The sequence below is a fragment of the Brienomyrus brachyistius genome, unplaced genomic scaffold (assembly GCF_023856365.1).
Source record: "Brienomyrus brachyistius isolate T26 unplaced genomic scaffold, BBRACH_0.4 scaffold74, whole genome shotgun sequence".
In the NCBI taxonomy this organism is placed as follows: Eukaryota; Metazoa; Chordata; class Actinopteri; order Osteoglossiformes; family Mormyridae; genus Brienomyrus; species Brienomyrus brachyistius.
Window position 1 is genome coordinate 847,667 of NW_026042349.1, and position 106,781 is coordinate 954,447.

General features: G+C 47.5%; 5 protein-coding genes across 6 annotated transcripts; 4 read left to right on the forward strand and 1 right to left on the reverse strand.

The window, feature by feature from the left end:
* The first annotated feature begins 4,875 nt into the window (after window positions 1-4,875).
* On the forward strand, window positions 4,876-11,863 carry gpr61 (G protein-coupled receptor 61). The gene is made up of 2 exons (XM_049003119.1): window positions 4,876-4,978; window positions 9,146-11,863. Exon 2 carries the CDS (start codon window positions 9,408-9,410, stop codon window positions 10,827-10,829), a length of 1,422 nt encoding a protein of 473 aa, XP_048859076.1. The 5' UTR covers window positions 4,876-4,978; window positions 9,146-9,407; the 3' UTR covers window positions 10,830-11,863.
* A 12,451-nt stretch (window positions 11,864-24,314) lies between these two features.
* On the forward strand, window positions 24,315-50,719 carry gnai3 (guanine nucleotide binding protein (G protein), alpha inhibiting activity polypeptide 3). Its single transcript, XM_049002997.1, has 9 exons — window positions 24,315-24,967; window positions 35,391-35,433; window positions 36,416-36,557; window positions 38,843-39,000; window positions 41,236-41,364; window positions 43,473-43,602; window positions 44,779-44,932; window positions 47,507-47,726; window positions 49,326-50,719. Exons 1-8 carry the CDS (start codon window positions 24,850-24,852, stop codon window positions 47,695-47,697), a joined length of 1,065 nt encoding a protein of 354 aa, XP_048858954.1. The 5' UTR covers window positions 24,315-24,849; the 3' UTR covers window positions 47,698-47,726; window positions 49,326-50,719.
* A 3,031-nt stretch (window positions 50,720-53,750) lies between these two features.
* Window positions 53,751-64,858, reverse strand: gnat2 (guanine nucleotide binding protein (G protein), alpha transducing activity polypeptide 2). The gene is made up of 8 exons (XM_049002998.1): window positions 64,753-64,858; window positions 57,936-57,978; window positions 56,573-56,714; window positions 55,864-56,021; window positions 54,957-55,085; window positions 54,678-54,807; window positions 54,382-54,535; window positions 53,751-53,948 (listed from the first exon to the last, which is right to left on the reverse strand). Exons 1-8 carry the CDS (start codon window positions 64,856-64,858, stop codon window positions 53,758-53,760), a joined length of 1,053 nt encoding a protein of 350 aa, XP_048858955.1. The 3' UTR covers window positions 53,751-53,757.
* Window positions 64,859-71,317: 6,459 nt separating this feature from the next.
* LOC125726679 (AMP deaminase 2-like) lies at window positions 71,318-100,780 on the forward strand. Of its 2 annotated transcripts, none has more exons than XM_049003043.1 (18): window positions 71,318-71,569; window positions 83,397-83,521; window positions 84,898-85,028; window positions 85,690-85,758; window positions 88,069-88,183; window positions 90,226-90,397; window positions 91,804-91,933; window positions 92,035-92,121; window positions 92,530-92,659; window positions 92,886-93,080; window positions 93,526-93,657; window positions 94,139-94,302; window positions 95,084-95,210; window positions 95,964-96,127; window positions 97,255-97,375; window positions 97,854-98,027; window positions 98,236-98,346; window positions 98,584-100,780. In XM_049003043.1, exons 1-18 carry the CDS (start codon window positions 71,485-71,487, stop codon window positions 98,797-98,799), a joined length of 2,448 nt encoding a protein of 815 aa, XP_048859000.1. In that variant the 5' UTR covers window positions 71,318-71,484; the 3' UTR covers window positions 98,800-100,780. The 2 variants fall into 2 exon arrangements, with proteins under 2 accessions (XP_048859000.1, XP_048859001.1); XM_049003044.1 differs by lacking the exon at window positions 71,318-71,569 and adding an exon at window positions 80,349-80,790.
* Window positions 100,781-101,110: 330 nt separating this feature from the next.
* LOC125726680 (glutathione S-transferase Mu 3-like) lies at window positions 101,111-106,508 on the forward strand. Its single transcript, XM_049003045.1, has 8 exons — window positions 101,111-101,262; window positions 102,599-102,674; window positions 103,547-103,611; window positions 103,704-103,785; window positions 104,173-104,270; window positions 104,648-104,743; window positions 105,331-105,441; window positions 105,896-106,508. The coding sequence occupies exons 1-8, from the start codon at window positions 101,227-101,229 to the stop codon at window positions 105,989-105,991; spliced, it is 660 nt and encodes a 219-aa protein (XP_048859002.1). The 5' UTR covers window positions 101,111-101,226; the 3' UTR covers window positions 105,992-106,508.
* The last annotated feature ends 273 nt before the right edge of the window (window positions 106,509-106,781 follow it).

Sequence of the window (106,781 nt, forward strand, 5' to 3'; positions counted from 1 at the left end):
AGGCACAAATGCTGTTACAGTACATAAGAAAATACAGACATTAATTAAGACATGCAGCACAAAAACTCTCCTGCTATATAACCATCCACAGCCCCTCATTATTTATCACATGCAAAATAATTTTATGAAATAAGGTGAGCCAGCTGCTGCTGAACAACCCCCTGAAGATTCTTAGCAATGCACAGCTGCCCCTTGCTGCCCCTGGATACACAGCTGCCCCTCGCTGCCCCTGGATACATAGCTGCCTCTCGTTGCCCCTGGATATACAGCTGCCCCTCGCTGCCCCTGGATACACAGCTGCCCCTCGCTGCCCCTGGATACACAGCTGCCCCTCGCTGCCCCTGGATACACAGCTGCCCCTCGCTGCCCCTGGATACACAGCTGCCCCTCGTTGCCCCTGGATACACAGCTGCCTCTCGCTGCCCCTGGATACACAGCTGCCCCTCGCTGCCCCTGGATACACAGCTGCCCCTCGCTGCCCCTGGATACACAGCTGCCTCTCGCTGCCCCTGGTTACACAGCTGCCTCTCGCTGCCCCTGGATACACAGCTGCCTCTCGCTGCCCCTGAATACACAGCTGCCCCTCGCTGCCCCTGGATACACAGCTGCCTCTCGTTGCCCCTGGATACACAGCTGCCTCTCGCTGCCCCTGGATACACAGCTGCCCCTCGCTGCCCCTGGATACACAGCTGCCCCTCGCTGCCCCTGGATACACAGCTGCCCCTCCCTGCCCCTGGATACACAGCTGCCCCTCCCTGCCCCTGGATACACAGCTGCCCCTCCCTGCCCCTGGTTACACAGCTGCCCCTCGCTGCCCCTGGATACACAGCTGCCTCTCGCTGCCCCTGGATACACAGCTGCCCCTCGCTGCCCCTGGATACACAGCTGCCCCTCGCTGCCCCTGGATACACAGCTGCCCCTCGCTGCCCCTGGATACACAGCTGCCCCTCGCTGCCCCTGGTTACACAGCTGCCCCTCCCTGCCCCTGGATACACAGCTGCCCCTCCCTGCCCCTGGATACACAGCTGCCTCTCGCTGCCTCTGGATACACAGCTGCCTCTCGCTGCCCCTGGTTACACAGCTGCCTCTCCCTGCCCCTGGATACACAGCTGCCTCTCGCTGCCCCTGGTTACACAGCTGCCTCTCGCTGCCTCTGGATACACAGCTGCCTCTCGCTGCCCCTGGATACACAGCTGCCCCTCCCTGCCCCTGGATACACAGCTGCCTCTCGCTGCCCCTGGATACACAGCTGCCCCTCGCTGCCCCTGGTTACACAGCTGCCTCTCGCTGCCTCTGGATACACAGCTGCCTCTCGCCTCCCCTGGATACACAGCTGCCTCTCGCTGCCTCTGGATACACAGCTGCCTCTCGCTGCCCCTCGCTGCCCCTGGATACACAGCTGCCTCTCGCTGCCCCTCGCTGCCCCTGGATACACAACTGCCTCTCGCTGCCCCTGGATACACAGCTGCCCCTCACTGCCTCTGGATACACAGCTGCCCCTCACTGCCCCTGGATACACAGCTGCCTCTCGCTGCCTCTGGATACACAGCTTCCCCTCGCTGCCCCTGGATACACAACTGCCTCTCGCTGCCCCTGGATACACAGCTGCCCCTCACTGCCTCTGGATACACAGCTGCCCCTCGCTGCCCCTGGATACACAGCTGCCCCTCGCTGCCTCTGGCCTTACATGTGTGATGTTTGCATGTTGCATGTTGTGTGACTTGCCTCCATGTATTCCTCTTTCCTTCTACACTCCAAAAACATGTGACTAGATGAATTAGTGTGTCTGAATTGCTGATGGTGTGTCTACGTCTATGTGTCTATGTGTCTGTGTGCCTGCTGATGGTGTGTCTATGTGTCTATGTGTCTGTGTGCCTGCTGATTGCGGCCCTCCTGTTTATTTTATTCCCTCTGCTCCGTGACACATGTTCCTGGAACAGACTCCCGGTTCACCACTGCCCCATTTAAACAGTGTTCGCAAATGAATGGATAGATATTTTCAAATGATTCTACAAAACAGGTGGAGCTGTTGGGCCAGACAGTTGGAACTGATGGCCTCCAATTCCCAGAGGCAGTGATGTGCTGGCATATTTTTTTTCTTTTGAGCAGCCAAATGCATCACATGTCAGTAAAAGACGCCATGGAGAACAGATATGGCCGCCTACCTGTGGAGCAGGATGGAGCGGACAGGCACTGGCAGACACTGGCAGAGGCACTGGCAGACACTGGCTATTTGAGGCTTTCTCAAAATGCACGTATATATGTTCATTCATGTTTTATAAAACTTGTGGATGGTGTTTTTGTCTGAATTTCCTTCAATTGATGATTTCGCTACTTGATTTTCAGGGAGAAGAACCTTTGTGGCCCCAAGAGAGTCTATTGATTATCTCATTGATTGGATGTGCGGCCTGATCTGGGAGCATAGCCTTGATTGATGGTTTGATGATTCTCCACCTGATGGCCTGGGCAGTCCTGTGACCAGGAGCTGATTGATGAGCTCACCAGTCATGGCCGGTTTCTTGTCTCTTTATGAACTTTGATAAACCGCCGCAAAGCAAGATGCCTCAGAATGCACCCCGTCAGCCATCGTCTCTGCACCAGCCCTGGACAGAGTCAAACAGACGGTGAGTAAAGCCTCCACATCAGCTCCACCTGCCCCAACAGGTCCTTCACCGCCTCTGTGAACACGACACTCACTACTGCCTCCCCACACACATGGGGGGGGCTGGTACTCAGTCTTCCAGTCAAGGGCGACAGCCTCAGCATTGCTTTTCCCCACGCCATCGCCCCCCCCCCATCCTCACAGTCCAATCAGGAGCAGCTTCCCTCGTGGCCCCAGCACAGTCTGATTGACTGTAACATTGACTGGTTGGGTGGGGCTGTTCTGTGACCAGGAACTAATCAAGAATTTTAAATAATCTGTTTGTGTGCATTGTGCATGCAGTACTCACTACTTATAGCACATCATGTATACCATCGACACCATTGCATAGATGGATATTCACTATTTACCAGGCATATATATTATACGGCTGCTTCTAGTACTTTTGCACTATTTCACACTGTTTTGCACCTCTTGGGCAGCGTGTGGCTCAGCCGCTTCGGCCTTGGTGCCTGTAACCAGAGGGTTTCTGGTTCAAATCTCATCCCTGGCAGAATAGTGACATAACTTTAAGCAAGACCCTTAACCCTCCAAAATGGATGATGGACTGATCCTGAACTTCATCACCAAACTTTGCTCTCGAACGTATATATGCAGGTGTGTGTGTGTCTCAAAGGAGACCAAAGATCGGATCTGTGGAAATAAAACATCCCGACTGCATCGTCGGAGCACTTCTGCCCTGCGCAGTTACAGTGAAGTTCAGTCTGATCTAATGAATTTCTTGCTTCTCACTGTTGCCCAGATAAGCCATAGTGATGGGAAGGCTGGCTGACGATCTCATACCCTGAGGTGTGTGTCCACAGCCGGGAAAGGATGTGAGACCGGGCAGGTTGCTGAGCACGCAGACAGGTGCGTGAAGGTGCATGCGAGGCAGCAGGAAGGTCTGTCTCTGAGGGCAAACGTGCAGCAGATGAAGAGCCTAAGGTGGAGCAGCGTGTGGGAACGCTGGGGTGTTTAACGGACATCTGTTTACTGAAATGGGCCATATTAACTAATGATAAACTCCAGGAATGCCCTTCATTCATTAATGAAGAAGGCGACAAATCACTGTGTCCCCATTGCCACATCGCCATTCTCAGTCTGCTACAGCAGCTACATGTTGGGTGTGTTCTGCGTGTTCCGCTTACTGCTGGGTACATCAGCAGGAACCTTTGATCCTGATGTACCAGTCTTCACCCAGTTCATAGATCACAGAGTCCTATACGCTGTCAGGAACAGCCGGGCCAAAGGCGATCTCACCTATATCGCCAGTCTCCTGCACAGTAGCCTGTCAAGTGGAGCATCATGCTAATGATGCCAAGGTTGTTGCTTCAAGTGCCAGGGAAGAAATATGAGGCGTAACGCGCTTCGGGGAGATCCATCAGGTGGCCAAATGAGTGTCATGCGGTTTGTTAGCCAGAATGACCCTTAAGAAGCCGGTAGGTCCCGGCGTTTTGGCAGAAGTCAGCCATAACACCAGGATGTTGCAGAGGTTGCCGGTCGGCAGCCGGAGGTTTCACTGGCCGAAACACTGGCCATGTGCTGCAGCTTTCCTGAAGTTTTAACGTATCATTTTTATTCTCCTCGGTACATGCAATCTAGCTCTGCGTGAGGGATTCGGGAGCAATCAGCTCCTCAAGCTCCCCAGCGCTGCAGGCAGTGATACTACGATACCAGTGGAAGGGCTGGGGAATATACATGCCCTGTCCTCCATTCTCATGCTTGGAGAGGATCGACATGACCTTTAGCAAAGACTGTGAGGCTCAGCGGGGGAGGGCTGTGCTGATGGCAAAGAGAGGCTGCCATGAGCCCAGGGGCACTAGGACCCAGATGAAGCTGCAATGCCGGGTGGAGCTACCTCCCCCCCCCCTCCCCCCCTGCTTGTCTTCTCAGCTCCTCTCCACAGTCGGGCTGTACATGTGTGAGGGTTCCAGCGCGCGCTGGTGTGTGTGTGTGTGTGTGTATGTGTGTGTGTGTGCGCGCGTGCATGCGTGCGGCTCGCAGGCGGCAGGAGAGCAGCCCTCTCCCCATCTCTCCCCATCTCTCCCCATCTCTCTCCATTTCTCTCCCTCGCTCTCACGCTCTCTCTCCCTCCACGACCGTCCACAGCGACTGCGTCCCCCTCTCCGCTCCCCGGTGCCGTCGCAGCGGCCTTTTCGCGAGGACCCGGCTCTCGCCGTGGTTCTGAGGGGTGGGGCTGGGGGCGTGAGCACGTGCTGGGGGGGGCGGGGGGGGGGCGGCAGGGCCAGGCAGAGAGACGACTGTGGAGCTCCCATTCCATGCTGCTGTTCGGCTCGACGGCGGAGCAGGTGCCCGGCCAGCTGCATCTGGATCCAGGTAGGGGATCGTCCTAACACTGCTCATTCACTGCCTCTGGATCCAGGTAGGGGATCGTCCTATCACTGCTCGTTCACTGCGTCTGCACAGCCACGCGAGGCAAGCAGTGGATCAGAGGCAGCCTCCGCAACGGGACTGAACGCACAGGGCCGTCGGCTGTCAGGAGGTCTGCGATCGCGTGTGTGTCAGCAGGTGTGCAGATGTGTGTTTCTGCATGCATGTGTGTGTGTGTGTGTGTGTGTGAGGCAGACTGCAGATCAGACGGGAGGAAGTGCTTTGCTTTGGAAGCACCTCAGATGCGATCCGGCAGGGGTGCATGGCGACAGGGCAGGGGCGTGAGTGTTTATTTGTGTGGGGTGACTGGCTCTCAGATGCAGTGGCAGACAGTGCTGGGTGGGGGGGCTCTCATGGACGAGCAGGTTTGCGAAATGCCCACTTGGCTGCTTTGCCCACGGTGTCCGGGACTCCGGAGGCAGAAATGATTACTCTCCCGGTGGGTAAGCAGCCACATCCTGAGCTGCATATGACAGACACAGCATAGCATCCTCCCTGCCCGCTGACCCCGTAAGTGGAGGTATGCCGGCTATGACGTGCCGCTATTAGCCACGACTGAGCAAAGCCGCAGAGACACCTCTGGCATTCTGAGATCTGCTAATCGGCTGCGGAATGCCATCCCAGGTTCGCCGGACGCCAAGCGAGAGGTTACCTGAGCTTTTTTTCTGGAATGCCAACGGCAGCAGCTCGAAAAATGGGGTCCCTGGGACTTCGGATGATGGCAGAGGAACTTGTCAGAATCGAAAACACTGTGCTTATGCAAGGCCGTGTCCAAGATGAGGAGGCTGAGCTGTGACTGGAAAGCACCTGGAATTACAGGTTGACATGATGAAGAATGATGCCGTCAGCGTTGTTGGGTACCTCCAACGAGAAGAGACTGAAGGCAACAGTCTCATGTATGAAAGCAGGTGTCCGAGTCAGAGTTTTAGCAAAATGCATCTGCTTGTAAAACTGGGCAAACGCAAATGTTGCGTAAATCACTCTGCTAGGTATCTAAAAAATGTCTACTGGAGCTCAACCAGCAAGTTAGAGCAAATTCTCTTTGCCAGGTTCTCGGTCTTGCTGGACACACCACTGACTTCATGGAGTCCAAAGGGCCAGGCAAAGTTGATGGGTAAACAGAGGGGAGGACAGAGTAGGTGGGGCTACACACTCAGGTGTTGACAGAATAGGCGGGGCTATGCATTCATGTGTTGACAGAGTAGGCGGGGTTATGCATTCAGGTGTTGACAAAGTAGGCGGGGCTATGCATTCAGGTGTTGACAGAGTAGGCGGGGCTATGCATTCAGGTGTTGACAAAGTAGGCGGGGCTATGCATTCAGGTGTTGACAGAGTAGGCGGGGCTACGCACTGAGCTGTTGACAAAGTAGGCGATGCTACTCAATCAGCTGTTGACAGACTAGGCGGAGCTAAGTACTCAGCTGTTGACAGAGTAGGTAGGGCTATGCATGCAGCTGTTGACAAAGTAGGCGATGCTACTCAATCAGCTGTTGACAGACTAGGCGGAGCTAAGTACTCAGCTGTTGACAGAGTAGGTAGGGCTACGTATAAGGTGTTGACAGAGTAGGCGGGGCTACGCACTCAGGTGTTGGCAGAGTAGGCGGGGCTACGCACTCAGGTGTTGGCAGAGTAGGCGGGGCTACGCACTCAGGTGTTGACATTCAGGCCTTTCACAGGTCACAGCACTGGAATGCTTCTGTCTCCAAATCCCCCTTTACCATTATTTATGTTATGTAGTTGCTTATCTGACACTTTTATCAACAGCAGCCCTACAGCCTGTAGTCTTACACAACTCTGCTTTTACTTAGCTAATGCAGGCGACACATGACAAGGGTATGACAGCGGTGACCTGCCTGTGATCCCCGTTTGTCCCTTTTCCTGGAAACCCCCCCATCACAAGACCCCTTCTGTAGGTGCCAGTCCTGCCGTTACCGCGGTGAATCCTTTTATTCAAGTCAGATTAATATTCTTGCTTGTTTATTCAGCTGGTCCTCCTGCTACGGAAAACTGATGTTAAGTATCTTTCTAAAGGACACAGCAGCACAGCCCATATTGGAATCTGAAGTACCTTTTATTAATATGCTTAATTCTTTATCTTCCTGGCAAATGCATTGAATTAGATGAATCCGTTACATTTCATTTCTTGAGATAAGACTTTTAACATTGTGCCTTTTTCATTACCATTTGCTTGTTTTTGTAAACGTTCAAACAGCCTCATGAAAATGTCACGCCTTTCTACACTTATCCTGCTTTCCATTATGAAAGGAACTTTAAAAGCTTTTTTGGCCACAGTAACTGTATCCTTAACTGCTGCGCCACCTGCAGGTCCAGAAAACTAAATGTATCTGTCAGCCTCTGATTGGCTCTGATTCCGTCATGTTTATTCATCAATGGGTTTTTTTTTTAATAAATGCAAATTCGTTTTTAGTAATTAGTGTATTACTGTTCTCTTTGTTCGTGACCCTGACAGTGAGAAGATGGATGAATGGATTGATGGTGTTCTGGTAAAACAGATATACAAACTCAAAGAAGCTGAATTAGCTGATTACACCAGGGCAGAGGTAGGCAGCCCTGATCCTGGAGTGCTGGGATCCAGCAGGTTCTCCATCCTACCGGGTCTCTGATGACCCTCATCTGATCTCAGGCAGATAGTAACTCATCAGGTAGGATGGAAAACCTGTTGGGTACCGGCACTCCAGGATCAGGACTGCCTACCCCTGTACTAAGGACACACCTTATGTCTTCTTCAAGAGAAGCGTTTGGGTTCTACCCATTAGGTAACTCAGATGCAACATGTGGAGGTTTGGCACTGGAGGGCATAGATGCCATGAGCAAGTAGCATCTGGGTCTGAGGACATATGCGGATGATCTGCTATGACACCTTCAAACGAACTGAGAAGCTGTGGCTTGAGATGCAGTTTTTGGTGATGGGCAGTGTGAGGCCTTGTCACGTGCTGTCAGTCACTGCCAGGGTTACGCAGGCTGAGCCTGGGTCTGCTCCCGTACCGCTGAAGTCCAAAAATGAGTAAAAGGGAAAAATGTATAATTACACCCAGGGCTCTTCTGCTTACGATGCTGCTGCTGTCTTTGCTGCTTGTCTCCGGTCATCTGTGTCTTCGGGCTGCTCCTGGCTTCCTTCCTTCCAGATTCGACGCACCAGTTGTCAATAATGCGGCGAGCTGAACCCCAAACCGCCAACTGTACCGTCTCAAATTCCAGAACCCCCCCAAACCCCAAACTGCCACCTCTACCGTCTCAAATTTCAAAACCCCCCTAACCCCAAACCGCCACCTATACCATCTCAAATTCCAGAAGCCCCCCATATACAGTAACCACATACTTTCACACATTGTTATCCCAGCATGGCCTACCAATAACATTTCAATTCTTGAGCACAATTTTAGTGGTTTATGTTTGACTCTTTTCACCGGATCTTTAGGGTCAGGGTTTATGGTTAGGGTTAGGGTTAGGGTTAGGGTTAAGTTTATAGGTTACGGGTTAGGGTCAGCGTTAGGATTATGGGTTAGGATTATAGGTTAGGGTTAGGATTAGGATTATGGGTTAGGATTAGGATTATGGGTTAGGGTTAGCATTATAGGTTAGGCTTAGCTTTAGGATTATGGGTTAGGGTTAGGATTATAGGTTAGGGTTAGGATTATGGGTTAGGATTAGGATTATGGGTTAGGGTTAGCATTATAGGTTAGGCTTAGCTTTAGGATTATGGGTTAGGGTTAGGATTATAGGTTAGGGTTAGGATTAGGATTATGGATTAGGATTATGGGTTAGGGTTAGCATTATAGGTTAGGGTTAGGATTATGAGTTAGGATTAGGATTATGGGTTAGGATTAGGATTATGGGTTAGGATTAGCATTATAGGTTAGGCTTAGCTTTAGGATTATGGGTTAGGGTTAGGATTATAGGTTAGGATTAGGATTAGGATTATGGATTAGGATTATGGATTAGGTTTAGCATTATAGGTTAGGGTTAGGATTATGAGTTAGGATTAGGATTATGGGACATGGCGTATATAAGCGATGTTGTCTTCCTGTGCTGTGGTGTCAGAAGGTTCTGTTTGCTTTATCCAGTGTGTGACACACTCTCTGTCTCTCCTAGGTCAGCTGTTCTGCAGTCGCTCTACTTTGATTCACTGGACGAGCAGCCTCTCCTAGGCACCACGTCACTTTGGACATTCTGGCTGAAGCTCAGCCTGAGGCCCAGCCTGGCTCTGCAGGTCCGTTCCTGCTGCCCTGCCCTCTCTGCACACACCTGACCTTGGCCTTGGAGGCCATCCCGCCTCTGGTCTCGCCCACTGGCCGGGCAGCATGGATGATGGGCCCGTGAGAGGCAGCTCCCGCTTGCTTCGCCTCGCCTTCCCATGGAGCCCGTCGCTCTCTCCTCGTGGAGCCCCTCCCACGCTGGCCCCCAGCACCCCACATTCCCACCCCCCAATGCGTCAGGGGCTGTGGAGCCTCAGGGAGGGGCTCTCGCCCAGTCCTTAGCCCTCTTTGCCATGCTCCTCATGGACCTGCTAGCCGTGGTGGGCAATGTGGCCGTCATGGTGGTCATCGTCAAGACGCCACAGCTGCGCAAGTTTGCTTTCGTGTTCCACCTGTGCTTGGTGGACCTGCTGGCTGCGCTGGTCCTGATGCCCCTGGGCATGCTCTCGGACCGGGCCTTTGCCAGTGAGGCCCTCTGCCGGAGTTACCTCTGCCTGAGCGTGTGCCTGGTGAGCGCCGCCATTCTCTCCATCTCTGCCATCAACGTCGAGCGTTACTACTACGTGGTGCACCCCATGCGCTACGAGGTGAAGATGACGCTCGGGCTGGTGGCCTCAGTGCTGGTGGGCATCTGGATCAAAGCCATCGTAATGTCAGCCCTCCCCCTGTTGGGTTGGGCCTTCCAGGGCCCTGGGATGGCCCTGTCGCCCACCTCAGCTCCATCTCCCAGCCGCGTGCACTGCTCCCTGCATTGGACCGGCGGTTCCAACCGCACCATCTTCATGGTCCTCTTCACTCTGCTCTACTTCCTGTGCCCGGTGCTCATCATCCTGGTGGTGTACTGCAACATGTTCAAGGTGGCACGGGTGGCTGCCATGCAGCATGGGCCGCTGCCCACCTGGGTGGACACGCCACGGCAGCGCTCCGAGTCGCTTAGCAGCCGCTCCACCATGGTGGCGAGCTCTGGGGGTCCAGCGGGGCCCCGCAACACCCCGCAGAGGACCTTCAGCGGCGGCAAAGCGGCCGTGGTGCTGCTGGCTGTGGGCGGCCAGTTCCTCTGCTGCTGGCTGCCCTACTTTTCCTTCCACTTGTACTCTGGGCTGGCATCTGCCCCACCGGCTTCACTAGCCCAATTAGAAGAGGTGGTCACCTGGATCGGCTACTTCTGCTTCACCTCAAACCCATTCTTCTATGGCTGCCTGAACCGGCAGATCCGGCAGGAGCTTGGCAAGCACCTTGCCTGCCTCTTCAAACACGGAGGCCCTGGCGAGGAGGATGGCCTGCCCAGCCGGGAGGCCTCCATCGAGGAGAACTTCTTGCAGTTCCTCCAAAGCACGGGCTGCGGGCAGGAAGACCACGGCTCCCTTGGCACATCCAGCCCTAAGGTGGAGAACTGGCGGGCCTCGGCACCTGCGGACCGCGAGCCAGCGGCACAGGAGCCCACGCCTGTTGACTTCCGCATCCCGGGCCAGATTGTGGAAGAGACCTCTGAGTTTATGGAGCACCACAACCTGAACAGCGACCTCATCCTCTCAGACAGCTGCATCAGGACAATGCCGCCTGCTAAACGAGAGTTGTGAGGGTGGCTTGGCTGCCTCAGGGTAGCTTTAAACAAATTAACAGGATAAGAGAGAATTTTGGATTTACCAAATACTTTGGCTTCTACCTTCCTAGTTAATATATTGACAGAGCTGCAGTGGCAAATGGTTATCAGAGATACTTCTGTGGTTCAGGGTACATAGTTTCTCAAACACCTTTATAGTTCGGTGCAATACAATAGGGGGGTGATTGCCGTTCTGGTTGGGCTCTACTTGTGTTCGACTTCAAAGGCAGAGTCAGGGGCACATGATGGCAAACGTGTGCGATGTGTGTGTGCTTCACAGCCAGGCCATAGAGGAGGCTCTAAAGGGAATGATGGCCAAATGATGATTGGTGCCCCCTGCTGGCAGGTATAGTCTTGTAATTTAAAATTTTTTTTTGGCACTCTCCCACCGGGCCTCGAGCCGTCCGAGGATGAGCGCGTGAAGGTCCATCTATTTGCACTCGACAATCCAGGCAAGCTTTAGCACGTTATACAGTGCAGAACCCGGGCTTATGACCGATGCCTGCGCTGCAAACCTCACCCCTTCTAGACAATCAACCGTGCAAATTGTAACTAAACTACAGGCTACAGGAGCCTAACATTTTACAGCATTGTTCATGTTTTTGTTCTGTGTTATGGACACATGGTAAGAATGGTATTTCTCAACAGAAGTAGTGTTACTGCTCTTGTCGGTGTCCAGTTTCACCTCAAGGCTTTGACTTCCCCTCACAAAGTGCTGCCCTTCATAAATAATATCTGGCTCTTGTAATATAGACCAAGAAAAGTCTCCCCTGCATATAACGACCTGGAAGAGCCACTAAGAGAGCAGTACTGTAAGGGCGACACGGCCTGCAGCTGCTGAGGCTCTTTGCCGTGACGATGATTAGTCACTTCTGATCCTCTGTCCCATCATTTCAAGGTAGAAATTGACTTTGTGTGTGTGTTGCTCTCAGGAGTCTGGAAGAAAGTGTGCTTAAGTACTGTTTGCTAATTAAAATGTTTATCATCAGCAGACTTATTTAAGGATTCTGACAGCGCTGCCGCCTGTGTTATTCATAGTAATGGGACCAAGGCTTGGGTGTATTTTTGAATTCTGCCCGAATACATTAATGCATCACTGGGTTCGACAAGGAGCTTTTCAGCCGATTCTCACTGTCGCTATGGCTGCTTTGCCCCTCGTGCTTCTGTGGCGCCCGATGACACACAAACTGTGCTCGCCTCACTCCTGCCTCCCCGAACATCACACCGTATTGAGGAGACATGCTGATCTGTGAAAAACCCTGACAATGGATTTGGATCAGGCCAAGAGTAACAAACCAGAAACTCCACTCCATCCATGCTAGGTTTGCCATCGTGAGATACACACCTGTAGCTTTGATGATCCTCTGGCACCTCATGATACCACATGTACCATGACAAACAGCTCTAACTATATTGGACGGTAGAGAATCAGGACATAACACAACACACTGTGTTTTCTCTTCCATTATTTTTGTATTGTTAAATGAGTAACCTTTAATTCAGCAAACTCTGGTTAACTTTGTCGAAGCAACAGCGACGTTCTTCCTCAGCAGGGGGGGGCCGAGGTGCCGGCTGAGTGTGGCTGACTGGTGTTACGCTTTGCTGCGAGCTGGTCAGTCAGGGCCGGGGGGGTCACTTGGGAGCGGGTGGTGGGGGGTGCTCTATCTCGGTGTGACTGGCTGGAAATGGCACCCATGTTGGTTTAGCAGTGAGTACACAGGCTGAGCTTCCACTGAAAGCCCACTCAGCTTATCACACCCACCCTGGCAGTGTCTGCCCCCCTGGGCACACAGTTTGGGTCTTAAGCCCCGACTGCAGCTCCATGCCCCCCCCCCACACACACACGCACGCACAATATTTCACGCAACATCCTCTCTAGTAACACACTGCAATCTGCCATCCACAACAAAAGAACATATCGTTTTAATACTAATATGAGAAATTACATCATATGATAAAGCACAGTAAAAACACAACATTCAGATTAAAATGTGCATGTGCACCAGTGTAGGATACAATACATTCATAATGTAGAAGACAGGATAAAGAGACATATACCTGCATAGCCATACAGGACAAGGGCAAAAAGAGCGGCCTGGGGATGCATGTGGGATGCAGTCAGGTGTTCAGGACTGAAGCTTCGTCACTAAGATGAGGAGGGATTCTGCAGACCTGAGGTTTTCAGAAGCTTGTTCACAGGGGCTTAGGTGGATGGGATTTTGATTTCAGCCATGAAGCATCAAACGTGCTGATATAGAGAAACGCAGTGACCTTGAAGAGGGCATGGTTAGATGAGATCTTGCAGACATGGTGGTGCTGTTCTCTTGTATGGCAGTGCCAAGGTCTTGAACTTGATTTGAGCCCCAACCGGCAATATGAGAATCGATGAGACAGGATGATAGAACCCAGAGATGTAGGAAAAATCAAAAAGGTGGGCCGGGAATTACTCCTGCAGGACACCATCAGTAAGGGACTGTGAAACTACCCTGAGACTGAAAGACTGCCGTTGAAGCACCGATCTCTTGTCAAGATTTAAATGACTTAAGCTGGAGCTGCTACATTCATGTGAAATACAGACCAGCTGCTCACCATCCATGTACACATATAGTTTAGGAGGATATTCAAACAAGCTGTTTAACCCGAGCTTGAGTCGTTGACACGCAAAACAAAAAAGTAAAAACAATTCATTTTCAAAAACTCCTGCCTCAGACTGACTGACAGAGCCCAAGACAAAGGGCAGCTTGTCGGGCCATTCCTCTGGACTTGTGATTGGCTACCCAGCTGACACACATGACAGCAGCCTTTGGTCCCGGTGGCAGAGGTGCTGACTCAGGCAGGAGCAGGACGCACCGCGATTAGGACCCAGTGGCAGCCCCTCTGTTTATGGGTAAACCCCAGGCCCTCCGCCCCTCCGCCCCGCCTCGCTGTTTTACCATAAGCAGCAGTGACTTGTTGTGGCCACAAAGCCGACCATGAAGGTGGCTCAGGCACCTGTGTCCTGACGCCTTTGCCCCCTTGTATAATGCGCAGGAAAGTAAAAGAATATGCACATTCCTGAAAACCCAAACCCAGCCTGGCACACGATACTGTTTTGCGGTTGTCTAATTGAATCCGTCTCCCCTCCCTATTCCTCTGCTTTATCTCCAGCTTTCTCTCCCCTACTCTTGTTCCCACACCGGCTGTCATGTGAGTCCCAAAGCTCCTCTGTCCATCAGTAGAGACAAGGCAGTGGCTAGAGCCATGGGTGAGGAGTGAGAATGCAGGAGACCGAGGATGAAATGGAGACGCGGCCTGCCTGATTTTCTGGTTTCGTTTTTTTTCTGTGCCAAACCGCTGGAAAGATTTACTGATCAAATTTCTATCCACCTTCTAACAGGGTCATGGGGGGGAGCTCGGGCTTACCCCCACAGCATAGGGCTCTAGGCTGGGGTCACCAGTCCATCACTGGGAAAATACAAGCACACAATGGATCGGAGGTGGAAAGTTCAGGTCTACAAATCCAGACCAAGGTTTAGTTACAACCAAACAGTTGAGTAAAAAGATTCACAATCACAGAGGACTTAGCTGGTCGGCTGAAACAACCTTGGTCTGGATTTATGCTTTCTAGACCTGAACTTTCCACCTCTGCAATAGATCACAGAACACAGTATGGGGAATTTATTAATGCCAACTGCTCAGAAGACCTACATGACCTGTGGAGAACATGTTAAACTCCACATATGAAGCACCACAGCAAAATCCAGCCCCTCAGCACTGGAGATATGAGGCGACAGTAACAGACAGGGAGCGGCCGCACTGGCCAACAGGAAACTTACTGATGGAAATTGCAGTTTTCTGTCTCAAGCAAAATCATGGATCTCATTTTAAATAATAGTCACATGTTCTTGTAAATAAAAAACACTGGTGAGTCATATGAATAATATGTGAAATTATAGATATGTTACGTATGAATGAAGGTTGAGAGAAGAAATTGTCAAGAAATTGTAAAAATCTTGTCACCCCATTGATAAACGCTGAGATGTACTGGGAGAGTAAATACAGTGCAGCTTCTTAAAGACTCTGCAGAAATTTATTTTTAAGATACAGCTGAAGAAAATGGTGACATTTCAAAAAAAAAAATTCACAAAAAAACTGGAGAAAGAGGGACGGTGCGGGGACGTCATCCTTGTGTTGTGTTCAACCTTGTTTTCACTTCAAAGAAACAAGACAACAAACCCATTTTCTTCTCTGTTTTCATGTTGTTTCATCTAACATCTTTGACTTTGAAAAATACATTTTAGGTGTCAAAGGGGTGATGTGATAGATGAGAGGATTCGAAATGAATAGTTGCTTTGTATTTGACAAATGCTCTGTGTGCAGAACATTGTCAGTTTCATTTATAAATTTTGGTCAAGTCCAAGTGCTCCCCAAGCACGCCGCCATTAACTGGCTGCAGACCAGTTTGAGTCCCAGCACTGGTCCTCACTGCCTACCTACACTGGCACTGGAGACAGTTATGGATGACATCACCCCGAAGCAGATGAAAATGTATGATATATAAACACTATTTTTTAATTTTCTGAAGTTGTTGACATCAAAATATCGAATTTGAAAGGAACCCTGTGCAGTTGGTAGGTATGGTTTGCAAATGAGGATTTTGGGTTTGGGTTTGGTGTTTTAGCAGAAGTCCCGTAACTGGTTGCCCATTTTCCCAGTGCTTTTGGAAGGCTGGAATACCGCATTATTAAACAGCAGCAAGCTTGTGGCCAGACTGATGTGCACAAGTACCCAGGGACACGGCACCCTGTCTAACCCCTAACTGACCTTCAAGCTGCATCTCACTGGTCACACTAATGTCACATGCAGCTAAGCTGGGGGCAGAAGGCTTCACAGCAACAGGGCATGATGGTCAGTCCATCTGTTATCATAGACCAGGAAGTCTCAGCTATGAGATTCGGCCATTCAGAGGGAGAGAAAATCATCAATGTTTTAATAATTCATAGGTGATTATCAAACTTGCTGCTTTATTGGTATTTGAATGATCCATCCATTGATTCAACATACACGATTCTTTAACAGACACATAGAGGAGTCCCTGCTAACTGCTACTCTAGCTTACATATCAATATCCTCAGTTTACATGAACTTATGTCTGTGGGGTTAAAGTGTTGGTTACTTAATTTACCTATGAACTTATGGGTGAATCCGTTGCGTCGGTGGTGTAGTCATTGCTATTCTGTTGCATTCATTGATTTGATGCTGAAATGTGGCAGCTTGGTTACACACATTGACTTGCTCCCATATGTATTGTCTTGAATGACAGTATTTTGGCTGGAAGATGAATATATTAGTTTGTATCTGTTGAGGCCTGTGACACTGGTTTAGTGGGATAAGTCCACAGTCTCAGCACTTTACTGTGTCCATTTCCTGCCTTGCATACGGGTTGGTTTGAATACTTCGGTTCACGAGCACCCTGGCGGTTTCCCGCTTTCCCACGTGTGTTTCATAAAAGTGATGCTGCTCTTTCACGCCTGACCTTTGCACCACTGACTATTCAGTTCACAGGTTTCATTTTATCTATGTATCCAGTTTAATGCAAATAAACTGCTGCTGTTTTAATGCACAGGGAAGCTGATGGAATTGCATGATTCTGCAAAATTTGTAGCAAATGACAAAGTATTCAATTTGGTCAGCATGACTGTATTGAAAACTAAACAGATTCACCAGGATAACAGATAACTGAGACAAATTAATAACTGATACAAATTAATAATTGTGACAAATTAATAAATACAACTAAAAAAAACAGATTCACCAATAAGCCAATGGGTGCTACATCTTTTGTAATACAGTAGATCGGCCCGCAGTGGTAACTTCAGTAATGCAGCTACATCCCACAGGCATTAGTACAAGTGTCAAACCAATGCATGGACCACTTAACTGATTAAAGATGCTTGAGAACCAGCTAGTTTGCCAGTCCTCCAACAGAAATTTAGCAATTCTTCCCCCTCGGATAGCAGCCATCTGTGGCCAAAAGGGTTTATACAAAACAACTGTTTTGAGTAACAACAGTTCTTTAAAAAGAAAAAAAATGAATTATTTATTCATCCTCTGTGTTTATTTATTTAGTTGTTTGTTTGTTTATTTATTTATTTATTGCTATGGATTACTGGTTGTCAATCACCTGTTGTTTTTTCTTTCACTGGGTCTATAGTGATAATACCTTTCCATACCCTGTTATATATCCTTCAGTTCTTTACTCTATTAAAACACAAACAGAAATAATGCACTTCCGTGAAATTTGTGTGCTCGTTTGTGCGTTTGTCTGTTCGCGTGTTCATGCGTTCCTGCGTTCGTGTGTTTGTGCGTTCGTTTGTTCGTTCCTGCGTTCGTGTGTTCGTGTGTTCTTGCGTTCGTTCGTTCGTTCGTTTGTGCGTTCGTGTGTTCGTTCGTTCGTGTGTTCATTCATTCGTGTGTTCATTCGTTCGTGTGTTCGTTCGTTCGTGTGTTCCTCGCGTGCATGTGTATGTCAGTGAAACTCCAAAGAATCTTTGGTGACTATAACTGCACTTCACCAGTGGCCTGATACCAACAGAATAAATAAACAGATGTAGGTGACACCACCCTGCGCCTTCCAAAGAAAACGGACATAATCTCTCCAGTGGAGGTCAGAGAACAATAACCTGTTTTCATGGCTCGGGGTTTTGTTGTGACATCAATTCAGGTGTAGGACCAATGCCCAAAGACACACACTGACAATGAGAATCCCAGCGCCCCCACCAGAACCAACACACATGATTGTTATGAATTTGGGTAAAATAAAAGCAAACAGACACGTGGAAAGATAACCTTGTTCACCACATCATATCCTCACAAACCATAATACGGAAGCTGTGATTGTTTTTTAGAAATCCGGTGGTCAGTAGGAACGTAAACAAGGAGATTAAATGTGCGCATTTGGGGAGAGACTGACTGCTACGATTTCGCACACATGTAGCAAATATGTTTTCTTGTATCGTATATCATAAATACTTCACATCTGTACTCGTTCAGCCTTTTCCCCATCAGCTTATTATCTGGCTTCGCTCCCTAACTAGAGCACAGTCACCCACATGCGCAGCCTCTCCATACTTTTCCTGCTCCTAGTGGGACAGAAAGCTGGAATATATTTGCCTTCCAGTATTTCATGATTTTCTTCATTTAATTTTACTTAATGTTGTATTGAAATTAAATCAGGAGAGAAGTGAAAGACAACTGCATCCATTTCATTGGTGCCCAAAACTTCCTTTCAATTCAATTAAATTCCCTTCAATTCAGTTCAGTTCAGATCAGATCAGTTCAGATCAGATCAGATCAGTTCAGTTCAGTTCAGTTCAGATCAGATCAGTTCAGATCAGTTCAGTTCAGTTCAGATCAGATCAGTTCAGTTCAGATCAGTTCAGTTCAGATCAGATCAGATCAGATCAGATCAGTTCAGTTCAGTTCAGATCAGATCAGATCAGATCAGATCAGATCAGATCAGATCAGTTCAGTTCAGTTCAGTTCAGATCAGTTCAGATCAGTTCAGTTCAGTTCAGTTCAGTTCAGTTCAATATATTTGTTTTATATGGCGCCTTTCACAACAGAGTCGCCCCAGGGCGCTTTACACAGCTGTATTGTGATGCATTTCTGCATCATTCACACAGAACTTGCTGGACATCCCACAGCATCTCAGATATTGAGCTCCAGCCAGATGTGTGGGCGCAGGCCGGTTCACGCTGTTCTGCTCATCGCCACAGCACGGAAAGAAAGTGTTCTCCAGTTAGTCCCGACGTGTCAGGTGGCCAGCTGTTTATGTGCCGATGCTTTTGCAGCCAGGGGGAAACCCATACACAGCGATTGGAGGGAAAGGTCAGTCACGTGCTGTTTATCACCAGCTCATGTGAATCATTGCCTATAACTACTTGTCCATTATGCAGATCACTGCTGAATGTTTCCTAACACGGCGGCCTGAACCTTCTAGCTATTCACCTCTCCAACTAAAACCATCCAGCAACATGGTATCAATTTACACAAATAACAGAGGATTTTGCATCTGTTGTCTTCCACACCCTGTTATTCAAAGCCAGGAGGGCCGTCGGGGACAAGCGCTTTCTCTGTCTTTTCTATACGTCTTTAATTTTACTTTATGCTCTTGTTTGTTTATTTATTTAACTTAATCTAGTTTCTCTTCTTTCCCTTAATATTCACATGAATCTCAAAGCATGACTAGGGAATCACATGCATTGAGTTTCATTGTATCTTGTTACAATAACAAGAGAAGCATTTCATTCTATTCTATCTGGTTATTATAAAGTATAGTATCAGTAAAGAGTAGCGGCAGAGAGCAGTGTAACAAGGCAGAAGACGCGCAGCTGTGGCACGTGGGGAATCTCGCAGGTTGTTTCTCAGGAACTTTGCCTGCTGGCACGGATGTGGCAGGCATCAACGCGCCCCCCAGAGTAGGCACGGCATGGAGAGCGTGGTGACCTCCAGGTGACCAGATTAAAGGGGCCCCTCCCTCTGTCACTCTTCCTCTCGCTCTTATATCACTGCCTGTGTGACTCACAGCTTTGAAGCCCTGTTGGAGAGTGGGACCCCCTGAGGTCTAGACGAGAGTTCAAATGACCTGACCTTTGGCTGCATTTCAACTGCAAAATGAAAGTACCCAGAGGGTTAGCAGCTACATTTGGTGTTAGTTGTTTCTGCATCTCTGTATAGATTTTGTTGTCTTTGTTAGGAAAAATTACAAACTGTTCCCGACTTACAACCTATGTGACTTACGATGACTTGCACATACAACTGAAGTTTATAGTAAAAAGAAAAATTAAGAAAATGAATGTAAAAACTAATTTCAGGCGGCCAAATGTCCAGCAGCACAGTAATCCCTAGTGCACGCTATACCCTGTACGATCGTTACTCTGTGGTGCACAGTGTGTAATACTACACTTCTGTCTGTGGTGTTATTGCTGTTCGCTTCCGTCTTTGTCTTAATAAATTTATTAATATTGAGCATATATTTTTCCCTTTATAATTAATATCATATATGAGGGATTTCTCCAAAAGAGGCAGAAATAAATTTTAGTACAGAGCCACACAACGAATAAACAGCAAATATCTGCACTAAATATGTCACATTGGAGGAACTCCTCAACAAGTAATTTTGGATAAAACATAGTATTATTATTATTGTTGTGGTTGTTGTCATGGGGGCGGCATGGTGGTGCAGTGGTTAGCACTGTTGCCTCACACCTCTGGGACCCGGGTTTGAGTTTCCGCCTTGGTCACATGTGTGCGGAGTTTGCATGTTCTCCCCATGTCGTCGTGGGGTTTCCTCCAGGTACTCCGGTTTCCCCCCACAGTCCAAAAACATGCTGAGGCTAATTGGAGTCGCTAAATTGCCCATAGGTGTGCATGTGTGAGTGAATGGTGTGTGAGTGTGCCCTGCGATGGGTTGGCCCCCCATCCTGGGTTGTTCCCTGCCTCGTGCCAATTGCTTCCGGGATAGGCTCCGGACCCCCCGCGACCCAGTAGGATAAGCGGTTTGGATAATGGATGGATGGATGGATGGTTGTCGTCATAGTTCTTATTGTGGTGGTGGTGGCGGTGGTTGTTGTAATTGTGGTGGTGGTGGCTGTTGTTATTGTGGTGGTGGCGGTTGTTGTTATTGTGGTGGTGGTTGTTGTTATTGTGGTGGTGGTGGTGGTTGTTGTTATTGTGGTGGTGGTGGTGGTTGTTGTTATTGTGGTGGTGGTGGTTGTTGTTATTGTGGTGGTGGTGGTGGTTGTTGTTATTGTGGTGGTGGTGGTTGTTGTTATTGTGGTGGTGGTGGTGGTGGTTGTTGTTATTGTGGTGGTGGTGGTTGTTGTTATTGTGGTGGTGGTGGTGGTTGTTGTTATTGTGGTGGTGGTTGTTGTTATTGTGGTGGTGGTTGTTGTTATTGTGGTGGTGGTGGTGGTTGTTGTTATTGTGGTGGTGGTGGTTGTTGTTATTGTGGTGGTGGTGGTGGCAGTTGTTGTTATCGTGGGGTTGGTTGACCAGCTGTGTGCGGTTGTGTGTCCCTGTCTGACTTCCCCTGCACCCACTTTGACAGAAGACTCCTGACAAGCATCTCCGGCTCAGCTACCCGCTGACCCAAAAGCATCCGTAATTCTGCTGTCCCAGTGCCAGAGGAATCTGTGTGGCTTCTGAGATGGTGGGAGAGGAGGCATAAGCCATGGGAAGCCAATGAAGGTCAGGTTAGGTCATGGGTGAGGAACTACCCCAATGGAGCACTGAAAACAGCACAAACATGGAGACAGCTCACAAGGCATATCACGTGGTGATGAAGAAATACCTACGTTAGGTGACATATCCATGCATTTTTTGATCTATGTGCCTGTGTGGACAGGAAACCAGTAAATAGGATATCAACTCATCCCAAAGTCTGGGTATTTCCACTATCAGGTACTAGGATTGTCCTTGTATAGGGAAAGTAAGAACTGACCTGTGCAAGGACAGAAACAGAGTGCTCAAATCCCTGTTAAGGTGCCCCATAGTGGCTGTAAGAGCCAAAATGGAGATCTGTATATTTATGGCAATGCAGTGCCTGATACTGTGTTTTTTTAGGGTGGTGCAGTGCCTTATTCTGTGTTTATTCATGGCAGTGCAGTGCCTTATTCTGTGTTTATTTATGGCAGTGCAGTGCCTTATTCTGTGTTTATTTATGGCAGTGATGTGCCTTATTCTGTGTTTATTCATGGCAGTGCAGTGTCTTATTCTGTGTTTATTTATGGCAGTGCAGTGCCTTATTCTGTGTTTATGGCAGTGCTGTGCCTTATTCTGTGTTTATGGCAATGCAGTGCCTGGTACTGTGTTATTTATGGCAGTGCAGTGCCTTATACTGTGATTTTTATGGCACTGCAGTGCCTTATACTGTGTTTTTATGGCAGTACAGTGCCTTATTCTGTGATTTTTGAGTCTCTCTTTCTACAGGATGGAAAAGTCAAGACATAAAGGCCAGTGCTTGTACCTGGTGAGAGCGGCCAGGACAGGAAGAGATGATCTTTGATCTCACTCCTCAATCCATGCTTTGCCACAGAATTTCACTGCAATCTATATTTTACCTGTGCAATGCTTATCATCAACATTTTGAACTTCTGCATCTAACGCCATCCATAAGGGCATTCAGCAGGACCATAAGGCTCCTGAAAAGTCCACCAGTCTCTCTGCAGCCCATGTCAATCTGCCTTACCGCATTCATAATCCATTTGCCCTGAGGTTCACTGCTTCCTTTAGGCACTGGATTAATCAGACAGCTGTGGCTTCACACTGAGGGCAGGTCACAATTACCAACTTGTAGTCATGGTTACCACTTACTAACCATCACACTTCGAGTGTCAGGTAGAAGGCTCTCTGGCCTGAGGGGTCAACCCAGAGATTGTGTGCCGCTTCAAGAACATGTCAGAACTGTCTTTAATGGGCCCTGGTTTTTTAAATGTATTTCATAAAACACAAAACCAAAAGTTCCAGCAACTGTCTAAGCAGAAGCCAAGAGGAAAACTGGACAGCATCAGGGACACGGGCCTGAGAAAGTGCCCTGTCTTTTTGGTACCGGGTTGGACATAGCAGGACCCATGCTGCTCTCGCCCCCAGCCACTCTGGGATCCAGGGTTTCTATGGCAACCCATCCTCAAGGACATTTTGCAAGCTGGGGGATCAAGTGGGAGGAGCAAGCTCAGAGGAGGCTGGCTCACCTGACTCACGGTTCCTTCACGCTCACATTCATCCTGTCAGAAAACAAACAGTGTTTCATCAGTCGCCCTCAGTCTGCAGGCAGTCTGCGCGCACAGGCAGCTGTGTGTGTGTGTGTGTGTGTGTCTGTCATTGTGTGTACTGGTAATTCATGTGTCTGTCATGGTGCGTAGCTGTGTGTGCTGGTTATGCATGTGTCTGTGATTGTGTGTGTGTGTCTGTGAGAGTGCTGGGAATGTATGTGTCTGTGATTGCACATATGTCTGTGAGAGTGCTGTGAATGTATGTGTCTGTGATTGCACATATGTCTGTGAGAGTGCTGGGAATGCATGTGTCTGTGATTGCATGTGTCTGTGATTGTGTGTGTGTGTCTGTGAGAGTGCTGGTTATGCATGTGTCTGTGATTGCGTGTGTGTCTGTGTGAATGCTGGGAATGCATATGTCTGTGATTGTGTGATTGTATGTGAGCGCGTTTGAGTCATTTTGTGTGGGCTGTGTATATGTATATTTTTACATCTACCTTTATGTGTTTATTGTATGTATGTTTGTCTGTGTGTTAATTTGGTTGTTAATTTGGTTTGCTCTTTCACTTGTAATTGCATCAATTCCCATGTATGCATATTGTAGTCCCAGTACTTCGGACTTGAGAGCTTAGTTATAAATCAGTGTTATTGCTGTAACATACGTGTTGTAGTCCACGGGGGGCGCTATAACACAAATTATTGCTTGTACTCAAAAACCTCGTAGGAGCCTCTTTTCAGATGTTGTGACATAACTGGAAATGGCTTTTAAAAAATAACAGCAGTCAATAATTCACACTATGGTAGAAATAGTTACAGGAACTGGAAGTGTCAAGAAAAGTATTTTTAAAAATGTTTTGATTTAAAGTAATTATCATTTCCACGGCGTCCATGCATTTTGATTCTATTTAATTCTTTTGGAAGATGCTGTTTATGTGAACCTCTTGTCTAAACTGACGTAGTCATGGAGGCAAAATTTTAATATAACTACTGTGTAGCTATTAAACGGCAAAACGGCCTGCAGTAATTAGATGCGTTGTGCAGTGCCTTATTATATTTTCGTTTTCAGCCTGTTTATATATATATACGTATCGTATGTGAATGCACGAATTATACTTTGTAACCGTTCATGATGGGTGAAGTGTACTTACACTTTAAAATGTGTGTATATATAATATATATATATATATAATGTCTGAATCGATTTTATTTAGCTAAGTATATGTTCACACAGGGAATTTGTCTTCGGTTGTCAGGAGCTCCCATACGTACAGTAGGTACAATCACAGTGAAAACAACGGTCACAGAATTTTGTTGATATACTATATATGGTGGACGCGTTGTTGATTCATGCATAAAAGTGCAGAAGTGCATGTCAGCGCAAGGACTCTTGGAATAAATACTGTACCTACAAAACAATACAATAAGCACGATAAGGTATATACAACAATGAGGTATTGCTTGTTAAGAGGAGGGTAACCATGCAATTGCGCAAATGTGGCATATTCGGTATATGTCGCATATGTGAAATTATTAAAAACACCCTATCCATCTTCCAACGCTTCTACCATATTAGATATACTGCGATTGCATAACGTACAAGACTTCTTTCGCATTTCAACTTGACGGCTTCTGACGGGAAATACATTTCCCAGAATCCCTTAGGGCTGAGCCTGCGCGGCTTCCCCTCACCGCACTGGGTGCGGAGAGACTCCGTCGATCGCGGGGCTGCAAGCGCGCGCCGCCTGTCTTCATTCTGCTGTCCCGCTGCGAAATGAACGGGCTGGACGGAGGCAGGGCGTTTCATCCGCGCTCGACAGCTCAGCTTAATTAAAAAAGCACTTTGCCATTCGGATGATGACGACATTATAGCTTTCTCCATGAGTTAGCTGTAGTCAGCTGCATTATTGGGTGTTTGGAACGGCAACTGGGGGTCATTACTTACCCATAACATCAAGGTGGTGTGCTTAACTACTCTTGTTTCAGTAACCAGTTGCTTCTAATTATCCGCGATAGCTGTACGTGGGACAAGTACAGTTGCGCATACTATCTTTTTCTCATGTGAATGCCAACGCCTTATGTTCTTCTTTTACTGCGTCTTGGTTATCTGTGCTGGAGAAGTAACCAACTGGCAGCCACAATTTCGCAATTTTTTTATATGCAGTTTTTTGTATTTTGCTCTAAACCGAGGGCTTCAAAGTAAGACGCTTGGGTGTAGGTTTAACTGCGGAGGAATCAGTATTCAAGATGGGCTGCACGCTCAGTGCCGAAGACAAAGCAGCGGTGGAGAGGAGTAAGATGATCGATCGGAACCTCAGGGAAGATGGGGAGAAAGCGTCCAGGGAAGTCAAACTGCTCCTGCTCGGTGAGTACCTCCGTCCGCAGCTTATCACGGTTATCATGGACACATATCTCCTATATAATGAATCGTCCCCATTCTGGCTGATTTTCCGCTCTGGACACCCGTCCTTTCCCGTGTCCAGATGGCTGACCAGAGCCCGGTGGGTCAGGGAGGGCTGCAGGGCGAAGGAGCCTCTGCTCCGGGCTTCGGGGCGTTGCTGCTGGCGCCGCTGCGCTAAGCAGTGCAGGTGTGTTTTGGAGGTGTTGGGGATTCCTTAGCGCCGAATCGTTGAAACGGTTATGAAGTAATTTGCGGTAGATATTAGCATATTTATTATAGTGCATTGATAATGTATTAATTTTGGAAACTTAAGCGAATACAGTTTTTCAGACTGAAGTGGGCCAGTGTGACACGAGTGTTCCACCTCGGTTCTTCCGCCGCAGCCTGGATTGACCTTCGACTTAGTTTAGTTGCTTAGCTGACCGGTTGCATTCAGATCCGTCTATGTAGTCCGCGTTTTTTTACGAAAGGATTTGTGTTTAACAGAAGAAACAATTTTACTACCTTCTGTCAAGAAATAAGTTCCTCCTGCCACCATGTTAGAGACGAGTCCAGTTTCTTGCCAAGCTTGTCCACCTGCGTCTTCCTAAGTCCACTTCTCTGATATGATAGAATAATCTAGGTTCCGTGAGAATAACTGTCTAGCTGAATTTATAATTAAAATTAAAAGATCCCTCCGCGAAGATCGCATACCTACAAAAACCCCTTGAAGAGGGAAAAATTTGTATAACCCTTGTGTGCATACCAGGAAAGTCTTTCCTTGTTGCCTCGCCCTTGGCCATGTTGGACTTGTCCTAATTCTGTGTTCCAGTTCATCCCAAAGATGTTTTATTGGGTTGAGGTCAACTGCCAAATCCAGTGATTCAAATGTCGGGGCAGGATACATTCAGGTGTCATGATCACTGGCACCCGTGATCTTTCTGTCAGTGAGGTGGGACACTGTGCCTGTCTGGAGTCACTGTCTGTCCTCTGGAATCATCTGGAATCATACCTGTGTACTTTTAATGGGATGCTTTTGCCATTTTTTTATTTTATGGGCACAGTGGAGCTACATAACCTGAACCTCATCAGTGACACCCCCCCCCCCCCCCCCAGACCGGAAGCTGGCCCGATACCCTTGTGTCACACTTGGAGACCAGCAGTGACTGGTCAGTCAGGCCAGAATGGGGGAGATTTTTATATATGAAATATCTGTCAATATCACTAATTGAGGTAGTTGCAGAATAACCCCCCTCTGTCAGTTATTTAGAGAATAAGCAGCGTCACATGTGTCCCCCTCATCCTGGCTGGCTTCTGCATCCACGGCCATGGGTCTGTCCTGGCCCCCCTCCACCTCTGTGAAGCACCATCTCAGCAGATGAAATGGATGAATCACCAGCCTGGCCCAGACCACATGCATTTTTCTGTCTGACATAGTGATGTAGGGCGGGGTGGGGGGGGTGTATGAGGGTTTTTCCATCGAGACCATCTGATAAATTTTGATGCTCGTCGATGTTGGATCTGCCAGTGATGGCTTTGGTGAGCGGAGATGCACGTTTGGCCTAAGAATACAGGACTAGCTGTGCAAAGCTCAGTAGCACCATGCAGAAGCGGCAGCGTTAGATTTCTGCCTGCTGAAGTGCAGTGCAATGTATTGTTGCAAAAGATGGTAAATCTGTGGTGGACCCACTGGACACACTTTGGATGTGCTGCAGTAGTATCCAGGCCTATATTCTGTTTATTCCTTATCAGAAGTTTTATTCCTGGGCCAATCAGCAGCATAAAATCAGCCTTGCGATCTTTTCACCTGAAATGCCGAAATGGGTTTTACACTCGGCATGTACTTCATAGGTCTCACCAAGCCAGTACGGGATCGCACCACTTCTGCCTGCAGAAGTGCTTCAGAGGTTGAAGGGTTCTGTTCGGAGAGAACTTTCTGCATGCCCCTGATTTACGCAGCTGTTATTTCCCCCCCACTTTTGGCCTTCCTGTTATCTTTAACGATGCCGGTCATTCTTTCCCGACCTCCCTTGGCCGCACGAACAAGACTTTTTTTTGTCGTACCATGCTCGGTAAACTGTAGACGCTGCAGTGTGTGGAAAATCCCAGGAGGGCGGCCGCTTCTGAAATGCTGGAACCACCACGTATGACACCAACAGTCACACCGCACTCAGACTTGCTTAGGTCAGGAGTCTTATCCACTCTGATGTTTAGTTGAACAGTAAGTGAACCTCTTGACCTTGTCTGAGTGCTGTATGCAGTGAGTTCTGGCCCTGTGATTCGCTGTTGGAGGACGTGGCTGTTTGCATTCGCTAGCAGATGTACCTAGTAGAGTGGGAGCCGAGTGTGAGTAGCTCATACCCGTCCTGCGAGATGAATCAGGTCAGCTGCTGATCGCTCTCTTGAAATGCTCTTGCAGTGTATGATTATTGAAACTGAAAATAGTTACAGAGGGTGTTTCCACTGCTCTGAACCCTTAACATTCGTGTCGAAAGCTGAAAACATAGATCTTGGTTACTGGTGGCTTCAGCCTTCCGCTGGCCCTGCTGCCCTTCACATGGACCCAACCGAACACTGAATTGACTTCCTGGCTACTTCTGTGCCCCTGTAGGGCGACTTTGCTCCATTAAGGGAAAATGCCACACTTGCGAAGTCGAGGCTGCGGGGAGCAGCAATAGCTTCCTCTTAGCACTGTGTCCCGCCAAGTGCCCTGTTGGGACTTCAAGTCCTGTCCAGCATTGTACTTCCTTTCAGGAGAAGTATCTGGGAAGAAATGAATAATATCAATATGTCTGACTTAGAGTAGACTAGTGTTTAGATGTTTGTCGTCTTGTATTTTATTATTTTTGGAAATTTCGGAACAGGGCTGGATCATATCGCATCAATATTGTATCGTGAATAATCATTTCACCTGGTGCGGCTTTTTGTACTGTACAGATGTTTGTTTGCACCCACAGTTTAAGCAGATTAGGTGTGTTGCTGAAATATTAATGATGTCATTTGTGACATCCAGAAGTTAGTATAAAGTTGGTGTATATTTATGTTTGTCTTTACACCATATAATACTGTTTTGGTAAACTATGGTTTGGTGTACTTCAGATCGCCCAGTCCTAGTATGACCACTAAATGATTTGTTCTGTGAGTAAATATGGAGGTTGAGTTGTTCATTCATAACACATCATTTTTCTTCAGTCTGGGTAGGACTTCGTCCTCTGCTTTAGACTAGCTTTAGAGTAGCTGTTTATTCGGACGAATCTTGAATTGTGAAAAATGTGCTTTCGGTTGCTGTTTGAATAATTAAAAAATATTCCTGTCTCAGTCATCGCACAAGGGGATTTATTGGAAGATGGCAGTGATGTGGGGGGGTCGGCCCACTTGCCCTCTGGACAGGCTTCTGTCAGTTGAAAGCCCTATTCCTTTGGCCTGGGTGATGTCTCCCCCGCCCCCCCCGGCTGTTGGCCAATTTTCCCATCTCATTGCCCTGGGTGAACCCCCCCCCCCCCCGCTGTCTGCTAGTGGGAGGCAGGCTGGAAACATACCCTCTGCATACCACTGTAATTAACTGCAGTCCAACACGAGGCTTGACAGTAGTAAATATTAAACTGGTTTGAAGTTTTAACCTGGGGGGGGCATGAAAAACCAGCTTAAATGGAAATGTTTGTGTGACTGACCTGGCGGGATTCATACTTCATGTTCGTTCTCCTGCTGATGCATTTCATTGTTGCTGCTATCATCTTCCTTGGATACAAGGATGACCCCCCCCCCCCGCCCCAGCCATGATGATTACTACCTCTGGGCAGACAGAGGACCCCCTCCCAATATCACGTTCTTGCGATGGCATGTCTACCCCCCAGGGCCACAGGCTTCTGTCTTTCGCCCCAGTCTTGACGATCACTGCTTTTTGCGGGATGCGTGGCTGCATTGTCTGCACTGCGCCCGCCCGCCTGCCCGCCCTCTTGCATAACAGCCGCCTGCAGTGCCGCCCGGCTTATGCAGTCAGCAGGACCTGCTGGGACTTGCTCTCGCGCCGCCGCTTCCCAGTGGGCTCTGACGTCTTGGCTTCTCCTTAATCTCTGTTCCTTTTCATGCCATCCGTTGATAATAGCAGTTGTCTGCTTAGCAATGCAGTGCGGAGCTCGAAGCCCAGTGCGGATTCCTTGTGTTTGCTTATTTTTTTTGACCCTCAAAATGCTGAGTCATGTGTGGTTTTGGGGTAGAACGTTTATATTGTGTAAATTCTGCTTCTAGGCTCAGCAACAGCTGGCATCATGGAATATGGAAACCCCCAAATTTAGAAATGTCCAGTGGCCGTTTTTAATCAGTTGAACGATTCACAGAGCTGGCTGTTTCACTGTAGCAGTTCAGGTTAAAGTACCGTCCTCATGGGCGGCAGGACCACCTCTCCGCACTCCTGAAACCAAACCCTGTGAGCGACTTTGCCTGGCGCCTCAGCTGACTGCTCTGGGAGCCTGGGCTGCGCTGTTAATGCGGCAGTTAGTGCGCACTGCTTAGTGAAGGTCTGTTTGGGCTGCTTGAGGTGTGTCTGTGTGTCTCTCTGTGATATACGATATGCTCCACCGGCATGTGATGTGGTCAGTATCCTTATTTAGTTCAACGCCCCATCGAATCAGATGGCTCGTGGCCAAACAATCAGTAAAAATATTTATTCCCGATACTTTTTGTTCTTTGTTAAACTCTCTTCTGAATCTGAAATGCAGTCCGCAACCCACCCCAGAATTTAATCATTTCTGCTGCCGAGCGGACTAACCGGTATTTTTCCAGAGTGGGAAATTCCCACGGCATTTTAAGTATTCAGATGTGCAGATGTCAGCATTTACTCAGGCCTGGTTGTGGGGTTTTTTATGTTTTACAAAACATTTCTGAGCAGTTACTGCAGTGACGTGGCCCGGTTTTCCCGGGACTGTCTCCCATGCCAGGCTTGTGTAAACGATGGCAGCTGTAATGACTGCTGCCGTCCAAACGGCTGCTAAGGCACGTTCTGTGCGGGGTGTCGCTAAACAGCAGTCACTGCCACAGCGCATTCGGCCGGAGACGACGGCCGAGATTACCCGCAGGTCCACACCGGATATGCGTTCAGTTATGTGGCTTTGGTCGCATGCCTGAATCACTGTGTAGAATCAGGTGCAGGTTTTAAATATTCGTCCTGAAGGATTATTAGTATAAAAAGAAGTGAAATATGAAAGATGAAGGCAGGTTTTGGACAGATTTTCTGGCCGTTTTGACACAGCCAGTGTTTGTGCACTTTGGTAATCAGATGGTGAATATGATACAGCAACGGAAAATGCACTGTAGTCTGAAATGTGGGGCTGGATGATTTTTATAAATGGCTGAGAGCCCCCCCCCCGCCGAGAGAGGCTCTCTAACGGCACTTGTGTTGGTTCCCCCATTTCTTACGCGGTTTCAGGCTGTGATGGAGGGGGACGTTGTGCCTTTTGTTGCTAAGCTATCGGGACCCCAGCATGCTGTTTACCGTCAGCTGCAAACGCCGAGTAAACGGCTCCCTGCTTAGTGCTGCCGCTCCCCTGCCGTGCTCAGGGTCTGTGCCCCCAAATTAGTGTCCCACAGTCAAAGAATTTTGGCTGTAGATCTGGGTGAAATTGCAGATGGGCAGGAGAACAGATCATTGTATTGAATCGGAGCCTGAGATCCTACCAAGTGGGATGTGGCACAAAGAGTGAAACGTCTAGGCCAGAAGATGCCAGAAATATGTAAAATCTCTTCCTGTTTCTGTACTGCAGGAGCTTGAGCACAAATAAGACATTTGGCTTGACGTCTTGGGGTTCTGAGTATCTGAGAGACGCCAGGTTTCATTGTGGAGAACTAACTCTTAACAAGAAAATCACGTTTGCTAAAGGATTCTTCTGCCTGAGGTACTGTGGTTCTTGCACCGATCTGTTGTTGGTGCCTTATTGTGATACTCTGGAATTGCTGAAGTGCCTCACGGAGTGGCTGTCGGACGTGTTGCAGAGGGCAGAGGAAGTCTGGCAACGTGTGGCCATAATGGTTTCGGGGGAGGGCGTGCTGCTTTTGCTGTCCAGCTGGATGAACGGGCACAGGCACAGTAAGGATGCAAACTGCATCAGTCTGCGAAGATGCAGGATTACCAGTGTAAACAAGCAGCCGTCCGAGCCGCTACCCACTCCCACATTCTGCTTTTTTTGTTTGCAGTTGGCCTGCCAAGTGGGCAAACTGGACCCACTTCTCACACGGGGAAGTGTCTCTGAAGATGAGTCAGTGATCCCACCCACCTATGTAGAAACTTCTGGATTGCTCCACCATAGTGCTGGTCAGAGTGTTTATCGTGTGAAGACCAGCATGTGTAATGGAAAATGTCCTGAGCGGCGCTGCTGCCTGTCTTGCATCATTCGGGTTTCAGTTCTGATTACAGCCTTGAAGAAAGTTTAACCAAATGAGCAGCTGTTGGCTCCGCAGACGAGGATCCCGAAGGCAGGTTATTCAGTGTAACCACAGTCATGCTGCCCACATTCAGAAATGTGTAAATGTCTTTCTCAGCAGTTTGAGAGATGAATACCGTAACTGCATTCTTAGGTTGAGCCACATTCCTCAAGAATAACAGAATAATATTGCAAGAACTGGCACTGGTAGTTGGGAATGCAGATGACCTGCTGGTCTTCGGTCTTCAGCGATTCCTTTGCTTTGTGAATGACTTGGCAGCAAAGGGCCGCAAATAGTCAGCCGTGACCTTCTTGTTCCACGCGTGTTCTAGCAGCACTGGGTTGACCTTCATGCAGTTTGAAGGCAGTGTTTCAGATGCCAGTGTGCTTCCCTTCCTTTGACAGTTGCCCAGTAGAACCTATTTGTTGATGTTTTTTTCCTGTTACATCCAGCAAAACTTCACCTTCATCCCAGTGAAGTTTCATTTGCTCGTGCTCATGTTTTTTTTTGGTTTTTAGTGTGTCGTGCGAAGCGTATTCCGAGCAGGAATAAGGGTACAGGGGGATGTCTGTTCGCGGTGTCTGTAAAACCTGCAGAATGTTCTATAGTGCGGTTCGAAGTCATATGCCCATATAAGGGCCTTTGAGGTCGAATCATCTTTCTCTAAATTAGCCTTGCATGCAAAGTCACACTGGGAACACGAGACTCGTCATTTATCAGCTTCATACGGATGTTCGTACGCACAAGTGATAATTCTGGTTTGCCTGTGCGTCCCAGTGATTCATACGCACACAATTAGGAGTCGTCTGACTCGCACGCTGATAAATGAGACCCCAGGTTTTTAAGGTAGTGATGCCTCTTATAACCCAGCCAAGCCCACATTTGGTTCCCTGGCCTCACGGTGGCCTCTTCCTGGGTGGCACAGGTACATTTTTTTGTGCCAAAAAAGGGAGCCAAGGCCTGGAAGAGAGGAAGTGTGTCACCTGCACCGAGAGCGGTGGAGCTCCTGGTCTCCTGCGATATGGATGAAATCATCTGATGAAGGTAACACCTACTGCTGTTACCCAGAAAAAGCTGCTCTGTGAATATCTGAGTTCCTCTTCCTGAAGGAGCCCTGCATACTACTCCTAACATCTCATATTGAACCTAAAGTCATCTTAGATAAGGCCTTTGTTATGCCGTCTACTAATCGAGTTGGGGGGGGGGGGGGGGGGGGGGGCGCTTTTACAGGGACGTGGCGTACGTCAGGTGCGGTGCAGTGCCCTGCCTCTGGCTCTATAGTCATTCCTCTGCCTTCACCTCTCTGCTGCGCCCATCGACTTCGAAGAGCCTGCCAGCCCAAATGTGGCTTATGTGGGCTTTTATTTACGGCAGAGGAAGGAGTGATTCCAAAATGGGCATGAATAAAAACACAAAACTGTTACGCTTTATCATATTTGTGGCTTTAGATTATATGTTGTACATCTGGTTCCTTGTGTGGCTATTAGTGGGTAGAATTAATGTTAATCCTGTTTTGGGCTGAGGCTAGAAATGTAAGGTATTCTTCCTTAATCTCCGGCTCTGAAATGCTCTCCTGTTCGGTAAGCAGCTGAGTGCTGGGTGGGGCCTGCTTCATAAATGAACGTGCGGAGCCCCTGTGCAGGGACGGGCCAGCGGAAAGGGCCACCAGCCGCGGCGCTCAGAGACCTTTTGTCTCGTGGCTTTTTTTACTGCTTGCTGATCTGAGCCCAGTTTTGCCTCCACTTGCGTTATTTTGCAGCTCTTCAGCTTTTCTGCTTTCAGTGAGGAAAAAGGCACCAAGCTGTGAAGGATCCAAGAAGCCGGAGTGTCTCTCAAAGCTCAAATATGCGCCTCTGAAGGCCAGACCCATTTGATTTGTGTCTAGAAAGGCGGGTGAAGCAGAAGCCGGCACCTGGCGGAAAGCTGCCGCCGTCAGTGAACTCCGGCCTGGGGGGGCCAGCATGCCCCCGCCATGAATGCACTGATTTGGATGAAAGTGTAGCTTTGAGTGACTGAGATGCGCGCGGTCCGTGGGACGTAAGAGCGGAACAGAAGCCTTCGGATCCTCAGGTTTCTAGTTTCCGTCGGCGCTGAGGAAGCACCACGCTGTGCCTCTCTCGCCTGGCCGGCTTTGGCCGCGGTTCTGCTGGGCAGCAGAAAAGCACCAATTAGCAGCCCCCCCCCCCATGCACAAACCATCCTGCTCCCTGATTGGCTAAAGCTACCAAGATGCTGTGGAACATTCTAGGCTCAGCCTTTCTGCTGAGAAGCTGCCGTTTGTCGTGGCTGATCATGCCAGTGTGTGCCTGAGAGCCTGCCAGACTGACCCCCCTCCCCTCCGTGCCTCAGCTGCTATTTGGGGGGAGATGTTTGAAGTTACAAACCCGTAACCTACTGAACTGCACAGTCAGGCAGACAGGTGTGAGACTGGACGGGCTCTTCATAGTGATCATGAGCCGCTAAATGGCTTTAATTGACTAGAGGACTGAAAACCGGCATGTTTGTGGTGTCATGCGGCTCTTCGGGTTTCCATAGACAGTTGATCCTTCTCTATTTCTCTGACAAATTGGAATCTCCTTTATATAGTTCTTACTGTTTGTGGGTGTGACCTTCCTAAGAAGGTGCTGGTAAGGACTCTAGCCTGTTATCTAGCCTGAACGTCTGTCCACGGCCTGGGCTGTTGCTTGGGTAATTGAATTAGCCTGAGAGAGCGAGCATGAGGGCACAGCATGAAGTGCCAGAAGGGGAAGGTGTGGCCACCTGCGAGATGGAACTTCCGTCACCGTCCCTGCAGTCAGCAGCAACCTGGCAGGTCTTTGGCATCTAGGGTCAGTGGTGGTGTGGTAATTAAGAGCCTGAACGTTGGTGTCTTCGTTCCTATAGCCGGAGATGGATGGCGGAGCTGCACAGCTGAGAGGCTCGTGATAATGCATGTCTAAGCACTGGCAGCCTGACGCGTGCTGAGCTTATTCCCTGCTTTTGCCCCCATCCTCTGCCTTTCCTTTTATGGTGTTTTCCAGCTTCATCATGGCGCTCTGCTGTCAGGCAGGGCAGCTTCACCCCGCTGCCGTACGATGGGGGGGGGGGCATCTCTCTGCCTCTTCTGGCTCGCTGGCCACTCACGACTGGGAGACTGGGAGGCCTGTGGAGATGGAATGCAGCAGCCATCAAGGGGAATGTTTCGGGGTGGGGGGTGATTATGTGCCCCCCCCCCCCCCCCCAAAAAAAAAAAAAACAAACCTGTCAGGTTCACTGCAGGGTAAGCGAGGTGCTCCTGCTTTGACAGGCTCTGGCTCTCATTAGCAGCCTCCAGTGCTTCACAGTAGGCAGTAGACAGTAATCTGTTTGATGGGACTGGAAGAGGCCCAGTGCCCCCACCCCCCAGCCAAGGCTCCCAAAAAGCTTTTGTGCATCCCAGAGTTATGGCTAATTACTGATACCCAATTAGAAACGGTTAAATTGCTGCAGTGCAGGACGTTCAGTCTCTTTATGTCCCCTGTTCGTGCGATACTGTATAAACTCAAAGCTGGCAGCTGTTGGACGCTAGGAACATGGAGGGGGGGGGGGGGTCTGCTTTAGTGTGTTAGAATCTTCTAGACTCAAGGTAGAGGCAAAATTTAAACTTCACTTCCTTTTCTTTCCTCATGGATATTCGATTGATGCCGGTAATTCTGAAGACAGGCTTCCAGGCGGCCAGCTGCGGGGATCCAGGCAGCTTCCGGTGCCAGTTCAGCCCCACAGAATTTAGCCACAGTGTGACGGGCTGAAGCAGCCGGCAAGCATATGTACGGCGCGAAAGGCTTCCCCCGAACTGCGGAGAAGCCCCTCCACCCCAGCCCTCCGTGTCATTATCAGACCCCCCCCCCGCAGCAGATTTATGGGGCTGTGGCGTTGATCCGCACTGTCTGGTGCGCGAAGCTCTATCGAGGTCCTGCGTTTATGCTTGTGTGACTAGTGAGCTCAGGTTAACGTGTTTTATCCTCTTTTTCAGGTGCTGGGGAGTCTGGAAAAAGCACAATAGTAAAGCAGATGAAGTAAGATCCCATTTTTAATAACTTGCTTCCTTGTAGGGAAACGGCGAGTTGCTGGCAGCTCGCAGAGCTGACTTACCTGTCTTGTTTTTCTGCCTCAATGCTCCCGAACTGCATGAATGGATGAATTTCTTTGCGAGTTTGTGCATGTTGAGATTTTATCCTTCCTGTTATTTTGTGTTATGTCATTTTAGGCGGCAAAACATTTAGAAGCATTTTAATGTTGAGCTTTTTATGTTCCTGAGTACTTTGAAGACACGCTTAGCCATTACTTGTGGGTGAGAGCTGGACCTCTCCTATCTCCGGTGGATTCTGGGTCTTTGTGATCCATCCGGGAGGCTGGAAATAAATCACTTGCAAGATTTGGAGAATAGTTTGATTTCTGCCTGAGCGTCTACAAAAATATAGGATTATTATGACTATTCTGTCAAACAGTCAAAAGGATACTGAGGCATCATGAATATTTAATGCATCTGTCTGATTGGCAGACCGCTCCGATCCAACGCTCCAATCCTAACTGAACCCCCCCCCACCCCAGCAGAACCTGCTGCAGTAGCAGATCAGTGCTGATGACATTTCTCTGTGCTTTTCACGGGAGCCTATAAGTGTCAGATAATCTGATTTTCTTTTCCTAGACTGAGCTTTTGATTTTTGTCATGACAATAAAAACCCCGCAGTGATGGTAGATGAAACCCTTTCATCACTGGGAAATAGTCTGTTCACATGGCTAAAGGGGAACCCGGTTCTCCGTTACATCGTGTCACTTACGTGCTGTGCACCTCCAGCAATACTGCTGCACTGTCGGTACCTGGGTATCGGCGTTTGCCAAGATTATAATACAAAGTTTATAATCCCAGCTGATCTAAGGATCTCTTCAAGTTAAAGGTTAAATTGGTGGTTTCTGTAGACCAGAGTATATGCCATATATTAAATAACGATGAAATGTGACTGGGAGACCATCATTTATCCATTACCCCCCCCACAGGATCATCCACGAAGACGGTTACTCTGAGGAGGAGTGCAGGCAGTACAGGGTGGTGGTGTACAGCAACACCATCCAGTCCATCATCGCCATCATCAGGGCTATGGGCCGCCTGAAGGTGGACTTCGGGGATCCAGCCCGAGCCGTGAGCAGCCTCAGCCCCGCTCTGTTCCTCTAACTATCTGTCTAAAGTTTACTTTCATTTCAAATCTGAAAGGTTTGCATTAAAGGCCTCGTAAGTTTAAAAATGCAGAGGTGGTTTAGATAATCCGTCGGATGCGTGGAGTGGCTGAGATGGTATCCAGTCTCGTATCCCAGTCTGCCAGGGTTTAGTCTGTCTTATCTCACCGATATTCTGAGATCAACCAAATGCTCGCAAGGTAATACTTTGCATTCCTTAAGTCCCCCTGAGTGTAGAAATGAGGGAAACCCGGCGAATGCTTTTTTATGCTTTTTGAATGATTCGGTTGCCCAGCTTTGCTTTTCATCTCTCGTGACTCTGAGGATGAAGAAAGGATCTTCAGCAGGATAGAATAGCACTTCTTTATTGATCCCCATGTGTAAATTCTCTTTACAACAGCCCCTCCTGCTCTGCATGAGACACTCAGACACATCACCGGTGAGAGCAAGCTTGGGGGGGTCACAGCGCAGGGTCAGCCCTGTGCAGAGCCCCTGGAGTGCTGGGGGGTATCACAGTGCAGGTTCAGCCCTGTGCAGAGCCCCTGGGGCACTGGGGGGTTAAAAGTCTTGCTGAAGAGCTTACAGTGACACCAGTCTGCCTGCCCCAGGATTTGAACCAGCGACCTTCTGACTACCCCCAGTATGGCAGTGCAGGCTGTAAATCAAATGCTGAGTTTTTTTTAAGCAAGAATCACAATAAAAGTACAGGTACTTGTAAAGAAAGGCGCTGAGTAATCATGTAATCCGGAGACACTCCTGAGGCGGGGAGCCCAGCTGCCAAGCGTGGGACAGGCTCCGCTTGTGGTGGCTGCCGTCCACTGCAGCGTAGGACCCCAGTCTGATGTCAGGACTAGATGGAACGGCAAGCGAGACCTTCCGTTATTACCGGGGTGGGAGGTGTCTGTTAGAGCTGGAGGTTCTGGAGCTGTTTTCCTTCAGTGAAGCAGCCGCGGTACAGCCAGCCCCACCCCCCATGCGAGGGTGCAGGCGGGGGAGGATTTGTCACATTTCTTGTTTAGAAAGGGTAGAAACAAGTTGTGACAATACAACAGGATGTGCGCATTGTTTAGACGCAGAGCGCTTTCTGAGTTATGTTCATTTTGAGGTATTTATGACCAGTTTGTGATCTGGTTCCTGCTGTTCGATGATTTGGGCGTTTAGTGCGAGACCGGTGACTCATGTTTGGGGCAAGCGTGTTCTGCTTGTGGTTTTGAAGGTTGCAGGGCACCTGCCCGCCTCTCCGGCTTTGCTGAGTTGAAGGCTGCAGGGCGCCTGCCCACCTCTCTGGCTTTGCTGAGTTGAAGGCTGCAGGGCGCCTGCCCGCCTCTCCGGCTTTGCTGAGTTGAAGACTGCAGGGCGCCTGCCCGCCTCTCCGGCTTTGCTGAGTTGAAGGCTGCAGGGCGCCTGCCCGCCTCTCCGGCTTTGCTGAGTTGAGGGCTGCAGGGCGCCTGCCCGCCTCTCCGGCTTTGCTGAGTTGAGGGCTGCAGGGCGCCTGCCCGCCTCTCCGGCTTTGCTGAGTTGAGGGCTGCAGGGCGCCTGCCCACCTCTCCGGCTTTGCTAAGCTCTTTGACATCCCCCCGGTTTAATGCAGCACAGGCGCGGTTTTAGCCTGATATAAACGGTAGGCTTGTATGCCGAAAGTGTTTCATTCCTCCAGTCCTGGAGAAGCACTGTGGCCGACTCGTTGAGCAAACCTTGAGATCAGCCACGTCCGAGCATGATGCCCCTGGCGTTTCTGCCTGGATTCCAGCAAGAACAGAGGGGCTGATCTCTCATGTATCTCTGGCCAAGAGTTGTTATTCAACCACGCAGTGCAGAGCCCTCTGACCTTGGGGTTTCTCACAAGTGGGGAAAAAAACCACGTTGGATGTAGGCTTAGGCTGCCTCTGCATTCCTTTTTGCTCTGTGGCTGTGCTGAAACTGCTCCAAGTTCATCTTGAGGAACATTTTGGTAAATGTTTTCCTCTCTGTTTTTTTGCCTTAATCATACTGATTAAATTGTAATAGTATTTTTCTCTTCCTGCATCTGGGTTTAGATTCATGGCACTCTATGTGTGTGTGAGAATTTTCTTTTCACCAATGTTGGTGTTTGTCTGTCTGTGAGTCTGTCTCTCTTTCTGTGTGTGTGTGTGTGTGTGTGTGTGTGTGTGTGTGTGTGTGTGTGTGTACACGTCAGACTTCATGTTCCCCTCCCCCGCATATTTGATTTGTGAGCGTGCTCCCCCTCCCCCGCCCATGCGCTCTGCCCAGGATGATGCCCGTCAGCTCTTTGTCCTGGCCGGCTCTGCGGAGGAGGGTCTCATGACAGCCGAGCTCTGCGGGGTCATCAAGAGACTGTGGACCGACCCTGGAGTGCAGAGCTGCTTCCTGCGCTCCCGAGAGTACCAACTCAACGACTCCGCCTCCTAGTAAGAGCCTCCCGCCCGGGACCAAGGCGCTGAGAGCCGGAGTGGGGGGGGGGGGGGTTGTGTTCCTGGCTGGGTCTAGGGAGCACAAGCAGTGTGACTTCAGCTGGAGATGAGGGACGACTCACCGTGTGTCACTCTCCGCCTCCACAGGCCTCCTCTGTTACGGAAATGAAGTTATGCTGTATCCCTGATACTCAGGCCACTCAGGCCGCATCCGCACATGCATCCTCCAGGATTGTCTGCTTAGTCTCGCCTGATGCTACCTGCCCGTGGTTCGTCCAGCAGACAAGGGGGCCCTTTATGAAGCTGTTTGTCAGTCCTCTTGTGTGATCTTGCCTGCCGTTCTATAGTCACGGTGGGGGGGGTGGATTGGTACCACTTCCAGGCTGGGTGTCTGAAGTGACTCGCGGTTTCAGTCCCATGTCTCCCACCTGCCTGTTATTCTGTTGGAGTCCCACCTCCCATGCTGCTGATGGTGTTTCTCTACCAAATCGTTTATTCGGCAATGGACCGATCTGTTCGTGCATGCATGTGTGTGCATGTGTGTGCATGTGTGTCTGTGCATGTATCTGTACGGCACTGGGTGCCGACAGCCTCTCCCCAGGCTGTAGTTATTTCATTTAGGTCAGTGTAAAAGAGAAATTTATCAGCATTATTAAACTTCTGTGGAAGGTGGGTTTCACTGATCACTAGTTATAACTGCTTTTGTTGAGCAGTTTGGTTACATTCCTTTTCTTTCCACCCCAGTGATTATTGTGTGTTAATTTCTTCAGGGCATCTAACAGTGTGCAGCACTGCGAGGGTGTGCACCTTTAGTTAACGTGCAGATGTTGTGTAAGACTACGTGCAGTCACAGGGTGTGACTGAGCCAGTCAGCCAGCCAGCCAGTCAGTCAGTCACTTTCAGCATTTCTCCTCCTTCCTTATTCTCCGCCAAGGGCTGTGGCTGACTCTCCGCTTCCCCTAGAGGGCGGCCGGCATGTTTGCACGTGGTTTGGGCTGCAGTGCTTACTTCGCCCCTAGTGGTGGCTCTGTGTCTTGGCACCTCGCCCTGACCAACACACTGCAGAGCTGTCGTCAGCGCTTCTGCTTACCGGTGGTAAAGCACTACTTCAATTACATTTTTCCTGGGGGCATCTGTGCTCCATGTGGACTGTCTGCAGGTGCGCTGGGGGGTTTATCATTCGCAGGATTTAAGATCGTGGTGAAGCATGGATGTCATCGGTCTGTAGCCTGTGGCCCGTCTATGTAAACACAAGCAAAACTGACTAAGATTTTACCTTTAATGCAGAAGTACTGAGAACTTAATTGAGATTGTTTAGTTTTTTAAAACTGAAAATATATACAAACCAAAGTTAATATTAGTGTGTCCTGTTTCCAGCCCAGACCATCAGGATGTGTCAAGAAGACTAATTTAAGCATGTAACTACAACCATGGATTAGATATGATTGATTTCTTTTTGTATAGTTACATGTCTGACTGAGGAATTTGTATTAATATTAACGATAATAATAAGACCCTTGTCTTGTACATAGTGTGGAATCTGATATTCTAATCAGATATTATTTTGGGGAGTTATTAATAATCTGTGTGTGTTTGAATGAATCATAATGAGCTCTTCAGTTAAGAAGAGCTACTTGCTCCCAGACACCCGGCACCCGGCTCTCACTCGGTTGTCCTCCTTATCCTAGTTTATGCTTCTGCAGCCTTGGCTAAGTTGAGTCTGTAGGTCTGAAGTAGGGATGTGAGAACCATCTGTAGCGTCCAGCAAGGTCACACAGGTGCAGGTCCTGGACAAGACGGACACTTGGTGCCCATATGAGGGTTAGGGTTAGGATTAGGATTTAGGGTAGGTTAGGGTTAGGATTTAGGGTAGGTTAGGGTTAGGTCTCGTCTCAGAGGTTAAAGCTTCATATACTTACGAGCCATTGGATGTCGCCTGATGGACTTGACATATCAAGAGTATGTCAGTAGGCCCTCAGGGAGGGAGATGTTCAGCTTTGTCTGCTGGGACTCGGGCTCTCTTAGACTCTTCACTAATTGTAAGTGAATTCTATGAGAGCAACGCATCAGAAATGCTTCTGAAGATAATAACCAGGTGTCCTTCGAGATGTTAGAGTGAGGAATTGCTAGTGTCAGATTCGTTTTTTATCACGTTGCTGACGATGGTTCACATCATCTGCAGACCTGCTGTGCAGGTAAACGTCCTGCTTGTCGTTCTGTCCCCCTGCTCAGCTACCTCAACGACCTGGAAAGAATCTCCCAGCCGAACTACATTCCAACCCAGCAGGACGTGCTGCGGACTCGTGTGAAGACCACCGGGATTGTGGAGACTCACTTTACCTTCAAGGAGCTGTACTTCAAGTTAGTGAGCCGCCCCCCCTTATTTAAGCCCTGGAGAGGCTCTGCTCTCGTCCCTCCGCCCAGTTCTGCTAACGGCTCCTTAGCGCTCAAATGCCCGCCAGCAATTTCTCTCCGGTTCTCTGTGCTTGTTTGATGGTATCAACATTCCAGAACCATCTTAGGGATTATATTCATTTTTTGTGTTTTTGTTTAAAATAAGTAACTTAGGACACATTTGGTAAAAGCACAAATTTGTCTTTGCACTTATACTGCTTGTATAAAAATTTGGCAAGAAACGCAACTTTTAGCATAATTTTTAGCATGCTGGCGCCTTTCATTTTCCAAAATGAGCAGCGCCGGTCGCGGGTTTTCATCTCGGGCGCCGCTGAAAGACCCCCCCTGGATCCTGAGCTGGGCTCTGCTGCTGCTGCTGCTTCGAAATAGCCTGTAAGGAACTGAAAGGACCTGCAGATATGTGGCCCCCGGGATCTGGGGGGGCAGAAGCCTCTCCACCTCTGCTATGGATCCATTTATAGTGTGAAGCTTTTTGGTTAATTAGTCAGAATGAAGCTGCTCGCCTGGGGACACGATGCGCGGGAATGATAAGGGTCTGTGCCGACTGCCGCGGTCGCTGGGTTTCATACACACTCTGCTCATTGGTCTGACATTCTTGGCTTGCAGGCAATGGATTGAAATGCTTATATAAATGTCTGCAGCGGGAATCCTTTCCAGCTTGATCCATACATTAAAATCGCCTGGGGCTTGTTTGTTTCAGGATTGTTCTTTAGTTATCTGAGCACCGCGCTGGCTGTGGAGCCTGGTCAGTGATGGCCTGGTCAGTGATGGCCTGGTCAGTGATGGCCTGGTCAGTGATGGCCTGTTCCCTGCCGATGGTGCGATGAGCTGTGATACGGTTGTCGCGAGATCTGTAACTGCACCAAGACCAGCTTTAATTCCTGTGGCACGGCCTTGGGTCCAAAGAGAGACGTGTGAGCAGGCAGCGGGCAGACCCGCGGGCAGGGCAGCGGGCATCGGGCAGACCCGTGGGCAGGGCAGTGGGCAGACCCGCGGGCATCGGGCAGGGTAGCGGGCAGACCCGCGGGCAGGGCAGCGGGCAGGGCAGCGGGCATCGAGCAGACCCGTGGGCAGGGCAGCGGGCAGGGCAGCGGGCATCGAGCAGACCCGTGGGCAGGGCAGTGGGCAGACCCGCGGGCATCGGGCAGGGCAGCGGGCAGACCCGCGGGCATCGGGCAGGGCAGCGGGCAGACCCGCGGGCATCGGGCAGTGGGCATCGGGCAGTGGGCATCGGGCAGACCCGCGGGACACTTTGACGGCGCTGTTTCTTTGACCTGCACTTGGACGCCTGTATTACTCACGCCGATGCCTGGCGGCTTTTCTCTGCCTCTGCCAGCAGGAGCCGCGGGGTGGCAGCCGCTCCTCGTCAGGCCTCTGTGTCTTTACACTTCACCATTTCATCTGCTCTTCACCCATGATGCTCAGCACCTGCTCTCACTATTTTCTATATTTATTTATCTCTTAAATTCCAGCTGAGCTCTTAATTGCAGGTTCATCAGGGTTCGATTTAATTCTTGCCCCAATTTCACACATTCCCCCTTATTCCTCCCACATAAGAGTGTCTTGAATATAACGTGGCTCCTAAAATGAAAAATACTGTTAATTATCTGTACATTTATTTGATTTAATGATTCCCTATTATTTCCCAGCCCCTGAATAATTAGGCATCTGAATAATTAATTAAGCTTAATTGGGTCCTCGACTAACTTCTGTCTTTCTCTCGAATACATGGATGAAGGGTAATGGAATGTGCACCACAGCAACCTGAGAAATTGTAATTATCATTGGAGCTGGTTCCTCAGCCAGGCTTTCAGTCCTTAAGAGACGAGTGGCAGCTTTGCCGACTCACAAAAAGGCCCCAGAGAGCGAGAGCGAGCGAGAGCAGATATGTGGTCCGGATGATGCTCTTTGGGTTTTTTTGGACCAGACCTAAAGGGCAGCTTTGCGGTGCTGCAGGCTGTTGGCAGTGCAGCTCCGAAGCGGAGCGTCAGACCACGCCTGAGAGAAGCACAAGCCCGTAGCCCCTACGTGACCCAGCTTGCTTCTCCCCGCAGGATGTTCGATGTGGGCGGTCAGCGTTCCGAGAGGAAGAAGTGGATCCACTGCTTCGAAGGCGTGACGGCCATCATCTTCTGCGTGGCGTTGAGTGACTACGACCTGGTCCTAGCTGAGGATGAGGAGATGGTAGGCTTGGGTCTTTGGTTCCGGGTTTCATCCATAGTGTCATGACATGGCAGTCGGTGCCATGTGTGTCTCGGTGCAGACAGGCATCTCCTCACCCAGACCAGCAGCTGTCCCCTTATGTCCCCTTATTGCCCCTTATTGCCCCTTATGGCCCCTTATGTCCCCTTATGTCCCCTTATGGTCCCTTATGGCCCCTTATCTTATGTCCCCTTATGTCCCCTTATGTCCCCTTATGGCCCCTTATGGCCCCTTATGTCCCCTTATGGCCCCTTATGGCCCCTTATGTCCCCTTATGGTCCCTTATGGCCCCTTATCTTATGGCCCCTTATGGTCCCTTATGGCCCCTTATCTTATGTCCCCTTATGGCCCCTTATGGCCCCTTATGGTCCCTTATGGCCTCTTATGTCCCCTTATGGTCCCTTATGGCCCCTTATCTTATGGCCCCTTATGGCCCCTTATGTCCCCTTATGTTCCCTTATGGCCCCTTATGTCCCCTTATGGCCCCTTATGTCCCCTTATGGCCCCTTATGTCCCCTTATGGCCCCTTATGGTCCCTTATGGCCCCTTATCTTATGTCCCCTTATGGTCCCTTATGGCCCCTTATGTCCCCTTATGGCCCCTTATGGTCCCTTATGGTCCCTTATGGCCCCTTATGTCCCCTTATGTCCCCTTATGGCCCCTTATGTCCCCAAGCTCACGGCTTCCGCTTCTCCAGCCAGCAGTTTCCTTTCATGGCAAATTTGTCAGGTTTTTTCCCCCCTTGCCAGTGATTTATGAGAGCAGGCTGCAGAGCTCGGGGGGGGGGGGGTGGCGTCACTGCGCTGCCTGGTTAGACCATAAAAAGGGGGGGAGCAGGGGGAGCGTCTTCTGTGACACTGGCTTTTCCATTTCATACTTCTACTTTATGTTTTATTTTCACCAGGTTTATTTTTGTTTTGTACTGAAAAAATATATTCACTGCGGAAAGTGCATTTTTAGTATATATGTGGCGGACACTGTGAATCCATGCTGAAAGAGTGTTTAGTTTAAGATGTTTGAGCACAACTATAACCTTCTTTCCATTGGCCTGGTCACCTCATGTGATCCATTCTGGCCAATCGAAGTTAAGTGTTTGGCACATGAGCTTTTGACCTTGTTCGTTGTCCCCCCCCCCCAACCCACCTAACCCCCCATTAGAACCGCATGCACGAGAGCATGAAGCTGTTCGACAGCATCTGCAACAACAAGTGGTTCACAGACACCTCCATCATCCTCTTCCTCAACAAGAAGGACCTGTTTGAGGAGAAGGTGAAGAGCAGCCCTCTCACCATCTGCTACCCAGAGTACACTGGTGAGGAATTACTTTGGCTCCGCCCACTGTCCGCTTTTGCTCGTGTCCGGTGACCTTGTGGACAGGGATGCTGATGCCAACAGACTGGTTGGAAAGTGGTCCCTGTTACATAATTTCATAAGTAATGCTGGGCGGCCTGGAAGGCCGGAGGGAGTCCTGGGGTGCGGGAGGATCTGAAGGGTATGAGATGCTCACACGGGGTTTCTATACATACTTCAGGAAACAGGGAATGTAGAAGTTCTTCTGTCCCAAATAAAATGTGAGTAGGGGGCCTGCCTGTAATACTCTTGGTGTAGCAGCGAACTGATGAACTTCACAAATTACTGCAGCAAAAATATCAATGTCTATAAATGGGCAAGATTAAGTTACTTTGAATAAAGCATCCCAAGGCAGTTAGAGTTAAGTGGGTGTTCAGCTCCGCCCACAGCCACCTGCACTGAGAGTCAAAAATGATCAAATAATTCCTTAGAAGTGGAGTAATTTTTGGAGGCTTGGCTTTTGTTCCTTTCAACCAGTCGTTTGACAATATTTATAAACTGTATCATGGTGAAAATCACCCGTCTGTAAAGTTAATTAGTGTGTATAAATGTTACTCATGCTGTGTACAGGAAGGTCTCCTTATGATCAATGAAAATCCATGAAGATCTTTCATAATGTGATTATAAGCGGAATGTTAAGAATGAGGACCTCCAGTTGGAGGCGAGCGGGATGACAGCCAGTGAGCTGTGCACTGCACAGCATCCGTTTTACAGCACTGCTTATAAACGATGTACTTACGATCGTCAACTGGCGTATGTAAGATTGATTTGTTTTTAAGGAAGGAGCGGTAGATTGTCACACAGAAGCAGACCTGGAGTCCTTCAGCACACTGCTGTGTAACAGGACTTGTGACTAAAAAAGGCTTCTGGGAAAATGGCTGCCATGGTACGACTTTAGGCGACTGCAGCTTTTCTCACATAAGAGATCAGTAGAGATCTACGGCGTGTTTTTCTAAGATGCTGCATGATTGTACGTGTGTGTGTTTATGTTTGCATGTGTCAGAGTTCATTCAAACATTCGTATTGAAGTACAATTGGCATTTGCGTTGGTCAGTGATGCCACGAGAAACTAAAAAGGAAAATTAGTTAGAGGATGTGACGTCAAGCAGGAGTCCCAGGCTCTGGTAAGTCCAGGCTGACGTCTCTCTGAAACGGTTAATCGCTCGTTGTGACAGTGTCCCTTGCAGGATATTTCCCTGCTTATCTTTGCATTTTCAAGCTGACATTTTAATGGAAATATCGACTCATTTTTCCCAATTTTTTTTTTTTGCCTCGTCTTAGTCAAGCTACTCCAAACGGTTTGCTTTTCACAGCAGCATGTGGCTGTCAGCCGTTGCCAGCTTGTTGCCCAGACACATGCAGACACTCTCTGTTTCATAGGCCATTCGATTGCTTGTGAAATGTGACTTGCCTGCTCTGTGGGGTGAGAGCAGAAAGGCAGCCTCATGCCAGATGGCTGCCATTGAGAATTTCTTCTTCAGGTGCGATTCAGTGGTTATTTCAAGTGGAAGGGCTGTTTCATTAGTGACAGGAGCGGGGTCACGGTTCCGGGATGCAGGTTGATGGTGAATAGCTGCTTTCACGCACGTCTGCACAACACGGCGTGCATGCTGGTAGGGTGGGGGAGGGGTTACACAACAGCGGCAGAACTCCAGGGCGTCTGTCTGTGTGTCTGTGTGTCTGTGCTCGTGTCTGTGTGCGCGTGTGTCTGTGTCTGTGTGTGTGTCTGTGCTCGTGTCTGTGTGTGTGTGTCTGTGTGTCTGTGCTCGTGTCTGTGTGTCTGTGCTCGTGTCTGTGTGTCTGTGCTCGTGTCTGTGTGTCTGTGCTCGTGTCTGTGTGCGCGTGTCTGTGTGTGTGTCTGTGTGCGCGTGTGTCTGTGTGCGCGTGTGTCTGTGTGCGCGTGTGTCTGTGTGTGTGTCTGTGTGCGCGTGTGTCTGTGTCTGTGTGCGCGTGTGTCTGTGTGCGCGTGTGTCTGTGTGCGTGTGTGTCTGTGCGTCTGTCTGTCTGTGTGTGTGTCTGTGTCTGTGCGTCTGTCTGTCTGTGTGTCTGCGTCTGTCTGTCTGTCTATGCGCGTGTGTGTGTGTGTGTGTGTGTGTGTGTGTGTGTGTGTGTGTGTGTGTGTGTGTGTGCGTAAGAAAATATGAAGAAGTATATCAGACGGCTTTAGTGCAGTTAGGGTCGTCGCATGCATGCGCGTGTTGCTGCAGTCACATGATTGTGGGGGCATGTGCTGATGCAGTGATATATGTGTGGGAATCTGAGTGTTTGTTTCTGTGTTTGTACATTTCAGTGCATGGCGCTGAGACAGACTTTCAGTATAATCAAAGCCTTGCAGTGTCTCCCCCTTGAGGCCGGATCATGCGGTGCAGCAGCCTGCAAAGAAACGTTACCTGCTCATTGCTGGTGCTACTCAGCAGATTGAATAAGCTCAGAATGACGACATCGCGGTCTTCCTGCTCACTTCTTCCCAGTCACATTCCGCTGACACATTTCATCACTTAGACGCACCTCTACCCCCCCCACACCCTCGCTCCAGGCTCCAACACGTACGAAGAGGCTGCCGCCTATATCCAGTGCCGGTTTGAGGACCTGAACCGACGCAAGGATTCCAAAGAGATCTACACCCACTTCACCTGCGCCACGGACACCAAGAACGTGCAGTTTGTGTTTGACGCCGTCACCGATGTCATCATCAAGAACAACCTGAAGGAGTGTGGCCTTTATTAAGCTGGGAGCTGCCTCTCTGCCTGACACAGGTGAGCCTCTCTGCCTGGCACAGGTGAGCCTCTCTGCCTGGCACAGGTGAGCCTCTCTGCCTGGCACAGGTGAGCCTCTCTGCCTGACACAGGTGAGCCTCTCTGCCTGACACAGGTGAGCCTCTCTGCCTGGCACAGGTGAGGTTCTCTGCCTGGCACAGGTGAGGTTCTCTGCCTGGCACAGGTGAGGTTCTCTGCCTGACACAGGTGAGGTTCTCTGCCTGGCACAGGTGAGCCTCTCCAGTGAAGGACAGGCTCGCTGTCTAATTCAGCGTGCTCCCCCGAACGCAGTCCACAGCACCCCCCCCTTACAGCTTAGAGTGAGTCCATCAGAGTCTGACTGTCCCCTCCTAGCCCAGCTTATTCTCCACCCCCCCGCAATACCCATGTCCCTTTAAGCTGCCATTTTAAAATCCTTTCAGATTTATTTCCCAGCTCACCACTAACCTGGCCTGTCAACCCCCCCGGTGTCTGTGCTTAGCCTCTCCGTTACGGACACTCAGCGGTCAGTGTGGAGCTCCTCTGCGTATCATTGTGAAAGGAATGTGTCTGTTTGAGTCATGGTCAGAACATTTTATATTATGTCAAGGCAGCCCGGAGGGGTGGGCAGTGTGGGGCCCAAGGTCGTTTGGGGGGGGGGGGGGGGGCACATAAATCTAAATATGAATATAAGGCATCAAGAAAATAAGGGAATATTATCAGCCATTCTGCTCATTAAAAACAATCATCCACCGTTCTTCATAAAGCTGTGAGACGGCTAACAGGCCTGGCTCCACTGCGCCCTCAGCCACGCTAACGGGCCTGGCTCCACTGCGCCCCCAGCCACGCTAACGGGCCTGGCTCCACTGCGCCCCCAGCCACGCTAACGGGCCTGGCTCCACTGCGCCCCCAGCCACGCTAACGGGCTGCAGCGAGGGGAATTTTTCCAGCATGTGAAACAACTAAGAAAAGGTAAAAAAAATATATATAAATATATTGGAACTCTTACATAATATCAATGACTCAATAATTACAGTATTAGAAAGGCATGGACTGTAATTATTGAAATAAGACAGAAGAAACAGGAATTTCACAAAGACAGAACATACCTCTTGCACTGGCCTTTGCTGTCTGTGCGCAGGTTAGATACTTCCCAGGTGTTTTGCGGCTGTGGAGAAAAGTTCCGCCTCTAATAGAAATGTAATTCTGGGAAATAAAAAAATGCCACAAAAATGCAATGGGGTGGCCACCCCCCAGATCCGCATATGAGCCTTTTCTATCCTTCATGCTGTGCGAGTCTCCATTTTGTGCCCTGGGGGTGAAATTGTAGGCAAAACAAATGGTTCCTCTGAAGTGACCCCCCACCCAAGGATGCCGGAGGTCACAGCTGAGGGGGAAAGCAGCCCAGCCGGCACCTCCTTCCTCTTATTGCCCATTGGCTCTCTTTGTTTCAGCCGCCCTCAGTAACCTCCAGCTTTCATAACACACTTGTCAGTCTCCCCCATGCTTGTCCCAGAAGACGCACCATAGCAACGGCGTCCCCCGCATGCTGATGCCAATGCACGAATGCACGTGATCTGATTACTGCTCTTCCTCTGCCCTCTGCCCCTCTCTTGACAGGCCACCGCGAATATCAGCCCTGCAGCATCAGCCAGCCATGCGAACGGGCTCAGCTCAAGTGTCAGCGGGGGTGTTCCATGCGAGTGACCACACCCTGCACCTCAGCACAACTTTCTACATCCCCCCCAACCTTACTGCTTTGAGACAGTGCTCGTTTTGTTTGTCAGGACAAAGCTTTGTAAATAGGATGGAAGTACAGCGCGTTACCTTCCGAGGGCTGTGCTGTGTCTTACGTGTAATTATTATTAATATGTGTTCCGCAGGAGGCGAAGTGCCGCATTAAGCAGTCTGGCAGTTTTATGGATGACAAAGAAATCTAAACACTATTGGCTGCATTTCAGCCCAGACCTCTGTTTAAATGTGACTGTTCCTCTCCACTTCAGTGTTTGATTGCTATGCATAAATGTTTCTTTTCCCCCGCTCAGTCCAGATTTATCCACAGCTATCTAATATGTAATCCCCTCTCAACTCCTTCGCCTGCAGTATCATGACACGCTCTGCCTTCTGTAAATATGGAATTTTAGCAATGCTTTTATTTTTGTTTTTCTCTAAAATGTATCTTCTAACGCGTTTGGTTAGCTTTGGCTTTCCTGTTCAAATACATTTGCTAATGGGTGTATCGGGAATGAGGCGTGAATGCCGATTGTTCCGGTCTGTCCCACGGAGGCGGCCACATGCAGGACGAGGGCTGATTTGCGGGACCTTCTGAGCCAAAGCAGAATTTGGTTTTATTTTTGTGACCCTGCATTCCACATGCAGCAGTCAGCCAGCCTGAATATGAATCTGCGTCGTCAGACTGAAAAGAAACAGTCTCTTATTTTTTTCTATTTTTGGATATTGTCACCTATACAACCTCTAGGTGTGACACACAACATTTTTGATTGGTTTTTAATTCCAGTTGATATACAGTGTTTTTAGACGCGGACTGTCTGCATGATGTAGAAATGGGCTTTACAGTGGAGTTTCACTGCTTGATATTCTCCAAGTCAGTGACGGATGTAGATTTTTTTCTTCTTCAATCCCAGTAGCGCGTAGTGTGGAACATTCTACTGGAAACATCTTTTTTTGTGTGTTTTTTTTTTTTTTTTTCTTTTTGCAACATCTGACGATGGTGCTGCATGAGACACTGCGCCTTCTGCATGCGACCGCGTCAGCCTGTGAGCGGATCCCTGCACATCAGCATCAGGTTTCCATGGCACCGGTTCTTCAGTCCCTCTGCACAGAAGCGCCGTCTAATATGAGGCCAAGTGGTATGGGGGGGGGGGCACACTCTGACATTTTATTCGCTCAGCTGACGCTCTTTATCTGGTGCCACGTATGTAGCCATTGTGGGGGGGGAAATTGTTCAGTTATTTTTTAAAATTTAAAGAAATAAATGTGTTTTGTTGTTTTTTTCTGAGTGTGACGTGGTGTTTGTTTAGCACTTACTGCTGTCAGCAAATATGATTTCAGCTATTTTGCTGCAGTTCTTTTCACCAGACAGCAGGTGGTGAAGCAGTTAAGAGGAATGACAAGATTTCATATCCCAGGATCCTTTGCGCTGAATCTCGTGTATGAAACATCCAGTTTGATTTGCTTCAAAGCAATAGATAAGTAACACATGCTTCAGGAAATTTGGGATTTCAGCACCAGGCTCTGATCCGATCGCCCCACGGGCTTTACTGTTTTATTGCTTTTGAAGGCTGGACTCTGGTTTGAGATAAAAGGCACAGCCAGAGAGACTGAGGTAACAGGCCAGTTTGGTGGCCCTTGGAAGCATGTGCTGCTTCCAGTTCCTTTCAGGGCCCAATTTAACAGCCATTGAAGTGAAACCTCCTTTTTACCTGGAGATGGAGATGCAGTGATGGGGGCAGTAAGGCACTTTTCATAAAAGCAGCATTTGTCCAAACAGCAGCAAGTGGAACCTCACGTTTTAGTTCCAACGGTGAAAAGGCAGATCATTCTTACAAGAGCATTTCTTCTGTTTCGTATTTGGCTTTTAACAGTCAGTTAAAGGCTGCAGATCCAAGTTCTGGCACAGTGAACCGTAGCGGTGCCTTCCGGAGAGCCGCGTGACGGCAACGTGAACCGTAGCGGTGCCTTCCGGAGAGCCGCGTGACGGCAACGTGAACCGTAGCGGTGCCTTCCGGAGAGCCGCGTGACGGCAACGTGAACCGTAGCGGTGCCTTCCGGAGAGCCGCGTGACGGCAACGTGAACCGTAGCGGAGCCTTCCGGAGAGCCGCGTGACGGCAACGTGAACCGTAGCGGAGCCTTCCGGAGAGCCACTTCACCTGAATGGCCCTGTTGAATTGTTTATTACTCTGCAAGACAGTACAAAGTTTCATGCAGCAAGCTTGTGTGTGCGTTCTCTCGGGCCCCCTGTGTGTGCGCGCGTTCTCTCGGGCCCCCTGTGTGTGCGCGTTCTCTCGGGCTCCCTGTGTGTGTGCGTTCTCTCGGGCCCCCTGTGTGTGTGCGCGTTCTCTCGGGCCCCCTGTGTGTGCGCGTTCTCTCGGGCCCCCTGTGTGTGCGCGCGTTCTCTCGGGCCCCCTGTGTGTGTGCGCGTTCTCTCGGGTCCCCTGTGTGTGCGCGTTCTCTCGGGTCCCCTGTGTGTGCGCGTTCTCTCGGGCCCCCTGTGTGTGTGCGTTCTCTCGGGCCCCCTGTGTGTGCGCGTTCTCTCGGGCCCCCTGTGTGTGTGCGCGTTCTCTCGGGCCCCCTGTGTGTGTGCGCGCATTCTCTCGGGCCCCCTGTGTGTGTGCGCGTTCTCTCGGGCCCCCCGCATGCACGTTCTCTCGGACTCCCTGTGGACTCCCAGGGTGGTGTGCATTATCGACCACAGTATTCATTCCCAACAAGTCCAGAGGAGTCCGCAAAAGATGTTGCATTTGTAGAGCCGTAAGACCATGAAACGCTATATAACAGTGTTGGGCAAGCAGTCGATCGACATCGACAGGTCCATCTCTCAGAGAGTCCTAGTCGATTGCGGCAATCAGACCTTCACGCCAGCAATCTATCAAGAAGCCTTTCACCGTAAATGGCTTTGCCCTTTTTGTGTATTATGCATTTTCGATAAAATTATCTGAAATTCTTATCTTTTATAAGTCTGGAGGAGGCCACGGATGAAGTTGCGTTTTTCAGTATATGTAGTGCTGTCAGAGAGGTTGGACACCACTGCTATATAGAGTCTTTATAATTAGGACTGTATAAGACATTATAAATCACAAAGTAAGGAAGTTCAAGTAAGGAAGGCTGTGTTTCTGCGGTTAGCATGCATATATATATGTATGTACATTATGGAAGGGTGATGACCTGGGACATGCAATACAGTTAATGCATCTTTATTTTATGCCACTAAGATACAATTCAGGACAAGAAGGATTTCCTTACATTTAAGTATATTTTCTTAGTAATATAGAGAATATACCTATTTTATTTACAAAATACATCCTACATACAGTGTTTTCTCCTGGGGAATGTCAAACGTTGAAATTGAATGTAGGTTTATTTCAACTATTTGCATTAAATTTGTTAGCAGTCTCAGAGAAAGGCTGAACATTACTGGGGCAAAAGAAAGGCAGAGTTATTCAAAACCTTCTTTAGTACTGCTATGTTGTTGTCCAGTATGGTTTTCCCCAAGAAGAGGGCTGAGGATGCTTGTTGCATCTCTAAACCAAGATTTTACCTGCTCTGTCAGTAGGCCACTAACAGCCAACATGGATGACTTACTGCTCAGAGTTAAGAGGCTAAGTTTGTTGGTCAAGTGAGTCTCTTGAGAATTTTGATACTGTCCTCATAGATGAATGCTCTTGTCCATTCATTATATGCTACATTTTCCCCTGGAAGGTGCATGACTGCATTTCTTATTATGTTTGATGGAAGAAGACTGCTGTTCAAAGGTGGAGTCTCTGGGGAGGAAGTGACATCATCATCAGGGGTGGCATCTCTGGGGAGGATGTGACATCATCATCAGGGGTGGAGTCTCTGGGGAGGAAGTGACATCATCAGGGGTGGCATCTCTGGGGAGGAAGTGACATCATCATCAGGGGTGGTCATCTGCCCCAGTGTTACACCAGAGCTCTGAAGTAAAGCCAGTCTGATGAGGATAGAAAGAGGACCCAGGGACGTCTACAGGAAACACAAGTTTCACATGTCAGCCCGGAGTGATACCGAGCACTAATTGCAACCAAAATCAACTCTAAGCTCAGTTGGATAGTGAACTGTAGCTTAAATGTGAATAAAAGCTTTAAACAATGAATTTACACTTTCTCACTCTTTCATTAATGTAAAATCCACAGTATTTGCCACTGCTCAGAGATGTTAGTGACTGTTAGACTTAATGTTAACAACGTGTAATAAAATTTTAATGTGTAATGTTTTTTCCATATATAATATTCTACTTTATGGCACAAACAAGTCTTTTTTTCTTCAAATGCAGGTCTACCTTCTTGTTCTCACTCAGAACAGGCCACAGTCTTTAAGATTTTCTTTGATGATGATGTCTGTGACGGCATTGAACACAATCTGGACGTTCTCTGTATCTGTAGCGCAGGTCATGTGGCCATAGATCTCCTTAATTCCCTTCTTCATGTTCAGGTCCTGGAACTGAAGCTTAATGTAGTTGCTGGCATCATCGTACGTGTTGGGACCTGTTAGGACGTGTTAGGAAGGTGTTGATAAAAAGTGCTGCGTGAGGTCAGAAAATTCATTACATCTGTTACTTAAATTTACTTCACTTTCCTGAATCCACTACCATGTTTGTCATATAAACCACTGGCTAAGATTTTGGTGCCTAACCCATTTCTTAAAGAGCCCTAAAAGTTGGCTTTATGCTTGTGGTCATGTGACCACGATAATATCTGTAACTCTAGACCAGGGGTGGCCAATCTTATCCACAAAGAGCCCGTGAGTATGCTGGTTTTTGGGATAACCTTTAGGTCAGCTGTTCGAACCCAGTTGTGAGGACTTTTCAGCCAATCAGTCCTCTAATTACTAATCTAGTTAGGGAGTTGCAGCAAATAACCCACCCCTGATCTACCATGTCTGATGTGCCTCTCAGCAGGCTTCCCAATGGATGCCTACCGTTATAATCAGGGAAGCAGATGCTGAGGTGGACCTTCTTGATCTTGTCTTGAAAGAGATCCTTCTTGTTAAGGAACAGCACGATGGAAGTGGTAGCGAAAAACCTGTGGTTGCAGATGCTGTTGAAGAGGTGGAGGCTCTCGTGCATGCGGTTCTGTGGAGAATGGTATGGTACTAAGGCGATTAGAATACGGAATTCAGCTTAGAAATGTGGGTATTTGAGTGAGATGGCTTTTACCCAGAGTTCACTGCATTTTTACACAGCAGTTCAGATCTAGAAAAATCCAAGTACCTACCACTTCATCATCTTCCACCAGGACCATGTCGTAAGCACTGAGGGCCGCACAGAAGATAATACAAGTCACTCCCTCGAAGCAGTGGATCCATTTCTTACGCTCTGACCGCTGGCCTCCCACATCAAACATCCTGTCAGAAAGAGGACACAGGGAGGACTAACCATGGTTCTACTGCTACCAGAATGGCTTTTATTATCTCATGGTACATTCCAGAAGTCACCATTCTTAGAGGAGTTGCACTACAGCAGAACTGCACGAGCAGTGTTCCTAGCCTCCAACCTGAAGTACAGCTCCTTGCAAGAGAACTGCTCCTCGATGATGCCGGTGGTCTTCACTCGAGATCGTAGGACATCCTGCTCACTGGGCACATAGTCGGGCTGTGTAATCCGGTCCAGGTCATTCAGGTAGCTGTGAAAAATGTGTTGATTTCAATGCCAGTGCAAATTCATGATCGTTATTACTGTGAATTTGATTTTATCAACACAAATACAGCATAACAGTCCAAAACAATTTATACACTACATAGCCAAAAGTATGTCGACTTCAGCTTGTTCAACATCTCATTCTGGAATTACAAAGGTATTAATATGGAGCTGGACTGCTATGTGTGGCTACAATAGTGTGTGGCTACAATAGTCTCCACTCAGCTTGGGAAGGTTTCTATTACATATTGAAGCACCAACAATGGGATTTGTTGCCATTCAAGCTGGGTATTGATGCTGGCTGATCAGGTCCCCTTCTATGAGTTTGTGTGGCCTACTCTCAGATTTTTCACTTCACTTGTGTTTGAACAGGGCAGAAGTTTGAGAAGCTGACTTGTTGGAAAGATGGCATCCTATGACAGTGCCAAGTTGAATGTCACTAACCCAGGATGGGGCACCAACCCATCACAGGCACACTCACAGCAGTGGGGAATTTGGTAAATGGAACACCCAGAGGAGACCCCCAGAACAATGCAGGGAGAACATGCAAACTCCACACACATGGAGCCAGGGCAGAGGCTTGGACGCGGGTCCTGAAGGTGTGAAGCGACAGTGCTGACCACTGCACCAACATGCCATCCCTGAAAAAAAGGCTTGGACTGGACCTGAACTATCCACCTCTGCTTAAAGCTTATACTGATGTCTTGTGTGCAGTTGAGTTGCCATTTCCATGTGTCCCTGGGAGTCTCCTCCAACATACTCACTAGGAAGCAGAATCATTTAGCTGGTACTCAGCGGCTCTCTCGAAAGCGGCCTGCACCCCGTTGTCCTTCCAGAGCCGCTTTATAACGTCAGAAAGTTCTGTAGGCATGGTGCCCTCTTCAATCGAGTCTGACAGGTTCTGTAGCTTCTGACCATCCTCCTGCAGATGAAGCGGGGACATGGGAGTAATGTGCAGGGCAGAGCATGGGCATGGGAGTAATGTGCAGGGCAGAGCATGGGTATGGGACATGGGAGTAATGTGCAGGGCAGAGCATGGGCATGGGACATGGGAGTAATGTGCAGGGCAGAGCATGGGTATGGGACATGAGAGTAATGTGCAGGGCAGAGCATGGGACATGGGACTGGGGAGTAATGTGCAGGACAGAGCATGGGTATGGGAAAGGGGAGTAATGTGCAGGGCAGAGCATGGGCATGGGACAGGGGAGTAATGTGCAGGGCAGAGCATGGGCATGGGACAGGGGAGTAATGTGCAGGGCAGAGCATGGGCATGGGACAGGGGAGTAATGTGCAGGACAGAGCATGGGTATGGGAAAGGGTGAGTATTTCCACATCAGTTCAAAGCCTCAAGCCCGTCTGACATTACCTGTGCCACAGCACACACACTCCGTACTCCACTATAACTGTCCACAAACCAAAGCAAGCAGTCACCCCTTAAGCAATGCTTGTTGTTATACATCAGTGTGCACCAACCGCTGCGGCTGGAGTCCCGTAGTCGATGCCCAGCTGGTACATGCCCTGGATGATGGCCATGGCAGACTGCAGTATGTTGCCGAAGATGATGGACTTGAACTCCATTTGTTCTTCTTTTGTGTATCCACCCTGATGGAGAATTCTGCAGTGGCAACCGCACAGTGACAGGTGGTCACATGGCTGTGATGTAGGATGAGGCCACAGAAATCAATCACCTTCTTAATTTTGTTTTTCCAGCCACTAGACTTTCTTTCAATCAAAGTTTACTTTAATACGATGCTTCATATCAGCGGAATCAATGGAATCTTTGAACTAATTGAGAAAAAAACACTTTTACCTTTTAAAATGTCTTTCAAACCTTTTAATCATCTTTCTACTGTTTCTTTCTTCCAGTGTTTGTTGGTCATGTTAGCAGACTGATAGCTTAGCACTGGCTGGGCCTTGTGATGCTCCCACCTACTGGCAACATGTTTAACTGCATTTTTTCTCCACACACTAACTTGCAGTAAAAACTAACGCCTGTGCAGCTGGTCCTGGTTCATCTGCTAAGTTAATGTTAATATATAACCAGGATAAGCAGGTTTTTGACAGATATTGCTGTAATTATTATTTTTTTTATCTGTATTGAATTTACGTTAATGTTAAACGTTCAGGTGTTCTGACCATTTCAGTACAGAAAATAATATAAAATATCAATAACTGAGTGATTAAAAGTGGAGAGAGAAGATAATTACATGGAGCACTGAGGTCATCACTGGTGGTGTATCAGATAAACTCGCGGCAGAGCTAACAGGACGCGGCTTTGCTGCCCCTGACTTAGACAATTAGTAACTATAGACCTTTATAAGGCATCACCCCTATTTCCATTAAATTACACTTTAACCTCATTTCATCATTTACATTAATGTTTCCTGTGTCAGTAGGCAGGATTCATAATTGATAGAAATAGGTCTGAGATCCATATCCAATCGTAGCTGTTTTGCAAAGGTCTATTGGCTGATGAGCACAATTAACGCAAGATACAACCGATGTGTAACAGTAACTTATCTTTGTTGGCCATTATTTTCTTGTTAGCCCTCTTGCTACTTTGATTAATATGTGTTATTAGCCCACTTGCTACTTTGATTAATATGTGTTATTAGCCCACTTGCTACTTTGTGTTTAATTGTGTTATTAGCCCACTTGCTACTTTATGTTTAATTGTGTTATTAGCCCAAATGCTACTTTGTGTTTAATTGTGTTATTAGCCCACTTGCTACTTTGTGTATTATTGTGGTAATAGATACTTTATGTATAACTGTATTATTAGCCGCATTGCTACTGAAGTCTCTTCTCGCTGGTGTGGGCGAGGACTCACACTTACTTCATCTGCTTTACAATGGTGCTCTTTCCAGATTCACCAGCCCCTGCAAAGCAACACATGCTTTTCAGCTTCGATTCACTGAAGGCTTTTTCTGCAACACTAACTCAACACGATGCTGACCCTCAACTTTCATCCACAAATAGTTTTTTGGGGGGATGAAAGGATTTTCAGCATTGCAGGCGTAATCTCTGTATCTCACAGGACGTACAGAATACTACCCTCAACAGTTAGTATGCAGATCAGATGCAGAATGGTTATCATGGTAACTAGTAACTACATGAATGCAAGTAAAACAATCTTTCGTCTTGATGCCTGTATTATGCTGAAGCGAAAGTGAGAGCCGAATGATGCTATGCACCATGTCTCACAATTAGGGCCCTTCGAATGCATCACTACCATGCGACAATTAGACACATGAGGTCCTGGATCGGGAGCTGTGGCTAAAAACTGGACCCGCTAACTAGATTAACGCAAAGTGTCCCAGTTAGATTTGAAAGATAGAAGCTTTATTTAAGGGAACAGCAATAGAGCCTCTGAGAAGATTGCTAATTAAATGAGCTGCATCCGGAACCTGTCAATAGACAGCATAGCCCTCCAGCTTACAAGCAGCACACAAGCTCACGGAATCTTTCACCTTTTTAACAAGGTAATGCATCAGTGTCTGAAGCCCAGGTCAGCCAGCCAGCCCCTACTCAGACTGAGGATCTCATTAGTCATGATGCAGCTTCTCCTTCCGGGCCAGTTCACCATGACAGCACATCACTGCTACATCCACACACACAGAGAAGGACCCCCGTGTTGCAGTACAGTGGGTCCTAATCACCTACCTCACTGTTTACCTCAAGTTAAGACACTTTTTCCTTTAATAAAAATCAAAATTTTATATATTTGTCAAGTATATATTTGTTTGCAAGGATAACGCAAAGTCTCACTCACTTAAAATACAATAAATAAATGGAGTCCTTAATATTTTTAATTCTTAATATCATAAGATTGACTTGTTCGTTCAATAATCTATGCTGGTGGTCCAGCAAGAAGAACATGCGTATAATTTTCAGCCAGGAACTGACTGCATCAATAGATCAATATTTCATAAATTATTTGATCTTAGTAAATATTGTGAGATTTTTTTTTCTTTTAAGACTAAAGTAGCAGCATTTTAGTGCAGCAGATGACCAGGGATCCTGATCTCTGCTGAATTGCTTTAATTAAATCACTTTCCCCACACATTCATTTATTGACTGGGGGCCTAGAACACGTAACGTCTCCTTTAGCAACTAGTCACAACCATCTAACCGAGTAAATGTAATCAATATCTCCTTCTTAGGAAATAATACAATCATGCTAAACGAGGAGATTTAATCGATATCTCAGGCTAATCAAGGCCCGTCACACAGAGCCCATAACTGCTCATGGACCTGCAGGTTCCTGCTCACGATGCCCCATGATGGTGCTCCTGTGAGAACGTCGCTTCAGCGGAGCTGCTTCAGTAACACATCAAGCATAAAATGTAGCATCACCCGACCCAAGTCGTTCTGAGTGTCCATTCTGCGGTGGTTTATTACCTCACATCTAGTCCACCTCATTGGACGGAATTCGGGTGAAATGGTCGAAAGACCAGAGGGTAATTGCCACTGAACTCTCATAGGCATCAAGGATATTGGACACTTGTAAGACATATTCTAATACGCCATGCTCTTTCCGTTCCAGCTAATTGCTGAGCGTCTGTGTTCCCCCAAAGCAGAAATTCATCGGCAAGGTGATTCATCATTCAGTGGCATTATTTTTCCTTAGTAGGCAGTTCCATTACCCAGGGGCGCCGCTAGCAATTTTGGGCCCTATGACAAAATATGAGGTTGGGCCCCCCTACCACACCCATTCAGATCTCTGGGGGCCCTGCCATTACCCACAGTGGTCCTGCATACTGTTACCTCACACCTTTGCAAGCAAGAAGTTTTAATTAAGGGATTTAACCTGGGTAATTATGCACACCTGATATAGGGTGTTGATGTCATTAGACCACACCCCTTCTCATTACAGAGATGCACATCACCTAATATGCTTAATTGGTAGTAGGCTTTCGAGCCTATACAGCTTGGAGTAAGACAACATGCATAAAGAGGATGATGTGGACAAAATACTCATTTGCCTAATAATTCTGCACTCCCTGTATTTGTTAATGATGGATGGATGGATGGATGGATGGATGGATGAAAGGACACCATTCTTGTTAGTATCATCTAATGCCTGGATTTCAGTCTCAGCTCGGAGTTCATAGCATCATTTATGACTTTATTGCACTCCTTGCCCCTCTTTTCCTTAACAATAGTTCCTTAACAATAAATATTAGACAACATTAGACTGTTTCCTGTAGTTCCTCCACCGCCGGGCTTCTCCTCAACACGTGAAGCCTTCTGACCTGGTCACTCCGTCCCTCGGCTTGCGTTTAGGTCCTGCTGTATGTTGCTTTTATTTCCTTTCGCATTTCAAAGTGGTTAGTCACGCTGCCGTCCCCATCCCCCCATTCAGCAGCGGGCCATCTGAACCCTAAATGCCCCCCCCCCCTGCCCGCCCCCCAGACAATCATGTCCTGAGGACACTTGCTGGACTGCAGCGGTGGGAGGAGGGAGCATGGGATCACTGGATGAGAAGGAGTAATCCAGGTTATCCGAGACGAGGGAAAGACAATTATCATGAGTAAGACCAACAGGCAACAGTGGGTAACATGATGACAGGGAAAGACCTTTTCTCATCATCTCTCTTCTTGTCCACAACCATTCCTTCACACTTTTCTACCCCACCATACCACGCCTGCAAGACTGTAATATCCTGCTTTGCAATCATTTGGAGGCCTCTCTTACTTAATATAGAATTAATTTGTTTAAGTAAAGAAGCCAATCTTATGTGGTGACCACTGAGGCTCCTTTACTCGTCTAATATGTTAAGAAGCAGAAAGTCATAAATAATCGTTAATCTTCACTGGAGACTTTGATCAGAAGAATAGCTGAGATGTCAGTAGACTTTGGTCTAAAACACCCCGAGATTTATGGAAGGAGAAGCCTCATCGAAACCCGACTGACAGCTGATACTGTCATAAATCATAAACTGCACTCAGAATGTGGCAGTGAAAGTGAAGAGATCACACGTTCATTTTTAGATGAAAAATCTGTTTCACAGGAGAGAATACAGGCAAGAAATGACTGGCTATTGTCTTTTTCTTTTGTAGGTCAACAGGTATTTGTGAGATGAAAGTCCCTTAGTTACAAGCCTAATCAGCCAGATTACAGAGTTGTTAGTTGCCATCTGCTTGGTCGGAAACCTCCGTCAGGTTTAACCTTTAACCATGTTCCTCCACCCCTTATATCATGTCATCATCGTCCGCCAGGAGCCCTATGTGTCAGTCTGACATCAGTGTCCATGGGCCGCTGTGCCTATTGCTGTACAGTGCTGTGCAGTGGGGAAGAGTCCAGGTAGTGCAGCCACCAGAACCAGAAAGCAAGCAGGATGGAGTCACAGGAGTCAGGCCTGTTTTCTGTATCCCACTGACGTATAAATATTCAGCCTGAATGAAGTGGCTCTGGATATATAAATGGGTAAAGTAAAGCAAAATGTCAGCTGTGTAAATCACTCCCACCAAAGGACCAAATAAGTGCAATTAAAACATTCTCAGCTACTGCCTTTTTGCGTCACATTGATCCTTTAGGAAAAGTACACTGTAATATAAGTAATGTTTGGGTTCTTAGTGCAATGAAAGGGTAAAGATTATCACAAGCAGAAATGCTTTCTTACCTACATCCATCTTCCCTAACCTCTATCTGATGCAGCAGGGTTCCCCAATTCCAGTCCAACACAGCTAGCAGATTTCCCTGCTCAAACTCACCTACTAAAGCTGGTAATTAGCTGGTGAGATGAATATGGTGTATTTGAGCAGGAAAGACGGACCCTCCAGGACTGGAATTGGAGAACCCTGCGATACTGGGTCCCAGTGAGTGCGGAGACTTCCCCAGAGACCACAGGTTTAGGATGCCCGTCCATTGCAGGGCACGCACTCACACATTATGGGGAATTTAAAGATACCCATTAACTCAAATAACACACACACACACACCTAGAGGAACCCAAAAACCCAAACCCGGAGGAGTGAGGTCACACTGCTCTCCTCTGATCCACTCCTTTCTCCTTTCTGATACACTACTGCAGTACTTTCTTCTATGCCTGATATTCAACTGACCTTAACAAATAAGCCATCAAAGGCAATGATCCAACACATTTACTTCACTTTTACAAAAATGCTTCTATTTTGCACTGCATAGTTAAGGATTGCAGCCATGTTTTCCTCTTTATTGCTATTGCTGATACATTTGAAATATATTTGAAATATATAATAAAGGGAACCATTGTACTGAAGTTGAATGTATGTAATTTACTTGCATTTCAAATAAATTCTGCCAAGTTGAAAGGCTCCGCCAAGGCACCACAGACGCCAGCTCCTGCTAATTTAGTCATAGACCTTCCATAGATCTTCTGCAAAAACACATCAGACGGTTTAAATGGGTCAAGTCCATCTTTTATCTACATTTCTTTGTTTCTTTTTCACACTGTGCAGTGATGTTCTTAGGAGCAGCTTAGTCACCTCTTTTTCTTTTAGAGCTGAGTTAGCACCTCCTGGGCATTCAGCAGCACAACCCTCAGTTAGCACCTCCTGGGCATTCAGCAGTACAGCCCTCAGTTAGCACCTCCTGGGCATTTAGCAGCACGGCCCTCAGTTAGCACCTCCTGAGCATTTAGCAGCACAGCCCTCAGTTACGCCTCCTGGGCATTTAGCAGTACAGCCCTCAGTTACCGCCTCCTGGGCATTCAGCAGCACAATCCTCAGTTACCACCTCCTGGGCATTCAGCAGCACGGCCCTCAGTTAGCACCTCCTGGGCATTCAGCAGCACGGCCCTCAGTTAGCACCTCCTGGGCATTCAGCAGCACGGCCCTCAGTGAGCACCTCCTGGGCATTCAGCAGCACAACCCTCAGTTAGCACCTCCTGGGCATTCAGCAGCACGGCCCTCAGTTAGCACCTCCTGGGCATTTAGCAGCACGGCCCTCAGTTAGCACCTCCTGGGCATTTAGCAGCACGGCCCTCAGTTAGCACCTCCTGGGCATTTAGCAGCACGGCCCTCAGTTAGCGCCTCCTGGGCATTTATCAGCACGGCCCTCAATTACGCCTCCTGGGCATTTAGCAGCACAGCCCTCAATTAGCGCCTCCTGGGCATTTAGCAGCACAGCCATCAGTTAGCACCTCCTGGGCATTTAGCAGCACGGCCCTCAGTTACCGCCTCCTGGACATTTAGCAACATGGCCCTCAGTTAGCGCCTCCTGGGCATTTAGCAGCATGGTCCTCAGTTAGTGCCTCCTGGGCATTTAGCAACATGGCCCTCAGTTAGCACCTCCTGGGCATTTAGCAGCACGGCCCTCAGTTAGCACCTCCTGGGCATTTAGCAGCACAGCCCTCAGTTATCACCTCCTGGGCATTTAGCAGCACAGCCCTCAGTTAGCACCTCCTGGGCATTTAGCAGCACAGCCCTCAGTTACCGCCTCCTGGACATTTAGCAACATGGCCCTCAGTTAGCACCTCCTGGGCATTTAGCAGCACAGCCCTCAGTTAGCACCTCCTGGGCATTTAGCAGCACAGCCCTCAGTTACCGCCTCCTGGACATTTAGCAACATGGCCCTCAGTTAGCACCTCCTGGGCATTTAGCAGCACAGCCCTCAGTTAGCACCTCCTGGGCATTTAGCAGCACAGCACTCGGTTAGCGCCTCCTGGGCATTTAGCAGCATGGTCCTCAGTTAGCGCATCCTGGGCATTTAGCAGCATGGTCCTCAGTTAGCGCCTCCTGGGCATTTAGCAACATGGCCCTCAGTTAGCACCTCCTGGGCATTTAGCAGCACAGCCCTCAGTTAGCACCTCCTGGGCATTTAGCAGCACAGCCCTCAGTTATCACCTCCTGGGCATTTAGCAGCACAACCCTCAGTTAGCACCTCCTGGGCATTTAGCAGCACAGCCCTCAGTTACCGCCTCCTGGACATTTAGCAACATGGCCCTCAGTTAGCACCTCCTGGGCATTTAGCAGCACAGCCCTCAGTTTGCACCTCCTGGGCATTTAGCAGCACAGCCCTCAGTTACCGCCTCCTGGACATTTAGCAACATGGCCCTCAGTTAGCACCTCCTGGGCATTTAGCAGCACAGCCCTCAGTTAGCACCTCCTGGGCATTTAGCAGCACAGCCCTCAGTTAGTGCCTCCTGGGCATTTAGCAGCACAGCCCTCAGTTAGCACCTCCTGGGCATTTAGCAGTACAGCCCTCAGTTAGCGCCTCCTGGGCATTTAGCAACACAGCCCTCAGTTAGCACCTCCTGGGCATTTAGCAGCACAGCCCTCAGTTAGTGCCTCCTGGGCATTTAGCAGTACAGCCCTCAGTTAGCACCTCCTGGGCATTTAGCAACACAGCCCTCAGTTAGCACCTCCTGGGCATTTAGCAGCATAGCCCTCAGTTAGTGCCTCCTGGGCATTTAGCAGCACAGCCCTCAGTTAGCGCCTCCTGGGCATTTAGCAACACAGCCCTCAGTTAGCGCCTCCTGGGCATTTAGCAGTACAGCCCTCAGTTAGCGCCTCCTGGGCATTTAGCAACACAGTCCTCAGTTAGCGCCTCCTGGGCATTTAGCAGTACAGCCCTCAGTTAGCGCCTCCTGGGCATTCAGCAGCACAGCCCTCAGTTAGTGTCTCCTGGGCATTCAGCAGCACAGCCCGCATCCCCCTACGCATCCTTACCCAGTAGCAGCAGTTTCACTGTCCTGGACTCCTTGGCGGCATCCTCCTGCAGCTGTTTTTCCAGCTCCTTGGATTTCTTGTCCTCTGCACTTGCCCCGCTGCCCATTTCAACCTCTTCCTCTTTTCCTTCCAAATCAATGGCCTCTAAGTATGAGATCCTGCTGGAGTTTTGTTTGTTCCCCTTCCTGTGTAAATGAGAGTGTCAGGATTTTACAGCATATGTGGCTGCACCACTTCTGGGGAGTAAAATGCTGTAGCCGGAGGACGAGGGGGGTGACAGTGACCAGAGGGTTAGGTAGCCGATGCTAGCAGAGCCTGGCTGGTGGGCAGGTGACACTCAGGCCAGTGATCTCCACGGGAAGGAAGCCAGACAGATCCTACAGTGCAGCCAGTGCCTGCAGCTCTCTCCCCACCACAGCTCCTCTCTCCCCTTAATTCTCTTCTACTAAACTGCGTTTCTTAGATTTGGATTGTGGAGGCTTTTTCGCTCCCTGATCTTCCGGTATGAATGAGCTGATCCAATTACACTCTAAGGGCAAAGGTGGGACAGAGGGAGCCAGTTTGCCAACCCAGCTAACGCCGGAGTTCTCGGCATGCTGGAATATGTTCTCATATGGTTGTTATTTCAAATGAAGCATTCCTCAAATATATTGCTACTGTCTCCAAAAAAAATTCTAATTGGGAGCAGAATTTTCCATAACAAACACTTGACATTTATGTCTAAGACCACAGCCTGGGCACATTATTTTTGAGGAATTTACTCACTGACTACATGATTAAATGCATGCAGAAGCAGCTGAAAAACTGTGTCAGTGTGTTTCAGTGAGACAGAAGCTGATGGCCGGAATGAACAGAAACATGAATGGGGATTAAGCGTCTCACCCCTCTGAGCGTGAGCCGGACAAACGGTTGGAAATGGCTGGCTGGATGGTTTGGGGGCCCTAAATAAGTAAATAAGAGCCGCATTATCATATGGTAAGACGGCGCATTCCTACACAAAGTCTACAAGTTCAAGAAAAAGCCATTTTTAAAAATGCTAAAATAAATAATAAAACGATTCATGATTTTAGTTTTCTAAATTAATTTCATTCAGGGCAGCATGGTGGTGCAGTGGTTAGCACTGTTGCCTCACACCTCTGGGACCCGGGTTCGAGTCTCCGCCTGGATCAGATGTGTGTGGAGTTTGCATGTTCTCCCCTTGTCGTCGTGGGGTTTCCTCCGGTTTCCCCCCACAGTACAAAAACATGCTGAGGCTAATTGGACTTGCTAAATTGTCCTTAGGTGTGCATGTGAGAGTGAATGGTGCGTGAGTGTGCCCTGCGATGGGCTGGCCCCCCATCCTGGGTTGTTCCCTGCCTCGTGCCCATTGCTTCCGGGATAGGCTCCGGACCCCCCGCAACCCAGTAGGATAAGCGGCTTGGAAAATGGATGGATGGATGGAATTTCACTCAGTTCTATTGCACTGTGCCTGTATGCTTCCCCAACAGCCTGAGGGGGCAGTATGTAGCCCAGTGGCTGAGGGCTCTGTGGCCCTGATGGAAGTCTGTCTGTGTGAATCCTATGACCGCTATGTTAATCACATCAGTGCTGAAAATGCAGAAGTGCATATATATATTTATAGATTTCTGAATGTCTCTTTTTAATAAACTGCACACGTATCTGTTGATCCTGGATGAATGGTGCGATTCCCCCCCCCCGCCCCCCCCACACACATACACACCTCACTGTTTTGTGGATGGCATTTAAAACATGCTCTTTTTCAGCTTATCGCAATCCTTGGTAGACTAAACTACCCAAGGTTGGGTCTCTCTTGTCTTTGGACGTATTAACTTTGTACATTTGGCCTCCAGCTCTATCTGCATGTTTTGTTCCCAGCAGAAAAATGTCGTTTTGTTTTTTTTGGTTTCAGACCCGCTTATGAAATTTGACTGGACACTTTTACCAAATGGCTGCATAAAAACCACATTACAAAGGTGCCATATACATAATTTACGAAAATTTGCCTATTGGGAATGTGAAACTGCATTCCGCATAAATTATGAATTACCCTAAAATTTTACTCTATACTCCGACCATCCATCCATCCATCCTTTTTCCAAACCGCTTATCCTATTGGGTCGCGGGGGGTCCGGAGCCTATCCCGGAAGCAATGGGCACGAGGTAGGAAACAACCCAGGATGGGGGGCCAGCCCATCGCAGGGCACACTCACACACCATGCACTCACACATGCACACCTATGGGCAATTTAGTGACTCCAATTAGCCTCAGCACGTTTTTTGGACTGTGGGGGGAAACCGGAGTACCCGGAGGAAACCCCACGACGACATGGGGAGAACATACAAACTCCACACACATGTGACCCAGGCGGAGACTTGAACCCGGGTCCCAGAGGTGTGAGGCAACAGTGCTAACCGTTACTCCGACCAGTAAACACATTATATAACGGCATTATAGGGCGGCGCAGAGCAACAAAATGGCTGTTAGTGACAACAGCTGGTTAGATTTGCTTTCTGTGTGAAACATTTGTGACCGAAGTCTAAGGTTCTGGAGAAATAGAACCCAGTCGTGAGAATGTTGGTCCAGGACTGTTACAGAACCCTTTAGAACCCCAAATATGTACAGGAATTCTGAACAAAGAGTTTACTTGATGCAGCCGTGTCACATGCTTGTACGGGTACGTTTGTGTAACCTGTCATATACTGGCGGGTGGGGGCTGGGGGTGGGAGCGGCTCAGTGATCAGTGTGGCCGTCTTGAATAGGTTCACCTGTCTGTCTACATGCCCCCCCCAGTCTCAGCCTGAATGTTGCCCTTAAAATATTGCTGTTAATCCCAAACCCAATTTGCAGCAGCAGAAGAAGCACATAAGTAAGTCCCCGTTTCTTTAAGAGGGCAGATGGTCTAATTGCCAATGGCAGGTTGGAGGGATTCAGATCTCTAAACGCTTCCAGGAGGAACATAGCAAGCTAATCAAGGCATCTCCCTGCTCCCCAGCCCCAATCCCATTATGCTCTCTGTAGCCGACCCCCTGCCTCTCCCACTGCATCATGGGAAAGGCCCAGTACTGTTGATCTGATGACAAGATTACAAGATGGTCACAGATCAACCTCAGTAGGCCTCAGATTATGCTGCCAGATGGTAACGTCTCGCTGACAGGCACTAGGTACAATGTTGCAGGAGAAGCTTTACAGATTTGCTGAGTTCATTCACTTGAATTTCGAAACTTTTGTGTCCTTATAAATGATCAAGGCACTACAGCCGGCTTCTTCAGATCATAATTTAGCATGAAAGGCATCCAAATGCCAGGCCCAGGAGCCAGGAGAGTGACCAGGTACCTGTAGCTACTGCTGCGGGAGGCACCGACCCTCAGTCACTTCACTTTACTGGTCAGCCTTAAAACCAAAAGCCTGCCTTACAAAAATAATGCTTTAAGTTTGTCATTTTTCTAAAGCTGAATATGGTGGCTATGGACTGCCATGCCAGGTACAACATCAGCATGTATGGATAAGCAGGACGGGTGGACAGGTGCACCTGCGGGGGTACAGTCAACTGTATCAGGAGATCACATGTGGTATTGCGATTGCCATCCCATAAAAAAAATGAGGTCGGGGTGTAAGGACATGCAGCTACTTTTTTACAAGCACTTATTCGCCCAGGAAGGGAGTGTGAATGTGCAGGTGTGAAATTGCAGGTGTGAATGTGCCGGTATGAATGTGCCGGTGTGAATGCACAGGTATGTGAATGTGCAGGTGTGAATGCGCAGGTATGTGAATGTGCAGGTGTGAATGTGTAGGTATATGAATGTGTAGGTTTGAATGTGCAGGTGTGAATGTGTAGGTGTGTGAATGTGCAGATGTGAATATGCAGGTGTGAATGTGCAGATGTGAATGTGCAGATGTGAATATGCAGGTGTGAGGCCCAGGTAAGGTGAATGTGCAGGTGTGAGGCCCAGGTGAGGTGAATGTGCAGGTGTGAGGCCCAGGTGAGGTGAATGTGCAGGTGTGAGGCCCAGGTGAGGTGAATGTGCAGGTGTGAGGCCCAGGTGAGGTGAATGTGCAGGTGTGAGGCCCAGGTGAGGTGAATGTGCAGGTGTGAGGCCCAGGTGAGGTGAATATGCAGGTGTGAGGCCCAGGTGAAGTGACATGCCTATTTACTATCTAGCACAAGAGAGGTCCTGCTCTCCCTGTCTGCCCTGAACATGCACCCAGGTGCCTGAGTCTGCAACCCGATGCGTTTTTTCTGTCTGAGTGTTTGTGCTTTTCTCCTTTGTGCCAACACCAGTGCAGCTGTCCTTTGTTCCAGTTCTTCCCATCTGCACTCCTACAACTACATACAATTCCTGTTCCTTCTTTCAGGGTCGCGGGGGGGTCAGGAGCCGGTCCTGGAGGCTACGGGCGCAAGGCAGGGAACAACCCAGGATGGGGGGCCAACCCATGGCAGGGCGCAAGGCAGGGAACAACCCAGGATGGGGGGCCAACCCATGGCAGGGCACGCTGACACACCATTCACTCACACAGGCACTCCTACTGGCAATTTAGTAACTCCAATCAGCCTCAGCATGTTTTCGGACTGTGGGGGGAAACCGGAGTACCCGGAGGAACCCCACAATGACACGGGGAGAACATGCAAACTCCGCACACATGTGACCCAGGCCGCGCCACCACTAACTGGATATTTACATGAATCCATTTGATTAAATATTGCCCCATCCTAGGTCATTGTCTCTGCCCTGTGCTGGTTCTTTCCATGACTGACTTCGTACCCCCTCTGACCCTGTATACATCAAGAGGTTTTGAAGATGAATGAAAGAATGAGTGTCATATTTGTTAATATTTGTATAATATCAGCTGTGAGGGCAATTTGATTTTTTGCCACAAGAGGGAGACCATTCACATTTCTCGTGGGTGTTAGCACAGGGAGTTGTGGGAGTTGTGGGAGTTGCACATTTCTCTCAAATTGTGTTTGTTTTTATGCTGATTTTTGCGGGGTTTTTTTCCAGTTTGTGCAAATTACTTCTTGTAGCACATTTAGACATTTTTCAGTTAAGTTACAATGTCTATTTTAGAATATATACTCTATTAATCCCCATGGGGAAATTCTCTTTTCACCTACCCCATCTTGCTGTCCATGAGACAAACAGAGGGAGCAAGCTTGATTGTCACAGTGGAGGGTCAGCCAGCATGTTGGGCCCCAGGAGCTGTGGGTTAAGGGCCTTTCTCGGGGCCCCACAGACATGGGACTGTTCTGCTTGAACCTCCAACCTTCTGATCACTGGCACTCAGGCTCTGGGTGCTTGTAATAAGGTATGGGGCATAATTTATTCTTAGGCTAAAGGTGTTCTCCTATGGCTGCTGGGCCACAGTGACCTCATACTCCCATTTGTCCCCATGTGGAAGAGAGTGTGAAAGTGAAATAGTGAAGAGAAATAAAGGGAGGGGGACTGGAAATTAAGACCATCATCTGCGGGGGGGGGTGACCTGTTACTGCCTCAGTCATTCTGGGGGGAATGAATAGAGTCCCACACACGTCCTACACACCACACATTATAGTAAGATTTTGCATAGTTAAATTTCACCTAAATTAGTCTTTTTATCAAACAAATCTGACATTTGTTTTTGTTTGTTTGGGTATCTGTCACACATCGAGAGGAGCCAGATGAGGTGGCTCGGGCATCTGATCCGGATGCCTCCAGGACGCCTCCTGGGAAGGTGTTCCGGGCATGTCCCACTGGGAGGAGACCCCGGGGAAGACCCAGGACATGCTGGAGAGACTATGTCTCTTGGCTGGCCTGGGAAAGCCTCAGGATCCCCCCAGAGGAGCTGGATGAAGTGGCCGGGGAGAGGGAAGTCTGGGCCTCCCTGCTGAGACTGCTGCCCCCACGACCCAACCCCGGATTAAGCGGAAGATGATGGATGGATGGATGGATGGATGGATGTGTATCTGTTTGTATTAAAACAAAGGTCCCTTCACTCCGATATACCATCGGGGTGCGATGCTTCAGAATGCTTCCTAGATCCTGAAGCATCATACACTTTTCCAGGATATGCATGAATTTATTAAGAATTAGGAATGCTGTGGAAAGACTGGCATGACTGGGGACACCTTCCCTGCCCTAAATCGCAGTGCGCAGTGTCTGCTTAGCCCCGTGTCTGAGATGAGCTCTTTTTAAAAATCTTCTCAGTTCCCATTCAATTCCCTGGGTTGTTTCCTATCCAGGTTTTTTATTTTTGATCTCCGGCTGAGCCTAAGTTCTGCCCCCTGCCCATCTGCCTTTCCTCTGCCCTCCTGTCCCCCCCCCCCCACCATGCCCAGTGCCCCCACCAGACGTGGGAGCCACTCTCACAGGCCTCGTCTCTCATCACTCTGCTCTACGGTTGCCAGAGCAACGACAGGCACAACCGAAGGAACCAGAGGGCGGTCTTTCCTTAGCCTCCGCCCACACACACACACACACACACACACGCACACACACTCACACACACGCACACACACTCACACACATACAAACACTGAAACCTAGGGGCGGGAGGGAGGAGGAGCTGACCGGCCCGAGGCTGCGGCTTGTTTCCATGGCAGCCTCCCACACCGCACTGGTACCCACCCCAGCAGTAGCACGAGAACCAGTCCGAGCATCCTTAACACACCCGGCACAGCACCCAGCCTGTGCGTTCTGCCTGCTCCGTCCTGGGGAGTTCGCCTGCCTTCATACATCCTTCGCCCCGCCAGCAGGACCATGTCCACGCACCCTCTTCAGGGCCGATCGCAGCCCAAGTCCCCTTTCCGGAAGCGAGGCAGCCTGCAGAGCACAGCGAGTCCTGGTGAGTGGAGGCAGTGGAATCCCTGGATGGGTGGAGGTAGTGGGGGGCGAGCATCTGAGGCTCAGTCACAGACTAGGAGGGCAGGCAGCATGAGGGAGTAGATGCCTGACTCACAGAGAGCCATTGCTCACTCTGACTGCTGCGTCTAAGGCAGAAAAGATGTATTTCTTCAGAAATGCTTATCCACTGTCTTCATTTTTGATGTTCTGGAGATTTACTTCAGTTGTCTGTGAACAGAAAGAATTACCAGTATTATTACAGGCTTTCCGACTCTCACACATCTGTCGTTACACTCAAGCTTTCAGACTCACACTCACGCAGGAAATCTTACGACAAATCTATATTATTCCATTATAAACCTAAAATTAGCTGCATCAAAAGTGTTGGAGCAGTTCGCAAACCCTACAGACTATTTACAAGGTGATAAAACTGTTACATACATGTAAATGCGTGTGCATGCGTGTGCAGACTTGTTTTGGATTAAAAATCTCACTCCAGCCAGCTGACCAGAAGTGGCAGCCCTGTTATTACTAAATTAAAAAGGTCACTTTTCACACTGAATTCCGACTATAAAACCTTCAGCTGCTTTACTCCAGCTGGTTCTGCGGTGTCCTTGGTTACTTTGACATGACAACGTTTTACTGCACTTCTGATGCCTTGCAGGGATCCTGCATGTAACAAAAGGACGGTGTTTTAATAACATGCCAGGCTTTCTCATATGCCCAGGCCTCTGCTTGAACTGAGGGGAGGGAAGTGAATGGATTTAACTGCAGACCAGGATCATTTGTCTAGAGGGCGATTACAGCCACTTACACTCCAAAAAGATAAAAGTGCTTCTTTTTTAACCCTGCAGTAGGACACCATCTCTGCACGGCTCTCTCCCGTGAGAGTATTGCGTCTCTCCACAACACATGAAATTATTTTTATACGTCAGCTGGCGAGTTATTAATTATGATGCAAATGATTTTTGGGAAGAATTAGATACTAGCTGCACATCCATCCACCTTCCAACATCTAATGCAATACTGGGTCACAGGGATTAATCAAAGTAAGTTCTGTCATTCTTGGTGCGACCTGCCCCTTCACATCTCTTAGGCGTGATGCTGCACAAGCTTGGCTTGAAAAGATCAAAGATGGATCCTTCACAGACTGTCGGTTGCTTGGTAATCGTTATAGATCCCATCTGTGAGGAAGAAAGCTAGAATTTAATGGACTCCTGGTGTGTGTTGAACATTTGTCCAGCCCTAATGTCTTATCTTCTGCCTTGTTTACTCACATAATCTCCAGCATGCACCCCCCCCCCCCCCCCCCCTTCTCCACACACACACTTATTTTGAAAGCATTTAGTGCTCGGGAAGAAACTAGTGCAATTCATGCACTGACAAGAAACAGACTGCCTACAATCCATTTCCCCACAAAAGACGCATAGGAGAACCATATCAATTCAAAGGCTAACAAAATTCAGCCATTGGTTTTTGCTGGACATCAGGAAACCACCAGATGCAGAGCAGATCAAGGGCCAGAAAGTCACACCAGTGTGCACTGCATTAATTTGTCCTTCATCAGATTGGTGAGCCTGGTGTCACTGGCAGCTCTCATGTCTAACCCTCCCTAACATTAGAAAGGAGGAGATTGTAGTTCATCTGCTGGTTTCCTCAAGACCAGCCTCACTATCTCATCCGTTTAGGTCTGTATTAAGAAGTTTGTGGCTGCATCAGTATCTTGCTAGTAAGACATAGCCCTCAAGCAGCAGCAAAGCTTTTTGTATAAGATAACCAGAGCGGGATAACCAGAGCAGGAGAAGCAGAGCAGGATAAACAGACCAGGATAAACAGACCAGGATAACCAGAGCAGGATAACCAGAGCAGGATAAACAGACCAGGATAAACAGACCAGGATAACCAGAGCAGGATAAACAGAGCAGGATAACCAGAGCAGGATAAACAGAGCAGGATAACCAGAGCAGGATAAACAGAGCAGGATAACCAGAGCAGGATAAACAGAGCAGGATAACCAGAGCAGGATAACCAGAGCGGGATAACCAGAGCGGGATAACCAGAGCAGGATAAACAGAGCAGGATAAACAGAGCAGGATAACCAGAGCAGGATAAACAGAGCAGGATAACAAGAGCAGGATAACCAGAGCAGGATAAACAGAACAGGATAACCAGAGTGGGATAAACAGAGCAAGATAACCAGAGCAGTGGCCTGTACTACGAAGCGGGTTACTGGCTTATCAGGGTAACTTGTCAGATTTAAGGTACCACAGTTTAAATGGACTTCATATTCATTCAGTCACATTTTGCCCAGACTACCTTAAATCTGACAAGTTACCCCGCTAAGCCAGTAACCCCACTTCGTAGTACAGGCCCCTGGATAACAAGAGCAGGATAAACAGACCAGGATAACCAGAGTGGGATAACTAGAGCAGGATATATAGACCAGGATAACCAGAGCAGGATAACCAGAGCAGGATAAACAGACCAGGATAACCAGAGCAGGATAACCAGAGCAGGATAAACAGAGCAGGATAAACAGACCAGGATAACCAGAGCAGGATAACCAGAGCAGGATAAACAGACCAGGATAACCAGAGCAGGATAACCAGAGCAGGATAAACAGACCAGGATAACCAGAGCAGGATAAACAGAGCATAACAGTATAGCAGTTTCACCTGTCACTGGTTTTAAAAAAGGGTTCAGCGTCTATGCAAATCATCACCAAATTATTATCAAATCATTTCACCGGCCTAAAAAAAACATGCTGCACTCTACAGGTACGACATCAGGCTGTAGGCACCGGTGAGAAAGGCCACTTGGTCTTCTGATGTCTAGCTTTCACTGAATGTGTCATACAGCCACTGCTGGTATTGCACTAGTCTGATGTGTACAGCACAGGTGCTTAAATCATGTAGAAAAAACATCCTCACTGAAATGCTTATCTAAGACAATCATCTGAGATAATAATGAACACTATCCTGAGGGTCCTGCAACTTTCATTAAGCGAATGGCCTGCTGACTTACGTGCTCAGGCGGGTCGCAGTTCATTAAGCTCTGTTAAATATACATCACTGCTCCCAGGATAAAAGGACAGAGTAAGACCATTGATCACTCAGATCTTATATTCAGTTCCCTCACGGCCCCAGAGGATGTTCAGGATGCTTAAAATTTACAAGAGACATGATTTATAGACAATTTCAGTGGTATTTTTGGATTCCCCTTTGCTTATTTCCAGAATGGATGCAGAATATTATCATACAGATGTTTGATCCACTGCTTCTCGCGAAACGTCTTATTCATGAACAGAAGCTGTGACCCTGCGGCACTGAGATGAGCCCAAGAACGAAGGGAAGCAGGGAATCGAAATATATTCCGTACCCTAATCTGTCACATTTGTCCATGTAACATTCTCTCATTTGCTTGTTCGTTCGTTTGTTTGCTTGTTTACTTATTTTTTAAATCTGACACTGAAAGTCATTGACAGGAACTCCATCTGGAACTGGAGCTGGCAAAATGCTGTCACCTGACTTCACAGCTTATGGGGGGGGGGGGGGGGGGGGAGTGTTAATTAGCCCCCTTCACCTGGACATTAGGTGTGAAAAGCAGCATCAGACTGATGGTTGCCATGGTCCCAGCAAGATAACAGCAAAATTAACACCAAATTAAAATAAAACGATCTGGGTTATCAGGCTATTTCAGATTCGCTTTTCTGTGCGGTTTCCCCTAATTGGTGTAATTGGTGTAGCTTACGACTGCATGAACTGCCCATATAATTAAAATCCCCCCCCCCGCAACTCTGTATTGGATTTTTGATTTGAAAATGGATGGATGGATGGATGGATGGATGGATGGATGGATGGATGGGTGGGTGGCTGGATGGATGGATGAGTGGGTGGGTGGATGGATGGATGGATGTGTTTTCACACTGATATGATGCAGGAACAATAGGAAGGGAAAGAAGGGCATTAGCGAATCATTGTTATGCAACCACCAAATGTAAAACTAATACGAGGGATAAGAGAGCGAGACTCACACCATAATTACCGTATGACACTGGTAGCACTAAAATAGCACCAACCAACCCTTTGATTTTCTCTGTGAATCTTTTCTTCGTTCCGAAAAGCTTCTAAAGCACTCAGACAAGTGCATGACCAGCCAGGAGATCAGATTATTAACAGGTGCTGCGATGGCGCCTCCTGGTGACCAGACAGATGGCAGGTCCTCAGAAATGATCAGCCTTCTTCTGAATGCTCAGGTGCAGCAGAGGGTACCTGTACATGCAGACACAGATCATCAGCAATTTAAAGGTGACTGTCACTGGCTAACAACTGCAGTGAGCTCAGCTGCTAGGAAAGACGTCAGCTTTGCTTCTTAATCTGAGAACATTTATTGATTCCCCTGGGATGTATAAACTAAATCTAAAGTTCATGTTATAATATCATATCTTAAAAGATACACTATGATAAATAGTTAGTACCATTATGTTACTTGTGTAAGACGCTTTGGATAAGAGTCAACAATGAAACTTAATCATATTTGAATAAGGTAATTTGACTAGCTGAACATCATTGGGCACCTTAAAGGTCATGGCATTTATCTTCTGCAGAATGGTGACCAAAATGGAATGGTTGGAATGGTGACTCAACCTGGTATCAACAGTCCAGGCTGCTGCTGGTGGCGTAATGATGTGAGGAATTTGAACCCATTAATACCAATCAATGCTGGCTTGAATGAGTATTGAATATTCTTGCTGACCATGACCACAATATCCCCATCTTCTAATGGCTATTTCCAGCCTGGTAATGCACCATTGCCACAAAGCAAAAGTCCTCTCAAACTGGTTTCATGAACATGACAGAGTTCAGTGATATTGAGCAGCTTTTCCAGTGAGCATATTTGAATCCAGTAGAGCACCTTTGGAATGTGGTAGAGTAGAGATTTGCTGGATGGATGCAGCAGAAATTGTGTGAGGTAATCATGTCAGCATGGATCAGAATCTCAAAGTACTGGACCCAACTTCTTGTGAAATCCATACCAGGATGAACTGAGGCTGTTTTGAGAGCTCATATAAATATACATAATATAATATATAAGCAGTTATTATCGTGGGGGGGGGGGACTGCCAGCGTAGATTACCCGAATGACGTTACACATTTTTTTTTTATTCTGACATCATAAGATCCAGCTAAGGGCCAGTTTATAATGATGAATTCTGAACATATATAACAGAGCAGCACTTTGAGACCCCTTATAAGCGTGAATGAGCCAATAAAATCCCCCGTCCTCCAGTACGGAAAATGGCTGATTGTCCAGTGCAGTTATCTCCATTATCGCAGTGCGTAGTTGTGTCTTTCTGTGGATTCCGAGGGAAAAAAATATCGTGATTCATTTCACTCAGATGAGTGCAGCTCTAGATCTTTTGACGTCTTTGTTGCAGACATTACAATACAAACAAAGCACATTAACCCAATAATAAGAGGTTTAAATGCCAATGGTGCGTACAGTGTGTACAGTGCGTAGTGCGTACAACTGCAGGCATACCTGGGGTAGATGACTCGCTTTGTCCAAGGTCCATTCACACTGTGTACTGCGTAGCTAACCTCTGTACCCAATGCAGTCCCACGGAAGTCCTCCCACTGCCTGTCGTACCTCCCCCATGTGCTGAGTCAGCCTCCTTGCCTCATATAGATTCTCCACACAGTCACATTGCCCCACCAGAAAAGCCCAGAGGACACATGTCAGACCGAGGGAGGGTTACCACCAGACCATAAGCTCATCAGTTCCCTTTTCTTGACATCTGTTTTATTTGGGTAAGACACAGCAAATATACATACAATTTGCATCTACGGCGTATAATTTCTTAACTTTATTTTCTTACACAGTGGGTTTGGGTGGACAGCTGCAGGTCAGCCTGCTTAAAATGAGATGCAGTTCTGTCATTTAGTTAGTAGGTGGTGCTACATATCAGCAGGGAGAACGGCAGTAGCCCGGTGGCATTAAGCCAGGAGAATTTGTTAAAGGAAGCGAAGCCAGTGCTGCTCCAGTGCTCAGGTAACGGGCGTACATCTGAAGAACAGATATGTGAGCGATTCGAACGAAAGTATCTGAGCGCATTCGTGTGACTTTTAAGTGAAGCCTGACGCAGAGCAATGGTGTCTATCTGGAAATCTACTGAAGCTCAATATACCGTCCAGATATTGTAAATATGATCCCAAGTGTTTAGCTCTTGCACTCCCTCTTGTGGTCCGTTTGAGGACTTGCTGGTATATCTGGGGTGGCCAGTCTTACCTAGAAAGGGCCGGTGTGTGTGGTGGGTTTTCGCTGCTGCTCCCTAATTAAACTACTAATTAGAGGACTGATTGGCTGAAGTCCTCACACCTGGGTTTGAACAGCTGACCTAAACCTGCACACACACCGGCCCTTTGCAGATAACAGGACCCTTTTTCTGTAGTATATACAGATTCTGTCAAGACCTTTTTTTCCAAAACAACATGAAAAACACATTAAGAGGCATTTTCCTTTCTATTTAAAGGAAAACAGAAAAATATAGTTACTGCTTTTATTTTCCAAGCACCATAAATGGATTGTGTTAAACTGCAAATCACAAATAAAACTGAAACGAAATAACTACTTAAAGCATGTATGGCATAAACAAATCATTAAATAAAAGTGTGTATGGCTGACCTGCATATTTTCAAAGGAATTCAATAGTGCTAGAAAGTAAAAATGTGGGTTTTTGTCCTAGACCACCTAGATCAAACGTCTTCTCAGTGAAGGATCCATAGATTCTTCAGGCTGGCAGGATGGCTGTACGCTTGGTGCCACCGGATGGCCTGGTCCGGATGGCCTGGTCCGGATGGCCTGGTCCGGATGGCCTGGTCCAAATGGCCTGGTCCGGATGACCTGGTCCGGATGGCCTGGTCCGGATGGCTTGGTCCGGGGCCCCCATATGGCCTTGCCCAATCACTGAGCATTTCCCTGAAGACATACGGAAGCTTGATTTGTGAGAATATGTTAATGTGGCCTCATTGGCAGGACACTGCATTTCTGAAGTGTTCAGGGGACCATCTGTGAGGACAAAGGTCACTGGGAAGTCGAGACTCATCCTAGAGACCACATATGGCAGAAGGGTTAGATAAGCTTCAGAGCACAAGCTCACTGACAGTGTTTACTGGAGAGTTCACAGTAATCTCATGTTTCCCGACATTGTTTTTTGGTGAGTTTACACTGATCACATGGGCCAGGTGTAAAAGGGGTTCAGTTACGCGGCTCTGAGCACTGAAGGGCCAAACTGCTGTGCAAACGACCTGCTCTTGGTGACCTGTGGCTATAATTTCTGGCCACGTTTTTTTGCTGCGGCTGAACCTTACCGTTCTGAGCCAGAATTCAGGCTGTGTCTCTAAGCATAATAAAGGGACTGTTTTCTTTTCTGGAGCAACTTTACTGTTTGCCCACAAAATAGGATGCAGGTTATTTTTATTTTCTAAATCTGTATTCTTGCTCATGCGGCTAGTATGCACTAGGGACAGGTACAGGTGAATTAAGATTACAAACCTTTCCATTTACGGCACTAAAGTTAGCTCTTATGCTTGCTTTCTGGCTGGTATTTTTACCAGGCCTGAGACAGCCTGTGGTAAATACCCTGTTTTTGTTTACCACTAAGATGAGAGGAGCCTCACACTCCTTAACCAAAAACATTGCCCACTCCCCCCAACCCAGCCTGAGGCTAAGAAACAAACACGCAGTTGTTCTCATAACGTGGAGCCACTGCAGCGAGACAGGAAACCCGAGAATGACTGCAGGCTTTGTGTGGCCATAGATAAACAGACTGGCTGCCCGCTCTGGTGCCCAATGCCCGCTCGTCCAGCCTGTGAGCGGCCATGGTCCAATAGCAGGAGCCACCAGTGGGATTTACTGGGGCTGGTCAGACTCTGGTTTTGGCAAGACCAGATGTACACAGTCTGGTGCTACGTAAGACAGCACTGACATCTAATGAAGGTTAATGCAGCATTGAAAGAACATTGCTAAATAATGACATTTCTGCAGGGCAATAATCACTGTTACTATAATGCTGATCAGGATTTTATATTTATAAGGTTCTCAGTTTAAGGGTTTTGTAATTATATAACATGCTGTTATGGGGAAGATAGGGTTCTATATATTAGTATGACTGCAAGGAGAAATTTACTGTAACCCTTCATGAGAGTGACCAATGGGACGCCAGCGTGCTCACACACTCAGGACAGCTTCAAAAGCCTACAGACACACTCAGATGTACAATTGCAAACAAGCATCAATCCTCTCACACAGACACAGATGGTTGTCTGTCCCTGGAGATGTGGGAGGTGGGATTTGCTGTGAGGCTTAGAGAACTGGAGCCAGTCCTAATCCCAGGCTCAGCCCGGTCTGTAAATGCAGGATTGCTGCCCCCTCCTGTACCGCCATGTGGTATGTTCCAGCCCCCCATGCCAGACACCAGCAGCATTTAGTCTGCCAGTGCAGCTTGTGGACTGAGTGTGAGGTGAGTGGGGGCAGGGGAAGCTGCACTGGGTCACATGTGACCAAAATGGGATAGGGACCTTGTGCTGCTGCTCCCTGCTGTGCGAGGCAGAGATGGATGACACATTTTCCAAGCTGGGCTGGGCTGCAGTGCCAGTTACTGAGTGAGCTGAGGCCAGTGGTGCAAAACTATCTTACCTCACTTTTCCCTCTTGATAAGGTTGCTACCGTAGTTGTTGCTAGGGTTTGGACAATTCCCCTTAGAGCAATAATGTGTGTCTGTTAATTGCCTTCTGTTAAACTCCTTGTCTATAAGGGCTTATTTTGCAGATGTGCAAGAATATATGCTGCAAGGACACAAAATGTTTGGTCTTCAGAGAATTACATAGGAGAGTAAATGAGCAAAAATTCATATAATTCTCTTGTGTGTTATGTAATGTCATAGACGTTAATTCCGTATTTCCACTGTCTCTTGGTTTAAATATATATGTTTATTTACACGCGCATAAAAGGGGGCGAATTTAGAGAGCGAGTGAGAAGACAAGAGAGATCGGAGGGTGTAAAAAGAGACCTAATTCAGCGGAAAGTGGAGCAGCCGGCAGCGAGCGCCAGCAGAATAGGACGCGGCGTTTTGCGGTACCAGGCTGCGGAAAAGGCCACCGACCCAAAGAGCCACCAGCAGTGGCGGAGAGGCACCTGCGCTCCCGGTCCCACGTCTGTGTGGTAGGTAACGGCTCCGCACTGGCGTCGGTGACCGGCTGCAGGTCCGGGCGCGGCGGTAACGGAGCTGAAACTTTTCGCGATCACTCACATTTCTGCGCGTATTCGCGTGGCTCTTTTTTTACTAAGATGTGTTCACTCGTCATTCTCTCTTTTAACCCCGAAGCAGCTGTAAGTGTTTGACATGGGAAAAGATGTGTTACAAAAAAGCGTAGATAACTGTCGTTTCCAGAGCTGCGAACCCACACGCATCTGGCGTGACACTCTCTCGCTTAGGCAAGAAATCTGACGACAAATATATATTATTCCATTATAAGCCTAAAATGAGCTACATGGAAAGTGCTGGTATAGTAATATAACTGGTACATACATGTGAATGTGTGTGCAGACTTGTCTCGGGTTGAAAACCCCACGCCAGCCCGCTGACCGTAGCTGGCAGCCCTGCGTTCCTGGATCTGAGTTAAAGGCGTTTGAGTGACTTGGTATCCGGGTCTCACAAGAAGCCCCGGATAGCAGTACACAAATGTCGAGCACTCTCTGCAGGGTCGGCGGACGCGGGTCTGCTTTAAAAGCAGCATTTTTGCCTCCCTTCCCTTTTAAAAAACGCAGATGTGTCAAACGTCATTTGAGGAGCACCGAGGTCTTGCGAACCCTTCCTGGTTTTAGTGGCTCACCTGCTAGTTGCCTGTACCTGGGGACTTATTTTATCCAGTTGAAACTGGAATTAAAACACTTAACAAAACTCTTTAAGAAGCATTAAGCCCCAGTTGAGCTCCTTCCCTCATTCATATTTTTGCACACATTAATTCATTGAACAGCTCTGGATGCTTAGTTTCAGGACATGAACCCCCCCCGGCCTAGCTATGTGGCGTGTAGGATCGGTTAGCCCTGCTTGGTCTGCTACATTTTTGAGGTGGAAAATGTTTTTTTCGATCGCTGCCGGATGCAGGTGCCTCTGGGGGATGAGTAACTAGTGACTGAGATCTTAACAAACCACTGCATGTCAAATTAAATAACGGACCTGATTCCCTGGACGTTTGTACCCAGATGCGTCACAAAAGATTCATGAAAAAGCTTTTTAAAATGTTTTTACCGGAGCTTCTCCCCACACACCTAACCCCGTGTCCTGTTTGGTGTCTGTTAGTTAGTAGGTTGTGCTGATTGCTTTAATGATCACTTTCTGGGACACTGCTTTTCTGTGTCCTACACTTACTGATTTGACCTGTTTGTTTTAGATGCCCTTACCATATACAGCGGAGCAGTCTTTCATGCCTGCTCTCTAACTATGTCAGTCGATTCCTGTGACACAAGCTAGCCCTCCTTCTTTGGCATAAGTGACTTTAAATTGGTGTTTGCTGTTTTGCACTAAAGACGGTTATCAGCGTTTCTATACCTCCGGTTGCTACTTTTTGTGTTTGGGGGTGAAAACAGAGGATGGCAGCTATTTTCCCCTCTGAAATTTCTCTTGTCTGTACTAAAAATAACCAGGCTTATCCTGACAACGTGGTAAATGCTGTAGATGTTACACGCAGCATGTTTGCATCACTGTCGTCACAGAGTTCATGTTCTTTTTAGACTAATCTCTGAAAAAAATCTGTTTCTTCTGTAAAATGTTTGTGTTCATTCAACATTGACAGTATTTTATTAGGCATGTGAAACACGGGCTTAGGGAGGCGTAGGCTGAGGCCTCTACCCCGTGCAAAGAACAACAGGTAAATGATCAATAGACACGTGCCTGTTTTATTATGCTTTGATTAATCAGCTTTGAACTGAGGTACATGAATAGTTGAATGTCTGTTCGCCACGTACAGATCCAACATAACCAAGATGTAAGCTGACCTTTACTAAGATGACCTCCATTACTGTGTTAAAGCTCATAGGAGATAATATTGCCTGTTAACACAGATATCTGGATATCTTATAAGTGGCTTAGATTTCCAGCAGCAGTAGCTCCTCATCCATTTTCAGAAGCTGTTATAATGGTCATGACAGACTTAACATGAAGCTTTGCTGGGATGATTGAAGGGAGGGAATTTGCAGGGCTCTTATCCCTGTACATAACCTGAACTTATCCCTGTACATAACCTGGACTGCTGGAGTTGCCCAGTTGTAAAAAGGAGTAAAATCAAATGTGACTTTTAAAGATAACAGAAAAACAGCAGTGGGCCCTGATGCTAGTAGCTCTGCATTAATATTTAGTTTATCTGCATGCCTCCGCTCTCTGCCAGTCTCCTTTACAGTGTTCGTGCTAATTACACACGCTGATTACTGCTGTTTACTGAAGAGTGCGTGGTCCTGCCGTCCGTCAGAGGACTGAGACACGCTTACACAATGATTATCGAGACAAAATGCTCAACTGATTTGCTTAAGTAGATGAGTCAAAAGGGGGAATCGATCTGGTCAATGGGCCAAGATAAGGAAAAGACGTTTGAAAATCGTTATCATGACCCTGCTCTGAGTGCCGAGGGGGCCATGCCTATCGAGGCCTTCATTGGCTGCTGCAGACAGAGATTGGGGGAGGGGGGCGAGCTTTTAGGCCTCCAGTGGCTTTTTTAGAAGGAGTGTTTCTAGTCACAAATATTTAACACACCTCCCCCGAACTTCTGCAGACCTCCGGAGAGCCTGCCGCGCTCTCACCACCCAGCGCTCCCTCCCAGGAACCCCAGTGTCCACCCCACTGCTCCCCATCGACCTACGGACCTCCATGGACGAGAAGTACCGGGAGATCGCCCAGGTGAGGCTGCTCGGTGGCCCGTTGCCTGGGCCCAGTAGAAGAGGGAGGCCTGGGCACGATTCAACTGGACTTGGGCACGATATGCATAGTGTGATCAGTAACCATGCCTGAACAGGGAACAGACATGATGCCAATGATGCGACTGGCATACGCATGTGTACTGGGACCCGGAAGAAACGTGTCCAGCAAGCTGTGCAGATTGGGCAGGCTGTGCAGATTGGGCAGGCTGTACAGATCGGGTGTAAATTTGTGCTGATGAGAGAATCCAGGAAGAGCTGGATGCAACACACAGAAACTCTGAGATATTTGGTAAAATACAGGACGGTCTTCTTACGCATACAGCAGGATTAAACATCACGACTCCAAATGAGCCACAAAATAAGGACGCGAATCATGAGCTCCTTTCTGCTGTGCAACAGCTCTTTCCTTTTCTGCAACACAAAAAGTCACACAGTGATGATGAAAGCATGTTCTGGCCGGGATCGTCAAGTGCAATGTGAGTGCAGACCGGCAGGGGGCGCAGGAAGGGAGGGGCAGTCATGCTCAGGCATGGTACAGGGCAACTGGGCCCAGTGTGAGTCCTATGGAGTGATTCCTATGACAGAATTCTGTGGTTGTGTGAAATAGATTTGCACTCTAAGCCTGGAAATGTGAACTGCCGCTTTCACCCATCGAGTTGTGAGTTTTGATTGGTTGTCATGTTTTGAGGCACAGATCCCGTTATGGGTTTGGGTTCGTGCCAAAGCTGCCAGAAATCCCAGCATTCCGAGTGCACACAGTTTGGGCACCTGGAATCCCAATTCATAGTTGTAACATGGCTTCTGAAAATATACTGTATGAAGTTGCGAATTTGTGACTTTAAAATACAAGTGTGCAAAACTTCTTTGTGACACAAACGTTGTCGCAGGGGCGTACAAAACCGACATGCAAGTTCACAACGGGGTTGGGGCCCTTCCGGAATGCATTCATCAGTTACAATCCAAATCAGGAAATGAAACTGGAGTTGGAATTGAAATCCCCTTGAGATTTGAATTCAATTCCAATTCTGTTTCTCATAACTTTTTTTTCCAATCCCAACTGCAGTTTCATTTCCCGATTTGGATTGGAATTGATTAATGTATTCCGGAACGTCCCTAACTCTGGTTCACAGTACTCTGCACGGGTACACAAAATTAAAATACAAATATGCAAATCTATTTTACACAGCTACGGAATTCTGTTATAATAATCACCCTTAGAGTATGCCATCATGCAGTAAGGCCATACGTGTGTGCAGATCCTGTCTTAGGCCCAAAAGATCTATTAATACATTTCAGCTTGTTTCTCCTGGTAACGTGTGATATGTCTGTTTCTTGACTCCATTTAATTTAACACAGGAGCTGTTCTCACGCAGCCTGGTGGACAGTGAGATGCGCAGCGCCCCCTATCAGTTCCCAGAGGACTGCCCTATTGAACAGTTGGAGGAACGGCGCCATCGCCTGGAGAGACAGATCAGTCAGGATGTCAAGTGAGAGACCGAAACATGCAAAGTGAATGCAGTACATGCAGTGTTCACAGCACTGTCGCCTTCAGAGGCTCATGAAAACTCCCTGGTAAATAGTCATAACTCCTACTAAATTACTGAAAATGGAACTTCAGTTATTTCCAAATGTAGCACGTATGATTTTTGTGTTTTATCCTGGGGGAGGGGAATATATGGCCTACATAATCACATGTTACATGTTTTTGGAATGCAAAGAAATGCGATTAAATGCCGGTCATTGCGATGCACATTGTAACATTGCAGAAATGTTCTGATAGCCACTAATCATTACCTGTGACCTCATTTCATGAGGCTATGGCTGTGAGAAAATGCAGTGACTTCTCTGTGCCTCAGTATCTGTGATGCAGGCGGCGAACCCCAAGTACATGGAACTCGCTGTCATTCTGCCTCAGAAGTGCCCTAGTACCAGTCAAAGATGTGGGGCAACGAGTATAAAATGAAGAACTAAGCATTTTACTAGCCAAAATGATTTAGAGTGATTTATATTTGGATGTAACAGTGGCTGCAAACTATTTATTCCCGATTTTAGGCAACAAATGCAGACCTCTGAGTTCTTTACATTTAGATGATCCCTAAGCTTGATCTCCTTTTACTTCACAACCTTTCTGACCTCTCCGGCCATCAGACTGGAGCCTGAGATCCTGCTTCGGGCCAAGCAGGACTTCATGAAAACGGACAGTGCAACTGACCTTGAGTAAGTGACCCCACCAGCTTACAGGCATGGAAACTACCGGAACTATGCAGTTTGTCTTTGTTATTCCACCCGATCCGACATGCTGCATCACTGCTAGCTTGTAGGTCCACTCTAGTTTCGCTGCATGTTTTAATGGCCGGATACATTTAAGCATCTTTTTCTGAGGGAAAACCAGCAGGTTCTCAGCTACAACTGGCTTCTCCTTCTTTTTTGGAGTGAATTTCCACTTTTTGATGTTTAGGTTATCCACCACTGCATACACTGGACTCGCAGGCTCAGTTGATGGTGACCATAGTACCAGCTAAAGCCATAAAGGACCCACCAGCAGTAGTGCCCAGTCAGTACAGATATATCTGCTATTAACCATTCAGCACATCACATTTTCACATCAGCACTTCCTAACAAAACTATTAACGGCTCTTAATGAACCAAGTCATAGATGCGGCTCAGCGCGCTGCTACAAATAGCTTTTACAAACGCTTAAAAAGTATTGTGTACGGAAATGAAAAAGATGAGGGGTGGCATGCAGGCAGAGTTTACCTCAGCCAAGCATGAACCTGACCCACCCCCAGGCTGGGCCAATGGCAATCAGTTACAGATTCTTTTTCATAACATATTGGATTGGAAGGAGCAAATCCAAATGGACTTTTTGAACTTTTACACCAAAACACCCCCCAGCCCCACCAGAAAGGCCCACCCTTCATCTTAGAGCTGGAGCTGAGTCCATGTAGAAGAGGGGTGGCCAGTCTTATTCGCAAAGGGCCGGTGTGTGTGCAGGTCTTTGGGAAAACCTGTAGGTCAGCTGTTCAAACCCAGGTGTGAGGACTCTTCAGCCAATCAGTCCTCTAATTAATAATCTAATTAGGGAGTTCCAGCGAAAACCTGCATACTTTTTTGTCAGGGTTATGGTTAAAGCGCCAAGCATGTGACATTACATGTGACATTACATGTGACATTACATGTGACATTACACTGGGGAAAGCAGTCAGCTTTTGAAAAGAGACATCTAGAGATATGCTGAACATCTGCTCCATTTTGGAGCCGCTCAGACCTTCACCTTGGTGGTCTCTCTTCCATCTCTCCTCCTCCGCATTCACTGCTCCCTAACCTTCCCACATTCACTGCTCCCTAACCTTCCCGCATTCACTGCTCCCTAACCTTCCCGCATTCACTGCTCCCTAATCATTCCGCATTCACTGCTCCCTAACCTTCCCGCATTCACTGCTCCCTAACCTTTCCGCATTCACTGCTCCCTAACCTTCCCGCATTCACTGCTCCCTAACCTTCCCGCATTCACTGCTCCCTAACCTTCCCGCATTCACTGCTCCCTAATCTTTCCGCATTCACTGCTCCCTTACCTTTCCTCTTTCACTGCTCCCTTACCTTTCCCCATTCACTGCTCCCTTACCTTTCCTCATTCACTGCTCCCTAACCTTTCCTCATTCACTGCTCCCTTACCTTCCCGCATTCACTGCTCCCTAACCTTTCCGCATTCACTGCTCCCTAACCTTTCCGCATTCACTGCTCCCTTACTTTTCCGCATTCACTGCTCCCTTACCTTTCCTCATTCACTGCTCCCTTACCTTTCCTCATTCACTGCTCCCTTACCTTTCCGCATTCACTGCTCCCTAACCTTCCCGCATTCACTGTTCCCTAACCTTTCCGCATTCACTGCTCTCTAACCTTCCCGCATTCACTGCTCCCTAACCTTTCCGCATTCACTGCTCCCTAACCTTTCCGCATTCACTGCTCCCTAACCTTTCCCCATTCACTGCTCCCTAACCTTCCCGCATTCACTGCTCCCTAACCTTCCCGCATTCACTGCTCCCTAACCTTCCCGCATTCACTGCTCCCTAACCTTCCCGCATTCACTGCTCCCTAACCTTCCCGCATTCACTGCTCCCTAACCTTCCCGCATTCACTGCTCCCTAACCTTTCCTCATTCACTGCTCCCTAACCTTCCCGCATTCACTGCTCCCTAACCTTCCCACAATCGCATTTCACTAAACAGTTCTCTTTCACTTGTCTCTGTGTCTCTCACTGTCTTCTAGCACAGAAAGGTAGTACACCACGTCAGTCACATCCAAAACAAATGGCATCTTCAAGTTGAAGAACAATAACTGTTATTTCCTGATTTAGACAAGAGCCATTTGGCCCTTAATTGCCTTATTGTGAAGCTGTTTTCAAAGTGATAAGATTATAACAGTGATGAGTGAGTATTTTAATAGGAATATACAAACTACCTTCCATTGCCTCTGAATAAGAATATGATTAGGTGGTAGCTCCGTCTGCCTCACTGTCCATTTCTAGGCTTTTGAGAGAGCAGGACGAGTGTTCCACGGAGCAGACCTTCACCTGGGACAGAGAGCCGACCCTGGAGAGGGAGTACCAGCGGGTTACTATCTCCGGAGAGGAGAAGTGTGGGGTAAGATCCTGTCAGCAAAGCCGCTGTGGGTGGGACATCATGCTTGGCCAATCAGCATTTAGCCAAACACCCATTGGTTAGTTTGTGGCTTCCCACTGTGTTACTGGGAATTGGGTTACTAATTTTGTCTCAGTTGAATCGCAGCATATTTATTCAGTGACATGCATAGCTTACAGTTTATACTAGGATATTTTGAATATTTTCATTGGGTACCTGGTATTTTCATTACCTTGCTTTAAGATGTAGTGTAATTCAGGATACAAGTAAATGCATTTGCCTGTTCCTGTGATGTCCTGAAGCATCTTTGCTTGACGAATGTAGTCATCTTTGACAGATTTTACATAATTTAAAATGGAAAACCTGCAAATGCTATTTCTCTTCAAGTCCCAAGGTTGGGGCAGTCTTGGGTTAAGGATCCTGGACACTCTACAGACTTTTTTGAAATCACCATACAAATCTACCAGGAAATGTTCCTCCTCTCGGGAACATTCACTGGCAGCATTTACTGCATAGGCTGTGAAGGTGATTTCAGGGGAACATCTTTCGTCAAGGCAAGGCAATCTTTATACAGCACATTTTCAAAGAAAGAGGTGATGCCGAGTGCTTTACAGAAATTAAGATCAAATAAAAGCAATTATTGAATGGGAAGTTCAAAACAAGTAAAATTAAAATAACAGTAATTTAAAAATACAAATAAAACACAATAAACGTAAAAGAAAAAGCATCATTGTTGCTTAGCAGCGCTAATAAGAGACACTATGGGATATAAATGTTTTGAGGCCGTTTTAAAGGTGTCAGCATTTGCTGCGTTTCTGAGCTCATCAGGGAGGCCATGCCAGCCGTGAGTGGCAAACCGCTGGAGGCTCTCCACTCGTAGGACGGTTCGCTGACCTGCTCCTAATGATCCTGATGGCCTGTTAGCTTCATATTCAGTCAGAAGGCCTGTGATGTGAGCTGTGCTGAGACCACATTGCCACATGTTCGTAGCACATTGTTGGTTTGGGTCTTCCCAGGAGATGTTTGTCTGCTCCCACCAGCGGTGTTTTTTACAGTTTATGATTATGGCAAAAAAAATTGTTTGTGTTAAGTGACAGGAAATGTGACCAAACCGGCTCAAGTCCCAGGAGAGCCTCTGTGTCTCCCTGTAAAATGAAAAATATCAAAAATGTCCAGGTGCAAAAACGACTCCAGTGCTGGGCTGAGCACCCACTCTCTAGGGCTAGAAGTCATGAGCTGCCTGCCTGCCTCTCTGTCTGCCTCTTTGCCTGTCTGTCTGCCTCTCTGTCTGCCTTCCTGCCAGTCTGTCTGCTTCTCTGTCTGTCTTCCTGCCAGTCTGTCTGTCTTCCTGCCTGTCTGTCTGCCTCTCTGTCTGCCTGTCTGTCTGTCTTTTCCACTGTAAAAGCTTAGCTAAGGTATTTCTTTTCACACAAATTCAGTCTCTCTAGCAATATTTCCTGCTGTATAAATGGGTGAAAATCAGTCCCCAATCTCAGTCCCCGCCTGCAGCAGCTGGTGCATGTTATCATTGCCCCCCAGTGCTGTCAACCATAGAGGAGAGGGTCTCTAAATCTACCATGTAACTGCATTTCGTAATCTGCAATTTTCACATTGATAGACATTGACTCTAAGAATCCTGGAAAACAATCACTACCTTTAAAGGGTTCAGGGAATCATTTTTTACTGTATTAGGGCTTTCTGTTTAAAAATGACTTGACTTGTTTCATGTTAAAATGATAGATTAAAAAAAATGATTGGTTGATTGTCAAGTGTACCCTTCTACATAAATGTATCGGATAGCCATTAGTGTAATGATTGAAATGCTCCATGCAGAGCTCCTGAGCAGAGTACGTAAGACAAACTGGCAGTAGAAATGCAATATTGCTGTAAGTCACTGTCCACAAGAGCGTCAGCTACGCAGTTTGATCTAAGCTCGTCCTCCAACACACTGTGTTACTTGCTGTTGTGCCCCTAAGGAACTTGAATAAGAAAGCAGAAAACTGTCAGCATGATAACTGGGCAGCGTTGTCTCCGTGCCCATCCAGGTGCCCTTCACAGACCTGCTGGACGCCGCCAAGTGCGTGGTGAGGGCCTTGCTCATCCGACAGAAGTACACGGCATTGTCTCTCCAGAGCTTCTGCAACACAACGGCACGCTTCCTGCAGGAGCTGGGTGGGAGGCCGCCGGGGGCGGTGCCAGAGGCTACTGTCATTGCAGGTACCCACACAGATCAGCTTTGGGGGTGCCTGTGGTCTCGATGATCTGGGTGCTTTCATGCTACCAGAACCTTTTTCTTGAACCAGAACCTTTTTTCCAGAACCAGGAACTTTTTTTGTGTTGACGCTGCAGGAACTCCCGATTGTAGTTCCACTGAGGCAGTTCCAGAACCCTTTTTTAGTACCTACTTCAGACTAATGGTGCTTTTCCAGCACCACCAAGAACCGAACCGTACCCGAGTCGTACCACAAACTGGCAGTTTCCCTTGCAAAGTGTCCAAGCCGTACACAAACTGTGACCCTACTGACATGGACTTGCTTACTGGCAGGGCTGAAAGCGTGACCAAACTGAGCTGCTTGTATCATCACCATCTGATTGGTGAAAATGCGAATCCAACCTGAATGTTGCCATGGTTACTGTCGGACACCCACTGGGTGCTTCACATAGCAGGATTACTTTTGTGAAAAACTTACAAAAAGCAAGTAGCTCCATTTATAAAACCATAGCTTTCTGGGTATGTTTACCAAAGTTAGTCTGCTAACATAAAATAAATTTAGAGGTGACCAATTTCCCCCGATAAGAGTGCTGTCACCATAGCAACTGGATCGAAGAGAGCCATGGTAATCTTGCTCTCCCTCGGTATTGGATGCACAGATGTAATGCTGAACAGCACCCAGGCACCGTTAACTAGGGTTCTGGGAAACAACCTCACAGTAACACATCAAGCCAAACCTTCATACTTCACACAGAGGCACCCTGAGTACCCTGTGAATTGGAATGAATTTCTATGATTCCAAAGGGAAATTCTAATTAAATCTAATTATGGTGTTTATACATAAAAGCATTATACACGTTGTAGGTACATTATTCACTTTAGTATGTGGGCACCAGCTTGTCCGACATCCCACTGCCAACCCAGGGAATTAGCATGAAGTTGGTCCATTCGTTATTGCTTTAATAGTGTCCACCTTCCTGGCGGAGCTTTCCATTCGATGCTGGAACCCTGCTGTCATTCAGGTTGGGTGTGCGTTTGTGTGACCCACCACTTGACAACTTAGCCTGCCCCCAACATGCGTTATCCTTCATAATCACTTTGCTTGTGTGTGACTTGGGCAGCTCAGCAGTGCTGGAAAGATGGCGTCCTACGATGGTGCCAAGTGGAAAGTCACTAACCCTCCTGTACAGCCACCACCCGTTCTGCTGATAATGTTTGCAGCAGGAGGTTTTATAACTGTGTGCTTATACATCTGTGTCAGCAGTGGCTGTGGATGATTAGATAGAAAATTCCCCTGAGTAATTTGAATGGAGAGAATATTGTTAAAAATGCTGATCTTTATTAAGTGAGGCTTGGCGTGCAGGAAATGTAAAAATCATATCACATTGCCACCCTGTTGCCGGTCCCACAGACACCCCCGTACATCCCCCTGCTTCAAAGACACACCCCTACGAGAACCAAGACCCTAAGAACATGCCAGCTGACCTAGGCTTCAGATGCAAGATGGTCGACGGCGTGGTCCATGTCTACGCGCTGGAAGGGTGGGGTGCCCATCGGAAGATGGGAATGTCCTATTTCTCATCTGTGACTCCTAGGGATCGGGGAGCCTCGTACTAACAGCAGTGTTCCCTGTCTGCGGCAGCACCGAATTGGATCTGCCCTACCCTGACCTGCAGGAGTACATCGGTGACATGAGTGTTATGATGGCTCTCATCATCAACGGCCCAGTGTGAGTCACGCCAAGCAAGCCGAGTGCCCCCCAGGTCCCAGCTGAGTTTTCAAAACCATGGTTGGTCTATTTTAGTCAGTGTCAGAAAAGCCACAGCCATAGTGAAAGTTAACATGTCCAAAAGTTCTCCAGCTCTTCTACTCGATGCTCTTCAGCTTTGGTCCCCCCTAGGGTCCAACAGAGGGATACCTCTGCAATGCATCTCAGGTTCACTCTTCTCATCAAGTTCGTTTGTGTGCAGTATGTTAACTTTTCTCGCATCATTTCCATTTGTGGTGCAGAATGATGAAGGACATACTACAAGGTCTATGTGTTTTCACGTGTTTCAGCAGAAACACAATCAGTCAGGTATTGCGCTGGAATAGCCATGTGTATGTCTGACCTCCCGTCTGTGTGGGTCTCTGACAGAAAGTCCTTCTGCTATCGGCGGCTGCAGTATCTGAGCTCCAAGTTTCAGATGCACATTCTGCTGAATGAGATGAAGGAGTTGGCAGCACAGAAGAAGGTCCCACACCGAGACTTCTACAACATCCGCAAGGTCTGCTACCCAGAGTGCCTTCCTGCACTTTCTTTTCCAGATCTTTTTTCCCGCCTCTGTGGTGAAATATATTGGACAAGTCTGGAGATGAATAACATGGTTAATGCTGCCACCTAGTGGACACCCAGTGTTTGCATCCACCGTTCCTGTATCATAAGACTTGAGCTATTTCCACATCCGGAAAACAACATGTGAGCACCAGCAGTGTTTCTGCCTCCCCCTTCAGGTGGACACTCACATCCACGCTTCCTCCTGCATGAACCAGAAGCACCTCCTTCGGTTCATCAAGCGAGCCATGAAGAAGAACCTGGGTGAGATTGTGCAGATGGTGAACGGCAAGGGCCAGACCCTCTCTGAGGTGTTCGAGAGCATGAACCTCACGGCCTTCGACTTGAGCGTCGACACCCTGGATGTTCATGCTGTAAGCGTCCGGTGCAAGGCTTTCTATCTCGTCTTTGCCAGTTAGATTACAGAACATACCAAGGTGGAAAAAAATGTGTTGCATTAATAAACACACAGAAATCAAACGAAAACACAGAATTGTTTTGCCTGTCGCATCAAATCATCCACAAATTCCTGCACCTCTGATGCTTTAAATGACCTTAAATGGGAAAAGATGCTTTTTAGTCTGATAAAAGCTGAATGACTCACCAGCTGTTGTCATGTGACCAAGGCAGAGAGAGGGACATAAATAGTGAGGATGTGGGAAAATGAGTCAGAAGACAAGCTGACAAGTTCGTGTTTTTCTGACACGCAGTAGATAAGCATGCCCACGTGCAGTAATGGAGTCCCGATTTAACCATTCACCAGGAGAACATCTTCACGAGTTATCACGATGCTTCCTGCTACCGTCTCTCTCCCCACAGGACCGAAACACCTTCCATCGCTTCGACAAGTTCAACGCAAAGTACAACCCCATCGGGGAATCTATCCTGCGTGAGATCTTCATCAAAACAGATAATTACATTGAGGGGAAATACTTTGGCCATATCATTAAGGTGTGTCTCTCTCCCTGCTGACAGGAGCTGTGACAGTCACATCAAATTTAAGTTTTTAAACAATTTACTAGGGGTAAACACATGGTATTCACTAAAAGTTAGGCCATTGTTACGTCGTTGCTTCTCCTTATCAAGCAGGGATAACTACACTGAACTTTTTATTACTCTCCTAATTTCATTTTTAAATTTATGAACCCTTTGGAATTTTCTGTGTTTCTGCATAAATATGACTTCAAACATGATCTGATTTCCATATAAGTCCTGTGTAAACTATATAAAGAGAAGGCAGTGAAACAAGAGCAGTGTACTTATTCCTTTATATATTTAAGAAAATGATTCAATGTTACTTGTTTAGGCTTGTAACATAACTAGGTTTCAGAGATTTATTTAGGTTTAGGAGACAGTAGTGATGCATTTTGGGTAGGAGCACATGTGTTTCAGAGGACTTCACCCTGATTGGTCACATGTGATCACATGTCAGGAGGTGATGGCTGACCTGGAGGAGAGCAAGTACCAGAATGCAGAGCTGAGGCTGTCAGTGTATGGGCGCTCGCGTGACGAGTGGGACAGCTTGGCGCACTGGGCTGTCCGTCACGGCGTCTACTCTGACAACGTGCGCTGGCTTGTCCAGGTGCCCCGCCTCTTGTGAGTCCTGTTTCCCTGTGTCCTCTGCCCCAGACTCCTTGCCTGGGGGGACCACAGTCTTTTGGGGTTGTGAGGGCTCTGAAAGTAACTATGTAAGTAATTCTTGTAGTAATTCTTCTTCCCTGATCAGACGTTGGACGCAGTGAGAATGCTGTGATAGAAACGCGGGAGGGGTATGCTCAGGAGAGCACAGGGATCTAGGACACACGGGACACGTTTTCTTGGAGTAAAAAGTGTACTTTTTATTATTAAGTTAGTGTTGCTTCCACATGACCATGTTAGTGTGGATGTATGTTATGATTTTTTCCCCTCTCAGTTGGCAGAATACTATTGGCAGATAACAGACACATGACTGATAATCATGGGAATCGTTTGGGTCTTTATTGGCCTTTGTGTAGCTGCTATGTGACGTATCCAGTACGTCTTCACTGATCCTCCTGTTTACTTAATGCAGCAAGCTGGTTTTATCCTACATATTTCACAGTAAGATGAAGTTTCATTACTGCGCTTCTTCATGATCGACAGATGTGACACATTGTGCAGGGTGATATGCAGAAGCCATCTAAGAATAGTTTTTCTTCACGAACATATCATGATGTATCCTGTGCTTAATTCTAGGGTCAGGGTGTCAAATTTTACAATTTTACAGTTTTCATTTTAAAGCCAAATTCGTCTTTGTTGTTTGACTTTTTGCTGCTTGTCATTCCTCGTTCACACCAAAGAAAAGCCACATGTCAGCTGGAGGTGAAGAGGGCAGATAAACTTGTTTCTCTCTGGACAGTGATGTCTACCACTCTAAGAAGCAGCTGGCCAACTTCCAAGAGATGCTGGAGAACATCTTCCTTCCGCTGTTTGAGGCCACCATCGACCCCCGCAGCCACCCTGAGCTCCACCTCTTTCTCCAGCATGTGAGTATGGCCTGCTCAAGGTTGATGAATGTGCATGCAAGTCACAGGATTCACGAAAGGTCACAGGAACATAAGACTGGCCTAAGGCAACCAAAGGCTACTGACATTCAGCTGACTACAGTACTGATCGTTAGGGCTGCACTGAGACCAGCTCTGAACAGAGATGGTCTGCCTTCCACCAAATGCATATTGTACTGTTTTGCAGTATTTAAGCTTGAGAGATTTTTTAAGGAGCCCTATTATACTCATTTTTACTATGAAATTCAAACAGCAATTTACAAATTTTATATTTGGGTCTGTCACAATATATTTGCATGCTACAGTGTTCCAAAAGCACATTATTTTTCTTATACAGTACATCTCTATTCACTCTGTTTATAACTCTGCTCTGTTCTGCTTTAAGCCCCACCCCCTGATGAGCCCAGTGTGCTCTGATTGGTCAGCTTATCTGATTGCAGCATAGGGGCAAACTAACCAATCTGCAGACTGATCCTTGTGGGTAGGTGGCCAATAAGGATTGTGTTACGAGGTGACCTCACCATATCTTGGAAGCAAGGCCTGGAATTCCAACAAGGCATTCCAGGCACATTAAAAAAGAGTCTTTTCTGTGGTGAGAGGTTAATAATTGCTGAAAAAAAAGTTCCTGAGTTTTACAGCTCTTTCCCGATTGTGTGAGTGTGTGTGTCTACATTACGGTTAATATGCACGTGTGTGTGTGTGTGTGTGTGTGTGTGTGTGTGTGTGCATCCTCAGGTGGTGGGCTTTGACAGCGTGGATGATGAGTCCAAGCCAGAACAGCACATCTTCAACCTGGACAGCCGCCTACCTGGCAACTGGACGGAGGAGGACAACCCTCCCTACTCCTACTACCTCTACTACATGTACGCCAACATGACCGTGCTCAACCACCTGCGCAGGTATGGCAGCTGTCCAGGGGCCCCTGCAGCCCCCCCCTCATTCTCGGCAGGATGGGCTCAGTGTATAGCTGCAGTCCCACATTTGTTTGTATTTCTGTGCATTGTATTGTCTTCCAGTCTCCGCCTGGGTCACATGTGTGTGGAGTTTGCATGTTCTCCGCTTGTCATCGTGGGGTTTCCTCCGGTTTCCCCCCATGGTCCAAAAACATGCTGAAAGCTAATTGGAGTTGCTAAATTGCCCATAGGTGTGCATGTGTGAGTGAATGGTGTGAGTGTGCCCTGTGATGGGCTGGCCCCCCATCCTGGGTTGTTCCCTGCCTCGTGCCCATTGCTTCCGGGATAGGCTCCAGACTCCCCGCAACCCAATAGGATAAGCGGTTTGGAAAATGGATGAATGGATGGATGGCTGGATGGATGGATTGTCTTCCTTTCTATGTTTTTTTATTTATTTTTATCTGTATTTTCGTATTACTTCTTCCAGTAAAGCACATTAAATAACCTCTACCTTTGACAATGTGGGGTGTAATAAAATTTGCCTTGTCTATTAATAACAAGGCTGGGCTCTAGAGAGCGAGAATCGCCTGTTTCTGGAAAGACTGCCTTGTTAATTGGTGATAATTAAGATGGGCAGTGACCCAGAAGACCTGCTAAGCAGGTCCTGCAAGACAGAAACCGGAAATCAGGACTTTTACATACTTAGTAATGCTTAGCAATAGGGACTGTAGGTCTTGCAGGCATGTATCAAGGCGACTGAGGTCTACATCTTCATCTCATGGTAACCTTGGTCCGTGGAATTTTCTGGATTCCTAGTGGACTGGTGCATCATATTAGGTTTAAATATGTCTTAACATGTTTCCTCTCTGATAAAATAATCTTGTCTATAGTATTTTCATGGAGAAAACACATCTATTGCGTGTGTGTATATAGTGGTAAAGGTTCTGATTTGTTGCACAGGGCATAATCTGATTTTTGTCTTATTAGATAATAATCTGGGCAGCCATTTTCTGCTATACATAAATTATATTTAAATCAATATCACATGTGTAGGACAGTCAGTAAAATGTTTCTTGTACTACTTCAAGTTGGTTCTTGACCGTGTATTTGAAACTGACCGTCATGTTGTGCAGGAGGCGGGGCTTTGACACATTTGTGCTCCGCCCACACTGTGGAGAGGCTGGGCCTATCCACCACCTGGTGTCAGGTTTCATGCTGTCAGAGAACATCTCCCATGGGCTGCTGCTCAGAAAGGTGAGACCTGCCAGTTTGCTAGGCCAGTTTGCCTTAACCCAGTCCTCTGGGACCCCCAGAGAGTTCACAGGACTGGGTGGAGGAACACTGCGCTAGGTAGACAGGTCCAGAGAGAGTTCACAGGCCTGGGTGGAGGAACACTGCAATTATATGTATGTACAACAGAGCTGTGTTTACTTATTTTTAGCAATTTGATACATCTTTAGATCCATGATAATGGTATGATGTGACAGCCATTGGGATAATTGGAAATCAAAATCAGAAAATGTAAATATTTTACTTTATATTGTTTTTCTGCTGTGATGTTAATTTGTACATTATTAAGCGGGAGTATTAGACTGATTAATTGGATGGAAAGAATTATAATCTAGTAAAATGGAAGGGTTTTCATACAACATTTAATTGCCCAGTGTCACAGAAGGCTTCACTCTGCACTCAGATCTTCCTGTCAGTAACCGGGACTCTCTCCCCTCCCCAGGCGCCTGTGCTCCAGTACCTGTACTATCTGGCTCAGGTTGCCATCGCCATGTCCCCCCTCAGCAACAACAGCCTGTTTCTTAGCTACCACCGCAACCCCCTCCCCGAGTACTTGTCCCGTGGCCTCATGGTCTCCCTGTCGACCGACGACCCCCTGCAGTTCCACTTCACCAAGGTGAGTTACACATGTGACCCGAGTAGTGAGCAACCCTTACCTGCAGATTGCTCACTACTTTGCTAAGCTACATATAGTACTTTAGCATGTGTAAATAGCACATTGCACAAGTGTCAGGATGAATTAGGGCCACTGCTTTCGAACTTCCACTAAGCAGCAATAATGGAATCATTAAAACTACACTGTCATTTCTCTGCCTGTGGTCCAGGAGCCCCTGATGGAGGAGTACAGCATCGCCGCCCAGGTGTGGAAGCTGAGCTCCTGTGACATGTGTGAGCTGGCCAGGAACAGCGTGCTGATGAGTGGCTTCTCCCACCGGGTAGGCGGCCGTACAGCCCAGAACCAGCAGGCTGAAAATCAATGTGGATTATTGGCTATAAACATGCAGCAAGCATATAGCTCTCAGGTAGATAATTCTTCTTTGCAGTGACTCCAGATAGGGTGTAGAGTCTCTACGGGGACTCCGGGCGGGGTGTACAGTCCCTACAGTGACTCCAGGTAAAGCAAGTGCTCCGCAAGTAACTTTAAACAAAATATCGTCCCACCCCATGGACAGGTGAAGAGCCACTGGCTGGGGCCCAACTACACGAAAGAGGGCCAGGAGGGCAACGACATCAGGCGCAGTAATGTGCCAGACATCCGCGTGGCGTACCGCTCCGAGACACTGTGTGAGGAGCTGCAGCTCATCACCCAGGCAGTCTGCTCCGAGGAGCTGGAGTCCATCGAGGAAGAGGACAGTCTGTCCATGGCTGCCGTCTCGGGGTCCGGCTAAGTCCCGGACGAGGAGCCTTTGTCTTCTCTCACGCGTCTGTAACCTGGTAAAGGATCGACGTGGGACTGATTCCTTGGTGCTGAGTGTATGGATACATGCACATGTGTTTCCACAATTGGGGGGGCGGGGTACGAAAACTCAGAATCCTGTTCTGACAGCCAATGGGCAGCCAGCGTTCTGTGGCTCTGAGCGCAAACACAGATGCTTTCTGGTAGCCCGCTTCTATGTAGTGTTTGGGATGCCGACGGTAACGTTCTGTGAGTGTTAAGAGACAGGCAGCCATCCGCTCTCCGCCGTCTGAGAGGCCCGGACGCAGACTCCCAGCAGGGCAGTGTCACACGGATCTGCCTCCTGTCGCGGGGCCTTCTGCCTGCAATCGCTTCAGACAGCTACCTTCCCATTCTCACCCATTCCAGGGTCACCGTGCGGTTTGCCTTTAATCCCAAATTCATTAAGCCGCCATCTTACTCCGATGCCAAAAGCTGGACAAAAGCTGTCCAATTTAAACTCGCCCTAATAGGCTTATAATGTGAAATCCACATTTCTGTAAGGGCTCTGTAAGGACACTCTGTAAGGACACTCCTTATCACGCTATAAAAATTGGTCAGAGTGGAAGCCATTAGTGATTCCATGGCTGTTTTCACTGCACTGTTGACAATATGGAGATGTAGTAGATTCAGCAAGGTTTGGTGGGGCAAACAGGGTTTTTTTTAAGCATGTGATCTCCTCCATGACCGCACTTTGTAATCCACCTCCTCTAGGCCTTCATCCCAAAGAATTATGGGAAACCTATTCATATGATGCCAACTAGACAATAATCGTGTTGCTCAGTACAATGCATACTTTAAGACATCCTGTTGAACTCAAACAATATTTAATAACAAAACAATAGGTGTATTTTTGTAAAATAGCCATAACAGTTATATTTAGATCTATATAAATATATGTGACGTTAGTAACTTTTGTTACCCACTGTTATTAGTTTAGTCCTCTGCATGTCTTACCAGTGATGCTAAAAGCGTGTTGATTCTGATGTTAATCATATGGCATTTGTGTGGCTGTCATTAGTAGCCGGGTTTCTTGGTGATCTTTGCCCATATTTGGGGAGCCTGTGAATGGCTTAGTATTTTATTTTAGTTTTTAAGTGTTTCCATTATGACTAGACTTTGATTAACAAAGTTCCTGTGATGCAGACAATAGGAGTTCATCTGTTCATGCTTAAAGTGATTTTAAAATTAGGCTTGGCGCCAGCTGACATCATACTGACAGAACATCCAGTTTATATGAAGATGGTGGGACGTCACCTATCAATGGCTTTGCATTGAGACAGAGCCACCGTCAGTGAATGTGGTAACTGGCCTCATCTCCAAACTCCGTTTCTCATGTGCGGGTAAAACACACACATGTAAAGACGAATTTACGAGATTTTTGAAAACACCCATTTACCAGTGAGGATGGATATCGCCAATGTTATTTGTGTGAAAATTACAATAGTATCATCATATCTGCCAATGAAAAATATTTTTTTGGGTAAAGAGTTCCTGAATCAAGTAAACGTGGCTGAAAATAAAAAGTTCCTCGTAGAAGTCTTTGTAATTCGGTGTTATAGGTGATGATGTTTTGGTCCCTGGGAAAATCTCATCTGTACTGCTGTTAGATTAAATTTACACTCAAATGACACATTCGCTCAGGCCAGCAAGCCACTGTTACAACTACTAAAACAAAACGAGGGTACTCTGCTTTTGAACGTATTTAAAGTCTTTGCGTCATTGACTGATTGTGTTAAAGTTCTGTTTTTTTCTCTCTCTCTGTCATAGGCGATTTTTGATTATTATTGCGTTTTGATGTTTTTTTCCAAGGATTTGCAGCCTGTGTCATTTCTGTTGTCACTGTGGTTTTGCTGTATGAGTATCAACTTCTTGCTGCACTGTTTCTGTGTTGCATGGTTGCTATATTTAAAAAAATAAAATACGTACATTCATTCAGAAGTCATGTATGGTGTATTGAGAATGAATGACGGTCGTAGTAAATCAACGTAATTGCGCAGTTTTTATAAACTGTATTACACATGTGCAGAGAAACTTGCGGTAACTAAACCCAACAGATAAAATAAATGATTCCATCTCAGGAGTAATTTACACGGAACCTGCAGATCATTTCCACGCCTGGAACAACTTAAGCGCCCAAAGTCTGACTGACGCGAATCGGCGACACGTGAATTCAGAACATTCTCATTGTAAGAACTAAGGTAATTGAATGGTCTCTTTATCCAATGAGATTGCGTATGATCACGGTTCGCTCACCGAGCTTATTCATGATTGGCTGATTATCTTCCATCCTTAATGCCCGCTTCACTATTCAACGAGGAAGATCGAGCTGGTCTGTATTCGGAGTGCAGGGTTGGAAATTGGTTTGTGAAGCAGAACCATGGCGATGAAACTGGCTTACTGGGATATCAGGGGGGTAAGAAAGCTTGCACTAATCCGAGAAAAATGCTTAGTCGCGCTTGATGTGTTTGCCCGCTAGTTTGATTGCTTTATTTAATCGACGAGTAAAATATGGTGGGAGAGGTTGGCTATTTCCCAAGCTGATACGAGCAAATAAACACGCATATAACTTAAGTTCGTATAAGAACTACAGATAAAGCTTACCTTCACGAGTAAATTACATATTTATTTGCTATGCATGTATTCACCCAAAGACACTATTTTAGTGCTTGACTGAATGCTTCTAAGTCTCAAAGCATGGCGCCACCATAGTGGCCTCTAATGTTTTGCATATGCTTCATGTAGTTCGATAGTGGCACCAGACCCAAAGCCCTGCAGCATAAAAGGCAGTGTTGCTTTTGCAAGTGTGGGTAACAGAACTCTGTGGGTGTCTGTAGGTGGGACTGGGGCGCGTGTCGGCCTGGGGTAGTGGGCGCTGCACCGCGCTGCACCAGTGCTTGCTCCCCAAAAGGACCTGATCTCTTATCTCGATTTTTTTTCTTGCGATCTCAGAGAATTTTATCTCAAGATAACGTCATTTTTTTGTGATCTCGAGATAAAAGTATACAACACATCTCGAGATCACAACTTGCACTGTAGCGCACACAATGAATTTATATCACATCAGGAAAACGAAAAAAAATCCGACGTCATAATGTTGAGAAAGTTGGTTGTGTCGAAATCATAAGACGAGTAACTCGTGATAACGGAAAAAAATTAATGCTGTGTCCACTCCTGGACTTCCAAAAAAATGGCATTTGTATGTATGTGTTCCATCCATCCATCGCTTCATTTTCTGTAACCGCTTGTCCGATTCAGGGTTGCGGGGGGCCTGGAGTCTATGGACACAAGGCAGGGAACAACCCAGGATGAGATGCCAACCCATCACAGGGCACACTCGCATACACACACACTCCAATTAACCTCAGCATTTTTTTGGACTACGGGGGGACACCGGAGTACCCGGTGGAAAACTCCTTGCTGACATGGGGAGAACATGCGAACTCCACACACATGGAGACTTGAACCCAGGTCCCAGAGGTGTGAGGCAACAGTGCTACCGCTGGATGCATTATATGACGTGAATTATAATATTTTTGAAAGTTTATTCAAACAAAATACAGGATGGAGACTTTTCCAAGTAATAACTGTTGCTAAGCCATGTGCAAACGCAGAAGCTTTTCTACGGCCGATGGTTTGCAGATACTTAATGCCAGTGCTGAGTGTTTTTGGAATATGTGGCGAGGGAAACCCGTGAACGTGATGTAACAGTAGGGTTATTGTCCCATGAAATATCATGGTTAATCCAACAGCTTGCTCAGCCCATTCGTCTGCTGCTGGAGTTCACCGGCACGAAGTACGAGGAGAAGCTGTATGCCTGTGGTGAAGGTAAGGGATGCATGGTGATTTAAAAAAAAAAATGAATAAAACTTGCCTGATTTGTCAGTGGGCAAATCCGGTGTTATGGATTTGATGTTTGGACTTGATTGGGCAAACCAAAAGCCTCGGAGCAGGGACAAGCTTTGTGTTGATGAGCTTATCTTATCTAAGAGATTGGTTTGGGTTGAATATAGACAAATCCTCCAAATTCACATGTTATATGTGAGAAATCTATAAGTTTGTTTATATATATATATATATATATATATATATAATAAATCAGCATTGTGTATGTCAGAGCTCCAGGTGGCGACTGAAATGGTCACCTGTGTAACTAGACTTTTAATTTTGCAACTAGCTTTTTTCCTAAATGTTTTCTTTTTGTCTGGAGCCCTGGATGCTGGATGTGACGTAAATCGAGCCTCTACATGTAACTGCCCCGGTTCTCTGAACCGGTCTATCGCTATTGAAATGGAACATTAAATTGCTCCACTGCGGATGACTTCGTCGCTGTCTGGTTGTCCTGAAGCTGTAGTGTTGCAGTGTTCTCCTCTAAGGGTTTAAGGGTCCAACAGGTAATGGTGGTGAAACCCAAAATTTACACACAGGTCATAAAGGTTAAAATCACTTGAGTGACACTAACATTTTCCTTTTATTTGCTGCTTTGTTTGGCTTCCCGGTACCATACATGTGTCAGTGTTTGTTTGCCTTGGAATTACCAAACTGGCATGTCAGCATCACTTCAGAAACTTTCCGACCATGTCGTCTCCGGCCTGCTGCCACTGACTGTATGGCGTCTGGTGAACATTTGAGTTTGGCTGCTTTGATTAGAAGATCTGACTAAGTCAACCTCACAATCTGTTATACTCTGCATTCCTTAGCCCCTGATTATGATAAAAGCTGCTGGTTCGATGAAAAGGAGAAGCTTGGAATGAACTTTCCCAATGTGAGTAACTTGCCAGCGTTTGTTTGTTCAGGTTGGAGCCCTGTGATGCTGCTGTGCTCATGTGATTTTCCCCTCCTGTCTGATTTCTTCAGCTGCCCTACCTTGAGGATGGCGACAGGAAGATTGTCCAGAGTAATGCCATCATGCGGTACATCGCACGCAAACACAACATGTGTGAGTTACATAGCTGGGGATATTCAAGCAACATGCCCATCTGCAATATGTGTTATGGTATAGCAGAACAGTTATACTCTATCAATCAGAAATGTATTAAGTCTATGGTATAATAATAATTAATTGGAACCAACTGTGGCATATCTATGGATGGACTATTGACGGGTATATAAAAAGTTACCCATATCACTGTTAAAACGCATCACTGGCAATTGCATTACAGTGAGTATTAAACGGCAAACATTCCAGTGAACAACCGTGTTATGTGGGGAAAGGCAGCAAAATGTGCATGTTTGTTATGTGCAAGTTGAAAGATTTAAAACCATATTATGTGGATTCTGTTACTAATTTTTTTGATTACCTGCTTGGGCCTGTGTTTCCATGCAGGTGGGGAGTCTGAGGATGAGAAGATCCGGGTGGATGTTATGGAGAACCAGGCAATGGACTTTCGCAATGGCTTCGTCATGATGTGCTACACCGACTTTGTGAGTCCTGGTCAGGATAACGGGGGGGGCACAAGCAGAATTCTATAGCATGACTTTCAGGCTATACAAAGGGAACTGCAGTGCTTGTCTGTGGCTGTATGGTAACGCAAGTGCGTTTGTTTCATTCCGGAGTGCGTGGCTTTGTGTCTCTATCACCGCCTCCTGCTGAATTCTAGATCTTATCTGCGATGTCGCCTTGTGTCTCGTGGGAGATGCTCTGCTAACTCTGCCTGGCTGCGCAGTTGTCTCTAAACTCAATTCATTGCTGTAATTCAGGCAGCGTAACTTTGGGTTTTGACTTGTCTTGTGACGCGATGCTGCGTACCACGTGTCTGAATTGTGTGTGAGCTATGGATGCCTTTTCTCCCCGCTTGTAGGACAAAATAAAGCCTGGTTATGTGCAGAAGCTACCTGGTCTGCTGAAACAGTTTTCTGACTTCCTGGGAGACAGGAAGTGGTTTGCTGGTGATAAGGTAATGGTGCCAGGGTATAATTTTGAAAAAGTGATTGGTGTGGATTGTTGTGTGAATGCCGACTTCGAGAGTGTGTGGGTTGTTTACGTCGTTCTTTGGGGTCGGGGTAATGACTTAATCTTAAATGTTTGACGGCACTAACTTGCTACATTAGTCACAGTATCTTGGGTCTCTCATGGTAAAACATGGCCTGGTTATTGCTTGGCTGTGCTGCATCCCGTTCCCTGGCCCAGTGCACATGGTTCACCACTTGTGACCTACTTCATTTCAGGTGCCAGACAGTAGCCTGCTTTGTTCCTCTGGATCCGCTGCCTGTATGCAGGCGCCTGGACTTGGCAGAAGCCTCGCAGAAAATAGCCGTGCGCTTATGTAAACGAGTCCCGGCTTCTTCCCTCCAGTAGAGAAGTCTTCAGATGTTTGTAGTGCTTTCCATGAGTGATGAGGAAGGAACAGGAGGTTAATGTTCTGTGCAGTGCTCTCATGTCACTGCTGCGCTGTTTACTTCTGTGAGGTTAAAGGAGTCACTGCAGTCGTGCCCTTGGCTCAAGCTTCCTCAGTGTCAGGTACATGGCTTCTGTTTTGTGTAGATCACCTTTGTGGACTTCATCATGTACGAGCTACTGGACCAGCATCGCATGTTTGAGCCCAAGTGCCTGGACGACTTCAAGTCCCTAAGCGATTTCCTGGACAGGTTTGAGGTGAGAACCCCCCCCCTTAGATGCCCCTCAGACAGAGAGACCCTGGTTCTTTGGTATCATTTTAATAAATTGGAGAAGCAACTTACTGTGTAGTTGTTTAATGTGATTAAAATCACATGGTTTCTGCTTGGGGATGAATCCTGAACTGTTTCATGCCTAGTTCTCTAATGGCTGAGTCAGATTTTCAAGGTACAAAGAGTTTAGAGCCTCATAAGATCACAAGTTTGTGGTTGAAGCAGTGCAAGATGTGAGTTGTCAATTTAGAGGTGCATTATGTAGTATATAGGTGTCTCTAGACTATAGAAATAGCCTTTCGTAATATCATCCATAGCCTGTCCTGGTCAGACTCGTGTGTTTTACTTTTCAAGTGTTTTAATTGCCAGAAGCCTGTTTAACAATCACTTTAAAATATTGAGCTAATTTTCTGTTGCGGTTTCTTTCCATCACCTGCCAGGGGCTGGAGAAGATCGCGGCCTACATGAAGTCCAAGAATTTCATGAAGACCCCAGTGAACAACAAGATGGCCAAGTGGGGGAACAAGAAGGAGTAAAACCAGTGCGATGGGAACAGGGTCCCCCAGTCCACCCTCAGTATTGTAACTCTGTTAACAGCAAATACAGACACATACATGTACTAATGCAGCTTGTGTTGTAACAGCACTGAAAGGTACAGCGGTATTTTTACTGTAAATTTACATGAAATGCCTAAATGTGCTATGAGAGATGACCACTAATCATACTGTGTGCATGCTGGCTGGGGGGGGGGCTTTTTGGCAGTGGATAGAATGTGCCTACAGAAAGTCAGGTGCTGTGTAACCCTTTGTCCTCTTTAATCATAAATTCTATGGATTGCACCCCAAAAAGTTGAATTGTAATGCATTGTCCTACTTTTGTAACATTGTCTTACAGCACTTATAGAACAAGCATTTTCCTCTAACCTCAAGTGACTTGATTGTTGTGCTGTGTGGTTCTCACAACATGCAGAGCTTCTTTTGTAATTTTCACAGGTGTGTAATTATGGTTTCAGAGAACTAAGTTAAGCAATAAACTCTTTTCTGTGAAGAATAACCACACATTGTCTTTTAGCAAATTACATTTGGCTTTTGTTACCGGTGAGTTGTGGTGGTATTTCAGGTGTAGTCAAATTATCCCCCGTCTCTAACACTCTGTAAGTTCAGGTATATAGAACATTACTTCTTGACTGTTTTTAGCTGGTTGCTCAAACGCAGTGATGCAGCTGTTCTTTATCTGAAGCCTGGAACCGAGCTTGTGACATCACTGTAAACATGCTACATTCAGTTAATATGTGCATATATAGCTTAAAGCCCAAGAGGTGTGGTT

Coding starts and splice junctions, on each gene's coding strand:
- gpr61 (XM_049003119.1), top strand. CDS start 9,408: ATGGAGCCCGTCGCTCTCTCCTCGTGGAGCCCCTCCCACGCTGGCCCC.
- gnai3 (XM_049002997.1), top strand. CDS start 24,850: ATGGGCTGCACGCTCAGTGCCGAAGACAAAGCAGCGGTGGAGAGGAGT. Junction 24,968..35,390: donor AGTCAAACTGCTCCTGCTCG/GTGAGTACCTCC, acceptor CCTCTTTTTCAG/GTGCTGGGGAGTCTGGAAAA. Junction 41,365..43,472: donor TTCAAGGAGCTGTACTTCAA/GTTAGTGAGCCG, acceptor TTCTCCCCGCAG/GATGTTCGATGTGGGCGGTC.
- gnat2 (XM_049002998.1), bottom strand. CDS start 64,858: ATGGGCAGCGGGGCAAGTGCAGAGGACAAGAAATCCAAGGAGCTGGAA. Junction 55,086..55,863: donor CTAAATGATTCTGCTTCCTA/GTGAGTATGTTG, acceptor CATTTTTCACAG/CTACCTGAATGACCTGGACC. Junction 54,808..54,956: donor TGCAAGGAGCTGTACTTCAG/GTTGGAGGCTAG, acceptor TCTTTCTGACAG/GATGTTTGATGTGGGAGGCC.
- LOC125726679 (XM_049003043.1), top strand. CDS start 71,485: ATGTCCACGCACCCTCTTCAGGGCCGATCGCAGCCCAAGTCCCCTTTC. Junction 71,570..83,396: donor GCAGAGCACAGCGAGTCCTG/GTGAGTGGAGGC, acceptor GAACTTCTGCAG/ACCTCCGGAGAGCCTGCCGC. Junction 98,028..98,235: donor TGCAGTTCCACTTCACCAAG/GTGAGTTACACA, acceptor CCTGTGGTCCAG/GAGCCCCTGATGGAGGAGTA.
- LOC125726680 (XM_049003045.1), top strand. CDS start 101,227: ATGGCGATGAAACTGGCTTACTGGGATATCAGGGGG. Junction 103,612..103,703: donor TTGGAATGAACTTTCCCAAT/GTGAGTAACTTG, acceptor TGATTTCTTCAG/CTGCCCTACCTTGAGGATGG. Junction 103,786..104,172: donor CGCACGCAAACACAACATGT/GTGAGTTACATA, acceptor GTTTCCATGCAG/GTGGGGAGTCTGAGGATGAG.